At 35.4% G+C, this 144,179-nt stretch overlaps 3 protein-coding genes across 3 annotated transcripts; 2 read left to right on the top strand and 1 right to left on the bottom strand.

The window, feature by feature from the left end:
- The first annotated feature begins 2,751 nt into the window (after positions 1–2,751).
- Positions 2,752–7,743, top strand: slc26a1 (solute carrier family 26 member 1). The gene is made up of 3 exons (XM_056446300.1): positions 2,752–2,950; positions 3,840–4,484; positions 5,691–7,743. The coding sequence occupies exons 2-3, from the start codon at positions 3,867–3,869 to the stop codon at positions 7,206–7,208; spliced, it is 2,136 nt and encodes a 711-aa protein (XP_056302275.1). The 5' UTR covers positions 2,752–2,950; positions 3,840–3,866; the 3' UTR covers positions 7,209–7,743.
- Positions 7,744–11,080: 3,337 nt separating this feature from the next.
- On the top strand, positions 11,081–24,193 carry zgc:86764 (uncharacterized protein LOC797431 homolog). The gene is made up of 14 exons (XM_056447136.1): positions 11,081–11,219; positions 12,389–12,521; positions 12,607–12,729; positions 13,480–13,713; positions 13,806–13,976; positions 15,796–15,945; positions 16,055–16,205; positions 19,483–19,619; positions 19,724–19,819; positions 20,500–20,646; positions 21,734–21,832; positions 21,976–22,092; positions 23,647–23,745; positions 23,945–24,193. The coding sequence occupies exons 1-14, from the start codon at positions 11,203–11,205 to the stop codon at positions 24,008–24,010; spliced, it is 1,740 nt and encodes a 579-aa protein (XP_056303111.1). The 5' UTR covers positions 11,081–11,202; the 3' UTR covers positions 24,011–24,193.
- A 4,996-nt stretch (positions 24,194–29,189) lies between these two features.
- Positions 29,190–73,791, bottom strand: si:dkey-247m21.3 (5-hydroxytryptamine receptor 4). The gene is made up of 7 exons (XM_056447164.1): positions 73,647–73,791; positions 66,932–67,026; positions 66,718–66,849; positions 63,638–63,838; positions 59,901–60,054; positions 56,724–57,286; positions 29,190–30,067 (listed from the first exon to the last, which is right to left on the bottom strand). The coding sequence occupies exons 2-7, from the start codon at positions 66,958–66,960 to the stop codon at positions 29,974–29,976; spliced, it is 1,173 nt and encodes a 390-aa protein (XP_056303139.1). The 5' UTR covers positions 66,961–67,026; positions 73,647–73,791; the 3' UTR covers positions 29,190–29,973.
- Between the last annotated feature and the right edge of the window lie 70,388 nt (positions 73,792–144,179).

Below are 144,179 nucleotides of genomic sequence, written 5' to 3' on the forward strand. Positions count from 1 at the left end.
TTAAACAATATAAAAAGGCAAATAGGAACAACCAAAATACATAACAAATCATACTAGATCCTTCCCTAAAAACAGAAATGACTTAATAAATGGTAAATATTTTAGGCACATGCATCATGGTCCAAGAAACACAAACATTACAGCAAACAGTCACACAACTACACTGAAAAAAACACTATTTATTGGGTTTACTAAATAATTTTAAGATAAGTGGTTGCAAACATTTATATGGGTTGAATTTAAACCAACAAATTAAGTTGAACATTACTAAATTTCATTTGTTTGTTTAATCCAGCCCAAATAAATAGTTTGCAACCACTTCCCCTAAAAAGATTTAGTAAATCTAATGAATATTTGTTTTCAGTGCAATGGTTTAAAAACAGACAGAATCCAAAACATTAAATATTTACATACAACATACAAGAACAGGTATTATTTACGTAAGGTTTTAATCAAATTCAAATGACGACAGCTTTAGTATAATAAAACTGTATAAAATCTCCAATCTTGTCTTCTTTTAGTGATAATATCCTCCTACATCGCACTCAAAAAAGATTACTGCTGCTTGTTCAGACTACCCATTTAAAATGAGCTCAAACAACACAGTTCTTGTAATTTGTTTGCCAATTTATTTGTTTTATGTTCAGTCCACTTAAATTTGTAAATCATCAAGTTAACTTGAGCATTTTGAGTTGGGACAACATGAAGGAATTGTGTTGGTCCAACTACCTGGTTAGGGGATTTGTAGTTCTTATGCTTTGCGTGGGACTGAATTAAGAGAGTGAAATGTTGACAATAAAAGTAATCTTATGTTTAAAGTTAATAGAAAGACTTAATCTTCACTTTAGTTTGAAGATTTAGAAGAGTTTCATGTAATGCTTTGAGTTTTGAGGTTACCACCTTGCAGAAGCACCCATGCTTAAGGTGTTGGCAGATTAATTAGTAAAAATGCAGTTTGTTGCTTCACTCAGTGAGCAATAACTATCCTAAAATGAGTTCTGAGATCAGTCTCAATCAACTGTATATGTAACTCATGAACAACGCTTAAAATGTCTCTTTTATTTAGTTTAGGATAACTTCAAAAAAGCTAAGAGACTTCAAAATGTATGACACATTATAGACATATGTGATATTATCAGACCTTTGAGTTTAAGTTAAATAAAAACTCAAATGTATTTAAACTTTTCTTTGATTAAACTTTAAACTTTAAATCCTGTTGGACCAACTCAATTGCATTTAATTGTGTAAATCGTTGTTTTGTAGTTGGTGCTAAACAAATGTATTGGATGAGAAATCTTGCCCTCAATTAAATTAAATTCATCCAATGAATTATTTTTTTGAGTGCATTTGAGATGTGCATCATGTGGGAGCCTAATATAAAGCATAACATTTATAATAAAAGACAAAGTCTTTGGCTGGGTGCACAAATTTCACACTTTTTTCTCACAGTATTATAGCATATATCCTGTGAGTAGTATGAACTACATCCATTGTACATCTCTGCACTGCCTCGAACAAACTACTTCAAAAACTAGTTCTCTGAATCAGTCTATAATTCCTTGATCTAGTTAAGATGAAACTTTAATTCCTAAGATTTCCTTTTACGTGGAATGTACTGTAGGATCATTGAAAAGTTTTTGCTCAGTTTAATAAAAAACTAGTAAAACACTGACTTCTTGAATGTTGTTGTTATTGCTCTTTGATTAATTACTAATGTTTAATATACAATAAGGACAATAAGGAACATTTGAAGCATTGTGTATGGTTTGATTATTTTGAGTCTAAGGAATCAGTGTTTTACTGGTTTTGAATAAACTGAGCAGAAACCTTTCAAAAATCCTACATTCCATGTAAAAGGAAATCTTAGAAATCAAAGCTTCATCTTAACTATAGTGTAATGAATTATAGACTGATTCAGAGAATTAGTTTTTGAAGTAGCTCTTTCCCAGCAAGCATTTTTTGTTTTTAAAAGATGTATAATAGACGTCTAAACATAGTCGTCTTGGCTAAAACAAGACTAAATTTGAGCTGTCAGTGAAAATCTAATAAATGGCCGAAAACTAGACTAGTCATCAAACAAACAGAAATAAATGACTACACATATAAAGTCTGTCTAATCTGTCTATCTGATGTCTAGTTTTGGGCTATTCTTAGATGTCTATTAGATTTTCACTGACAGCCCAAGTTTAGCCTTGTTTTAGCCAAGCGGTCTACGATTAGATGTTTCAAATCAATCAATCAATCAATCAAATCAATCTCTATCTTTCTATATTGTAATATGTGTATTGTATATATGTTTTTCGCTGTTTGTGGAAAGCACTACACAAGTAAACTTGACTGCTATACAAACGTTCTACGATTAGATGTCTATTAAACACAAAATTGTTTGCTGGGTTGTTTAAGGCAGTTAATTAAATTAAATTAAATTAAATTAAAATCAGTATCTATCTATCTATCTATCTATCTATCTATCTATCTATCTATCTATCTATCTATCTATCTATCTATCTATCTATCTATCTATCTATCTATCTATCTATATTTTATATATGTATTTTATGTATTTAGCTGCTTGTGAAAAGCGCTACAAGTAAACTTAAATTAAACTGAAATGTGTTGCACTACTCATTCCAGTCTACAACTGATTTAATGAGTGCAGATGAAACTTTTATTTTGTTATTATCATTCTGTAAAACAATCTAATGTGTGAAATGTTTTTGCTTTATTTGACAGGAACTAATCTAAACTTTGTCGTGCTGCCATGGCTTGCAGAGCATTACAAACCATCATGTGTGTAACCATGAGGGACACAATCCTTCCGGCTCTGTTTCGACAGCCTATTAAAACATCAGATGTTGGAAAAGGGGACTGACTCAAGGTTTTTGCATATTGAAGCATGGACTTGCACCATGTCCTATCATTTGTCCGATGGGAGGCGTGGTATAGAGAGGTTAGTGCATAAACTCAAGCAGTTTCATTCATTTTTAACTTGTTTCCTGTCCCTTTAAAAAACCACATACTAAGGTGATTGTTGTATTTAATAGTCACGTACGTACTTAGATTGGAACTGGCGAGCAAAACAAAAATAGTTTGTCGATGATAACGAAAGATCAAATATATACCTATAAATTATATGGGACGCCGTCATGGAAAGCGGTCTCATATCTAAATGTCCCTTTATGACACTCCAATAAAAAGGCAATTAGAAGATAAACAGCATGCATGCAAAGTTTGCTTTGATTACAGATCAATGCCTTTCCTTTACTAGGAAAACAGGCACAACCTAAGCTAGATTTAATGCGACACGGAATCAAAGACTAATGTTTGGTGAGATTTTTTCTAAATTGATTAGTTATTGGACCTTTTAACTAATAATTTGATTCGATTAAGTAAAAATTTTCTGCTAAAAGTGCACCTCTATACTTTTCATACGCATAGAAGCGTTGCAGCTTTTATTAATTATTATTAAAGGTAAGGGATTTTAAAATCATTGCCACCTTTAAATAGCAGTACTAGCATAATAAAGTGAGTTTAAGGGCTGAGATTTAGGTGAGATGTAAGATCAAGCTTTTGTTGCAAGGCTGTGAAAAGTGAAGTATCAGGAATCAATTGTAATGATTGGTAAATGATAATGCTGTTACTCGAACATCTAAACATCTCAACAATGACTGGTGTATAACCCTTGATAATTGTGTTACTTGTGAGACTAATTATTGACTTGTTTCTGGAAAAAGAAATCACATTTTAAAGCAGTGATTAATCAGTTACCCAATTTCACAAACACCTAGTTTGATCTTTAAAAATCTGGAAGTGATCAAAGGTCTTTGTCTCTTTTTCAGGAGTTGTCTTAAAAGCCTCATCAGCACATGGGTGCTTCATCATTGGAAGCCATGGAGGAGGACCTAAACTCTGTGGCTGTGTGTCCGCTAAAGCGCAGAATACGGCAGAAAAGAGGAGTTCGTGAGATTATCAAGACCAAGCTACAGCAAAACCTCTCCTGCTCGGGACCTAAAATAAAGAGCACTCTAACAGGATTTTTCCCTGTGGTTAAATGGCTTCCGAAGTACAAGGTAAAGGAGTACATCTGGGGAGATGTGATGTCTGGGCTCATAATTGGCATCATATTGATCCCTCAAGCCATTGCATACTGCCTTCTGGCCGGCTTGGATCCTATCTATGGCTTGTACACGTCGTTTTTTTCCAACATCATATACTTTTTTATGGGAACATCAAGACATGTTTCTGTGGGGATCTTCAGCCTCATGAGTCTAATGGTTGGACAAGTTGTGGACCGTGAGGTTTACCTTGCAGGCTTTGATTTAAACGAAGACAGTACAAAAAATGCATTTGGGTTTAATGACACTGGGGAAACCAACATCACTGCTGTCAGCTTGAAGATCATGTCGCTGAATATGGAATGTGGAAAGGAATGCTACGCCATTAGCATCGCTACAGCTTTAACATTTCTTGCTGGAGTCTACCAGGTACGTACAGAATTGAAAATCATATTTATGTGTGTAATGTAAATCAGGTTTAATGTCCTGTGTACACTTGTCATTGAGATGTGTTTTGGTTGATCAGGACACAAGTTAGGGTTGTCAAGATACTGGAATTCGGTACAAATCGATACTGAAGTTTTAAAAACGTCTATTTCCCCACTAACATTTGAGCGCTGTTGAGCACGTTCTTAAACAGCGCTGATTTGCCATTGTGTTCACGTGCTTAACAGAAATGACTGTGACTGTCATCAGTTGGTCATCATCACCGCTGTTTACTGAGTGTAAGCAAAGATACAGTGACACTGGAGTGTTTCAAAGTCAAATCAATCATCTGGTTTGTTTAAGAACGTGCTCAATAGTGCTCAAATGTTATTGGGAAATGGACCTTTTTAAAATTTCAGTATTGATTGGTAACGAATTCTAGTATCGTGCAACCCTACCACAAGTAGACGAGAGAGATACATACACAATTACACTTTTAATCTGCCTCTTTGGCCCACATTTATAAACTTTTCTGATCTTTCGATCTAATATCGTAAAATAAACTTCTGAAATTTATATTTAAACACAAAAGTAGACAACAGAAAATTATTCGAACAACAGCTTCCTACTGCAAAACTATATGCTAAACTCTGGGATTGATTATTTAAACAGATTTTCCCAAATTTTGTTAACGTCATTTAAGGTAAAATCTTTTAGGTGTTTGCTACTATACTGTTTGCTGCTAAAATTGTTTGTGATGAATTGGAGATGAATGTGTGGTTGCAATTTGAATTCTTGACTCTGGCTCATAACACGGCAAAGTTGAAATATTTTAGCTTCACTTTTCGACAGTGGAAGAAAGTGGAGACACATCATCCATCTTTTTAATACAGTCTAGGGTTCGATCACATTCAACCAAATGAAGGTCTACATTACGAAAACATCCAGGTGAATGCATTTTCAGAAGTGGTCTAAGTGGACCATCTCAAATTACCTTAAACCGGTTTATACTTGTCTTACTATCATATACTAGCATGGTCCACTTGTGGTTTGATCAATATAAACACATTAATACCAGGTGTAAACAGGACCTTAGACATTCAACTACTATACTACTACTGACCATTTACAAAAAATATAATTTAACGGCTCAAGAAATGAATGTCCTAATATTGACCCCAATTCATATTTTCTTATTTTGATCCTCAGGTGCTGATGGCTTTTCTTAGGCTTGGGTTTGTCTCTGTTTATCTCTCTTCACCTATGCTTGATGGCTTTGCCACCGGGGCATCTTGCACTATTCTCACCGTCCAGGCTAAATACCTGCTTGGTCTTAAGATCCCTCGACACCAAGGCTACGGCACTGTGGTGGTCACTTGGATCAACATCTTCAAGAACATCCACAAAACCAACTTCTGTGACTTGATAACAAGTTCCATTTGCATCATAGTACTGCTTGCAGGAAAAGAGATCCAGGATCGCTACAAAAAGATTTTAAAGATACCACTGCCTACAGAATTGGTGGTAGTAGCAGTTGCCACAATAGTTTCCCACTTTGCTGATCTAAATGGTCAGTTTAGTTCCAGTATCTCAGGTGCCATTCCAACTGGTTTCATTCCTCCAAAAATGCCAAGCATTGAACTTATGCCAAGGATAGCATGGGATGCCATTCCATTGGCGGTCATTAGTTTTGCATTTACGGTTTCTCTATCAGAGATGTTTGCTAAAAAGCATGGCTACACGGTTAGACCCAATCAAGAAATGATAGCGATTGGGTTCTGCAACATAATCCCTTCATTTTTTCATTCGTTCACAACAAGTGCCGCTCTTGCAAAAACCATGGTGAAGGACTCGGCAGGTTGCCAGACTCAGGTCTCCAGCATAGTGAGTGCCTTAGTGGTTCTTCTGGTCCTCCTCTTCTTTGCACCATTTTTCTACGCCCTGCAGAAGTGTGTACTCGCCTGCATCATTATCGTCAGTCTAAAAGGTGCACTACGCAAATTTAGAGACGTCCCCAAGCAGTGGCGTGAGAGCAAGATTGAGGCAATTGTCTGGCTAGTTACAATGAGCTCAACTGCTTTAATTAGCGTGGAGCTAGGGTTGGTAATCGGGGTGATTTTCTCAATGATCTGTGTTGTGGTCCAGACTCAGAATCCGAAAGTTTCATTATTGGGGCAAATTGAGCAAACTAATGACTACGAGGACATGGAAGAGTATGACAATCTTTCCCCTGTTCCAAACGTGAAGATCTTTCGTTTCCAGGCCCCTCTTTTTTATGCCAACAAAGACTTCTTTTTGAAATCGTTATACAAGGCAACCAAACTTGAGCCATTCCTTGAACTTACTCGCAGAAGAAAGCTGGAGAAAAAAGCCAGGGCTAAGGCTGAGAAGAAGACTGATGGAGTAGATCAAACAAATGGAGATGTCGGCATTTGTTTGATTTCTAAAGATGTGGGTTTTCATACAATCATCTTGGATTGCTCGTGCATCTCCATGATAGACACGACAGCAGTGAGCACCTTCAAAACCATTTTTAAAGACTACAAAGAAGTTGGTGTGAATGTAATTCTAGCTTGCTGTAACACCACAGTCATTGATTCTTTAAGAAAAGGCTTTTTCTTTGGGGCTGGTGACAAAAACATGGAAAGACTGCTATTTCATACCATCCACAGTGCTGTTTGTTTTGCTACTAGTTTGACACAACCGGTTAATGACTCTTCTGTGTAATGTGTCCACATTCAAGAGCTGAAAAGCATATTTTCTGTTTAAACATGACATTTCTGGAAAACAATCTCATCTTAAACGAGTTTATGAGATCATGATTTAATGGCTTATAAAGCCCACTTCTGTTTGAGTCAAAATTGATATCAAAATCAAAAAATTTGATGCCACTGTATAAACTCAGGGGTTTTTATTATTATTATTATTATAATTATTATTATTATACACACTGGAAAACAATACTGTTCATTTTCTTCGATTGACCAAGGATTACAAGAAAATTAAACAAAACTGTTTTATGATGTAACAATGACAATCTAATCCCTTAATTTATTTGATATTTAATACTAATTGCATTTAAATTATTTGTAATTTATAAATTAATTTGCGCAAAACCTGCCACTAACTGCCAAAACATTTTTTTTTAATTAACACAGGGCCATGAGAATGCAGTATAGATCTGTGACTGTACATTCCCTATACTGTCTTTTTAAAATGTGAACATGTTTTTATGTTCTTCTTTGGAAAATAAAAGATTCATCTGAAGATTTGATTTTTATTACAAAACAGTGTCTAGACCTATTTTGTGTCCATTTCAGTGCACTTATTATCTCATGGTTATACTTAACACTGTCTTGAAACCAATATGTTTTTTCACCTTTTGCTCTGCTAGTTTAGGTGACATCTTAAGCAGTGTTCAGTCTTGAGTAAGCGGAGTTCGAATGTTAAATAAAACCGGGATAAATTTTGGATTTTTAAAATATATTACAGCTGGGCTAACTCATGCGTCTCTTCAGCAAGGCGCCATAACGGGAAGTCAAAAACCAATAGGTTTCACTTTTTTGCCAGTAATAAGTTTTTCATAATTTAAATTAATAAACATTTTATATGATGATTAATTTTACATATGTTGCATTGAATTAATTTATTTGCATTTTAACACACACTGTATGTATAAACATCAATTTGCATATTTAATTTCATTCTGATACCAAAGTGGGAAGTTTATTCTTTGAACAACAAGCTTATCTCGATGATTAGGGGTCATTGTCACTATAAAGTGCCACTGATGTCCCACAAGATTGAATTAGTCCTATATGAACATAATGCGTAATAATGAATTTTTGATGTTTTAATATAATTGGTTAAACTTTTACACACATGCAGGTAGAATTTTAAATGTTTTGTAATATGTTTTTGTCAATCTTTGCCATAGTCTTTCATTAAATAGATGCGATTTTTTAATGTCCCACACACTGCTCAGCCAACTTTAATAAGTCTTAAAAGTAGGTACATTTTAATTAATTAAATATTCTTATGGTCTTTAACAAGTTATTTGATAAAATATGTCATTTTGATAACTTTTATTTTGTTTTCATAATATTATTATTCATTTTGCACTTTTATTATTCATTCATGTGCTAATTCGTGTGCTGTCCACCCTGTCATGATGTGGTAAATGCCCCTTTAAGAAACCCTCTGATGTACTCATTGGCATCCCCATGCCCATTTTGCCTTTCTTCATCTGCTGTGCACACAGTACGTATCTACACTTATGTTTACTATTTTTCCTAAATTATGTGTTTGAAACTGAATGTTGTCGAGCTTAACATGTCTGTCATAGTGAAATATTAATTAATATTTAAAAAATAAAAAATATAGCTTTTAAACTGTGTACAAAGAGCATGAATAGGGAAACACTTTACCAGTTGCAGGTACAACATCTGTTGAATAAATGCTATCTTTAGCCAAAAATGTCCTCCCTCTCACCCTGACAGCGGAATGAACTGCCAACTTATCCAGCATATGTTTTACGCAGCGCATGCCCTTCCAGCTGCAACCCAGTTCTGGGAAACATCCATAAACACTCATTCACACACATACACTACAGACAATTTAGCTTACCCAATTGACCTTTACCACATGTCTTTGGCACCCGGAGGAAACCCACGTGAACATGGGGAGAACATGTAAACTCCACACAGAAACACCAACTGACCCACCCGGGGCTCGAACCAGCGACCTTCTTGCTGTGAGGCAATTGTGCTGCCCACTTTATTTATCTATTTGTTAATTTATTTATTTATTTATTTAATATTTTATTGTCACTGGTTAATGTTTTTATGTTACAACACTTATACACACATTCTACACAAGTAAATGCAATACATGAGTGGACAATACAAACCTTTTGGCAAGATCTGTCTCAGTCTATACAGTTGTAGTCAGAATTATTAGCCCCCCCTTAATTATTACCCCCTGTTTATTTTTTTCCCCAATTTCTGTTTAACGGAGAGAAGATTTTTTTCAACACATTTTTAAACATAATAGTTTTAATAACTCATTTCTAATAACTGATTTATTTTATCTTTGCCATGATGACAGTAATTAATATTTGACTAGATATTTTTCAAGACACTTCTATACAGTATAAAGTGACATTTAAAGGCTTAACTAGGTTAACTAGGTTAACTAGGCAGGTTAGGGTAATTAGGCAAGTTATTATATAACAATGGTTTGTTCTGTAGACTATCGAAAAAAAAATAGCTTAACAAGGCTAACAATTTTGACATTAAAATGGCTTTTAAAAAATTGAAAACTGCTTTTACTCTAGCTCAAATAAAACAAATAATATTTCTCTAGAAGAAAAATATTTTCAGATATACTGTGAAAGTTTCCTTGCTCTGTTAAATATAATTTGGGAAATGCTTAAAAATTAAAAAAATAATAAAAAAATTTAAAGGGGTGGTAATAATTCTGACTTCAACAGTATAAAGGATATCCTTTTAAAGTCCATATAATGGAGTTCATTGACAGTTTGAAATAAAAATGCATGCCAATGTCCACCCTGTCATCTTGTTTTTCCCCATCATGTTCAACTTTTATGAAAATAAAAAAATTATTTATAAACTTTGCAAAATTTTTTGTAAGATTTCTTAATTAACCAATAAGGGCCATTTAATTTTATTTGAAAGTTTGACAAAATATTTCAGATCTTGGGTTTTATTTTGAAAAGAACGTGAAACGATTACATATTTTAATGGAAAATATATGTTTTGTTCATTATTTCATTATTATAAATAGACTTTTTCCCCATAATCTTGGGTTGGGTTGTCATAAATTATAAAGTTGGGTTGGTAAAATATAAATATACATTTTATAGTCACACTGCAGTGAAAATATACTCATACTACTTTTTGTCCATGACAGGGTTGCAACAATTTGAGGTTTGTTTACTGTTTGTCTGCTTGCAGTTAATTTAAAAAAGAGCTGGAGCTTGACCAACATTAATTTCTTACAAGGTGTAATTAATACAACATCTATCTGGTTAAATCAAAAATCCTCTTTTTTTCGATTCTGACGTCTCAAAGGCACTTTATAGTGGCAATGGCCCAGTAAAGACATTTTAACCTATTTTTCTTACTAATCTATTGTATTGTTAGTTCAATAATGACTAGGTGGACTGGCTTATTGTAAAGGAACAGTTGGCCAAGTGTTTGCCAAAAAGCACACATAAAAAGTTAACATTGCTGTTGACTGTACCTTGGTTGAAGATACTCCACAGACTGGGGATATTGAGATGTTTCCACCTCCATGATTCATCATTATAGTCATTTCTGTTGCAACACACAAGTTAGGCTCGTTTATCTATAATGTTAAGTAGCGCAAAGGCTCACATGTTATCTAAAGGTTACTTCGACAATTTATTACACTAACTAACATCCTAAAAGTTGTGACGACAACAAAACAAACCCTCGTTGTCGCAAATTGCTCGATTCTGATAAGGAAACTATTCCGCTCCGGAACGCAAAGTGGCGGTCAACTCGCGGCGATATATGAGTGTCTTTTCTTCATGTTGCATTCAGCGAAGAAGAAAAAAAGACGTCAGCTGCGATTCAAATTTTACCGCTCGTCCTGTGCAGAGCGAATCGATAGTTGTTTATATTGATAGGTGATATATTTTTAATAATATTATTGACGGTGGTAATACGGTCCAACGATGACTTGTCGAAAGAGGTAAGTGTGTTTTTTATGTGGATTCCCAAACCACCAAAATAGCGCGAGATGAAATGATATGGCTGTCTCATTATCTTGTAACGTAAAACGTTACGTTGTGACTGTTGACATAAAACATTTATTTTTTTTATATAACACAAATATTTTAAGCTGTAATAATTCTATGAAACTAAACGTGCTTTTGTTAATTTATTAAAAAGTTGTTTTGGTTACCTGTTTTGTTGGTGTTTTAAAACGGATATTTACAGTTTATTAAATGAAAAACAAAATAACATTGAACATTAAATTCTTCTATTTGTTTCATGCTGACCCTCGTGAACTATATGACGTTTTTCTGTTGAATATAAAAGCTAATGAATTATATATATATATATATATATATATATATATATATATATATATATATATATATATATATATATATAATGTATGTATATGTAGATATTTAAAATACCGTTTTAGGGTGGTTCATTGCGCTGTGGCGACCACTAATAAATATTGAGGTAAAATTGGTTATATATTCACACATTCAGACTTTCTCCTTAATATTATAATTTCAGGACATTATTCTTTGCAAATTTTAAATGGGGAAATCATATTAGCAGCCAGTGACTACCAAAGTACAACATAGTCATACTTGCATGTGATTTCAGACCAAATATTTAAAAAGTACCATGGGAAACAATATAGGGAGCGTGTCACAAATCACTAAACACGTGTGAATATAAAACCAATTTGACCTCAATCTGATAAATAAGGGACTAGAAAGGATAATGAATGAATAGACATTTTTAGGGGAAACTAATTAAGGCAACAAAAAAGTAAATAATATATATATATATATATATATATATATATATATATATATATATATATATATATATATATATATATATATATAAAATACAGTTCGTGCACACACACTTGGAAGAGAGAGAATGAAAATCAATGATCTGTTAGAAGATCAAAGTCATTTTTATATAATTTTACATACAGAATGTAGAATACATAAATAGTGTAGGGAAAAAAAGTATTTGGAATTTTTCTTTTTTTACTTTCAGGCTTTAGTTTTATTATAGTTATCATTCCATTGATATGACAAAGGATTTGTCGCATAACCTTAAACAACTTGCTTAATCTCAGTGATTTACTTGTGTTTTTGTGAGCAGTGAAGCTCTGGCGTTCTCTCTTGTGACTGAGATCAATCATGCGATGGCCAGGCTTGTGGACATATGGGACAGCATCGGCATCATGGAGGACCAAAGAGTGGAGAGAATGCAAACTGTAAAAAAGCATATAGATGTAAGTTATGTTGTTTGTTTTTATTGTATTTGTTCCTTTCAGTCCTTTAGATGCAGGATTTAATAATAATAATAATGTTCTTCAGGGCCTTTTGCATTCCATGATCATGGAGGAAGAGGCTTTAAGACATCGAATCAAAACCGATATTATCACCTTCCAGAAGCAACTGGACACGCTGTGCCTCGAACTGACTCTTGAACCGTTCAAAGTAAGACATTTTACAGACACTTTCCAGCAAAAAAAAATGTGTCACTTTTATTTTGAAATATTGAATATAGTTTTTTGTTTGTTTGTTTTTTAAAGAAAAATTGGTTTTTCCATTTTCATTTTTTTCCAGTTGTATTCATTCATACAAATTATTCAAAATTAAAAAAAAAAACCCACATGCTAAATCTTATAAAAGATTAAGGTCATGATTTTGAATGCAGTTAGTGCAATAAAATGAATCGTTGGTTTATTGCATTAAATTCAAAATAATAAATTGTCCCAAATTGTAGCTTTTCTGAAAAGAAAAACCCCAAAGAATTTAAGAAAGAACAATTATTATTTTTGTAAAGATAAAGTTATTATTGATTAAGGTTTTTTCGGGGAAAAATTATTATTATTATTAAGGTAAATTATTACTTTGAGATGTACAGTCCACTGTACAATAGAAATTTAATTAAAAATGTTTTCAGTGAGGATGTTTTGATCATAGTTCTTGTCTAATAAACAGACGCTGAAAAACTTAACCCTTCGCTACCCTTTATGTTTAAGTATTGTTTTTGCCATTTAAGATTCAGATACTAGTCATGATTCACTTTGGGTCACAGACTTACTTTTAATGAATGCGTCCAAATTCTGTGACATTCTGCATTATTAAGCTAATTCCATTTTGTATTTTGCTTGTGTTTTCTGCATCATATAAATTATTGTAAAGCTGCATATTGTCTCGTTGTTATCTCGCAATCTTTTACAGCTGGAGGAAAAGCTTACAGTTCTCCAGATGGAGAAGAATCTGCGCTGGCACGTCGAGTCTCTTCAGAAAGAGAAGAATGAGCGTTTAAGAGAGATGAACGATTTGAAGAAGCAGGACGAGGAGTTGTGCGTGACTTTGTGTGCTGATCCATATTACATCCCTACAGGAAGTGTGCCCTCTCAAACACAGCTGCAGGAGCTCAAGGAACACGTCGAGAGACTCAACAAAGAAAAAGTATTATATTGGGTTTTTTTTTTCATGATGCTCACACCTTTTTGTTCTGGATGGATACTTTTGTGACTTAATCAGTTTGCCTGTGTTTGTAGGAGAGCAGGGTGAAAGTGTTTTCTGGGCTCAGGGAGGACATCAGGAATCTGATGGATGAGTTGGGACATGAACCAGAGAGCAGTCTGGAGCGGGAGTCTATCTGCCCTGATGCTGACATTTTTCTGCTCACGCATGACAATATCAAAGCCTTGAAACTGCTGCTCAGCCAGGTGCCACACTTTCATTATTTTATTTAAAGTGTCTCTCTATTTTAAAGTTTTTATTTTTTGTTTTGGAGATCATCTACAAAAGGTTTACATCCATCCATTTACTTCGAATATACACTGCAGCATCAGATATTTTCTCACAGTGTCTGAATTGGTTTGATTAAGGAACTAGTCTCTCTAAAGCTTATTCCTGAAAGCATACTGCTCTGATTGAGCAGATGACCCAGTCTTTCTGATTTAATCTACTGCTTGCAGCTTGTCAGAAATTAAATGTTCAAATCTGAATCGCAGCTCTTCCTCAACACTTGTAAACAAAGTCTTATGAACAGAAGCGATGGTGTCAGTTTTATTGTTTAAATTTAAGTCCTCATCCTCTAGAAGTGGATGCAAAGTGGGTTTGCTTTCTCAAGTTAGGATCCTGTGTCTAGTTGACATGAGGTTCAAAGCTGACATCGTTCATGAGCTGACAATGAAGATCACAGGCAGATTTGTGACAAACATGTATACATTTGTGCAGGAAGACAATTACAGGCAGTTTCCGCCTATTACAGTTACTCATTTATCTTGCATTTTAATCTTTGAAGCTTTTACATGTACAAACAGCTATATTGCGCATTACATGAGAAGAATAAAAGCACAACAGGCCACTTTAGAAGTAAAGTCATGAAAACATAAATGTTATATTGGATTTAGAAAATACCTCAAAACAAAAGCTGTAATTATTGTGATTTTTATTTTTATTTTTACTATTTATATGAATTTCAATTTATTCCGTTTTTTTAATAGGCCATAGATTATACAGTCAGTTAACGCCATCTAGAGGTTGTTTATAGAACATGCTTCTTTGGGATCCATAATGAAAGGGATAGTTCACACAAAACTGAAAATTCTGTCATTTTCTCACCCCTAACTTGTTGCAAACCTTTATGATTTTTTTTTTTAATTCTGTTGAACACAAAATAAAATATTTAAAGAAAGCTGGAAACCTGTAATCATTGACTTCCATTGTAGGAAATACAGGTACCATGAAAGTCAATAGTTACAGGTTTTCTGACTTCGAAATATCTTTTATAATCAACAGAAGAAAGAAACTCATACAGGTTTGGAACATTGTGAGTAAACAGTAAAATTTAATTTCATCACGTCACCTTTTTTCACAGAAAACATTTCTGAAGGTGCTGTTTACTTAAGATTTTCACCAGATGTTGATAACAACCAAAGAAATGCATTTATAAAAAGAAAAAAAATCTTTTTATTAAAGTTGTGTGTAATAAAATGAAATGACAAAAGGAAAAAAGTATTGAACATGAAGAAAGGGAGGTGTAAAAAGGCAGTGAAAGCCCAGACAGCAGCTGAAATCTCACAGTAGTTCTTCAGCAAACCCTCTGCCCTTCGTCAGTGTAAGTAAATGTCAACTGCTTCAGTGCAACATCTACATTATCAGGATGATGAAGATGAAACCAGAGTGGACATTTCTGTTGAACACAAAAGAAAATGTTTTGAAGAAAGCTTGAAACCTTTAACCATTGACATCCATAGTAGGAAAAATAGGTACTATGGAAGTCAGTGGTTATGGTTTTCAGCTTTCTTCAAAATATAGTTTCTGTTCAACAGAAGAAAGAAAAACACAAAGGTTTGGCTTGTTTCCCTTTAACAGTTTTCCAAGCATTAAAATGATTTAATACTTGCCAGCTTGTTGCTAACTATTAGTATTAGCAGCACACATTCATTGTAATTAATAATTTTTTCACATTTCTAATATTTTTGTATGATGTATATCACTTTCTTCATTTAATGATTAATAATGATTTATTCCTCACAGCTTGAAATGAAGAAGGAATCCTTGATTTCGGCACGAGACAATCTCAAGGAACGAGCCATGAGCCTGTGGAATCGTCTGAGCTGTCCCGAGTCGGAAGCCAAGGTGTTTAAGGAGCCAGCCATGAGCACTCTATCTGATGACATCAGACGGGTGAGAGCTTTCTTATTAACTCACAGGATGTCATCAGGCCATAGAAGCCTCTCGCAGATCTTAACACTCCTGTGGTTAACCAGCTAATAGAGAGCACTTCCTCTTGCAGTGGCAGAGGTTTGTGGAGCATCTGGAGGAGCTGCAGAAGGCTCAGCTGGAGGAGGTGATCAATAAGGTCCGACAAGAGATTGTTGTTCTCTGGGACAAGTGCATGTTTGGGCCTGACCAGAGAGAAGCATTTGATATTCACTTTTGTGATGGTAAGCTGCCCAAATCTTGTCATCTAAAGTAGAGCTGTGTGATTTATTGTTGAAAGATTGCAATCTTGAGTATTAAACCTTTGACAAAAACACTGTGAAGAGCATTCACGACTATATTCGGGCTCCCGCTAATCCAGAGACAGCATTTGTCATGTATAGTTATGAAACGGTATCAATCTTTTTGACCACACAGTATTATTTCTGAGTTAGGCAAAGTCAGATGTAGTACAGAATCAGATGTACTGGGATAAAAGTTTAATATTAATATTGATGTGTATGGTAGTGATCAAAATCAAGTAAATCACCTCTTTTGCATCAATTGTATTTTTGCACCAGTAGGTGGCAATTAGTAACTGCTAAAAAGGTGCTGAATAATGAATTCAAATGATTCAATCAAAATGCAAATTCATCCAGTATTGAATGAAGTGCAAGTGAAGTAGTGTAACTAGCATTTTGTCAGAAACTCTGGTAAGTTAGGTCCTTTAAACTACTACATAACAAATAACTCATAGCTGTTAACCATGCCATTTGTCCCAGGATTCTTTCCTATTTTATAATTCTATCATGCTGTCATCCAGTTTAAATGTATTCCCGTAGTTCTCCTATATTTCTTATCTTTCTATGAAAGGTGTCACAGCAATTCACAACTTTTTGAGTCAATTCATATGATATTATTTGTCCAATTTAGTACGATTTGCTCATCTCTCATTGACAGTTGGGTTTAGGGCTGGGGTTTTGTGCCATGCCTCTTTTTAAAAATAATATATTTTTGTACAACTGAACTTGACTGGATCAGCCACTAAACTGACAAAACATAAAATAGTTATATTTTCTCATGAGATCCAGCTGGATCCTCCCTATACGCAAACTGGCGAACCACCAGAGGTCATCCATTGCTCTCAAATTTGTTATAAAATAGAATATACAAGAGCTGTTTAAGAGAATTATGCTTTCATTTATTATTTGGACTTAAATAAACATTTGAAATGATTATAAAGATGGCCGCATCCCTTTTTTTTCTTTAAAGCTATTCACCGGCCCATCACCCATTAAAACTTCACTTGGACTTTCATTCATGGATAAATTGAAATGTTTTGAATAAATCACTTAAACAAACGATTCAGTACGCTTTTAGCAGTTACTAACTCTATATACATCCAAAATCATTCTGCTTTAATCCACATTTCAAAACGACAATGCACTTAAAATGTTTTATTCATAGCTTTTCTCAACAAACGTTGATTTTTATTAATTGTGGACGATTAAATCACGGTATCTTCTGTCCATTCCATCCATTTTCAAACAAAATTTTCTTGGCCTGATTTTTGTTTTTTAATTTAAGGTTGGAAAACGGATAAACGACTTTAAAATTCATTATAAACGTGCAGAAACGCTCATTTTCCTCTGATTTGTCAACCAAATCTGAGCTTGTGACATGGCCCGCTTTTAATTATTATTATATAAACTTTGTTTCTTATATAAAGTTTACATATTCTGTCATTTGATGAGTTATCAGGCTTACACTCATTGCGTATGCATAAATTCTATAAAAACATAAATTAGCAGTATTATTAGACGTTTGTCATTAAAATAAGGTCATAGTTCGCTGCCAAACATCCGGCAGGTGTGCACCATTTGCTGAGCAAAAATAGCCATTTCCGAGCAGCACCTGGTTTGCACAATTATTTCCAAGCAAGACCTATATAATGATGATGATAATAATAATAATAGTAATAATAATAAGGATAATAATTAATATTGTTCACTTAGTGTTTTTTTTATTGTTTAGTTTTTTAATAGTTGTTAGCAGAACCAGAATAATAACACATTGGGCCCAGTTGCTATATCAAAGGGTACCATTTGTTATTATTTTGTTTCCTCCAATTTTAATTTAATATATATATGCTATTAGCCTATTGTTATTATTTATTTGATAATACTTTTCTTTGCCATTTTTTTTAATTTATTTATTTATTTATTTATTATTATTATTATTATTATTATTATTTATTTATTTTTTATAGGCCTAGCCCATGGCAGGGTACGCGGAGTATTTTAAATAAGTGGGTTTAAATAAAATACAATAGGATTGGTTGCTGTGCACGAGCAACATCTCCAGGTAGCCAACTCATTTAAGAGCCAAACTAAAACAAGTTTAAGGGCAATAAGCCTATACAATACGGACAGCCACAATGCCTATTTCTCATGCGTTTTCTCACACAACAAGACTTTCTAGACATTCTAAAATGCTGTGTTAATAAACACATTTTTAAAGGAACTAATTAAACACATACTTATAATTCATAATAAATATTGTCTTGTGGTTCAGACTAACAGATGAGCTGGCTGTCTTTGCGTTGTGCTAATAGTGAACTTGCTCTTCATGAGAAAATTATGTTAAAGTGCTACAACGGGCCCAGTTCCATATTGCACATATAAATATTGCATAATAGGCTACCATTCGTTGCTGCCAACTGTTTGCATTTTATTTTATGCATTTACCAGTTCATAAAATAATAAAAAAGAAAAGTGTTCGGTAAAGCGTGTGATGTGCACAGAAATCAGCGCACTATGCCGAATTAAGTTCTCTTTAACCTAATTATGCTGAAATTGTAGAAAATCTTCAAAACGACAGGACTTTTATCAAGCCTTTTCCATTTGGAGAATTACAGTTATTAATAGCTTAGTCCTTATAAACTGTCACTTTATAAAATACATCATTTACGGATCTACTGATGAATAAGACGAATGTGCAATAACTATAATATTTTTATATTTTATATAAACTAAAATATAAAAATAAAATACATTTAAATTAATAGAACATGTAAAACAAATCTAAAATATTATATAGGCTACAGGATAAATAAAGGCACCTTGTCAGAGCTTTACAGCGCGTTGGTCAAAGACGCAAGGAATGTAAGCCTGATAACTGATCAAATGACAGAATATGTAAACTTAATAAATTATATAATAATAATATTATATTAAATATTATTTATATATATATATATATATATATATATATATATATATATATATATATATATATATATATATATATATATATATATATATATATATATATATAAAATAATAATTACAAATTAAAAAGAGGGCTCTTATTTTGAGGGCTTATGTTGCAAGCTCAGATTTGGTTGACCAATCAGAGGAAAATGGGCATTTCAGCACCGCCTACATGTGTATAATAAACATTTTAAAGTTGTTTATCCATTTTCCTAAAGAAAAAAGCTTTAACTGTCTTCTGGTTGAACAGATCAATACAACACAGAGCTGCTGGCCCTCCATGACTCTGAGCTGCATAGAATGAAGATTTTCTATGAGGAAGCACAGCCCATACTGGAGGACCTGGAGAAATGGAAGCGGAACTGGGCTCTCTTTCAAGAGTTTGAGGTTCTTAAACCAGCACGTCTCATGCTAGCAGTGAATTCAGCCTTAATGTGGTTTTACACGTGTCTTTTTTATTGTATTTTTTTTTTGTATGTTTCACTTGTTAGAGAAAGGCTGCAGATCCCAGTCGCTTCAGTAACAGAGGAGGCTCTCTGCTCAGAGAGACTAAGGAGAGGGTCAAAGTGCAGAAACTGCTCCCAAAGGTACTTAATAAGTACCTACATACATACATACATACATACATGCATACATACATACATGCGTACATACAGTGGGGCAAAAAAGTATTTAGTCAGCCACCAATTGTGCAAGTTCTTCCACTTAAAATGATGAGCGAGGTCTGTAATTTTCATCATAGATACACCTCAACTATGAGTGACAAAATGAAAATCCAGAAAATCACATTGTAGGATTTTTAATGAATGAATTGGTAAATTCCTGTGTAAAATAAGTACACCTACAAACAAGCAAGATTTCTGACTCTCACAGACCTGTAACTTCTTCTTTATGTGACTCCTCTGTCCTACACATGTTACCTGTAATTATGGCATCTGTTTGAACTTGTTATCAGTATAAAAGACACTTGTCCACAACCTCAAACAGTTACATTCCAAAGTCCACTTTTGCCAAGACCAAAGAAATGTCAAAGGACACCAGAAACAAAATTCTCTCATAGTTGAGCTGTACCTATGATAAAAATTACAGGCTTCTCTCATCTTTTTAAGTGGAAGAACTTGTACAATTGGTAGCTGACTATCTATCTATCCATCCATCCATCAATATTTGATTTATTTATTGATTTGTATTTTTCTGACTTTGAGTTGTATTTGTGAACATTAATGTGTCTAATTTTGGTTTTGCTTGTATATTTCTACATGTGTAGCTGGAAGAGGAGTTGAAAGGCCGTGTGGAAGATTGGGAGATAGTAAAGGGTTTATCCTTTCTTGTGTATGGTCAAAGAATCATGGATTACATCTCCAGCCAGTGGGAAGAGCATCGCTTGCAGAAAGATAAGGAGAAGAATGAAAGGGTGACTGACTTTGTGACGTTTCATAAACAATATTAGAGGGGAGCGTGCACAGATGCGTTCAGGGAGCATGCTCAACACTGACAGCCCTCTCCCTGGACATCACACCAGATATGCTTAATTTAAGCATGTGGGCGTGAACTTTACATTGTGCAAATTTTATTGGTAACTCTAATAATGATAACACCATCAAATACTGTATTGTATGCATTTCGGTCACACTTTATTTTGATTGTCTGTTTGTTGAATTTAAGTTTCATTCCATCTACATGTCAACTAATTCTCATTAGATTATAAGTAGACTGTTAGGTTGGGGTTAGTGTAAGTTGACATGTACTTGCAAAGTTTCTTATAGTCAGTTAAATGTCTGTTGAAGAAGCAGTATCAACAGATATTAAGCAGACAGTCAACTAATACTCAAATGGACCATCAAAATAAAGTGTTACCTGCATTTGTTTTGGAAAATAAGTTTTAATAAACAGATTATACTGGAGTTCACTTAAAAATAGATAACTAATAGGGCTGCATGATATTGGAAAAATCTAACATTGCAAAAAAAAAAAGATATTTTGCGATTATATATTACGATACGAATACAATTTCACTAGAGGACAATAACTACTGTGTTTGGAAAGAATTGATAATATTTAGATTGACTGGGATAATTATGTAGGGTAGTGAACAAAATATAATAAACAATTTACAAGCGTAGAGAAGTTCAATAAACAAAAAGATACAAATTAAATAAACAGTGCTTTACTGTTTTCCAAGGAGTCGAACTGCATTCAGGTATACAGTAATTGAATAATCAAATGTAAATAATATTGCATAGTAAATAATTCAATAAAATTAATCGTTATTAATTTGTCAAAGTTACAAACGATACATTTTCTTTAATGCTTTTAAAACCCTTACACAGTCCCAGGCCTCAAAAATACGCAAAATGATCAATTATAATCCAGACTCAACATTGCACATTGCTATATCAATGCAGAAACGATAAACTGTGCAGCCCTAATAACTAATTACTTAAGATCACTCATTTAATCACTTGATGGCTTTTTCACTTGCCTCAATTTTTACCTTCCAGATGTCCAAGAAAACAGAAACCCCTCAGTTTAAAACTCCAACAAAGAGAGCCCACGGAGCAACATGTGCCGCCACCCCAACCCCTAACAAAATCAGAAAGGTATTCATGTTATCATTTACAGTATTGTCTGCAAGAATGTTTTGTTGTTTGTTTGTTTTTTTACAGTGTTGTCTGTAAAAATATGCTTTAACAGTGTTGTCTGCAAAAAAAACCCCACCTCTTTGCTTCTTAATGTATTCCAGACGCCCAGTCAGCTGGCTCCTCGCTCTGCCACTGTGAGCAGCATCAGCAGCGCCAGCAGCAGCGGCTCCTCCACCACCTTCTTGTGTGTGCCAGGAAGACCTCAACTCTCTGCCAAGGTAAAACAAAACAACGAGAAAAAAAACATTACCTGCCTGCAGCAATCAAAACTCAATTCAAGCTTTTGGCTTGAGATCAATCCAAGAGCTCTGTGGTTAGATTTAAAGGAATAATTCAACCAAAAATGAAAATTTCCTAGTAATTTACTCATCCTCAGGCCATCCAAGATGAATGTGACCATTTTTTTTTCTTCAGTACACTGTAAAACCCAACAGTCAACTTTATCAAATGAAATGGGTGTAGTTAACTCAGAGTTTACTAAAAGTTGATTTTACTCATTTGAAAAGAGTTTTAAAATCAGTGTTGAAGGTAATGAGTAGGCCCACACGGAATACGCACAATTCTGCAGATTTGTAGCCCATCATTGATTCTGTCTATTTACTTGTGTAAATGTGTGTAAAGTCATATTTATTCAGTTTTTATTCAGTTTTATTTTTGTAATAATATTGACTAATCTGAAAATATTTATAGGATTTATTTACTATATAGTTTATAAAGTAATATTTTCTGTCTTTTAGTAGATATATTATTTGAGAGACTTGCTTTTTGTTTACCAAATAAAGTGGATCTAATTGAATTTGCATTGTAAACATTAAATACAAGTTAAAAAGGTATTTTTTATTTCCTATATTAAGGTTTTAGTTATGATACTGCCAAAATCATTTTACATAAATCCGCAGATTTTTACCTAAATTCTGTGCAGAAATAGCAAAAAATGTCTGCAGATTCCATCTGGCCCTTGTCATGAGTTAATTCAATACCTCATTACTTAAATGGAGTAAGTTCACAGTACTCATAGATTAGTTTTTTAACTCAAATGATTTGTAACAATCAGTTTTCTCAAACGATTTGAGTTGAGAATAATGACATGGAATGTTGGTTTCACATGCTTAAGACATACAAAGTGAATTAACTAGTTTCTATCAACTGATGTATTGATGTATCAATTGAAGGGCTCAAGCATTCAAGATCCAAATGAAAGTCCAAAATAAGTGAATTTTGATTGACTTGTAACTTTGAACCGGCTAACCAAATCAGTGTTTCTCAACCACGTTCCTGGAGGACAACCAACACGGCCTGTTTTGGATGTTGCCTTTGTCTGTCACACCCATAACGAGTCTTTCAGTCTCTGCTATTTAGCTGATGATCTGAATTCGGTATGTTTGGTTAAGGAGACATGGAAACAAATTTTCAGTTTCTTAATCAAACTAATTTGCTTCAAATGACCTTAATATATCATTAGAAGCATGGTATTACTTTAATTCTAACGGTATAGTTTTTTTTTTTTTTTTTTTTTTTCTTAAAGTTCCTGGAGCAATTTACTTGTATTTTATGAATGGTTTGAATGACAGTGATTCAGCTAAAATAATACATCTTTTCTAAATGCTTTACTGAGGAAATAAGTCACCTACAACGTAAATGACTTGAAGTTCCCTCAGCTGACCATAGATGTCACTGTTGCATCAACAAAACCTCTGTAAAACCATCATTTGCGTGATCTTGATGCGGAAGATTTGTTAATGTTCACGTGGTTTTTGTCTTTGGTCTAATAGAGGACCAAGACCACTGAGACCAGTTCTGGCCCACGTCTGCCGCTGCAGGATTTCAACAGTGACAAGAAACCAGTTCAGATGAGCTACTCTGATTTTACCGTAAGCTCAATCACTCAGCACTTCACCGGATGTAAATTAACTCCAAATGGAGCATCTGTGATAAGAAGGATGCTCATTTGTGACCGCCAATTCCCCCGAGGGAGATCATTAACATTTTAAGGCCTACACATAATAATGATTCAGTGTTCGCTTCGTATAAGATGTGTTAACAAATGTCTCGTCATGTTTGCCATTTCAGAGTGAGCTCTACAGGAAAGCAAACGGCGATGCGGTTCTCAATTCCACCGTTAAAGACGTGCTCTGATTGGATGGGGAAATTGTTTACCTTTTTTGTTTTTTTTAAATAAAATGCATTTAGGTCAATCAAGCCAGAATTGAGAATGTACAGGATTCAATTCTCAAGTGTTTTTCTTATTGAAATTTCATATGCAGTTTTTGTTGTTTTTAAAAAAGGCACAATTATTTATATATATTTTTACAATAAAATGCCACTTTTAATAAAATGCTTCTTTATACATTTTAAATTGACTTATTGTTTGTTATTTGTTGTGTAATATTTGTTTATTTTATACATACAGTGGGGGAAATAAGGATTAAGCACGTCACCATTTTTCTCAGAGTGCATATATCTGTAAGTGCTGTTGACTTGAAATTTTTACCAGATGTTGATAAAAACCAAAGAAATCCATATATGAAAAGAAAACAAATCTAATTAGTTTACAAATGAAGTTATGTGTAATATAATGAAATCACACAGGAAAACAGTATTGAACACATAAAGAAGGGGAGGTGTAAAAAGACAGCGGAAGCCCAGACAGCAGCTGAAATCTCTCAGTAGTTATTGAGCAACCTTCTGCCTTTTGTCATTGTGTATTAATATTAGCTGCTTCAGTCCAGCATCTACATTATCAAGATGATAAAGATGAAACCAGGGGTCCGTTCTTAGCATGTGGATTACTCAATTAGCTGGATTTGGTTATTGACGATTTGACACGATCCAGGGTCGTTTCATTCTTCAAAATTCATCCGAGTTGTTGTCATAGCAACAGTTCTGGTAGCTCAAACCTGCTCAGGAGCAGGCTCATTTCATATAAACTGGATTAGATCGGGTCGTTTTAGCAAAGGTGATACTTATGTAATCTACACTCTGAAAGAAAAGTACAAAAACAGTCACAAGGTGGTTCTCCACAAGGGGTTCAAAATGAACATTTAATAATATGGACTTTTTAGATACAAATGCATACTATGTTAAGGTACCGACCAAGCTTTAGTACAATTTGTGAATGATAATGGACATGCACAATATTCAACACTTTTTTTTATTATTTTATTTTAAAGGAATTGTAATTTATGCAGCAATGCACATGTTTTGACAGCTAATATGACGATGGTTTGATGCTTTACAAAAGTTGCAGACACTTTTAGAGATGCCAAAATGCTTTTTTTTTTTTTTTGATGCAAAACTAATTTAAACAGCCAGTTAAGAAACTTTAATAGGTCTAAGCTACTATAATAAAGAAAATCCACACTAAAAGCACAACTAAATAAATGCAGCTCACAACAAATGTGGAAAGTTACTGTGTATAATATTTAACAAACAGTTTACTACGAATTTTATGTAATTTTGCTCACATGGATAATTGAATTTTAATCAGATTGTCATTACGCTGCTGTGCTGTCTGTCATTGCTGATCATGATTTCGAGTATCAGTCCTTCACAACACACACAGTGATCTCAGATCAGTTCATCCAGACATTTTAATCTGATTTGCAAACTTTTTTGAAGAACCAAAATAAGCCAGAGATCAGTTATCAAGATTAAAAGATCCAGGATCTGCCAAATCATCTTGGATCATTTAAACAAGGTATGAAGAACAGACCCCAGAGTGGACATTTCAGCAATACAAAAATCCACAGCCAAGGAAACTCAAATATTTTCAGAAAAATAAAATCAAGCTGTAGAATGGCTCAACCAATCACCTTACTCGAAGCCAATAGAAAATACAAATTAAAGATCAGTTTGGATAGACAAAACCCACAGAACCATCAAGATTTTTACACTCTTAAAAAAAAAAAATCACACCTGCGCAATGCATGTGACTAAGCTGTTGAATACTTATTTCTCCCACTGTATGTATGTACATATGTGTATACATAACAGCACTGTCTAGTTCTTGAATCTGATTGGAATATTCTGCAAATAACAACACTTGTACAGCCTCTTCACCCTTGTGTATTACTCCGACCACATACAGAAACATGCAGCGGACACTCTTCAGTTTGACAAATATTGCTGCTGTTGGACAACATAATGTACTTTTGAGGCTTTTTTTAGGCAAGAATGTAGTTGTTTAGATTGCAACTATGTAGTTTATTTATAAGGGTAGTGCCTATTTTCAATTATTTATCATATCGGAGCATCAGATTTAGTGCATCTGCTGCCATCAGCCTGTCTGAGCAGACCAAAGAAAGTGACGGTTGACGTTCCACCACATGATGGCAACAGAGACCGCATAAGTCCTATAGGGAGAAAAACAACATTTTCTCAGCGCAAGTTTCAAACTACAGCTGAACAAATGATTATAAATCAGGTAAGTGTCAATCTCTCATTTTTGTATTTTGTAGTACTGTATTTACCCCACAGAAACTGGTAGTGTTTGCTTTGCTTTGGCTTTTTCGTGGTTAATTATTGTGATATCCTGATTGCAACAGAGAAATACTGGGAAATCTCTGTAGATTGATGGTATCCCATACTGATTAGCCTTATAATCGTAATATATGAGGGAAAAATGACCTGTTTTGTCATCACTTTAGACATGCTAGAGAATCATTCAAATATAGCTCTAAAGTGACGTGTGTGAATTAGTAATGGTTTCTGCTGTTCTGATGTCAGCTGCAGATGTAAATGAGTGGCGGAAGAAAGTAGTTCCTTATACAAAAGAGTTTTTGAGATTTAGATTTTCTTTTTTATACACACGATTATGCTGTCAAACTGTTGTATAAATGTAATATTACACCTTTAAGAGTGCGATATGGCTGTATATTGGCACTGCTGGGGGGCAATAAGCCCTGCAGCTTAAGCCAATGCACGCCTCCCACCAGTGCCGATATACAGCCAAATCGCACCGCTACGAGTGTGATATAGCTCATATATATAGAAATGGTGAAAGCTTCCACAAACCAATCAACTGAGAATAAAATAACCACCATATCAGAATAATTTCTGCAGAATCATGTGACTTTAAGATTGGACAAATGACGCTGGAAATCCAGCTTTGTCACAACAGCTATCAATCACACTTCAAATACATAATCAAATAGAAATTCACAACACTGTTTTTACCTGATTGTAGAAATGCAGCCTTGGTGAGGATAGGAGAATAAAAAAAAAGATCTTACTGGCCCCAAATCTGTAACCATAGCATATTTTCTGAGTACACCTGAAAGCAAAATATCAGAAATCACAGCGCTCTTATTTTACATCAGTTGAATTGATTGGCACTGGCAGAGTAAAACATCTGTTGTGTGGCTTCGTGATAGAATGGCTGCCATCGAATTTCACATTCAAAATCATCTTCACGTTGGTTTTACAGATGGATAGTAATTCAGATCTTTGATGGTCGAGTTTGAGTGGCACTCGATGCCTCCACATGTAATTGGCTCATTTGGGCAAAACAATGTAATGGCCTGATCAAGCTAATGCTTTCAAGTCCATACGAAGCATTACACAATTAAAATAGTTTGGCTGTCTCCGAGGAGCTGTCTGGAGCACGATGGGAAAAGAAAAAAAACCAATGGCACATCAATCAAACAGACGCTTTTATGTAATGGATGAGAACTGCCAAACAGATGCAGTTTATGGAGTAACGATGTAGTTTTAAGAAACAGTTTTGGTCTAACAGATTTATCGTCTGTACGTTTTAGCGTTCAGTTTGATAATACAGCTATACAATAAAAGTACAAATGTCACACAGTGACAAGCCACTACTTCTTTTCACAGAAGTCAAAACTGTACAGGTACAACATAAATACATTGAGTAAAGAGGGAGTATCAGCTTCTTAGTCAGAAAATGAGCTTCACTGGAGGTAAGAATAACAACATGCTTAAATGACAGGCTGTATTCCACTGTCCGCTGAGCAGTATATAATTGTCATTGTTACAGCTGAAGCAGACATGTTCCTCCCAACTAATATGAGAACAGTTACATATACTAAAGCAGCTGACAAGCACATATAGCATGTAAAAACCAAAGTGTGTTTGTCTTTTCAAACTTTCCCATTTCTTGACACATATTGGCTGCGTCCGAAATCTCATACTTTGTTAAATCGGTACATATTTTGAAGTAGGCAAATTGTTTTACAAGTGCTGAAAAACAAGTGGAAATTGAAGCTAGCAAACCTCAATTTTCTACAATTTCCTCACTGTTGAAGAAACAGGAGTAAAAGATCAGACTGAGCGTCTTTCATGAGTTAGTATAAAAAAAGCACAGTATAAAAAAAAACTGATGAAACTCAAAAGCAGCTCATATGAAAAAATACTATAGTAAAGAATTTGAATGAATCTTTTGTGGTAATCCTGTATTGTTGTCTTAATGACTTCAGCAATATAAACACTGCATTTGCCATGTTGTCAGTGAGTGAACCAATGGCTTTGCAAAATAATTTACTGAACACCACATGCTAGGTCAAATCTGTGTAAATGCAGCAAAAAAATAGAATGGGCTTTATCAAACAAATTGCAAACTTTAACATGCACGATGGCCTCACAGCAAGAAGGTGGTTAGATCGAACAATGGCAGGGCCAGTTCGCATTTCTATGTGGAGTTTGCATGTTCACCTCGTGTTGGCGTGGGGTTCCTCCGGGTGCTCCGGTTTCCCCCATAATCCAAAGACGTGCTATAAGGGAAATAAAAAACTATGGCCGTATTGTATGAGTGTGTGTGAATGGGTGTTTCCCAATACTGGGTTGCAGCTGGAAGATCATCTGCTGCGTAAAACATATGCTGGAATAGTTGGCGGTTCATTCTGCTGTGGCAACCTCTAAAATAGAGACTAAGCCAAAGGAAAATGAATGAATGAACTTATGCAGTTGGATTATGTAATATATATTAAGGGTCTGCTTAATATGGGAGCTTTTATACATTTTCAAGGCTTATACATTGTTTGTTTTATTGTGGGCTCTGCTAAACAGGCCAAGAGACTATTAACTAATATTTTACAAATGCCTCACTAAAACATAAAAACTATGATACCTGTTCAGGGGGGATTCACCACCAGGGGGCGATCTAAGTGACCCCGCATGGATTCATGTAGATGTAATGGTCTTGAGCCAAGAGCTGGCGCGTCCATAGAGGCGACCTCATAATAATGAGGGCGGCAAACGTACCCCCCACAGGGCGGCATAATAGTGAGGGGGGTAACTGTTGTTTTCGACCCCTTTCCCCACTGATCTCTGCCCCCCCCCCATCCCCCCCTGTGCTGGAATCTGTCAGCTACATCTGGCAACAGTGGTTGAGGGCTGCGTGTCCTTTGCCTAGCGGCAGTTCAGCTTGCCTCCGGCCCTACTTGAGCCTTGCTCAAACTGAGAATTTAGTCACGATTTGTTTGTCTGAGATAGTTAACGGTCATTGTGATCAGATTTTCCCTCCGATTTAGGAGTTAAGGATTATTTAAAATCACACAGTTTGAGCCAGGCTTTACTCAGATCACACCCAGCGGAGAACTATATCAGAACTGTTTCAAAACATTAATGAGGTAATGAAACCCGGTTTATTTGGTAAATTTGATAAATGCTCCAAACTAATGATTCAAAACAAAAGATTCGAAAATGTTTTGAAGCTTTGTGAAGCGATGCTTTGACAGCAGCCGGCGCTACACGTCACTGCCATTCACAAATGTTCTCTTGTGTCCTAATGGGATAGTAAATAGTTCCAAATATGCACAATTCTTGCTCTGTAGTGGATTAGGGCTTTTTTCATGACCACTGTAAATTCAGACATGTTTGTCAAATACTTTTTTTTTTAAGTATGTGATTTCGAATGCAACCCATATGTGTTTGTTTTGATGATTTTAGGCTGTCTAACAAAGTGCCTGCATGCAAACATCAACCTTTCATACTGTAGTGTAGTAGCTTTGCAACATAGTCTTTTTTAAAATTGCCATTCATCATTGAAAGTGAATACTCATCTAAACAGAAACCGCAACAGAGTGTCCTGATTCAACATATTTGGACTGTTGAGCTGCATCTGTATACGTTTGAGCTCTTGGCTATGATGCAATGGCAGACTCCTGTGATTCCAGCTCGCATGACAGAAACCGGTTGGAATTGTCGCTGTACCTTCGGCTTTGAAGAAATGACAATCTGGAGACAAAAGAAAAAAAAAACAGAAAACACACATATGTTGAGCTTGGTTGGAAAAGAAGCATTCTTGGAAAAGTAGCAAATGCAGTTCAAGGCAAGTTGATTTTTTTTTCTTGTCAGTTTTCTGAGAAAAAGAACATATATTGCTTATGTCAGTGGACTGTGAATGAAAACAGATGTGAACGAGAAAAGGAGAAAGTTGAAAATACAAATCAGAAGTAATGAAAATAAAGCAAGAAACAAACCAGACAAATATCTCAGAGCAACACATTCCTCAGACATATAAAGGTGTTTATGGAATTTGAAATTATTTCTTAAGATACATTTACATGACAATGAGATACTTATAAATGAAAAAAAAGTTCTTGCGCATTTAAAAGTTTTCACAAACAGGCAAATGTTTTAAAAGGAAAAATAACTGACAGAAAAAAACACTGCATTTTGCATGCCAGGATAGTAGAGGGTGGTCACTTTGTAAAGAAATTCACTTGTATTCATGTTTCTTTCTATAGCACTTTTACAATGTCAATTGTGTCAAAGCCATACCTGCCAACTTTTGTTCATGAAAATCCATGAGACTGGGGGGTTAGGTTCAGGGATAAGGTGTCTGAATAACACTGAGAACCGGGTACTGTGTACTGTGGAGTAAGTAACTACTATGAAGCGTGTTTAGGGCTGCCGCTGTGATCGGATCCTATACCAATGTTGGCGATTCCAATGTTTTACAGACCGTACCAAAATGCTGAGGACCTGGGGTGTGGTTGAAATTATGGGAGTTTTCCGGGATAAATAACAAAACGAGAGGGTGTTGGGAGATGGGTCTGAAATATGGGAACTCCCGGGAAAAACGGGAGTGTTGGCAGCTATGGTCAAAGCAGCTTAACATAGAAGTTCTAGTAAATTGAAACTGTGTCAGTCCAGTTTTCAGAGTTGAAGTTCAGTTTAGTTCAGTTCAGTTTGGTTTAAATTTCACTGTTAAAAGTCCAAACACTCAAGAGCAAATCCATCGATGCGCAAGTCCCAAACCTCAGCCAGTGGCGAGGAACAAACTTCACCAATTGGCGAAAGTGAAGGAAAAAACCTTGAGAGGAAACCAGGGTCATTAGGGCATGACCATTTCTCCTCTGGCCAAACGTTTTGTGCAGCGCAACAGTCTATAGGTCCTGGAGAATGCTGGACATCCATCGTGGAGAAGCTGCAAGTGTGATTAGGTCACTGGCGGGTGTTCAGACTGGCCCACAGGGTCTTTCAGGAATCAATCTCATGCTCTCTACTCTTCCATGACTGCCACAGCATCTGCTCAGGATACGACCTGGTCCAGGACACATCTGCACACATATGGGTTATATCCCAAATTGCCCCCTATACCCTCATTCACCATTCCCTACGTTAGTCCACTTAAACGGATGCTGTTTTGTTCGTGATTTGCTGTTCGATTAAAATAAAAATATAAATGTTGACCCTGTGATATTTCACACTTGGCGAGCTATCTGCTCTTGTCTACTGGTAATAAAAACAACGTATTTTGATTTCTGCTATGTATACTAATGTTTATTCAACAAGTTAATAATTAATTGTTTATAAACTTGTATATGCTGTCTTGTGGTCAGATGCGGGAATTGATTCGCTGTGCAAACTCTCACAGTGTGTTATGGGTATTTTGTAGCGGTTTAGTGTGTACGCTCATTATTACAGTGTATTGTGGGATTGACTAAGTCCACTTCAGAATGTCCACCATAGTTTTGGACACTGTTACACATGAACGCTCCCTCAAATAATGCACTACATGGTATAAGCACAGCTAGTGTTTCCTCCCAAACCAATAAACTTCCAGTGAATGGTTAATGTGACTTTTTAAAATTGTATACAGTTCCTTTAACAGCATCAATGTTGCCATTTAATTAAAATACAATCAGTTAAATAGACTTCAGCATTCATTTAGTTGATCAACCATAAAACGAGATGAAAAGCCGTTTACATGCACGCACTGTCAGGATCAGCAGACGAGTGCAGAAACACCATTGAAAATACTGGGGTAAAATAATTGTTCATATTTTAAAGACATGGCGTGGGAAGATTGATTTTAATGCAGTGCTTCTTGTACAATCTGAGACCCACTTTATATCATATATCAATTAGGCAGTGGAGATCATTGATTTGACTTAAACATGCTGATTTTGTACCTACATACAGTTCACCGGAAGTTCACCCTTTTTTAGGCTTTTCAGGTGATTTCGCATATAGCCACGATCTTCCACCTTGTTATTATGGCTGTGCTAATAAAAGCACAAAATAAAATAATTTTTTATTTTATTTTTTTACCTGTTTTTTTTTACTTTGTATACAAGTAACTGAACAGACAAAACGCAATAAAATTCTTCCTTTTTAAAGAAAATGGTTTCATGTAAATGTACCCTCAATAACATCAAAATTCACTTGATTTATTGGTTCTCCAGAGAGATGGTTGGACAGAAATACACAGGGATTATTAATGGTTCTTTTTAGCTGCTCTTAGATTTGTTTTGGCTTACGGAAACTATGGTGTCCAAAAAAAGATCTTTCTTAATGGTTTCTTTAAAAAAATCATGTCAAACCAAGCAGGTGCATCAATCAAACAGACATGCATTCCTCTGAATTTAGACATCCATTAACATCTAATCAAACCGAAGAGATTTTGCACAAATAAGGCACGCATCCATTAATCCATTAAGAGAATCCAAAGGAAACTTTCACAGTGCTCAGTTCTGTTTTGGATGACGTCTGATGAACTATTAAGTACATTTTTTTGTTGTTATTTGTTATTATGTTTTGCTAATCTTGAACATACTACTGTAGCATTTTAAATTTTGTGATTGGTAATATTTTTCTTTTAAAATCACTTACAGTTAAGCTAGATTTCATATATGTTCAGTTGCAGAAAGTAGGCTTGGCCAGATGTCAGGATTTTTATATAGACAACAACTTTGCTAACTTTAATGACCTCTCTAAAAAATTCATTTTTCCACACTCCAATCTATTAGGCTATTTTCAAGGCTGACACTTTATTCAAGCCCAAAGTTTAATTTTTTGTGACTTGCCACCTGCCTCAATGCTGGATAAAATTCTACATCTCCTTATGCTCTTAAAGGCCAAATTGCAACAATATACAGGATTATTATGTCACCAAATGATGAGCACTGCAATACGTCTGACAGATCGCACTATTATGCATTTCTGTTCTTTTTCATCTTGCCTTACTGTACATCAGCATATAGCAGTAAGATAGTAGAAGTAGATCTGTCCTGGCTCCTTCAATGCCCAGAAAAATACCAGAACCCCACCCCCAAAAAAACATCAGTATAGGGCACGAAGTCGCAAGAACTGCACCTAACCAAACTTTAAACTTGAGCTCTTTATTTTCCCTGGATGAAACTTTTCACATTTTCACACATTTCACTCAACAAAACTCTTCAGAAAGGACAACATGAATGTCACATCCCATTTGGCTTGCATGATCAGGGGCTCCACAGGGTTGGTGTTGTTCATTTAAACATTCTACAGCACAACAACAGCTGTTTGGTGGAGCGAAACAGTTGAAAGAATGTGTTGGGCTGAAGTATTGCTGATGGAGTGATGGTCTCATGTGAGTTTCACTCCAGCGAGTTCTGGCTGATGGTCTGCAGGGTAAGACTGAGGAATTCTCAGCCTGACTGTCACACAAGCCACAAACACACTAAGTTCCTCATCACTTTCTCATCTCGCCCACGGCCTTTCCTTCCTGCTTAAAATCGAACCTCCAAGACTTGACCTCTCGGTTGAACTCAAAATGAAAATTCTGTCATTATCTTCTCACCCTCGTGTTGCTTTTCTAAGGAAAACATTTAGACAAATGAATAATTCCACGCAGGTGTCAACAGTTTGTAGTGAACACATCATCAGTCAAGCTCCAATCAAAGCGCAGCAATAAAAACTCCATAAAATTGAGTCCTTTAACATATTTCAAGTATTTTGATGCCATATGATAACAATTTTGACAGCTAGAAATGTGAAATTCAGGTCAAAATGTACAAATGGTCTGGGAAAAAAGCTTTTGTCTTGTTTTTAGTCCAAATATCTAAAAATTCTGAAATCAAGAGACTCATTTATTCATTTTCCTTGGCTTAGTGCTTTATTTATCATGGGTCAGCACAGCGGAATGAACCGACAACTATTCCGGCATATGTTTTAAACAGCAGATGCCCTTCCAGCCGCAACCCAGTACTGGGAACACCCATACACACTCACATTCACCCACACACTCATACACTTTGGCCAATTTAGTTTATTCAGTTCACCTATAGTGCATGTCTTTGGACTGTAGGGGAAATCGGAGCACACAGAGGAAACCCACACAAATGGGGAGAACATGCAAACTGCCCAACCGGGACTCAAACCAGTGACCTTCTTGCTGTGAGGTGACAATGCTAACCACTGAGATGGTGTATCTTAGGTGTATTTTGCTTCGAAAGTATTTTTACCGTTCAGTTTTAGCGATCTACATGTTTACAATTGTGCTCCCTTTGTAGTGCACTTTGAAAACATTGATGTCATTTTGAACACAGTCGTGGCTCATGGTGAAAGCTATAGGTGACCTATTATTTATGTTACGTCTCCAAAGCTTGTAAAAACAAAAAACATAGCATACGTTAATGCTTTTAATTTATAGTAGGTTATTTATTAATTATCTGTCCTGTATAAGACGTGGGTTTGTTGGTTAGAAAATTTCTGCAGTGGCATGCATGTGTCAAATTGAAAAAAAAAAAAAAACAATACTATACTATGAATCTTTATTCATAACAGTCTAAGTATTGCTGTGTTTTTACTCAAGAACCTGATCAATCCGATTTATTGTTGGGTTTCAACAACATGTTTAAATGTTTGGATGAAAAGTATTCGTTTATAAAAACTGTTCTTTTTTATAGACTTCTATGATAACGAACACACATTCATTCATTTTCCTTCGGCTTAGTCCCTTTATTAATCAGGGCTCGCCACAGCAAAATGAACCGCCAACTTATCCAGCATATGTTTTACACAGCGGATGCCCTTCCAGCTGCAACCCAGTACTGGGAAACATCCATACATCCCATTCACATTCATACACTACGGACAATTTTGTTAATTCCACTGACGTACACCACGTCTTTGGACTTGTGGGGGAAACCGGAGGACCCGGAGGAAACCCATGCAAACACAGGGAGAACATGCAAACTCAACACAGAAATGCCAACTGGCCCAGCCGTTACTCGAACCAGCAACCTTCTTGCTGTGAGGCAAATGTGCTTACCACTGAGCCACCGTTTCACCAATGAAAACACAGCCTTAAATAATGTTAGGCTGGTATTTCATCCAAAAATATGAAATTATCTCATGATCACATGGTTTGGTGCGAGATTCGACCACAAAATAAGCAAATCAATTTTAGTAGGGGGGAAATTTTTATTCCTCACAGATACAACTGTTTCATGAAAGAATCCTGGTTTATTAGAAGCAAATGTGTGCGCTTGTGCTGCCCAGAATGAAATGAGATTAACCTTGAATGTCAGAGTGAAAGCTGATCAAATTATTCTTATCAAATCAACTGTCAAATATAAAAACCTTCTTAGATTTTACTCCTAAAATACCCATGCAGCAGGAGTGTTATTTGTCAGTTGGGCATAATGAAAAAAACATGATGGTTGTTTCATCCTAAGAGTGTTTTCACAACTGCTGTGTTTTCTCCCTTTTTTGGTTAATTTAGGCATATGAACATGGCAATTGTGCTTGTATCTAAATGGTTAAAAGATCTGAGCAATCCGACTCAATGGACGGACATATTGAGCAATATCAGAATTCATAACTGTGAACATAAAAAGCAGCATCGTGTGACTCTCTGGGTGAGAAAGCAAATAATGCCTAATGTTTTGCAATTGCTCTTCTCTGCTGTTTGAAATGTTGCTTTGTCAAAGCAAAATAATCAAGGAAAAAAGATACAAAAATATAACAAATAAGCCTCTTTCGGAGCAAAGCACATTCTGACAATTCCTTCAGAATCTATATTATCCATAGCCTTTATATTCACCGTCTTCGAATCTTATCACTTGATTGAATGGGCATTATTAGTGGTTATCAGCTGATAGATATGGGCCAGTGCGCCTACTGGTAGGTTCAAAAGGCTGTTATTATCCATCCACATGGTTAATCAGCTATACTAATAGAGAAGACTCCAGATTCAGATCTGTTTTTATATTACTTTGATGGCTGGGTTTAGGGTTGGGGTAGGGGTTGACTTTAATAAAATACAATGAATAGGAAATTTAATAAATAATATAAATAATTTTTGTTAACTTCTGGCCACAACCGTATCTGATCTATGCCTAATTACCACATGGATGGATGATAACAGCCTTCTGAGCCTACTATTAGGCACAGAAGGCCCCTACTGGCCCATATCTATAAGCTGATAACCACTGATAATGCCCATTCAACTGAGTGCTAACATTTCAATCAGCTGTAATATTAAACAAACCTTTTTATATATTGAAAAAGGTCAGAGGGTTCAAGTGTTTGTTACACTAAAACTGCATGGCGACCAACACATTTTTTTCTCAAGCTGAGCCTTTGTTTTGTGTTGTCAATGCTAGTGTCACGTTCTTTGATTGCCTACAGAATAGTGAGGCGCAGAGTGAATGATTTAAGGTCAGCGATGAGTGCTCTGTTTTTATTTTTTGTGTGTTTTTTCCAAACTTTGCAAGTTGTTTAGCCGCCAGAGCAAAAACAATTGAGTAGACAGCCTAAGGGGCCGTTCACACAGAACGTGCTTTTCCTCTCCAGTGTGCTACTTTACATTGTTTTTCAATGTAAACATGTGCTTGGAGGATGTGTGACCATTACGGTCATGTTTTTTGAAGTGCCGTGCATGTGAGGTGTGCTTTTTTTTTTAAATGTCAAGTTTCATACATAGTGCAGCTCATCACTGTTAATTCCATAGCAATGGCCCTTGAGAAAAGAGAAAGAAAAAAGAAGCTTGGAGATGGGGCAACTTGGAAGTTTCTGTTTATAGGCGCTCAGTGGATGAGTCTGGATAAGCTCATGCTTTCATTCAGAAAGGCAATTGAAAGCATTTGTCTGTGACTGAAATGCGACCCCTGGTGGAAAGTAGCAGACTTTGAAATGAGACCCAGATTCTGAGTTCCACATGAGGTTATTCATTAGCAAATTATATAAATATTATGAGCATTAACATTAGGTGAGCAGGTTACATTGTAACCTCGTGTCCTAACAACACACTATGTGAGAAGATTTGCAGTACGCAATTTGTCTGTTTGCATCAGCCGAAACACAACAGAAATTAAATACAGCCATTCAAAAGCACAGAAATATGCATTCACTCATGAAATGGTAAGGTTTATAATCTAATTAATACATATTATAACTCTTTAACATTATTAAATGTACATGCTGAATCACTGATATTTGTTGGTTTGCACTGAGCCACAGTTCTGAGGTTCAATTTCAAACGGTTTATTTTACTTTCAAGATCTGTGAACTATCTGCTGCTGCTTTCAGTAGTATGGCAATACATGTCAAGTAAAATGGCATTTAAACTCACATTATTAGCATTTAGCACTGAATAAAGCACAGGAGGTTTACCTGAGGTTTCTGTTAATAGGTGCTCAGTGGCTGAGTCTGTTTCAAACCATTGCGTCTCATGTTTTTAGACATAAAGACTCGGCGTTTGGTGTGAACGAGCCCTAAAAGCATTGTTCTAAAAACACTCAAAAACACTTCTACAACTGTCAAAGCTTTTTTTTTTTTTTAAATGGCAAATATTTTAAAATGAGGCGCTTCCACTGACAACAACTGAAAAAAATGCTTTACTTACCTTCATGTGTCTCCAAACCCCTGAGACCTTCATTAATCTTTAGAACACAAATTAAGATATTTCAGGATCTCCCTCATCCTTCAGAGATAGCAAGGTTCCCGTCTTGTTCAAACCAAAAAAAAAAAAGAATTTAAAAAACGTCTTCAAAACAGACCATATTAATTGGAATATTATCAAGCTATAAGAATACTTTTACATAAAAGTTCTGAAGATGAACTCAGGGTTTTGGATTGACACAAATGAAAATTCTGTTATTAATTATTTACCTTCATGTTGACTCATAAGATGTTTTTTCATCTTCAGTACACAAATTAAGATTTTTTATCAAATACATGAGCTATCTGAACCTCTACAGCAATGATCACCAAACTTGTTCCTGGAGGGCCGGTGTCCTGCAGATTTTGGCTCCAACCCTAATCAAACACACCTAAACAAGCTAATCAAGGTCTTCCTAGGTATACTTGAAACATCCAGGCAGGTGTGTTGAGGCAATTTGGAGCTAAATCCTGCAGGGACACCAGCCCGCCAGGACCGAGATTGGTGACCCCTGCTCTACAGACATAAGTCAGTAAAGGTCCTGTGTTGTCAGATATAGCGAACTTTTTCCTGGCCAAAAGCTGTCCAAAACCCACCCAAACAGACAAAAACCTAAAAATGGAAAAATAATGGCCATAATATTAGATTAATATATTTAATTTTAATTAATTTAAATCGAAATTAGTCTAGTTACTGCAACTGTCATCATTTTTAACCATACAGCAACCAACACCAGCAGTCGCCGAACCACAGCATACCCGGATCACATTTTCCCCCCCACCCACACACTGCGCTTAAATGTTGTGTAGATTACACTACTTATTAGAGTATGTTTTACTTTCAAAATGGGGTATACCCATTTTACCCGCAAAATTAAATTCAAAACCGCCCAAACTGGTAACACTGCCTGAAAGAACATCATCTAAATATTCGATGCATCATCATGCATTCTTGTTCATTCATTCATTCATTTTCCTTCGGCTTAGTTCCTTATATTTATCAGATGTTGAAACAGCGGAATGAACCGCCAACTATTCTCACATATATATATTTTACACCTCGGATGCCCTTCCAGCTGCAACCCAGTACTAGGAAACACCCATACACACTCATTCACACACACTAATACACTATAGCCAATTTAGCTTACCCAATTCACCTATAGCGCATGTCTGTGGACTGGGGGGGGAAACCGGAGCACAAACCCACACGAACACGATGAGAACATGCAAACTTCACACAGAAATGCCAACTGGCCCAGCCAGGACTTGAACCAATGACCTTCTTCCTGTAATATTACAGTTGAACCATTGAATATACACTGAAGATAATGCTCTTGGTACCTTTCCAGGCCACGAACCTTTCAGGGCCTTTGTTTGTCTATGGAGGATGTGGGAGCTCTCCGATTTCATAATATCTTAAATTGTGTTCTGAAGATGAACAAAGGTCTCACGGGTTATGAACGACACAATGGTGAGTACTTAATGACAGAACTTTTATTTTTGGGTGAACTATCGCTTTAAGATGTATTACTCACCAGATGTTTGAATAAAAAAAAGCCTTTAAATAATTTTCATTTAGCACCAACTATTATTAATGTCCCAAAAGAAATGAGAAATCCTTTGGGTCGACAGACATGTCTTGAAACCTTTATCAGGCTGTTCTCATGAACCATTCTATAATAAGACTGAGATTGATAAAATCAGTAATCCGGTTCAGATGAGTTCTCCCCTTTATGAGCTACATTATACTCCTAATGTCCAATAATTCTCCCCATATGCCAAAACAGATTCCTGCAACTGGCCAGGCAGGTTTTAAGCTTTGAAAACTGCACAAAAAAAGAAAAAGAGAGCAGCCCATCTGTCTCAAAGCTTTCTTCTTTGACTGATCTCTGTCCTCATCTTGTTCCTGTACTTAGCTAGAAGCTACTGTATCGAAAAATCTTTTAACATACACAGAAAAGAACAAAAGAGAAAGATAATGCGGGGGGAAAAAGAAGATAAAAGATGAGTGGAAAAAAGTATTCTTGTATTTAGGATATTTCTACTCTTCAATGTAAAGGCCACACTAGCAAAAACTTTCCTAGTAGCTCAATTGCCCTTTGTTAAAAGTGTGGCACTGAATATAACGCCACATACAGAGTTCATTTCCAAGCAGCTTATACTGGTTAAACATCTTTTTTATTTGATTTTGAGGCCTATTACTAAGATTTCAAGCTAATTTAAAGCATTTGCCACTTTAACAAAGAATGATTGTGTTTATTTATAAAGACTCCATGAGGTATTATTTTACATTTGATTGGATTTGGATTTCTGTACCTTAATCCTGTTACTCCATCAAAATCATAAAGTTATTTTAATTGTTTTTTTTTATATCACTTTTCTATTGTTTTCATTAATGCTTTATTGCGTTTATACATTTGTTTATACATGGATACACTTGCCTACAAAATCCAGGTCAAAGTCAAACTTCCAATCTTTCCAAATAGAGTTACTAAAGTGATCTTGTGAAATTATGTTTAAATTGAAATATAAATTGCAAAAATACTAAATATGGCAATGTTCATTTTTGTTCAATATCTTGCAGCCCTAATACAGATTATTGAAAGCTTGGAGCAATGTGTTTGCTACTTTTGTACTTTTTGTCTTATTGTGATGTAAAATCACTGAGAGCTTTCCCTTTTTTTCAATGCATTCAAAATAATGAGAATACTTCCAATGCAGAAATCTAAGGCTCTGGTCTGCCATCTTAATTTCTATCTGTTAAATTTACTTCGATTAATTGTATTGTTTCTGATGAAACTCTTATTTCAAAAATCATAGATTTCTATTGCAATTATTGTAAGATTTCTCTATACAAATATTACATTACAAATATTATTTGTAATTTTACATTTAACCATTCAACGGATGCTTTTATCAAAAGCAACTTCTAAATGAAGTCAACAGAAACAAAGCAAAAAAACAAACAAAACAAACAAAAAAACAGTTAGCAGATTTAAATAATAGAAAATGGATATAGAAACAGAGAAAATACGGATATAGAGACATACACTACCTGACACAAATCTTGTCGCCTATCCAAGTTTTAAGAACAACAAATTAAACCTTGACTTCTAGTTGATCATTTGTTATCAGAAGTGGCTTATATGAAAGGTGACTGGGCTGGTCAATCCCTTTAGCACCTTGACCTTCTTTGCCTTCAGCAACGTTGATGTGGAGGCTGAAGTATGAGCAGGAGTGCTATCCTGCTGAATAATTTGCCCTCTCCTGTGATTTGTAGTGTAATGGGCAGCACAAATGTTTTAAAATCTCAGGCTGTTGATGTTGCCATCCACACTGTAGACTCTCACATGCCTCCATACTGAATGTAACCCCAAATCATCTTTTTTTCTTCACCAAACTTGACTGATTTATGTGAAAATCTTCGGTCCATGTGGATTCCAATAGGCCTTCTTCAGTATTTGAGATCACTAGGATGCAGTTCAACAGATGATTAATCGGAAATCTGCCACTTTTCCAAATGATCAACTAGAAATGAAGTTAGTATTTGTTGCTCTTACAACTGGGATGGACGACAAGAATTTGTCAGATAGTATGAAAAATGGATAAAAGAGTGCTACAATTAGAAAGTCAGAACAAGGCATCTATAAAATGTAAAGATGCATCGTTCTGACTTTCCAATACTAGCTTACTCTTTTCTGTTTTCTTTTCTATCTGGCTCTGTCTGCTTAATCTCTGTTCTATCTTTTATGTTTGACCTTGCTTGTATTATATGCAGTACTCTCTATATGCTATTTTCTATTATAATAGTAGAGCAGAAAACAGCTTACAGAGCGTACTGTATGTAATACAAGGTCAAGTGTAAAAAGACAGAAAAGAAAACAGAATCAGGTGTTAATAGAACCAGAGCCATTTTATTCAACTAAATAAGTAAAATTCAGACTTTTTGGCCATAATATGTTTGCTAATGTGAACACACTTCATCCAGATATGTGTTAACTTCATTGATTTATTACATAAATGTAAAAAAATATATATAATACATAATAATAATAGATCAAATATGGAGTTCTCGGGTTAACTCAAATTAATATTTCATGTCCTGGCAAGCTTATTATGTTGTCGGTGGTGTTTTATTTGGCAATAATGACCAATTGATTGAGAAGAGAATTGCATGGGCAAATGAAATCCAACAAGTATCTGCACAGAGCAATTAGTGGCAGAGAAGAGGAACATCCGTTAACATCACTCAACTTTCTGCTCTTAAAGTAATTAAGCCTGAGTGCTGTAATTAGTCTTTCTCAGTCATCTGTAACTCTGCCTGACATATAAATTACACATTTAACACTGCCGCCTTCTGCACTTCTTTGTGAAGACCAAAGATTTGGTGCAAGTCAATGCATAGTTTTTTTTTTTAGTCTTTTTAATTTTCCATTCATGACCAATTTCCGGTTTGGCGTACAATAATACTGATTCCTATCAAAGTGCGACTTGAAACTGAGCACAAGAGTTTACTTTCACAGCAAACCGCACTATGCAAACTGTGAACTTTGCTAAAGATAAAACAGGCAGAGCGGGTGGTCAAAAATAAGATGGGTCCAGAGAATGTGCGCAGAAATATCCAACCAAACAAACTTTCGTTTTGATATCCAAATCAAACATAACCACACTGGAGTAGTACGATCACTTAAAAACATCCCAAACATCTGTAACAAATCAAACCATAAGCCACATTTCTTGAGTAATCCATGCACATTTTCTGTATGTGAAAGCAGTGGTACAAAACAAAACACTGCTGGTGAATATTAACTAAAAATAGAGGCCATACTGATAAAAAGGCCAAATCTCTATTGCACTTTTATATCTAAATAATCAAGTCTGACAAATTTGGCACTGCTTTTACGCTGAATCCATATGCTTAGAAATATGTGTACTTTCTAGACCCTCAAACAATCTGCCATTGGTATTAAAACAAGACAAAACTGTCAAAACTATTGTTCATGCTGACTGTAGACATTTCAAACATTTTAAAAGACCAGATCATTTAATTAGAAATGATCTTTTAAATATAAAATAAACGAAAAAATAAAAACTAATTGTATTAGTAACGATTACCTAAAGCAAACTCATAGTAAAACAATTGTGAAATGCCTTGAAAAAGAGTAAAAGGACCACAAACAGGGAGCGTAGAAAATCAGCGTGACTCCTTTTAGTAAGTCCACGGGGGGAAATGGTTTAAAATAGATACGCAAGCAAGATCCTTTGCGTTAGTCTGATGACCAGCTCATAGCCTGACCTGACATTAACCTGAAACACAAGGATCTGGTGCAGCTGAGAGTCAAACTGGTGCAGTTTTGACCAAACATGGAAATATCTTCTTTAGCAGTGGATTATAGCAGATACCTTTCAAATGCTCAGTCCGAAACTCATTTAGACTTCACAAGAGAAACGGCAGAAGTAAGAATGTGGCCTAGGTAGCAGTGAATATTTTATTGGTTTGTCAGTTTTGGCTCATTTAAAAAGAAATCTGGTGATATTTAAACGACTAATTCACCCATTATACTCAAAACATCTCACTTTTGCTGCAAAATGCTTATTTATGATGAGTTGAAACAAGGTTTTTCTAGGACAACTTAATTCTTTTATGTTCAATTCACTTAAATTTGTAAAAACAATTGATTAATCGATTTGTGTTGGGACAGCATGAAGGGATTGTGTGGAACCCTGCATTTTTATCCCAGTGTAGAAAGGTTTGACTTTTGTTTTTATTTTAATTTTAACACATAAAATAACCTGAAATCTAAAAAATGTGATAAAGAAACAAAGTGCACCATAGTTTTAAAGTATATATGTTTTGGTTGTTTCCATAAATAAATGATTACAATTAGTACTACTACTACTACAACTAATGGTTCCTACACAATTTCCAATTCATAAATCCATACTTTTCCAGTATACATTTATTTTAATGGAAAACATACATTGTATACATACATTTCTAGACTTTTCTACAGATTTTCTGGATTATAATTATCTTTATTATCTAATAAATGGTTTTAAAATTCAACTACTAACAAGTATGAACCAGAAACCCCATGAAACATTTTTAAAAACTGTCTTTTAATAGGGTATATGCACAGCTAGTGTTTCTTCCCATATCGGTAAACTTCTGATGAACAGTTAATTAAATTTAATAAGATTCCCTTTACAGCATCAATGTTGTAATGTATTTAAAATATAATCAGTTTAATAGACTTCAGCATTCATTTAGTTGTTCAAGCAGACTAGCGCAGAAACTCCATTGAAAATACTGGAGCAAAATAATTGTTTATATTTTAAAGACATGGCACAGAACAGTGTAATTAAATGCAGTGCTTCTTCTACAGTCTGAGACCCATTTTATTTCGTATCTCAATCAGGCAGTAAAGATTGTTGATTTTTAAAGCAAACAGACCTTAAACGCATCAATTTTGTAACAGCATACAGTTCACCGACCCAGGTTACTGAAGATTAAAAGTCCTTCTGCATGCTTCTGCATTTAGCCTTGTCACAATCACCAGCAATCTAATCCTTGCAGATCGCTTGTAAACAAACAGATCGCAAAAGAACTACAAATCCGCCATAATATGGACTACATAGCCAGCCAGTTCTTGTTAATAAACCTGCATTTGGATCCGCACTTCCTTGTCAGCATCCCAATAACGTTACAACCCTATTATATTTAGAAGTTTTGAATGTGATATTTTAAAAAATCTTATATTATATATAGAATTTTTATTCTATACTTTTCCATACTTGGAAATGATTCAAATGAATTTCCATAATTTTCTATAATTTTCCAAACTGTTCAGAAACTACTACTCCTACTACCACCAATAATTATCCAATAAATAATAAACATAAATAGATAAATAATAAAAAATAATAATTTTTTTGTCAATTTTACCTTACATTTTTTACAAAAAAATATTTCCTTACAGCTTAAATGAATTTATTCAGCTTTATTTTTTATGTACTTTATTGTATGTTTTGTAAATAAAACTATATTTGGATTAAAAAACACTTTTAGTTTTAATTTTATTCATATTTAACAACTAAAATATTTTATTAGCAATATGGTTTTAATTAACAATATGGCTATTTCTGCTATGGAAACAAAGAAAATTAAACAACTTTTAAAATAACATCAGGGTGAGAAAATGATGTCATTCTCTATAAACTACTCCTTTAATAAAGTAGACAAAGGCTCAAAGCTGAGAGTCATATCAAGATTATGCTGACATTCCAGCGCTTTGTGTGATCTCCTAAATATAACCAATCAGTTTATAATGCAAGCTAATCATTAATAACAACGAGTTATTTGATGGTTCTGCCCTCTTTTAGACACGGTGAGGAGGTTTTCTCATCTCTGGTGCTCTTTGTATTACGGGTTGCTAAAACAGTGCCACTTCTGAGATCAATCTGAGCTAATAACTGCTTCAGCATACAGGGAAAACCTCTTGAAGGTTAGCACATTGTAAAATCAATCAAACGCATTAACCCATTGCTCCTGTTAACCCACTCCAAGTGTCTGAGATCTTAACAGCAAAAAAAACAATCCTACAGTTACTATAAAAGACATCCTGAAGCATCAGAATCGATATTTAATGCCTTTCAAATTCATCAAACAGCAGAATTCACTTCAAAATGGCTTTAATCATGTGTTTTTTAAAAATATGCTGAGATGAATCCTTCCATTAGATTTAAAGAAATGTTCTCTTTAACAATTAACCAACTCCAAATCTAACAGGACATTTTATAGGTTGCAATAACAACAATGTCCTTAATCTGAGATTGGGCAATAAAACTCGTGACCACCTTCATCTCAGCTGCTATTCCAGAAGCCATCGAATGTTATTCTCATTGGTGAACCATGCTGCTTATTAAAAGGAGGAAGAGTAACTATAAAACACTCTCTCATATGTGTTCGGTTTTATTTCTTGGCTGTATGGAAGTTTTGATATGACCTTGGCTGAACTTAAACAGTTAAAGCCCCTGCTTCGCATTTTGGTCACATCACCATCCCGGGTGTGCATTATTTCCTAATAATACAATGGCCTGTTGTCAGTTATTCTTTACTGCACAACAAGATGGTACAAAGAAACATAAATTGCTACAGAATGATAACCTTCCACACTCTGTTACTACCTTTATAACCTTCACCTTATATCTGACTTAAATCATCCATCAAGCTATCTAATGCTTTGTGTTGTATGATTCTTGCTAAAATGCAGTTATATTATAGACTGTCATTAAATATTCATTGTACAAGCTATGCAAATATCTTAAGGGGATCTGTCATCATTTACTCATCCTCCACTTGCTCCAAACCTGTTTAAGTTTCTTTCTTCTGTTCAACACAAAGATATACTGAAGATGTTGAACAAAAAACAGCCATTGACTTCAATGGTAGTTTTTGTTCCCACTATGGATGTCAACAGCTGTTTTTTTTCCAACATTCAGAATATCTTATTTTGTATTCAACGAAAAAAAAGAAATTCATAAATCCACTTGAGTGTCAGGAAATGTTTTTTTTTTTTGAGTGTGTGTGTGTTTGAACTATCCCTTTAAATGACCTGTATTCATTTCCTCTGTTATTTTAAGCTTTGGGTTTCTTTGCTGAATCTTTGAAGTAAATGTATTTTGTTATTTATTTTAGGTCTTCATTAAATGTCTTGTTTTAAATTTCCAAAAATCTTTATGCATATTTTCCTTTTAAATAAACAAAACAGTTTTTGTTCTTTGTAAACATCAGCTTTACACATATGGCTCAAAACGGACTAATAGTATTGCAAATTTTTGCAAGTAAATAATTATTCAGAAAGAAAGAAAGAAAGAAAGAAAGAAATAAGTTTTATATAGAAGTTTTATAGTATATAATACTGAATTTTAAATACATTTCTTGGAAAGATTAAGAAAATAAAGCTCAGCTTGGACATTTTCGACCCACGATGTCTATTAAAAAAGCTTTAAAAAAAACTCTGTTGCTCTGTCTTTTTTTTAAGTCCTCTTTTTTACTATAAATGTCAACAGCTGCTTTTTTCCAACATTCTTCACAATATCTTCTTTTGTGTTCAACAAAAAAAAAAAAGAAATTCATAAATCCAAAAAGGCAACCCAGGCTCATTCTGAAAACTTACCACTACGTACATTTCTGGAGGTCACGAAATACATCCCAGGAGGTAATTTTTTTTTTCAGTATTTGTTTTCGTGAATCCACCAGAGGTCGCTGTTTATGCTTTTGAGATCTCGACTGACTGACTGACTGATTGACCGACTGATCCACCCTCCTCCTTGCCTAAACCCAACCCCTAGTGTTTTCAAAAGCACTGACTGGCCCGCTCACTCACATCCCTAAACCTAACCGACAGTTTTAAAAAGCAATACAGAAAAGAAAAGCCCTTTTTATTGTGTTTTTAGATTTGACCACATTCTCACCCTGTTATTTACTTGTTTATTTAATTTTTTGGCTTCTGCTTTAGTTTTACCCGCTTTCTGGAATCGTTCTTCACTGGACTCCAACCCCTCTGCATCTCAAGTCAGCCGACATGCATGGTGAGCTAACTGGACAAACTAGTAACAGCGAGAAAGCTGCCCATGTAGAGGTAATCGTCAGATGGTAAGCGCGAAAAGGAACGGCGTCATACCACCCTATAGCATTCATTTTAAAGACAAAATGCAGCCATGTGTACTTCTCTATATATAATTCACGATCTCCAGAAATGTATGTAGGGCCACGTTATCAGAATGAGCATGTTGAAACAAGGACTAATATAGACTCCTGTATTGCTAATTTATACAAGTAAATAATTATTCAAAAAGAAAGAAAGGAAGGAAGGAAGGAAGGAAGGAAGAAAGGAAGAAAGGAAAAAGGAAAGAAAGAAAGAAAGAAAGAAAGAAAGAAAGAAAGAAAGAAAGAAAGAAAGAAAGAAAGAAAGAAAGAAAGAAAGAAAGAAAGAAAGAAAGAAAGAAAGAAAGAAAGAAAGAATATTTGTATTTGTAATAATCAAAAAGTTGACTGGAAAACTGGAAAACTCAATTTCAAATACATTTCTTGGAAAGATGAAGAAAAAAAAACTCTGCTAGGACACTTTGGACAAAAACTTACAATGTCTATGAAAGGGTTAAAAACTGTTGCTCTCTCTTTCTTTTTAAAAAGTCCTCTTTTCATTCCCTTCAGTCATATTCTCTGCTTCCAAAATTGCAATATTTTGCAGTACTTGGTCATGGCTGAGCCAAAGGACCAAAGTTCGAATTTTTATTTTCAGTCACACCGCGTGAAACGTGAGACTGGATGCAACCGAACGGATTGAGAAAGCTCAAGTCAAAGTCCTCCGCATGAGCAGAGAGCAGACTTAAACCGCATGGCTGTAGTGCTAAGCCACCCAAATGTTGCTCGCCTGGAAGAGCGTCACATTCCAGACATACCTCGAGGAAAAGAAATGTGTAGAATATGGAAAATAGCGAGTGCTGCGATTGACGCTTCAGGTTTGCTGGATGCGGGCCATTCCAGAGTCTCTATGGAAACAGAAGCAGAGAGAGCTGTGTTTTCTGACACCTTTCTGCATCACCAATCATCAGTCTGATAATACAGAAAGTGGGGAAAAATGCAGAGCTGAAGTGCTTCATGCCAGGATCAAGGCTGCAGCTTTCAGACAAAAACCTTCTTTCACTTCTCGCTGTGTATTCGCTTGTGTTGCACAAGGACAGGTTCAGTAGCAGCCCCTCACAAACGTGACTCCAAATCCTTATATTTATAGCTTCCCAAAGCTGCTTTAATACAAAACACTGCAATAAGCGGTACTGTTAAAGTAGACCTTGATGTTACTGTTTTTTTTTTACTCTAGTAAATGCAGAATGTTGTTTGAGCTTAAACAACATCTTGAAAGTTATAAGACTCAAAGTTCAATGCAAAGGTGCTGTGCTGTTAAACATCATTTGGAAAATTATTGAAAATGTAAAAAATGTCCAGGAGGGCTAATAATATTGACTTTAACTGTATAATACATAATATTTCTCTATTATAGATCAGTGGTAAAAACTACAGCAAGTTTCTTCCTGGGTTTGTGACATCACAAAACCTATAATTTACATAAACCCCACCCTCTGGCATGACTTTTTTTTTCTTTTTTTTAGAAATGAGGCATGCACATGTTACAGCACACCCCATAAACATCAGCCCCTTTCACACAGTGATACCGGTAAATATTCGGAAAATTTCCGGAATGACTTTACCGGTAAATAAAAAAAAGCCCTGTTCACACAGGCAAGGACATTCCGGAAATAACCATTCACACATCCATTAAAAAAATACCAGTAAATTCTGACTTCATTAACCAGAAATAAGCTCTGCTGCGCTTGTATTTGTAAACATTTGACTACATTACAAACTCTTTGGAAGTATTTTGAACATCTTCGATGAAAACATATGAAGGAACACTTTCGCATGTCGAGATGTTCATAATATGTGTGCGCTGGCGCTCACTGGCTGCTTCGCGTTCACATGCATCAAGCAACTGAAGGAAGCAGAGCTTGAAGGTAAACAAACAACGGCTTATCATAAGCATTTTATCGATATTTTTTTGCACAGCACAGTTGGCTTTAAGAAGGAACATAGAAACATTATCTGACTAACATCTACAGTAGCAGCTCAACATGTCTGGAAAAATATTCAAAGGCTTTTATTTTCATAAACATCACGGACGTGAATGTGACTGTAAAAAATTGCAGTGATTTCAACAGTAAAAAAACTGTAAAATACTACTGTAAAAATCCGTAACCTGGTTAACGGTATATTATATATGGCGAATAACCGTAAATTGACTTTCCCAGAATTCCCTGCATGGCACATCAATTTTTATGCTTTTTGTTGACATTACTATGGATCTTTTTCGTTGTTTCCCCATCAGTTATGTACATTAAAGACTTATGTTACATCTAATACTGATAAACAATGTTTATTTCATGACTTTAATTTTATGCGTGTTACCATTCTGGTGTTTAGTAGCTGTGTGAATGACACTGAGCACCTTCTATACACTGATTCACTTTTCTACTTGTGGGAAAAGTTGTTTGTGATAAGCATTGGTTCATTATGTAACTTCCTCATCACCACCTGCATATGGCTGTGTTAACGTGTCTAACTGTGTAACAAAAGATGTGTAGATGTTGATAATTCAAAATACAGACATACTACATCTATAAATAATGAAATACGGTAGTTTACTGTAAAAATTAGAAATTACTTTTGTACCATATTTTTAACTGTAAAATACTGGCAACCACAGCTGCCGTTTATTTACAGTAAGTTTTACGGATTTATTTTTTACAGTGTGATTGTTCTGATTGGCTGGAGTAGATGTCTCATGTCAGCGTGTTCTAAGTGTAAACGCGCTCTTTCCAGCAATTTTCCCTCTGCGTTCACACAGTGCAGCATTCTGGCAAATTACCGGTAATGTTACAACCTCTCTTTCTGGAAAATTGCCAGAACGAATTTACCGGTATTTTCAAAAAGGGCCTGTTCACACATACAGACCTTTCCAGAAAATTGCCAGTAATTTTCCAGAAAGGTCTGTATGTGTGAAGCGGGCCACAGTCAAGCCTTAGAAACTAGCTGATTGACAACCCATGTAAAGTGATTAATTGAGTTGAATGTTTACTTTTAATTTGGATGTACTGTTATAATGGTAACAGGGGATTAAATATCAATGGGGTAAATCCGGGAACCAGTGATTATTTTTACTTCTTCACTCCATCATTTTTGACATACACTGCCTTGGGAAAACTATAATTAACTATTTAGACAAATAAGCATTAAAAAAACACCCTACTTCAATCCCAAAGGGATGAATAAAATGTACTGGCTAAATACAGTATATATTCAAAGCAAACCTCCTTTCTGTGGGCTGAATTAATCTTAAAAGATAATATTTAGTTGTCCCCTCCTCAGTCTATAGCAAACTTGTCACCATGCAATTATATATTTAGTAGTCGTTTATTTAGAAGCATGAGAAAACAAAATTGTCTATATATTATGCTTTGGAAGTAGATGTGTTTTCTATCAATTTTAAACACGGTCACGTGATGTATACATAACTAATAATAATAATTAATACTCATAATAATTACAAGTAATTTGGTACTAGTTTTATTATAGCTAGAATTAGTTCATTTGCATACATATAAATTTAGATTTTTATCCATTAAATTACAGTTCATATAATGAATTGTTTACTATATTATTTATTTTCCTTTCCTATTAAATCCTATTTTTTCCTTAAAAAGTTTCAGATTATGGTTGTTTTTGGGCTAATTTTCGATTATTTTGCCTCTATCTTTGTACAGATGCATTTAAATGCACTGTATATGAATATGTGTGTGCGTGTGTGTTTGTGCGTATGTGTTTTTTTTTTAACATATCAAGACACAAATGTGTATAATGGCATGTGTATTACACAGGTATTTCAAGGCAATGCTGAAATATGAGTCTTTTTTCAGAAAGTAAAACTGGACAGTTTCCTGTGAGGGTTGGGTTTAGGGGTAGGGCCACAGAAAATACAGTGTGTACTGTTTAAAACTACACTGTAATGGGCTGTAATGGAAACCTATGTAATGTCCCCACAATTCACAAAACAAACCTGTATGTGTGTGTATGTTTTGTGCCTCAATCAGATGTCACTGAGCAGATGTCACTTTTGCACCACATTATAACCTAAAAAACAGTCTACTTATGCAAGCTAAACATCATGGCTCGTCTAGACCACTTAACCGTAATAAAACATGGAATAATTCCCCAATACATCATTATAACAAAGCAAATCATAAGAATCCACCCATTATATTGCTGCATAAAACGCCAAATGTTTTGCTAGGCAGAGATGGCAAACCACAGTGTGCAGACATCCTTAACTACAAAAAACCAAAAGGTCAAAACATCAATGAAGTAACTCATTCGCCTGGGGTGGAAAACACACACACAAATAATAGAAATGCGCCAATAACGACAGGAAAATAAATAGTGGTGTACTTAAAATGCCTGTGTTGTTTTATGCAGATCATAAAGTTTTAGAGCAGTGAACACTGGACAGGCACCACCATGTGCTTTTGTTTTGATGAGGAGCCACAATGATGTCATACCAACATCACTGCAAAACCAGTGTGGGGGTAATTGTCGTTGTAATAGCGGAGCCCACTTAAAACGGTCTGAAACCATGCGCAGAAAAACAACTGGAAACGTGGAAAGACTTGTGTTGCTGAATATTCTACCAGCTCTTGTGGCTAAACGCAACTTTTCACTTTCCGAGTTAAAGAGTGCGTTACAGCCGATTATGTCATTCTTAAGTGTCTCGTAAAAGGCTGTATGGAATCAGCATGTTTCTAAATGGGTTTTATTTAGATCGTTTTTATGATTATGCACATAGTTGAAGATTACAGTGGCATTATCATTTTGATCATTTTCAGCATTTTGTAGGCCAAGCACTGAATAAATAGAGGGGAAACAGAGACCTGTTACATATTGGTGCTTTAGGTAATATTGTAATTTGTTATATTTACTGTATTTCTTATGGTAGGAAACATTGGGAAATGTTGGGGTCTATAAATATATATATTTCTTTACATTAATTTAATTAACTTTTTATTCAGCAACGGATAATTAAAGTGATCAGAAACAAAACTGAATACATTTATAATGTTATAAAGATTCATACTTCTAAAACTTGGCAAACTGCTTATATTTTGAACATTTGAATTATTTATTATTAGTTGTGCGCCTTAAAAGCATACACATTGCTTAATACACACAGGATGTACAGCAATGCAGATATCCCTGAACATAATTTGTTACAAAAATTATTATTTTCTACATAAATATAAAAACCCCTGTCTTCATGCCTTCTTCATCTCGGGGGGCTTTTTCAGTTTATTTATGACAATTTGCTTTTGTGTAATGTTATTATTATCATTTGTATTTTTAGTAAATGCATATTTATATTCGTTTTAATTAAAACAAGTTTAGATTTGTCCACCTGTCGGGTTTTGAGCCATATGGGGCATATAAGATGTGTGTTTGGATATAATACAGTTTTTTGACCACACTTCGTTATTATTGCTCATTCATTCGTTTACTGGAAATTAAAACTGAATTTAGAAATAGTTTTGAAATAAATCTTTGTGCTTAACAAACGAAATGAAATATATAGGCTAATGGATGTCTTCAGTGGAGTGTACAACACCGTTTCCTTATTCATGAAAGTAAAGGAGTAAAGTAAAGAGTAAAAGTAAAGTAAAAGCAAAGACGCTGAATGGAGGAGACTCGTTCGTTATCCATGTGCTGCAGATGGTCGGTTTAACTGTTTTCTCGTAGTGAAATGTTCAGTTTTTCCACATACAAAGTCCACCATGTAAATAGCAAATGCACCATGGCGTGACGCAACTGACTCTTAAAGAGAATGGGAGATGAGACTCTGATAGGTTTAACGCACATTATGCTCAAAACAAACACATAGCTCATTAAGAGAATAAACACAACACTGCAAGACCATGCGCCACAACGCACAAAATGTATTTTTCCATCCTTAAAACAGCAAAAGTGGATTTGGACACGCCCTTAATGCTTTTGCACCTTGCGCTTTAGGCTTTGCGCCTAGATCGTTACAATTGAGCCCAATATATGTATGTACTATATCTATTTATTATGTATATGTGATATACACACATACATAAACACAAAATTATACAAAATAATTTTGTTACAAAGGTATTTAAATTTATATATATTTTGCATCATATACATATGTTTTATACCTAAATATAAATAGACATTTTCTCAAATATATGCATGTATGTGTGTATTTATATATACAGTTGAAGTCAGAATTATTAGACCTGCTGAATTATTAGCCCCCCTCTTTATTTTTTTTCCCCCAATTTCTGTTTAACAGAGAGAAGATTTTTTTTCCAACACATTTCTAAACATAATAGTTTTAATAACTCATTTCTAATAACTGATTTTTTAATTTTTGCCATGATGACAGTAAATAATATTTTACCAGATATTTTTCAAGACACTTCTATACAGCTTAAAGTGACATTTAACTAGGTTAATTAGGTGAACTAGGCAGGTTAAGGTAATTAGGCAAGTTATTGTATAACGATGGTTTGTTCTGTAGACTAGCGAAAAAATATATCTTAAAGGGGCTAATAATTTTGACCTTAAAATGGCTTTTAAAACATTAAAAACTGCTTTTATTCTAGCCAAAATAAAACAAATAAGACTTTCTCCAGAAGAAAAAAATATTTTCAGACATACTGTGAAAAATTCCTTGCTCTGTTAAACATCATTCATTCATTCATTTTCGAGCCGCAACCCATCTCTGGGCAACATCCATACACACTCATACTCTACGGACAATTTAGCCTACCCAATTCACCTGTACCACATGACTTTGGACTGTGGGGGAAACCGGAGCACCCGGAGGAAACCCACACTACCTACTGCACCACCCTGTTAAACATCATTTAGGAAATATTTAAAAAAGAAAAAAAAATTTAAAGGGTGGCTAAAAATTCAGACTTCAACTGTACATAATAAATATACACAGTATATACACATATTCTAAGTCAAAACAAACTTTTATTTTGGATGCGATTAAGTTTTGCCCACCACTAATTATTAAAGAGCCCATATTATGGGTTTTTGAAAATGCCCTTCCATGTAGTGTGTAACACAGCTCTAAGTGAAGTGAAATATCCAGCTAAGGCTTAAATCTGTAAGTGTACAGTGTTTAAAACTATTGATTCATCTATAAAAGAGTCGACTCATAGTGCTTCAAACGAGTCGTCTTGATAACGAGTCATTAGGTGTTTCGCGATGACGCAGCCACGAAACACAAGCCTCGCCAGTAGTTACGCGCGCAAACCAGGGAGATTTGAAACCTGCGGCCCCGCCCACTAACACAGAAAAAAACACTAGACACACACACACAGACGCCGCCGGTCGAATGAAGTCACGCTGTGCTCAGATAGATAATATTGACAGTCTCTACCCAAAGATGAGTTGTGAACTGTGAAGAGTCAGTGGTTGAGGTTTATTCACTAGTGTAAGTAAGTGCGATTAAAATTGTTGCCTCGTTTAACTTGCAAATTATGTATTTATTGTGTTTTGTTACTTGTTAACCTGGTACAGTACACGCGGTTACTCTTTATATTCTCTTATCACATGTAAGCCACGTTAAAAACGCGACGCGTGCCGCTTTGTTTACGGATTTAACGTTAAAGGCTTTTGTGAGCTCGCGTTCCACTGCCGTTTGTCGTTGCTATGGTGATCGTAAGCTAGGAGACAGGAGACTCGCGTCGCTTTCCCTAGTTCTTCTGAGGAGCGTTGTGTGTGTGAGAGAGAGAGAGACTCGCGTCGCTTTCCCTAGTTTTTCTGAGGAGCGTTGTGTGTGTGTGTGAGAGAGAGAGAGAGACTCGCGTCACTTTCCCTAGTTTTTCTAAAGAGCGTTGTGTGAGTGTGTGAGAGAGAGAGAGAGAGAGAAAGAGAGAGACTCGCGTCGCTTTCCCTAGTTTTTCTGAGGAGCGTTGTGTGTGTGTGTGTGAGAGAGAGAGAGAGAGAGAGAGACGCGCGTCGCTTTCCCTAGTTCTTCTGAGGAGCGTTGTGTGTGTGTGTGAGAGAGAAAGAGAGGCTAGGAGACTCGCGTCGATCTCCCCAGTTCTTCTGAGGAGGGTTGTGTGTGAGTGTGTGTGTGTGAAAAAAGCCTTACACTATGAAGCGCGTGTGCACTGTGACTACTTTTATATAGTTGATTACCAGCTGGGCATTTCACTCTGTCTCGTGCTGAAGCCTGTCACTGTCGACCAATCGCAGCAGGCTGTCATCGGTCCAATCAGCGCAGATTAGCTTCGCGCTGAGGAGGGGGTTGGGAACAAATGAATCACTGGACGATTCATATGGGAGTCGTTGGGATAATTAGGTAAAAATAAATGCAGATTATAAGACCATAAAAGTGTTTTATGACCTTGCATGCATATTAGACTGTTGTTGGAGACCCTTACAACCTTAATATGACCCTATTTCATGTATAATATGGGCTCTTTAAATATGCTATATATTAAACGTTAAATTAAACTGGAAAAAAAAAACTACATTTTGAAACGCCTTGATCTAATAAGAGCAGTCTTTGTGAGAAAAAACACTTTAAACAACTTTTGAACAAAATATATATATATATATATATATACTAACACTATAAATATATCTGTTTTTTAACAGTTTCAGGGTGTTTTATTTATGCTTTTGAATTGCATTATGGGTCCTTCTATGAAACATATATTGTTTCAAACTACTAAAATGTCATTAAAAGTCACTTTATTAAACGTCAGTGAAATTTTCAGCAGCAAAAGTTGATGGAGCAGAAATCCCATGATGCAAATCGAAAGCATAAATAACTGAAAAAAAGCCAAGTATCACAAAATATCTGCAACTGTTAATTAACAAATATTTTTTCTCCTTTTAATAACTTGAAGCAAGAAGCAAAACCAACTCAATGATGCATCGTTTCCAAAAATAAATCTCTATCCAGAGCCCTTCACTAACATTCTTTACATGCGCTTTTCATATACGAGGTTATCTTTGATCTTTCTGTCTCCCAGAACTCATTTCTGAAAGCTCAGTGTGTTCAAAAGGGCCTAACTGTACCTGAGAGAAATGGAGGTCCCGTTGACAGACTCGGAGCACTGTCTACTTGGGCTAAAGCCCCCCTGCCGGGCATAACGCTCATCTCCACAGCACAGGATCATGAGGAAGGCTCTGCGAAAAGCCCGGTTCAGAAAAGCATACAGGAACGGATTCAAGCCCGAGTTGATGTAACCCAACCAGAGCCAAGCGGTCCACATCTGCCAGGGCACGCTGTAGTTGATGAAAGGATCCACCACGTTGGTGACGAAGAAGGGAGCCCAGCACAGGCAGAAGCAGCCCATGATCACAGCCAGAGTCTTAGCTGCTTTGGTCTCATTCTTGATGCGACTGGAGCCATGCTGGTCATTGTTGGGGTAAGTGGAAGTAGGAGCCGAACCAGCCCGATGAAGAGAGCCGATTCGTCGAGCGTGTCCCATGGCAGTGACATAGATCCGCTGATAGGCCAGAACCATTAGAACCAGAGGCACATAGAAAGCCACGGCTGAACACACCAGAGCATATGGCTGGTTCACCATGAACACACAAGTTGAGTTACGAGATGAGTTGAATTTTCTTTGTTCAATCTGTAAAATTCGAGTGAACAAATTTATAATATTAATATATTATATAATATTAAATATTGCATTTTACAACAAAATACTGATAATCATTTTTATATGTTGATCAATATTACAGTTCTATACTATTTTGTTAATAAAATGCTAAAAACTACTGTATACACAGAAAAAATAGTACAATCTTGTACCAAAGAAGATAGAAACCCTTGTCACTGGGGCAGTATCTTTTTATAGAACAGAATTGTACCCCAGGACAAAGAAACAAATTTGTACCATTACAGTTTGTACCTTTAAGGACATGATTTGTACCATGGGAAACCAAAATGTACCTTTGTTTTTTTAAAACCTGCAGATACAGTATTGTACCTTCATCAAAGGTAAAAATCTGATCTATTAAGGCACCACCACAGTGACAAGACACTTTGTACCTTAACACTGTCAAAAGTGCTTACAAAACATGTATTTAAAATGACTTAAATGTGTAGTTTACAATACCTATAGGTCTTTTACCAGTTGTTTTGTATTATTGTTTTATAACTTAATAATTAATGTTTATAAGTTTCTTTAAACATATACTTTAAATGATGATACATGTTTTAATATTATTCATAAAATCACTTTGCCTTTCAAGTCAGATTTCTTTTCATAGGTATTGTAATAAAGACGGAGTTGTTCAACACGTTTGTACCTTTTATATAGGAACAGTTGTGTGCCTTTATTTCAGTTGTACCATAAAAGGTACAGAACAGTATCATAAGAGGTCTCGTCTGTACCATATAATGTACAACTTTTACAAAGGTACAAAACTGTTCATCAAGGAACAATATTTGTACCACCGTGTACCTTTTGTTCTGAGAGTGTAAGGACTTTTGCCAGCTCGCATGTGTAGTGGAAAGCAAACGCCAAAAGGTGCGGATATCAATAATGAAAATGTATTTATCAGAAAATGCTTACCAAATGTTTATTAAAAATACCTTAAATATTTAGTTTACAATACCTATAGTTTTATGTTTTACCAGTTCTTTAGTTAATGTTTATGAGTTTCTTTAAACATATGCTTTTTTGATGATTCATGTTGTAATATGGAAATCATTCATAAAATCACTTTGCCTTTCCAGTATTATTTGTTTTCATAGGTGTTGTAATGACAAAAGGGCTGTCCAACACTTATGTTTCTGTTTTTTTTTTAAGAACAATTGCGTACCTTTATTTCAATTGCACCATAAAAGGTACAGAACAGTATTATAAGAGGTCTTCTGTACAATATAAGGTACAACTTTTACAAAGGTACAAAACTGTTCCTTAAGGAACATTATTTGTACCACCGTGTACCTCTTTTCTGAAAACTTTTAATGCTAACTAGGGCATTCAGAGATTACAACTAGCAGTATGTTGGGATTTGTTGAATGAAATATTAGATTAGATGATGAAAGCTCATCTACATACTCTGTAAAAAGTGATAAGCTGACATTACTTAAAAACAAGATGAGTAAACACATTGCTTTAAAATTATAAAGTAAATGAACTATGTGCAATAAAAATAAAGTTAAGTCAACTTAAAAGTTGTAAGTTACAATGAGTTTATAAAATTTAAGTAAAATAACTAATCACTTTTTACAGTGTATCAAGATAATAGAAAAATAAATAAAATTAATAAAAATACATAAATAAAAATGTGCTAATTATTACATTTTAATGCCACTATTAAGAAAATAAACAGATTTATTAATAGCGTTCTGTGAATGCAGTTGACTTGCATTGCTGGGTTATTGATTTAGGTGTAAACCAGGACATTTACTCATTTCAATAATTTATTAACATATTTATTGTGCATGTAAACATGCTCAAAAATTCAGGAAAGTGGTCAAAAATGAATGAAAGAAACAGATTAAATCACCATGCATTTATGGGAATGTGTCCTGCATCTACCTGTGATCTGACATCAAATGCAATATTACATCAAGTGCAAACAACATGAAAACTATTTTAATTGCTAAAATGTAATGGAAATTATTCCTAATATTGCTTAAAACTGACAAAAACTGCCATTCTACAGTGTAAATAAATCATTCATTTTTTTTTAAAACATCTACACAAATCTAAAGTTGTCAATTGCAGGTGAAGCAAGTGCATGGTGACCGAGAGAGCTTAAATTTCATGCTGCAATTACAAAAAACACCAGCAAATAAGGAAAAGATCTTCATGGGATAGACAGCACATGTGCTGCAAATCCTCACAATGCACAGACATTAAAAACAAATAACAGGTCTATCACGTCCCCTTGAAACATTTCCTTTGTGTTCCGAGCTATTTGAAAGTGCCTCATGTTTTATTAATTTGTTTGAGTTGTATGAAAATGCAGTGCGTTTTTAAAAAATGTGTTTGCGTTGTGAGTATTTGCCGCATGTGTGCTATCAAACGGATAAAGATCTATTCTCAATTTGCTGGCATTTTCTGTAATTGCACTTGTTTTCTTAAATTGAAGTACGTTGAGCTCTCTCAGCCACCGTACAAGAGACATTTTTTTTCAAAAACACTTTCTATTGTAGCCAAGTTAAACATTTAGTTAATTACTACAGCTTTTAGAAATTACAAAAGCAAAACAAGAATCCTCACTTACAAAGCTCTCAATTCCAATGGTATTCCAGCTCTGCATGATGGGAAGGAAAGAGATGAAAAACGGAATGACCCAACATCCGACCAGCATCATCGCGACTCTCACAGGTGTCATCTTGTTATTGTACACCAGAGGCTGACAACAAATCGCATAGTACCTGGAAAAGACATGAAGAGCGAACATCTCAAGAATGATTCATGACTGCTGTCAGCCAATACAGTCCATTTGTAATCAATGCGTCCCTGCGTACAGTACTCTGATATACCCTGATGATTCAGCAGGTTTTCCATTATAGTGCTATGAGTTATGTACAACCAGAAAGCATGCAATCGTGGGTCCAAAGACACGATGAGTCGTTGGGAATCATACAGAATTGGTTGCACAGTGGGATGGATTAGAAGAGAGAGAAAGTGAGAGATAAAGAGACTAAGAATGAGTCATGTTATTGCCATATTGGACCAGGTGCGGCACATAAATCACAGCTGCTCTCTGTCAGGCCAAGAGAGCTGCGGCCGTCCTAATGGGTGAGCATGAGAAAATTTGCATATGTAATGCAGCAAATTACACATAATTAGCTGACAACCTGACAAGTTCCTGGAGTTAGTGTCAAGGCATAAACTATGTGTTTCTTTTGTGTGTGTGTGTGTGTGTTTGTATGTGCTTTTTCGAATGTACAGTTCACTCGGTGATTGAGTCCCATATCTAAAGCATCTGTACAATCGAAGAAGCATACCAATTAGAAAGCGGACAAAATATAACTGAACCTGTCAATACAGGCCAGATATCAGCTCTTTTAATTTAATAAAAAGTCTGAATGTTCAAAAAAAATTATTATTAAAAATTAATAAATAAATAAAAATTATGGGCGGCACGGTGGCTCAGTGGTTTGCACTGTCACCCCACAGCAAGAAGGTCGCTGGTTTGAGTCCTGGCTGGGTCAGTTGGCATTTCTGTGTGGAGTTTGCATGTTCTCCTCGTGTTCGCGTGGGTTTCCTCTGGGTGCTCGGTATCCCCCACAGTATATAAGTGCTATAAGTGAACTGGGTAATTTCCCCACTTTTATTTATTCTGTACACAAACATGTGTCAGAGCACATTTGAAAATCATTTTATTTTGAAATATACAGACGACATTGCGATTGTAAGCCTCCTCCAAGGAGATGAAAATAGACATGGTCCCATAGTGGATCATTTTGTTCAGTGGTGTGAGGAGTCAAATCTAAAACTTAATGCAACAAACACTAAGGACATGATTATTGATTTTAGAAGGAATCATACAGCAGCTGACGTGACTTATATAAGAGGTCAAAAAGTAGTATGCGTGGAGAACTACAAATATTTGGGTATCAGTATTGCTCTGGTGGCATGGTTTGGAAGTCTGTCCTTTAAAAACAGGAATAGACTGAGCCAGGTTATTAGGTGTTCTAGCAGGTTGATTGAAAATCCCTGTATAGTAGGCAGCTTTTACAGATTGCCCAGAACATTAGTAGCTGTAGCTCTTGTCCTCTGTCTGAGGAGTTCGGGTCGAAAGCTTTTTAGTAGGACAAAACTTTATAGGAATAGCTTTGTCCCATCATCTATTGTCGCTCTGAATATATTGCAATATTTCTTAATGTACTTTTGTATGTGTATGTGTGGGTATGTACAGTGCATCCAGAAATTATTCATAGCGCTTCACTTTTTCCAGATTTTTTATGTTACAGGCTTATTCCAAAATGGATTAAATTCATTCATTTCCTCAACATTCTACACACAATACCCCATTTTTTGAAATTGTTGCAAATTTATTAAAAATAAAAAACCTGAAAAATCCCAAGTACCTAAGTATTCACAGTCTTGGCCGTGAAGCTCTAAATTTAGCTCAGGTACATTCTGTTTCCACTGATCAAATCTTGAGATGTTTCAGCAGCTTAATTGGAGTTCACCTGTGGTAAATTCAGTTGATTGGACATTATTTGAAAACGCATACACTGTCTGTAAGGTCCCAGGGTTGATAGTGCATGTCAAAGCACAAACCAAGATTGAGGACAAAGGAATTGTCTGTAGACGTCTGAGACAGGATTGTTTCAAGGCACAAGGTTAGGAAAGGTTACAGAAAAATTTCGGCTGCTCTGAAAGTTCCAATGAGCACTGTGGCCTCCATCATTCGTAAGTGGAAGATGTTTGGAACCACCAAGACTCTTCCTAGAGCTGGCCGGCCATCTAAGCTAAGTGATCGGGGGATGTGATTTTTCAGGTTTTTTATTTTTTATAAATTTGCAACAATTTTGAAAAATCTTTTTTCACATTGTCATTATGGGATATTGTGTGTAGAATTTTGAGGAAATAAATCAATTTTATCCATTTTGGAATAAGGCTGTAACATAAAAAAATGTGGAAAAAGTGAAGCGCTATGAATACTTTCTGGATTCACTGTATATGTGTAATTGTTCGTATCAAATACCAAACTTTGCTGCAAAACGAATCTACCTATGGGTACTAATAAAGTCAACTCAACCCAACTTGGATTAACTAAATTGGCCATAGTGTATGAGTGTGTGTGTGAATGCAGGAGTGTATCAGTGTTTTCCAGTTCTCCAGTACAATACTTGGGCCAGAAGTAAAATGTAGTATTTGGCCCAGATGTTAATAATTGATATGTGGGCCATGTAAGTTTGGTAAAAGCACAATGATTCATGGGTTTATCAATTTCATTGCATTCGGGACACACCAACATCTATTGCCCAGTTCAGGCTCAGTTATGGTTATTAACTTGGCTGAGACTTGGCCCAGATATGGTCAATGTTTGGCCCTTGTCTGAAAGCCAGACTTGGTCCAGTCTTGTACCGTAATGCACTGCGTCATGTGGGCCAAGCAAAAGCTGATTGTGTGGGCCAGAAATATTTTGCTATGTGGGAAGGGTCTAAGCTGAAGGAAAACGAATGAATGAATGAATGAATGAATTTATGAATGAATGAATGAATGAATGAATGAATGAATGAATGAATGAAAATGATAACAGACATATATCATTTATTCATTTTCTTTTTGACTTGATCCCTTTATTATTCTGGTGTCGCCACAGCGGAATGAACCACTAACTTATCCAGCATATGTTTTATGCAGCGGATGCCCTTCCAGCTGCAACCATCACTGGGAAACACCCATACACGCTCATTCACACACATACATTACAGACAATTTAGCCTAACCAATTCACCTGTACCGCATATCTTTGGACTTGTGGGAGAAACCGGAGCACCCGGAGGAAACTCTTCACACAGAAATTTCAACTGACTCAGCCGAGGCTTGAACCAGCGACCTTCTTGCTGTGAGGTGAACGTGCTACCCACTGCGCCACCGTGTAAAATTGTAATTATTTTTCAAATAATTAACAGAGCAAGGACATTTTCAAAGTATTTCCTACAATAAATATTTTTTTTCTTCAGAAGAATGACTTAGTTCTTTTAGTTTGGCTGGAATTTTTTTTTATATTTTTCAAGGTCATTATTATTAGCCCCCTTATATATATATTTCAATTGTCAGCAGAACAAACCACTCACACTGATCCTTTTACAAAGAAAAAAATGCAGCATCCAATCAAGAAAACAGAGCTCCTGTCCTGAAACCATTAAACGCAAGATAACATGCTCTAATTTAAGCCTTCTTTTCTCAATATTGCTATGGCAACACAAGCAGTTATTTGTGTAGGGCAACATTAGTCATGTTTTGTTTCTATACTGGCTTCATGAATGCCCTCACCTGTCCAGAGCGATGCAGCACAGATGCAGAATGGATGCAGTGGTCAGCAGCACATCCAGTGAGGTTCGCACCAGGCAGAACGTCTCTCCGTAACTCCACTTCCCTGTGGTTAACTCAATGGCTGCCAGCGGCATCACAACCAGGGCAACTAGAAGGTCTGCAAATGCCAGCGATACAATGAAGAAGTTGGTCTTCTTCTTCCTATATTTGGAATAACACATAAACAAAACAAACACTATTATATACAGCTGAAGTCAGAATTATTAGCCTGAATTTTTTCTTTTCAAATAATTCCCAAGTTATGTTTAACAGAGCAAGGAAATTTTCACAGTATTTCCTACAATATTTTTTCTTCCTGATAAAGTCCAATTTGTTTTATTTTGGCTAGAATAAAAGCAGTTTTGCATTTTAAAAAAAACATTTTAAGATCAATATTATTAACTCCCTTAAGCAATTTTTTTATTGTCTACATAACAAACTATCACATATACAATCTAATTTACCTAATTAACCTAACCTGCCTATTTAGCCCAATTAACCTAGTTTCGCCTTTAAATTGCAGCCTTTAAATTGAGCCCATAACAGAAAATATTGTCTGTAAGTAAAAAATACTAACATTAAAGCTATTTTATAACAATTAATAGTGTTAGCATTTTTTATGTTTAATTTGAATGTAATAATATACATTGTGAAAGATTCTAATATAACGGCTGATGAAGCTGATGGATGATGTTCTGACCAATGCAATCAATTGTTCCATATTTTTTGAGAGAATTTTTGAGAATTGTCTTAAACTTAATCAATAAATGCGGCTGTTATTAATGAAACAAAATCAACAACCTTCCCCTGTTGACTGCCATTGTAGTACAGAAAAATCGAATAAAATCTTGTATATACAGTTGAAGTCAGAATTATTAGTCCCCCTTTGAATTTTTGTTTCTTTTAAAAATATTTCCCAAATGATGTTTAACAGAGCAAGGAAATTTTCACAGTATGTCTGATAATATTGTTTCTTCTGGAGAAAGTCTTATTTTTTTTATTTCGGATAGAATAAAAGCAGTTTTGAATTTTTTAAAAGCCATTTTTTTTAAAGCCAAAATTATTAGCCTCTTCAAGCTATATTTTTGTTCGATAGTCTACAGAACAAACCATCGTTATACAATAACTTGCCTAATTACCCTCACCTGCCTAGTTAACCTAATTAACCTAGTTAAGCCTTTAAATGACACTTTAAGCTGTTTAGAAGTGTCTTGAAAAATATCTAGCCAAATATTATTTACTGTCATCATGGCAAAGATAAAATAAATCAGTTATTAGAAATGAGTTAATAAAACTATTATGTTTAGAAACATGTTGAAGAAATCTTCTCTCTGTTAAAAAGAAATTGAGGAAAAAAATAAACAGGGGGGCTAATAATTCAGGGGGGCTAATAATTCTGACTTCAACTGTATAAATATTATGAAAAAATAAAATTATGATTTAAAACATGAAACTAGTAGTTGGTAAATCTCCAAATGAGTGTGTCACAGAATCATTAACTCAAAGCAGTATATTCATTCAATAATGAAACTAGGCTGTGCTGCTTGAAAACACACAACAGTTCCGCTATGGACTTGTTTGGAACTGTATTTGCTGCGAAATGTTAATGTATTTTTTAATGAACATCAATGGGGGTCATTCTTATATTTGTCAAAACAGACATCTTGCTTTAGTGATATTGCTTAATTATATCATATCCCAAAATGTTCAAGAAGATTAAAAGGGACCTGTTATGCAAAAATAACTTTTATAAGAAGTGTAAACACAGTTGTGTAACAACAGTGTGTGAATATAGCCAGTTTTTAATGATAAAATTAATTAATTTAATTTTTTATAATCACACTTGATAAAAAGTGTCTCCAGAAACATTTTCACTGACATTCTCCCGACAAGTCATGAGAGGGGAAAGGCCTGCCCATTAGTGATGATCTCTCTCTAATTAGCATAGACAGCCCTGAGTGAGAAGCAGCCATCCGCTATTCGTTTTCAGACCATACCTGCTGAAGATAATGTCAGCGACTAAGAGGAATTATAAATGTGGAGTTTTAGGAAGCACAAATGAACACAGTAGTCTCCATAGGCTGCCTTTTGAGCCACTTCTTTTGACAATTTCAGTTGTTCACAGAGATAACGTTAGTCCTGTTTGAATCTGCTGCAATGCTGACACAAAGGCATTAGTAGCTCCGCCTTCTTTTGAAAAGAACACAATCTGATTTGAATTTAAAGCGACAGTCACCAAAAAAGGCCCAATTTGAATCAAATCCTAAAAGGTGTAATGTCAAAGAGTTATAAAAAATATTTGTGGGGTATATTAAGCCTAAACTTCACACACACTCTGACATCAAAGACTTATGTTACATCTTGTAAAAAGAGGCATAATAGGTGTCCTTTAAAGTACTTTTTCAATAAGTAATCTAGCACTTTGAATTTTGTGACATTTTTGACACAGCTCCACATTAATTTAATAAATAACAAGTAAAAAATAATATTTATTTAGAAAAATTATATATTAATTAGATTTGATGCAGGACATTTTTGTATTCAATCACTTGATGTTAACAAGTATGTAAATAAGGCAAAATAACTGCACGAAACACTCTTAAAATTTAAGATTCTTAATGGAAATGATGGTTCCATGTACAATTTATGGAGCATTTCAGTTGCATAAAAGATTCTTTAATAGAAGTTCTATTTTTAAAACACTAAGAAAAATGGTTCTTTCAAGCACTGAAATTTTCTTTGGGGAACTAAAAATGGTTCTTCCATGGCATAGTTGCAAAAAATAACAATTTTGGAACCTTTCTTTTTTTTTTTTGAGTGGAGGTAAGCAAACCACACTGATCTACTATATTTTGTGTATTTGAAAAAAAAAAAAAAAAAAATCAAGCCACTGACTGGTGAAATCAATAGCCCCATGCAGCCCATTCCCTAAATTCATACCATTGGTAGAGACACTGTTACTACCACTGCATGTTTTTGGAGGATGTAAATCAACCTACACATTTAAAAGTTATTGTATACTGTATATAAAGCATCATTACCTTAGCTGTCTGTCTTTACAGAGTGCCACCATCACAAGCAGATTACCAAGGGCAGTCATTATAATGATGGTCACCAGAACAATAGACAGTGTTATCCTCGAAGTGTGTTTAGACACAACTTCATCCACTGAACTGTAGACAAAAAAAAAATGAAATATATTTTTTCATATTATATAAAACATACACTTTTTTATATAAATATCCAGGCTCTTACTCTTCTGCTGAGTCTGATGCCATGGCCATGACTGGTCATCTGTATACAAGTGGTCAGCGAGAGATTAGTTCACACAAGACACTGCAGTCCCTCTCCTGTGGGACAAATACAAGTATTTTAGGTTCTCACATCCTGAGCTCAGTCATACTCTGTCAGGAGAAGTGCTAAAGTGAGAGCAGTGGGACTAAACCATCAGCACATTTAGAACTAAAAAACAGGCTTCTGAGATATAACATGCACAAATGAGACATGATAAGTTTCTGACCTCCTTTTGTTCCTGTTTTCTAATGAAGCTGAAGTTCATAAGTAACCATTGCATACTATTAATAAGCATTTGGGGGGCTAAACCAAGGATTTGAGATTTGCTTTGTTAAGTCTATACAACTGTACTTAGAAAATAAAAGTAGGATGTTTCATTGTGAACTATGTGCAATGCAATATGTTTAAATATAAATGCTGCACAATTTATAGCTTCAACATCTGTTTTGTAATGTGCAAATCTGCGATAATCACATACAGCAAAAATTGCACCATACACTTTTACCCTTACTGTGTGACTAGTTCTTGCCTTGCCGTGTTGGTAATTCTTGTAAGTCGTACATTATCTAGTGTAGTTTGAGTTTGATTTTGTTTTCCTTTTGTAATTAATAAACCCTTTGGGCTCTACATTTGGATCCATGCCTCATCTCTCTCCCAAATATGCCGACAAATTAAACATAATTTTAATATTAGTAATAACATACTGTACACATCTTCAAAAATGAAATATTTATTGGCTGTAGAACTTGCAGTATCACTGTAATCATGATGATAAAGTCTCTAAATAGATGATTGTAAACGGGATTTCATATTCCATGAAAGGCAGCGTTAGAAATATGGATTTTATACCCAATGAAACTTAATGATTTATAGTATAACTGGAGTCGTGGTGAAAACAGCCTCTAAATAAACTAAATCAATTGTTTATTTATTTTAAACAATGTTTTATCTAAAAATAGTGATGCATCAGATTGAATTAACAAAGCTTTATGTCATAAGACGTTAATATTAGGTTATATTTATACTTACAGTCCATAAATATTTGGACATTAACACAATTCTAACATTTTTGGCTCTATACACCAACACAATGGATTTGAAATGAAACGAACAAGATGTGCTTTAACTGCAGACTGTCAGCTTTAATGTGAGTGTATTTACATCCAAATCAGGTAAATGCTGTAGGAATTACAGGTTTGCATACTGTATGTGCCTCCCACTTAAGGGAAGTTAATGGGAATAATAATCATAAATCATACTTTCACTTTTTAATACTTGGTTGCAAATCCTTTGCAGTCAATTACAGCCTGAAGTCTGGAGTGCATGGACATCACCAGACACTGGGTTTCATTCCTGGTGGTGCTCTGCCAGACCTCTATAGCAACTGTCTTCAGTTCCCGCTTGTTCTTGGGGCATTTTCCCTTCAGTTTTGTCTTCAGCAAGTGAAATGCAAGCTTAATTGGATTCAGTTCAGGTGAATGACATGGCCATTGCAAAATCATTTCAAATCGATTGTGTTGGTGTATAGAGCCAAAAATGTTACAATTGTGTTGATGACCAATTATTTATGGCCCTGACTGTAATTCATGACGTCATGTGACCAAAATTCAATGTCTAGCCAGCATCTAAGGATAACATTATTTTGATGTCCAATAACGACGTCAAATGATGTTGATTTTTGATTGTTTTTAGGTTATGTTGGAAAGTGACCAAAATCCAACGTCGAGCTAACATTTTAAAACAACATCATATTGATGTCAAATACTGACACTTACTGCTCAGGTATGGCAACCAAAATCCAATGTCTGATAAACCTCATAGTGGTAACATCCACATAACGTCAAGCTGTGACATCAATAGACGTTGATATTTGATTGATTGTAGGTTAGATATTGGACACTGACATCGGCCTGACGTTGGGTTCTTACATCAACTCAATTTTAATTTCCAAACAAAATGCAAGGTCCCCACAACGTTAGGGTACAACATCAATCTGATGTCATATTGACGTCCTGTGCCTGCTGAAGAGATTTAATATAACAGAAAACATATACAATTTCAGTTTCTGCTAGCTTTTGTGAAAATAAAATGACAAAATTTATGTGAAAAAAATTAGCATCTCTAAAATTCATAAATGTAAATATATTATTATATCCATAGCTATTTTAACGAATGACGTTCCGCACACTTTACACAATTTCTTTTTTTGCTGCAGACTAACATATTTCAGGTTTGCTATCAATAAAGTGGCACTTCAGTCTTACTGACGGCGCTATGGGAGTAAATAAATCCAAAATGTTTGGAAAAACTGGCCTAAATTGAAGTCGTATATCATACTCTACTCTCAAACACATCAAATATTGAAGGTAAGATATTGGAGATAGGAAAATTTCAGCACACAGCGCATGCACTTCATCACACTGTTAATGCCCACAGAGGCCAAATCGCACCCTGTGCCTGTGGGGCTTGAGCCATAACTCACGCAGAAGTGGAGAGAGCAAACACTGGAAGCGTGTGATGTATTTGCCCAGCTGGGAGGCTCAAGTGGGTTTTAGAGAGACAGCTCGGACGCTTTCTCACTGTTCTGGTGCTTTCCTTTGAGTTTCAAATGAGCCACATGATTATTATAGCCCTGCATCAAACACAATGAACAAAACTGGCTATTCTAAACCCACCAGACAGCTGATTTACACGTGATTCTTGTTTTTAAAGGAGAGGATCATGTAAAAGGCTCATTTGTGACACTTGCGTGCATATGCGTAAAAAATAACATATTTGATCATTAAAATCTTAAGGGAACTTTTGCTATATAAATACAGAAATTTGCAGAAAGGGAGATGATGATGATGATGGAAAAGAATGAAATAATAAGAAAATTTATGCTTTTGTGTTCCCTTGAGGAACTGTGTACTAGCTTGGCGAATGTTTACAAAGTTTCTCAAGGGAAGGATTTGCAAGGCAATGCAACAGCATTGGAATTATGGGTGTGCAATTTATCTTCTATGATAATATGGTAATTGACATTTTAATGATGTACGAGTTGACATTATCCAGTATGTCACTCACTTAGCAAAAGCTTAAAAATAAGCATTGACTGTGTGATGAAGCCTAGTAGAATGTAGTTAGAATGACCCTATAATTTAAGTTATGAAGGAAAAATGATCCCTGTAGGATTTTTTTTTTTACATTTAAAAATGTAATGGTTACAAAATTTCCCACGAGTCATTTTCCCATGACCACGATTGCTAATGTAAAATTGATTTTATACGCTTTATCAAATGAACCATTTGTCAACAAAGCCAGAGCAGAACATTTCTGCATCTCAGAACAGCACTGCTGTGTTTCAGTCCTGGATGAATCTGTTTTCAAGCAAATCATCTGATGATTATTTGTTCTATTTAAACAGACAGTCTCTTGCTTCAGTTCTAAATGAATCAGCCGCTTTGAATGAATAACTTTAATAAATGATTTAATGAATCACTCATTAAGACAGGCACTTGTTGCCACCTATTTGGCAGATTTAGTGTCAAATTATTTTTCCAAGACACAAAAACACTCACATTAATGTTCATATAATATGCACACGCTCAGAAATAAGCAGTCACTGGGGCAGAACCCTTTGAAAAGGTACACATTTGTACCTAGAGAGTCCATTATGTTATCTTAAAGGTACATTTTAATTCCTAAACAATACAATTCTATACCTTTCACAATTTCTAGGTACTAATAAGGACCACTGATGTATCAATATGGCCCTGTTATGTACAAATATGCACTGTAAAAAATATATCTGTTAATTCTGTTTCCTTATTTTGGGTTTTCTGTTTATTTACGGTTGTGAATTTCATTATGGGACATTGATCTTTGCTCTGTCAACTTTTGAGGTTGAAAATTAAACTCTACAGTTTAACAAAGTGACTTTTATTGACATTTTAGTAGTGTGAAATTACATAATGTATAAGAAAAAAGAAGTGATGTAAGTTTGTAGAAATGTACTGGCAGTTTATTACAAGAGTTTTGTACTGTAATATACAACACCAACCCAGACAACAGATCACTTTAAACTATCAAAAATGACAATAAATGTCACTTTTTCAAGAATAAAATTTGTTGGAAGAAAAATCAAGGTCCTATAATGCAATTCAAAAGCATAAATATACAGGGAGAAAAAACATAAATCATAAAACATGTAATACATTTATGGACATTTTTAAGCTTTAGTGTGTCGCTTTTTTAAAGGGTACTACCCCGTGACCGCTTGTGTACATTTTCTTTCTTAGAGTGATTAAAACTTAAATAATAATGTAATTATTTGATTGATATTTATGGTTTTAAAATTCACACAAAATACTGAGATATATATTTTTTCCCTTTAGGCACGCTGTATGAATTCTTTTAAATGATTAAAATATTTTCACCTCTTTAGTTTTTTGATGACAACTTTGTTTAAAACCAATTATTGAATAAACATTTTGGATTTTATATTCATGCTCTATTATTTTCTTTTCTTTCATTTTTCATACTTCCTTCTATTACTTAAGACATCATTACTCTTAAGAAAAACCTTTTAAGGTATACTAAAACATTTAATTTTAGCACTTGCACTTAGCACAATGTAAGTTTTTGTTAGAAGGGAACAAATGCGAAACATATATTATGTAAGCTGATGATTGACTGATGATTAGAAAATAAATTAAATTTATATAAAAAAAATCAACATTTCTCTTTCTAAGCAGTAATTTCTCTTCTAAGAAGCAACTCTTTTTCACAACCTTGATCAGACAGACTGTTATTATGCCCTAAAATGCTTTGCTTAAGACAGCAGAATGCAATTAACTGACAGATAACTTATGAGACAGAATTTTTATAATCATAAGACATTAAAGCAGGAAAGCTACTGTTTCATCAAATGACCCAAAAAAGATGAGCTGAAGTATGAAAGCTGATGCCATGTGACACAACACTAACTTTCACTAATCTTGTCTCATAAGCTCTAAGAACTCAGGACTCCCTTCAGCTCAAGGGGCTTCAAACATGGTTAACTGTCTGAAGAATACAGATCTGACCTGATAAAGAACGTGGGACTTCTGGAATAAAGACCATCCTGTCTTATTTTTGTTTGTTTGTTTTTTTATTTTATTTATGAAAGCATTAAATAAACTGGTTAGTAGAAATATAATTGTATTTCTTTAATAATAATACACTGTAATAATAGTACTATAATAATAATAATAATAATAATAATAATAATAATAATAATAATAATAATAAAAATTAATAATAATAACTGTTTTCTTAAAGCAGTAACCATAGTAATAAACCACACCCAAAATGATATTATCCAAATAGAATGCTTAATTTTTTGTAATAATAAATAATACAACTAAAAATACAGTTCTAAGTAACATATTTCAAAGATTTCGGTTTCAATAAGTGACTACTGTTACTACTTTTTCCAAGTAACTCTCACTGTAAGCTACTTAATTGTTCAGATTTGATTGTTTTCTCTTATAAAAAAGCAAAACAGGTTAACGTGACATAACTGACATGATGAAAAGAATATGTGCTGCTGACAAACCATCCAGTAAGCAGTTTTGACACCTTCCCACACAACTTCTTTTTTCATTTCATGCCACCAGGAAAACTGAGTGGCATTTGAATTTAAAGGGATAAATCACAATCTGCGGTGACAGGAAAACATAAGCCATCATCCTCATAAACAAGCAACGACTGACATTTTCACACAGGCATAAAACCCATAAAAATAAAGCGGTCAGAAGCCCATCAAGCATGTCTGTAAATTAAGCAACATTAATCTCCAAAATGGGATATGATCATTAAGAAATGCAATAAAATAATGCATTTTTTAAATTAACTTCAGTATTACAGATAGTACACATTAACTAAGCATAGTAACTGAAAATGGACAGTTCATGTGCATTATGAATTATGTTTTAAAGGTTTCAGTCTTGATTGGAGTTCTTTATTAAAATAAAGTATAAAAATCACACCCTTGATATTTATTGTGTGGAATGTATGAACAAAATCATAATTATTTCAATCATATAACTGTAAGGTTGATTAGTTGCAGGTAAATACCTTTAAAAAATATTATATAAAAAATAAAAATAAATTAAAAAAGTGCCTAATTCGGCATCCCACTGTTAATTCTACTTAATGCCATTAAGGAATAACAAACCACAAACCTTATAAATCTTATAAAATAAATAAAACCAACAGTTCATTTGAATTATGAATTTTTTTGAAGGTTTCAGTCTTGATAAGAGTTCTTTATTAAAATAATGTATAAAAATAACACCCTTGACGTTTATTGTGTGGAATTTATGAACAAAAAATTATTATTATTTAAATCATAGAACTATAAGGCTGATTAGTTGCAGGTAAATACCCCCAAAATATGATTAATAAACAAATAAACTGGTATGAAAAAATAAAATAAATGCAAATTGCCTAATTTGGGATCTCACTAGTAATTCTACTTAATGTAATTTAGCAATAACAAACCAAAAATCTAATAAATCTTATAAAATACATGAAATCAACAACAATATCAATATCAAAAAATATTAAAATACACATTAACTGTACTTTTAACAACCTGTTGCACATTTTTGACACTTTATGGCATTTAAAGTATTCAGGTAACTTTACTCACCCCAGGGCTCCGTGTTTCAGACGTCTTTATGAATCCACACTTGTTTCTATGACCTGTCATATTCCATCACAGTTTGTAGGAGACTGAAGTGCTCTTCTCTGCCCAGTATCACAGTCCAACAGCTGCAGAAAGCAGCAGATCCTCTGTTGATGTAAGCGCATCGGCGTCCATCACGCGAGTCTGTAAAACACCAACACAGAGAAACAGCGCCACCCAGAGTTTCACCGCTGTTCATTCAATACCAATCAAAGTAGGATTTCCCTTAAAAGTAAACTATAATATTATAGACTCCAATGCTCACTGTGTAGTTTTATATAAGCAATAATGTACTCAAGGTAAGCTGTAGAGACAAAAGGCAAGGCAAGGCAAGTTTATTTATATAGCACATTTCATACACAGTGGCAATTCAAAGTACTTTACATAAACAGGAATAAAAGAGATAAGTATACGAAAATAAAAACAGATAATAAAAATTATTAAGATTAAAATGTGTTAAAAACAGGTTATAAAAGAATGAAGAAGAAAAGAAAGACATAACATTGCAATCAGTCGGACGTAGCACAGTGCTCATTCAGTAAAGGCACAGCTAAACAGATGTGTTTTAAGTCTTGATTAGAATGTGCCTAATGTTGGAGCACATCTGATCATTTCTGGAAGTCGATTCCAGCAGCGAGGGCATAGCTGAAGGCTCACTCTGCTTTGACTGAACTCTTGGAATTTCTAATTTACTTGATCCTAATGATCTGAGTGACCTGTTTGGTTTGTGTCCAGTGAGCATATCTGTAATGTATTGTGCTCCTAGGCCATTTAGTGATTTATAGACAAGTAATGACACTTTAAAATCTATTCTGAATGTAACTGAGAGCCAGTGAAAAGACCTGATGACAGGTGTGATGTGCTCTGATTTCCTGGTTCTGGTCCTGGCCACAGCAATCTGGATGAGGACTGTCTTTTTGGGAAGGCCCGTGAGGAGGCCATTACAGTAATCCACCCTGCTGCTGATGAAAGCATGAACAAGTTTCTCTAAGTCTTTACTGGAAACAAAGCATCTAATTCTTGCAATGTTTTTGAGATGATAGTATGCTGATTTACTAACTGCTTTGACATGACTATTGAAACTCAGATCTGACTCCAGAGTCACACCAAGATTCTTGACCTTATTTTTTGTTGTTTGACCCTTAGAGCCAAGGTACGCATTCACCTTGAGAACCTCATCTCTGTTCCCAAACGCAGAAGGTTGATGAATGACTCGACTGCCTAACTAACCTGTTCAGTTGTGACTGTATTCACACACCATGCCTAAAATACCTTATTGCTTTTACAAAATGTTAACCAGAAACACAAATACTAAAGCAAAAAATAAATGTACTAATGTCATATTGGCGACGCAGTGGCGCAGTAGGTAGTGCTGTCGCCTCACAGCAAGAAGGTTGCTCGTTTGAGCCTTGGCTGGGTCAGTTGGCATTTCTGTGTGGAGTTTGCATGTTCTCCCTGCGTTCGCGTGGGTTTCCTCCGGGTGCTCCGGTTTCCCCCACAGTCCAAAGACATGTGGTATAGGTGAATTGCGTAGGCTAAATTGTCTGTAGTGTATGTGTGTAAATGAGTGTGTATGGATGTTTCCCAGAGATGGGTTGTGGCTGAAAGGGCATCCGCTGCGTAAAACATGTGCTGGATAAGTTGGTGGTTCATACCACTGTGGCGACCCCGGATTAATAAAGGGACTAAGCGGAAAAGAAAATGAATGAATGAATGAAAATAAATTGATGCATTTTAAATATAGCAAAATAAATTTAAATAGTTCTTGAAGGAACACTTTTGACATTTGGAACACAAGTGTTTTGTCAGTGGCACCTTCATGGATCAGATTTGCACCTTTAATGAAGGTACAATATTGTATCTGCAGGTGTTAAAAACCAAAGGTACATTTTGGTTTCCCATGGTATAAATCATGTCCTTAAACTGGTACAAATTTGTTTCTTTGTCTTAAGGGACAATTCTGCCCATAAAAAGATACAGCCCCATGCAGTGACAAGGGTTTGTACCTTCTTTGGTACAAGACTGTACCATTTTTTCCTGAGAGTATATGAGTTTAGTTTTAATTAGTGCATGTTATTTTATTTTTTTATTTTTATTGCACCACAAATATAAGCTAATAAAAGCTTTCCTTTTTTAGTTGTGTGGTTTACTGTCATTATTTCATAGCTAAAGTTATTTTAAAAATATATTTGGTATACTCAATTAAAAAAAACTGCATGTGCTTTGCGATTATATAACGTTGTATTTAAAGATGAATGACTTTAATTAAACTTGTTTATTTCATAAACATTTTCTTTTCACAATCATAAACAACGGGTCCTTGCACAAATTGTTTTTGCCCATCACTGCACTTTTATTTTTCTACAGTGGCTTGTGAATAGAATTGAAAGTCGAGCTTACTTCCGTGCTTCGATTGGTGGATTGTTTTAAAGTGTCAATGAAAGAAACGGAAAGTTAAATTAGTCTATTGATTAATTACCAGAATAAGAATAACTATCTGCTACAAAGACCTCACAGACCCCGATAGTTCGAGTCCTTTTTCTACCACAAGATGGCGCAAGAGCATCATCACCGAATGGCAAGAAAGCGACCATTTTCATTAGATGTTGACTATAAAATTACTATTTATTCTATGAACGATATTGTGTTGGGGTAATGCATTGTCAAATATTCATTCATTCATCTTCCTTTGCCTTAGTGTCTTTACTCTTTAGGGGTCACCACAGCAGAATGAACCGCCAACTTATCCAGCATATGTTTTACACTGATGTACAATCCAGTACTGGAAAACACCCATACACTCACATTCATACACATATATTACGTTTGATTTAGCTTACACTCTCAGAAATAAAGGTACGAGAGCTGTCACTGTGGTGGTACCTTTTCAAAAGGTACATATTTGTACTTAAAGGGTCCGTATTGGTACCTCAAAAGTATATATTAGTACCTAAAAAATTTAAGAGGAACATTTTTGTACTTTTTAAGTACTGATATGTACCCTTGAGGTATTAATATGTAAATATATGTATATACTCAATTAAAAGATATGGAATTACAAAAGTAAAAAAAAAAATATAACATATAAAAACCAATACAAAAATAACAGCAAACAAAGACTGACCTTGATTTACATTTAAGTTGGTCAAAGAGTAAAGAGCTTTAATTTGCTAAATGAAATAGACCAAAAATGTTTCATTAAGAGCCTTTAGATGATAATATACTGTAAGTTATTGATATTTCTGACTGAGCTGTTTCTGTCCACTTACCATAACAGGAGGCCACTTTCCTTTATTATAATTCAGTTTAATAACAAATGACAAAAGAGAGTGAAGCTGCACAATGCACAATGCAGCTTAATCTATTTCAATCCAGTGATAGAAGACAAGACTTTCGAGCACTTCTGTTTATTATGACTGACATGTGAGAGCAATGAAATGGCTTGTGAATATTAATAAGCACTGCTGCTGAATGAGTTGTAAAGTGAGTGCACAGCAGAAGACGAGAGGAACTGTGGTTTGCTGCTCTAGACACAACTGTATGCAGACAGTAGTGAAATTTTAGACCGCCTCTATCTTTCTGATGACTTTGCACTTTTTGCTATTTCAACCCTGAAAACAGAAAATGCATGTTTATGCTCTGTGAACATCAGAAGGACAAAAATATGGAAATATATGGTCAAATATAAACAACAACAACAATAATAATAATAATAATAATAATAATAATAATAATAATAATAATAATAATAATAATAATAATAATAATAATAATAATGTTCTCATTATAAAAAATATGAGCAATTTAGAACTATTATATTTGGTTATTGTAAACAGAATAAAATGTAATTAAAATATTTCATAAATATAATGTTATTACTGGAAAATAAAATAAAATATAACATAATATTACTGGAAGTAAAATAAATAGAAACAAAAATAAATAAATAAAAATATGTCACAGATGTAACTATAACATAATATTTTTTAGAAAATACATTAAAAATATTAAACAAACAAGAAAAATAAAACAATAATGAAATGAAATAATAATAAAGACTAATTAAATAATACAACTATTGACAGTCATTTATACCCCCCCCCCCCCACCCGCTGTCCACTTTAAATATTAGTCTTGCAAAATAAAATAAAAGACATGATGTTGATGAGCGTGTCAGATGCAGGATGAAGGTTCTAAATGGTTTACAGTTTGTTTGTTTTTTTTTTCTCGGGTCATGTTCCTGCATACTCACTGACTGTAAACAATGATTTGCATAACTCTCGTCCAGTCGGTAGTTGATTTACACTCAATCAGTTGTTATAAAACAGAAAAACTGAGCAGTTTCCAGCACAAATATACAGTGAGTGATGACTGACAGAATGAATACACTCCTACACAATATATATTTTTTTACCTTATTTCAATATTTTTTAAACTCTGTTGCACAGAGAAGCAGCACATAGACTAATATAAAAGAAAAGTGTTAAATATTCACAATTTGTCCCTAAACTGAATAACGCACAGGTCAAAATTTTAAATAATGCATAGTGTCATACATACATAAAAACCCCGGGCTAAAGCAAGACACACATCGCCTGCAGTTTACAGTGAATTTTAGGTGCTTCTAATTCCTTGGCTGTTTGGAAATGAGTGAATAATCAGGGCAAACGGTGCTGCATGTGTGCCTAAGCATTTCCAGAATCCTGTGTCCACACTGCCAGGGTGGATTATTAACCTGCTTAAGGTTAAAAGTCAAGCCCTTCTCTGAAAAGAAGCAGAGAATGTTTCCAGTGAATCTGCTGTGGATTTTCACCACTGGAACGAGAGTTAATAAGCAAACTGCAAAGCGGATTTAAAATGATTTGTTTTTGTTTAAGACAATATTGTGAAATATGCTAATGAAGAACAGTTAGGTTTTAAAGAATTATTCATTCATTCATTGTCTTTTCGGCTTAGTCCCTTTATCAATCCGGGGTCGCCACAGCAGAATGAACCGCCAACTTATCCAGCACAGGTTTTTTATGCAGCGGCTGCCCTTCCAGCTGCAACCCATCTCTGGGAAACATCCACAGTCACTCATTCACACTCATATACTACGGACAATTTTAGCTTACCCAATTCACCTGTACCTTCTGTCTTTGGACTGTGGGGGAAACCGGAGCAACCGAGGAAACCCATGCGAATGCGGGGAGAACATGCAAACGCCACACAGAAACACCAACTGATCCAGCCGAGGCTCGAACCAGTGACCTTCTTGCTGTAAGGCGACAGCACTACCTACTGCCTCACCGTGTCGCCTACAAAAAGAATTATTATGAACATTAATTAAAGAGTTGTTTAGTGTCAGTAAGAAACAACTTATTTTTCATATAAATTTTTATATTTATTTAGGAAAAACATGTCGTAACAGAAAAATGACATCTTTGAGATATTTAGTTTGGTCAATTATAATATGGAAAATAAAAATAACATATCATGAATACTGTATAACTAATTGAAAAGGAAATAAAATACCATAACAAATGTTGTGTCAATACTTTAAAACTATAACAAGCTATTATTACGCTAAATAAAAGTGTGAATTTACTAAATAAAATAAGTTATTCTCATATTTTTGGAAACTAGTTTAAAAAAGTTATGGCAAGGTGGTGCAGTGGGTAGCGCTGTCACCTCACAGCAAAAAGGTCCTGGTCCTCCAGGCTGGGGGTTGAGTGTTGATCTATAAATTAGATGTTATGAAACACCATCATGGTGCGGCTAAATATCAACTTCGACAGCCCTGGTAGTAAGTAAGTTTAAAAAAACTTTTCAACTATACAATTTTAAAGGCACATTATATAATTTTCTCTGCTAGAGGGCACATTTTAACAACAAATAAAGGTGTATTTTGATGACGTCATGACTGAGTGGGAAATCATGGGAGATCATTGTATAATGAAATCATTTTCATTATATCTAATCTCATAGAGAACTCATGCTCACGGATGAGCTAAAGTATTCAAAGCTTGACAGCATGAAGCTGCCAATAAAGCAAAACGAGACACTAATGAGAGACGACGAGTGCCATGCAGTATGAAAGCAGCAGAGCTTTTATTATGCCACAGTCCACCACTTCCTGTTCTTCCGGATGTGATTAAATGTAAACTTAATATACTTAAGGTGCTGTTATAATGCAGCTCTATGTGCAGTCTAATCAAACACACAACATTATAAAGTGTCTTTGCTGTTGCCATGTTTTCTACAATTGAGATTGTATGATGTTGTTAGCGTGGTGACACAGGACATACTCCAGGTCACTAGTTAAAATGGCTTATTTTTCTGGACTAATAAGTCAGGAAAATATATAACACCATTCAAGTGATTTTTGGATATTTTTATTGTTAAATAATAGATGTTGTACCTTTAACACCTTTACCCAGCAATGACACATGAACTTAAAAGTGATAAAGTAATTTAGGCCTAAATTTGTATTTTTTTTTAGTTGAACTAAACTTTTACTTGATAGACATTTTACGATAAACAAAAACTAAGGTCTTTATTTTAACAATCTAGACACAAAGTCTAAGGGCCAATAGTATCTGGATGCAGCTTTTATGATGCAAGCTGAGATTGCATCACTAAGAGATGCAATGTCAGACACAATGCACTCAATGGAGTGGCGTCACTGTGTCACGGGTAGGGTTAGGGGTGGGGTTAGGTGAGCGTTAAAAAGCATTGGATGCAGCTCAGATTGCACTGCAACAGGTCTGCATCCAGACCCCTCTCCTACGGGCCCTATCATACACTCGGTGCAAGACGTGTTTGGTGTGATTTGTTGCTATTTTCAGACCAGCGCAACCCTTATTTTCATGTTTTGCACCACATTGTTTAAATAGCAAATCCATTTGGCCCACTCTGTGGACTCATGGGTGTTCCGGTCTATAAAGGAGTTGAGTTAAGACACAATGCTGACGCATTGCTATTTTGATGAACTGAAATAGACCACACTATTGACCAAGTAAAAGCTGGTCTAAAGTCCAGCGCAGATTGCGTTAGTTATGCACCCATGCAGGTCCAAACGCTTACACATGGCGTAATACACACAAGATGTACAGCAATACACAAATATCTTTACATATGAAAAAAATTAAAGGATTAAAATGTTACAAAATTATTATTAACTACATAGATATAAAAACACTACCTCCATGCCTTCATTATGTACAGGAGGCTTTTTTTAAATAATGTTATTCGTAATGTCGTTCGTTATCTTCGTGCAGGTTGTTTGTTAATCTGTTTTCTTGCTAGTGAAGCATTCAGTTTTTCCACCTAAGTCCGCCATGTAAATAGCAAATGTGCGACGCAACTGACTCTTAAAGGGAATGGGAGATGAGACTGATTGGTTTAATGCGCGTTATGCTCAAAACACACCCATAACTCATTAAGAGAATAAGCACAACCCTGTTAGGCCATGCGCCAGGGCGCAAAGTATATTTTTCCGTCCTTAAAATAGCAAAAGTGGATTCAGACCCACCCTAAATGCTTTTGCGCCCTATGCTTTAGACTTTGCACCTAGATTGTTAAAATAGAGCCCTAGATCATCTTTTACTTGGTCAATGGTGCGGTCTATTTCAGTTTCTCAAAATAGCAACGCGTCAACAATGCAGCTCACCCATGTCCACAAAGTGGTGCAAATGGATTTGTTATTTAAACATCATGGTGAAAAACTTGATAATTAGGGTTGCGCTGGTCTGAAAAGAAAAACATATCACACCAAACACGTCTAGTGCTCTGTTACGCTGGGTGTATGACAGGGCCCTAAAACTGTGCTTGTTGTGAAACTGTGCCCTAAAACTGTGCTGTGCAAAAAATAAAGATGTAAAAAATATAACAACGATTGTTTCCTTAAAACAAATTCCAACTGATTCGAACAGACTTTGTGTTCTACTCAAGAAAGAAACTCTTCGCTATATGATTCAGAGCAGGGCGAATGTCTGAACACCCAGACATGCTTTTGATTATTTATATTTGTCAGATTGTTAGGCCGTAAGCCGAGCCTGTCTCATATGCTGTCCTAATAGGGTTATACATAAAACATCAACACCTGCTCAGTTCTCAGCAAGGATTGAGCTGTTTCCTTCTACTTGAATACAACGCGCTCTCTTTATATTCAAACAGAGATTGCAGTTCAATCCCATCATCGAGTCATTAGTATTCACACCTGTGAGTTTGAGATAAAGCACGTGAAAGCAGAGCATAGAAGTGTTTATTGGCTTACAGGTAGCAGGAGGAATTTTATTTGTATTTTTACAGTTTGCTCTGCGGGTGACAAGATGTCTACTGTCAGTAAACAGGATGCAGAAGCCATTTAATGACACATTAGTGGCACCCAAACAGGGTTAATGCTCTGACAAACACTGAGTCGCGTGTGTAATTGTCCCCCTGGTGCATGCGTTTAGAGGTAATGGCACTGTTTTACCATTACGGTGGTTTATGCTGAAGCCTGAAACTGTTCGAAGTGTTGTGCGATTAATTATTAATGCTAATTAAAGTCCATTAATAATTCTTTTAGCATTAATGGTCATGGGTGTTTTACAAACTGGCAGCACTACAGTAATGAAACTTCATGTGCGTTCTAGACAATTCATTATGCTGACTGGATTTAACGACCTAATAATTGCATAGCTGTCCTTGTTAAAAGGAATTACAAATGTTTTTACAATGAATGAAAATGCCTGTGGCCTCTATAAGTGCAGCCTGGTTGTTTTTCTAGTGAAAGAGAATATTCAGACCTACATTTATAGACATGTGAATCACAAAAATAATCCAAAAACTTTTATGATTTTGCAAGCATATAGCGCTCTTCAGCTTTACAACATCCTGCGAAATGAGAAGAGTTATTTTGACAACAGATGCAAATGATTTACTGCAAGCTGAAATAATTGTTGTTTCACAAATCAGGCATTGGTCAAGTAGTAGTTCATTAGTTGTTAAAGTGATAGCTCACAGAACTAAAATAACACAAAAATATAATAATAATATTTACTTCCTCACATTTACATAGTGCTTTTCTGGACACTCAAAGCGCTTCATACATTTTTGGGGGAATCTTCTCATCCGCCACCAGTGTGCAGCATTCACCTGGATGACGCGACGGCAGATGATTGGTGGAGAGGAGACAGAGTCATGAAGCCAATTATGGTGATATGGGTTGGTTAGCTGGGATGTTTAGGAGGCCATGATGGACGGAAGCCAGTGGGCGAATTTGGCCAGGGTGCCAAAATATGGCAATTCTTTCTCACTTTCTCATTTCTTTATTTGTTCCAAACCAGTTTAAGTTTGTTTTAGTTTGTTATAGTTTTACAACCGTTTTTGGTGCTAAATAGAACTCTTTTTATTGGGTTCGTTAAAGAACCATGTTTTGAAAGTGCTATATACAGTAGGGTCTTAAAATATTTTTTATATTATCATAAACAGTACTATATGTCAATAGTAAGAGTATATATTTGATCAATATTAGAATTATTTTCACACAGCAGATAAAATCACCACATCGAAAAAATGAATGAAATATATAGCAAATATGGACAGTGTGTGATACAATTAATGAGTGTACTCATGGGGTATCTTTTATATTTTTGTAACGTATGCAAAAACCCAAGTAATAATTAGAATAAACAACAGCAACAAAAAAAACATCCCTGTTACTTACACAGTGAAGAAGACATTATCCTGAACAGAGACAGTCACTCATGTTCTGTTAAACTAAAAATATAAAGAAAATTAAACAGAATTGGTCAAAACAAGTTACATTTTAAAAGTTAAAATGTATAAAAGATTTAAGAAAGAATGAATTGATCTGTTGAGAGAGTGCTGACAGTCTTTGCAGTTGATGGTTGAGCTCCAGAAACCAGTAACGAGCTGCAGGTGCTTTGGCAGTTACAAATTTGAAAAACAAAAGAGCGGGAAATAAGAAAGCATAATCTCATCTAAAGAAGCTTTTCAGCATAGCAAGCATTCTTCAGCACAATGTGGTTCTAAATAAAACTATGTGTAAAGAGCCTCTAACAGAACCGAACAATTCCATGCAAATGTTAACCTCGTCATGAAAAAAAATGATGTTTTCACTAAAACAGCAGAAACACTTTTTTTTTTTGTGAAAGCTTGTATTTTACAGTACTGTAAAAATACTCAAAAATGTCTCTGTCAATGTTTTCAAACAATTATATTTGATTTACCAAAGTCAGTTTCACATCTGTCATATCCATAACTAAGAGATGTCATATCCATAATGAAACCTTTTTCTAATAAATGCAAAAATGAAAAATAAAATAAATTCAATCATTTTTGTTCTATATTGAGCCAACTCATATGCTTTTGATTAGCATTATTTTTGGGGGGATTGTGCAGTTTAATTCACAGAATTTTTACATGTCGTATACTGCAAACTCTCATGCTTTTTTGCATCCATGACGCATGTTTATTTTCCTCATTTAAAAATATAAAATGTTTACAGATTGATGTTTTTTTCTGATCTCTGAACTCTGTGATTATTAGTTTTGGAAACTATAAACAGACGTTTTAATATAATGTTAATGTATATTTTCTCTGTGAATTTATGTTTTTACCGCAAATATCACATCTATAATGCTGGAATTGCTCAACTATCCTTTTTAGAGAATGGTTTTCTTGGGGCTGTAAGCAAAACTTAAGAGAGCGGGCCCCTGTCAGTGTGTCAATAAATACCCCAAACAATCAACATCTCTTTAATCTATTCTTTCTAAATTTCATTGTCAACAAACCACAGTGGGTTATACAGTAAAAAATTCTAATATAAGACATGATACAATTGGAAAAAACAATTTAGCCTATACTAAAACCTCATTTTAGGTAAGAAATTCAATTTATAATTGTACACATTACAGTCAATTGTACTTTGGAGAGCATGGAGCCCCCTTTGAGGTTCAGGGGCTTTATGCAACTTGCATACTTTGTGTATAGTGAGTATTGGTTCTGGTGGTTAAAATCAGTACAGATGTCTTTCTTAAACCATTGTGACATACTGTATATCTGAGTGAAACAAACAAGGAAAATGAAGGCCAGGACTTGACTTTGTCCATCTGTTAATGATTAGATCATTGATTTGTGGTTTGTTATTGGTGGATCTCAGGTGATTGACAGATTGTTCTGACCTTGTGACAGTAAACAAGTTATCAGAGAAGAGATGACAGTAGAAAAAGCAGGAGAAAGTACATATATTTATCTAGAAGAAATATCAAAGGACCTCTATAGTATAAAAAATATAATTTTACTCAAATAAATGTATAATAATTCTAGTAAATTCAGAGAAACTAAGAATTTTAATTGATATTTTCATTTGTTTCATAGTCAACACAGGCTCATTGGAAATATGCTTCAGCCTACAATATTTGTGAAAGCACAAAAAGCAAACAAACACAAAAAAACAAACAAACAAAAAACACATATATAAAATATATGTTCGCCTGCAGTTTGTAGATAAAATGAACACTAGGGAGCAGTATGACATGAACAAATTGTGTTCCTTTTCACACTAATGACATTTACAGGGACATATTATCGCTGAATAAAGGATTATTTCAGGAAATAATCTCACAATTTAATGAAATTAAACAATGAATACCAAATAAACACCTCAAAACAACTTAACAGTGTCTATGTTTTGGAATCAAACAAGTTAAACCTATCTATCATGCATATTAAAATCTTTTCTTCCGTGGTCAGTTTACTCAGTAGCTCACTTTGTACGGTGTTAAAATTGTGATCCAGAGCACTTGGGTTTAAGTCAGGTGAAATGTGGTTCCACAAGAGATAAAAGCAATGTAAAATCAAGGTAAAACTATGTAGCCGTAGTGCACTTTTCTCTTGTGTTTGCTTTTAAAAACACTATTGGTTGGGTTTAAAGAAGTGTTTATGTCAGTGGTTCGCTATAGCTGATCTTTAAGACAAGTCACACTTTCTTGTCAACGTGTAAAAGTAGGACATGCTTCTGAAACGTACAACAAAACATACCACAAGTTACATATTTCAGATTTGTAAAAATGTAGATAGCGCCCTCTAGAGGATCTGTCATTTGAAACGTGAAACGAAACACACTCGAAGCAATGTATTTTATGTTTTGTCAAAATGTTTGTAAATGATTTCAGTTCACAGTTTTATAGGTTCAACATTTTGACTTGCTTTTTATTTGCTGTCCTACATGTATAAATGATTTTAGAAATAATTCCTCTGGATTATGAATTAATACATCACTAAAACACACTTTTTTTCAAACACAGTGCTTATGGAAGCAGAAATATCTTGCTTTCAAAGTTCCGTTTCTAACCCAGGTGTTTTCCTCCCACACCTCCAGTCACCTCGCGCTGAGCAGTCACGCACACTTATTTCCTATCAGTTATTTTTCCTGCCCTCCTTGACCTCACAGACCACTCACTCAACAACCAGTCTGCTACCGCACTGCATTTTAAAACGCACCTCATATACTACACAAAACCTTTCACCTGCACTCTTCCCAGCAATACAGAGCCAAAGATCACGATTTACCTCTCAGTTCACTCTGCTTTTTGCAATTCAACAATTGATGGCTCCAGACTCCAATGACATGAAAAGAAATATTTAGCATTTAAAAGTCAGATGAACAGGGGAGGGTGATGATGGGTACTTGTGCTCACTATTTAAATGCCTCCAGTGTGTAATTCATTGGAGATCACACAATATAATTATAGAGTGAGTCTCAAGACAGTATTACGTACCACGGTTCTATTCAGTTCTGTTCCTGTGGGAAGTTCATTATGCATGCCTGCTTACCCATTGTTTTATTCATAATTTTCCAGTAACTAGTGTAAAGTATGACATAGTTCTGAAATTACTAAATGGCCAATTTTTGTGTCATTCTAAGTGACAGCTTTGTAAATTACAGAGGCACGGAACGGAAGTGCTAAAAATGGTGTTTGTTTCCAAACAGGTTTTCCAACAGTCTAAAAGTTTGTTTCCAACAGTCTAAAACTTGAGACACATTTTGTCATCATAGTATTCCATCGATGAAGTTGTGTGTGCTATATTTACAGTTGAATATATATATTTCAGAATTAATTGCTGGTTCTAACCGAAAGTACTGGGCATATAACATGACTGCTGAAATATTGTGATGAAATAATGTGTCTCAGGTCAATCTATACACCGTTTTAGTCTGTGTTTGGGAAACCTGTTTGGAAACAAATAATGGTTTAGAATGTTGCCAGTTAATTCTTTCTTGAACTGGTGAGGGGGGTTAGAAAAATATTCTGAAATAGTTCACGATTCAGATTGAATTACTTACACGTGAAAACATTTGCAATATTTGGAATCACTAGAACAATAACACAATAACCAAAAAAAAAAGAATGATGCATGAAATAGTGAAATAACATTGTTTAATCAAAACTATAAATCATAGTTTCAATCCAGGCTCATTCTGAAAACGTAGCCCTATGTACATGTCTGGAGAACACCAAATACGTCCCAGGAGCTACATTTTTATGCAGTTTTTGTTTCCACTAATTCACCAGAGGTCGCTGTGTACGCTTTTTGAGATTTCAAATTTCTCTCACAAGCGCGATTCGTGCCTGCTCTTCTCATGTAAAATCTACCAGAGGCCACTGCCAACTAAATAACTGACTGACCAACAGACCAATCCCCCACCCACCCCCTTCCGATAATGTTTTAAAAAGCAATCCAGAAAAAGAAAAAAACCCTGATTTTTTCCACGTTTTACCATATTCTCACCCTGTTATTTACTTGTTTATTTTATGTTTTGGCTTTTGTTTTAGTCTTACCTGCTGTCTGGAACAGTGCTTTGCTGGACTCGAGCCCCATCGTCGCAGTCAACTCCCCTGTGCATCTCAAGTCTGTGGACGTGCACTGCGAGCCACTGGACAATCTGGTAACAGTGGGAAAGCCATCCATATAGAGCGGGAAAAAGAACTGTGCCATAGCATTTGTTTTAAAAATGAAATGCAGTCATATGTACTTCTTGCTACGTAAGTTGCCATCTCCAAAATTTATATAGGGCTACGTTTTCAGAATGAGCCTATGTTGCATAATTTTGACTTCGTATATACTATTAAACACTAAATTTGGTCACAACGTCAACTATTAAATCTCAAAATTGACTTTAAATGTCATATTATTAAGTTAGCAAATCCTTATTTGACTTAAGTCATAATTCCAATTTTTATCTCATAACTGACTTATGTATGTCAAAAATCTGCCATTTTTGTATCTCATAATTTAGACACATTATCTCATAATTATGACTTTTACACCAAAATTGCAACTTTTCATGCCAAGTTCTGTTTTTACTTATAAATATGACTTTTGTTTCCCCGCACGGTGCTGGAAGGGCATCAGCTGCGTGAAACATATGTGTACTTGGCGGTTCGTTTCACTGCAGCAACCCCTGATAAATTAGGGACTAAGCTGAGGAAAATGAATGAATATAAATTAAAAATAATAATAATTTCTACTTTTAATCTCATAACTAAGATTTGTGTCTGTCCTAAATTTGACGTTTTATCTCATAATGTGCTTTTCATCTAATATTTTGACATTTTACATAATAATTTCAACTTTTATTAAGTCAATTCAATTTTTTTTTCTCGTCATTTTATCTCATATTTTTGACTTACTTCTGTCATAAATTTGCCTTTGATCTCCTAATTTAAACTTTTAGATCACAATTTTAACTTAGTATGTCATCATTTTGACTTTTTATCTCATTATGACTTTTAAAGTTTTAAATAATCCATAGTTTATATGAAATCATTAACTTTTTTTTTATAAAGTGGAAGTTCACACACACACATATACCTCTGAGTCAGCCTCGTCCCCTTTAGTACAAATCAGCAAGTGTGTCTGTGAGTGCGGCCTGTGTGACAGTAAGGCGTCCCACAGCAGACACTGCCAGGCGCTTGTTTGAGGACAGGAGGGTGACAGGCTCCCCTGAGGTATGAGCTGGCAAACAACACGTCATCCTTCTTCTGGACTCTCTAACCATCCAGTGCTGACCTCATCACCATCTGACGTGTCGTCTCAGCTCTAATCATGGCTGGCATGGCTTCATATTAACTGACAGCATGTAGTTGGGCTATGGACTGGTGTCTACATATAGATCAAAATAACAGTGTGAAGCTGACCAAAACAGCCAGTGGTTGCACCTCCGTCCATCCGTCCAGCCAGAGAAAGAGAAAGAGAAAATAGTTCTTTAATGTCATAATGAGAGTTGCATATGTGGTAATAACACTACATAATCAGTTTACAGCTACTACTGTGCAGATTTTAAAGAGATAGCATTTATATAATTTATAATTAGCTCACTCATTGAAACGTTGATTACTTCTGGAATACCATACATAATTAAAGTAAAAAAATGTATGATGCTTTCACTGAAAAAAAAACCTGAAGAAAAATAAAGTTTTATAAGCATTTAATTTTCTAAAAATTGTAATACATTTGCTTAAAAAAAACAATATTAAAGATTTATTTATTTTTGGAACACAAATAGCATCAAAATTAATTGACTTTGTGATTAAAACAAGAAGAATATATGTCAGTGGAGTAAGAACATACACTTAATTAAACTATTCAATTCAATTAAATTCATGTTTATTTCTGTAGCGCATTTACAAAGTAGATTGTGTCAAAGCAGCTAAACATAGAAGTTCTACTATTTTGAAAATGTGTCAGTCCAGTTTTCAGAGTTGAAGTTCAGTTTCGTTCAGTTCAGTGTAGTTTAAATTTCACTGCTGAAACTCCAAACACCGAAGAGCAAATACATCAATGAGCAGCTCCGCAAGTCCCAACCAAGCAAGTCAGCGGTGACAGTGGCGAGGAACAAAACTTCAGCAATTGATGAAATGAATTAAAAAAAAACCTCGAGAGAAACCAGGCTCTGTTGGGCTCGACCATCTCTACTCTGGCCAAACTTCTTGTTCAGAGCTGCAGTCTATAGGCACTGCACTGCAAAAAATGCTTTTCTTATATTTTTTGTTTTCTTTCAAGTTCAAATATGTATAATTTCTTATATTAAAAAGCAATTTCTATGTAGGCAAAACATATTGTCTTGTTTTCAGAAATAATACGCCAAAATTAAGTGAGTTTTTCCTTAAAACAAGCTAAATAATCTGCCAATGGGGTAAGCAAAAAAATCTTATGTCAAAAGGAAAAATAAGAAATTTTTGCTTACCCCAAACACTGACTACCAAACACTGACTTTTATTTGAATACTGTAATTGCTCTCAAAAAAATGTCAAAATATATTTATGGGAAAACAAACACATGTAGATATTTCTTGATAAAGAACCATGATTTCCTTCAGATGCGTTTTAAGATTGCTTTTAGACTCACAGTGCATGTGGGGTTTGTGAAAGCTCATTGATGCAGTCTGCTGCTGCAGGGCATGCTGGGACAGTGAATGGAGGTCATGATGAGCGGGAAGGCAGTCCCAGTTTCAGCAACACGTACTGTTACAGATTTATCCGCCTGGCAATGACAGATCAGAGACAACATTTCATTTAGGAGAGGGAGGGAGAACAGCCCCATGGGTGAACAAACCCCTGTCTGTCTACTGATAAATACAAAGTAGATAGTAGTTAAATGCTGGCTTTATATATATATATATATATATATATATATATATATATATATATATATATATATATATATATATATATATATATATATATATATAAAATTTCTGTTGGTAGCATATAAAATGACACTGAAATATAAAATGTGCATGAAATGTAAATACATTTGTTAAATTTAATTTCTGTTGGTGGAGTTTCAAATACTGACTAAGGAAGGAATAATTGATGATGGGACACAGAATTATTAGAAAAATAATGCAAACCTAAGGTAGCTTCATGTTGAGAACGTTACACCTCAGGTATGCTCAGGTATGACAGATTCAATTATTCAGCTTATACTGGTTACCCCACCTAAAGACACTATTTCAAGACTTTCATCAGGATTTTTGTCCTTAAAAGGTTCCTGTGTGTAGTACTATCTTATGCATCTCATTTAAAGTCTTCTGTTTTGTTTACATTTTTTTGTTTTTTGAAAGTTGCAAGTTGTGAAATAACTGAAATCATTCAGCGTAGTAATAATGTAACTCTAACGCATTCAAGACCTGCATGGAACTACTTTAAGTCGGTGTTTAGTTTAAATTAATTGTACACCCTATGCTGAGTTCACACCAGATGTGGAGCATCGCATCACTCTTAATTTCTCATGGGATGTTTTCCATTCAAGTTGAATTTTTTTTTTTAACTTCTGCGAAAGAGGCAGTTGAGGTGAAGTGTTGCTGCTAATGTGTCGCTCATTCTGTGTCAATCACACTGCCTGGCAGAAACTCGTATCTATTTGTGCATTTGTATTGACTTTGTATGTAATCTACTCACATACCTAAAGGATACCTAAAGGTACCATGAAGTGCTTTAAAATGTGCATTTTTATTCAATGTTTGACATAATCTCAACTGAAACATGAAGAGAAGGTGGGACCTAGAGTAACCCTTCCCCTTTTTAAAAAAGAGCCAATAGCCTTTTGTGTTATCACAGCTCTGCCAGTGAGAGCAGCTGAGCTCAAGCAAACAAAATTTGATGAGAAACTGAAGTACGAGGTGACGTGAATGAAATTGTTGATCCATTTAGGTGGAAATGACAAACTACAAGATTTTTTCACTGTTTTGAAGTACACTATAGCTTATAGACATCTTTAAAACTAACTTATTGATACTAACATAGCTACACTTTCATGGCACTTTTAAATTCACATTTGGTGTGAACCCAGCATTAAAATATTCACCAGTCTATCAGAATCAAGCATTCAGCAGCTCTGTTTAATATCTATACAGACATATATGAAGAAAAAATATTAATAAAAATTAAATATATGTAATTGAATTATGCTACCCAACATATTTTTGTGTTCATGGTTTTCTAATGGTCACATTATATACAGGCAAACAAATTAAATATCTTCAGTTTTATCATTTTAAAATGTTACCAACTATAATTTACATTGTGTAATTTGTATTCAGTAACTCACAATTTCTAAGTAGCATATCCAGCCTTGTATATTACATATATAGACTTCATCACTTCAATTCTGTTTTCTTTATTTAAAATCGAATCCAGAGTCCTGTAAGCTCCCTCGATTCAAATTGAGTTTAAATTTAGAATCAGATTTAGAATTTTAAAGGCCTGCCAAACTGCAGCACCAGATCTTCAGAGAAATGGCCACTTAAGGCAGGAAATGTGTTGCTTTTAAACTTCCGGAAGCGTCTGAACAGAGCAGTTAAGTCTCGGGTCCCTCAGGTAGTGCCTCTGCGATAAAAGCCATAAGTGGTTTGAAGCTTTTTGAGATGCATTGCATTTAGAGTGGCTGAGCGCTTCCAGGACGAGCCTCAGCTTTTTACCAGCCACAGCGGATAATGCTTTTCATAAATACACTTATTCATTAGGTCTCTCTCACTTGCTTTCTTTTCTGGTCATCTGGTCTTAGTCATGGATAGTTGCTGAATAGTGTACTTGACTAATCCCCGGTGTCATGAAAGCATACCTGTGTGGTAATTCTCCAAAGCAAGTATAGTCATCTTAGACATACTGTATAAGGTTCTGCTTGATATTTTGTCAAAATTTATTTTTTATTTTTTTTGTGACAACTTACTGATGTTGTGTGATATTTAAAATGTTGTATACACTCACCGGCCACTTTATTGGGTACACCTTACTAGTACCGGGTTGGACTCCCTTTTGCCTTCAGAACTGCCTTAATCCTTTGTAGCATAAATTCAACAAGGTACTAGAAATATTCCTCAGAGATTTTGGTCGATATTAACATGATAGCATCATGCAGTTGCTGCAGATTTGTCGGCTGCACATCCATGATGCGAATCTCCCATTCCACCACATCCCAAAGGTGCTCTATTGGATTGAGATCTGGTGACTGTGGAGGCCATTTGAGTACAGTGAACTCATTGTCATGTTCAAGAAACCAGTCTGAAATGATTCACGCTTTAAGACATGGCTCGTTATCCTGCTGGAAATAGCCATCAGAAAATGAGTACACTGTGGTCATAGAGGAATGGACATGGTCAGCAACAATACTCAGGTAGGTTGTGGCCCAGTTGGTATTAATGGGCCCAAAGTGTGTTAAGAAAACGTCCCCCACACCATTACACCACCACCACCAGCCTGAACCATTGATACAAGGCAGGATGGATCCATGCTTTAATGTTGTTGATGCCAAATTCTCGTGGACTTTTTGGAACTTTTCATGTCAAATATGAACAAAATAAAATAAACTCAACAGGTTTGTGAAAAGTGAAGCATAAGTAAATTATTACAGATTTTCAGCTTTGCATGAACTAACCCTTTAAGTCCAAGTTTAAACTCAGTGCAACCAGCAGATAATATAATAGTGCTGTGTTGAAAAAAGGAAAAGAATGCATTTGCAGATAACAAGGTAAACTATAACAGATGCAGCACATATTCATCCATCCCTATGGAGATGATCTACATTTTTTACTGTGGAGTTAATAAGCGTCTCACCTTTTTGAAAAAAAAAGGTGTCAATTTGGCGGTTTCGAGGCATTTTATGACATCAATGAGAGATTAAATGTTTTTATATTGTGTATATGTGTATGCTGATTGTGGCTCAGTGGTTAGCACTGTCACCTCACAGCAAGAAGGTTGCTGGTTTGAGTCCCAGCTGGGTCAGTTGGCATTTCTGTGTGGAGTTTGCATGTTCACCCCGTGTTGGCGTGGGTTTCCTCCGGGTGCTCTGGTTTCCCCCACAGTGCAAAGACATGCGAGATAGGGGAATTGAATAAACTACATTGGCCGTAATGCATGTGTGTGAATGAGGGTGTATGGATGTTTCCATACTGGGTTGCAGCTGGAAGGACATCCGCTGCTAAAAACATATGCTGGATAAGTTGGTGGTTCCTTGCTCTGTGGCGACCCCTGATGAATAAAGGGACTGAGCCAAAGCAAAATGAATGAATGAATGAATGAATGAATGAACAAAAGAATGAATGAATGAATTAATGAATAAAAGCCAATTCCTTGCATAGCTGCAGTCACTTAAATATTTTAAATGTGAAATACTTTTAATTATACAGTTGATAACATGTAACAATATGATAATTGATAACAATATGATAAACATGTTTGAAATACAATTTTTACAATATGGAATGCAAATCTTTAAAGCTTAATATCTCAAACCCCTTCAGAATGCAGATAAAGCTTTATAATTCCCAAGGTGTTTGCTGGATTTACTAAACGAGCCTGTTTGCTTTATCCGTGGCTGATCTAGAAACCTTGATATGACCTTGATTTTGAAGTGGTAAAGCACGAAAAAACAGGAAATAATATTCAGCATCCTCACTGTGAGCAGCGCTCGCTCTACAGTCTGATGATAAAATCCAAATATTGGATGATTCGCTCCGTCATTTACGTGCTTCTCTCTAAGATTACGAGCGCTGGCAGAAAGAGGCGGTGGAGGATCACGTGACACTTTAAATCATACAGAGGATGGTGACTCACCCATACTGGACACCAGCTTTTTTTCTTACCTCTGTGTAGCAAAGATTGCATTCGGACTGCAGATTGATTAGACAAGTGTGCATTGCTAATTCCGTGTTCATTACTCTAAATTGCAAGAATGAATTATTAGATACTATCAGGAATGTTGTCATTAGCAAATTAAAAGGAGTAGCTCATTTCCAGAATACTAATTTCCTGGTAATTTGCTCACCCACTTGTCATACAAGATGCTCATGTCAACGAAGGATTTTTCTCCATATATATTGCACTTCTATAGTGCTCAGTGGTTTGAACTTCCAGTTTCAATGCAGCTCCAGAATGGCTCTACCTGATCACAGTAAAAGAATAAAGGTGATAATTGTGAAATAATCTGTAATGTTTTCAAGAAATTAAAAAATTACGTTATTTTTTTTAAGCACAAACCTACTTGCTCCAGGCACTGGCAATAGCTGTGGTTTAAAAAGTATATACACTTTTATACAATTTAAGGCAAAATTATTAGAGATGTTAGCCCAATATTAGCAAAAAATATTTTCCACGTGGTGTTTAATAGAGTTTTAGAATGTTTTTTCAACATAATAGTTTTATTAGCAAACTTATAACTCATTTCTGTTGTCTTTGCCATAATGGCAGTACAACATATTTAACATGATATTTTGCTAGTATTCAACTTAAGTGAAGTTTTGCAAACTGAAGCTGCAGTCACACTACACTTTTCTCCCCATAGACTTCCTTTCATACGCACACGAATGCGTCAGACTGGAAACGCAAGCTCGTGCGACAAGTTTCGCAGTTCGAAAAGTTCAAGCTTGGTGAACTCTGACCTGCAAAATCACATCACTGTGTGAGACCAATCAAGGATCAAAACATGACCTCTCTGGACAGAAATTTAAAATATAGACCAATTGCTCGCTTTTTTAAATGTCTAATCAACTTGTTTAATCTTGCCCCTTTTCGCAGCGCCGTACAACAGAATTTCGCATGCTCGAACTCTAAAGCTGCGGTCACATTGGGCTTTGTGTGTGCAAAATTCTGTCGTACTGTGCTGTTAAAAGGGGCAGGATTAAACAAGATGATTAGACATTAAAAAAAGCCAGCGATTGCTCCAGGTTTTAAATTTCTGCCCGGAGAGGTCCTGTTTTGATCTTCGATTGGTCTCACACAATCAAGTGATGCGATTTCGCAGGTCAGAGTTCATCAAGCTTGAACTTTGCACCGCAGCGACCTGCGAAACTTAACGCATGACCCTGCGTTTCCGGTCTGATGCATTCGCGTGGGTATGAATGGAAGTCTATGGGAGGAAAAGCCCAGTGTGACCGCAGCTTAATGTGACCACGGCAGCATTTTTGAGAGGAGCATGTGATATGATTGATTGCGGCTGGTCTTGCATCAGTAATCAGCAATAATCCAATCAGATTGATCCAAACCTACAATAAATAGACCGATTTCATCCTACCTTATCTTCGTTTAAAGCTGAGGTCACACTTGACTTTTTCTCCCATAGACTTCCATTCATACGCACGCGAATGCGTCAGACCGGAAACGCAGGGTCATGCGTCAAGTTTTGCATGTTGCTGCGGTGCAAAGTTCAAGCTTGGTGAACTCTGACCTGCGAAATCGCATCACTTGACTGCGTGAGACCAATCGAGGATGAAAACAGGACCTCTCTGGACAGAAATTTAAAACATGGAGCAATCGTTCGCTTTTTTAATGTCTAATCATCTTGTTTAATCCCTTTTCACAGCACCAAACGACAGAATTTCGCACACACAGCCCAGTGTGACCGCAGCTTTAAAAAGAATCCCCTCTTCCACCTCATCTCCTCCTTTACTAGGGGGAGCTCTTAAGATCTACCTGATCTCGAACACCCCTACATAATTGACCAGACGGGAACCCTGGGTTCAATTATCTCAGGATTCTCTCCTGGGACAGCATGCCAAACCTGCTAATACTTGTGAACTCTACCAAGTACATTTGGTAAATTAGACAAGTCATTGCACAACAATGGTTTGTTCTGTACACTGTAAAAAGTGTCACATTGGTTAAACTTACAAAACACAAGATTATCAGCTGCCTTGAAAATGTGAGTCATCTCAACTTTGAGAGATTCTTTGTTTCAAGTAAGATGTTAAAACTCAACCTCTTGAGTTGGGGGTGGGGGAAGAGAAACACTCAATGTAGCTGGGTAAGTTTAGAAGCTTAACCAATGTAAAACATTGGGGAGAAAAAAATTGGTCTTTATAATTGGTCTTTATCACTAATGGAGAATTTTTTTTTTTTTAAATCCACAGGAGAGAACTAAAGAAAACCAAATTGAACTTCTTGATTGACAAAGGGGGTGTCACACTGGTAGACAAGACAGGGGTGGTTCTCTTTTCACAAGTTTTATTCAAAACAATGGCACTAATCCCAAAAGGGAATTTAAAGGGTTGATTCATATGCTGTTGTGATCTTCATACACAGCAATGTGAGTATCAGTAGTGTAGCATTCGATCTCACTATAAGTTCGCTCGCTGTACATATGGTGGGAGAGTATACAGATAAAGTTCATCTAGTTGGTGGTGGATCTTCTGGTAAACACAACACAAGTGTAAGCATTCGATCTCACAAGGTGTGTTCGCCCTCATTACTCACTGATGGAGAATACTCAGATACAGTTCATCAAGTAGGTGGTGAATCTTCTGGTTAACACTACACAAGTGTAAGCTTTGCACTAGATCGGCGAGAAGGATCAGTAAGCAGATAAAGATCCGTAGGCGAGTATACAAGCACACAGTTCATCAGAGTGAAAGCAGATCTTCTGGTAAACATCAGATAAGAATAATCACTTCCCTTAATCAGTATGAAGGACTTGAGGACTCATAAGGAACATCCATGGAAGACAGTGCAAAGACGAAGGAGCAAATGTGAAGACAACCATCTGACTTCAATACCAGCCGACGAGTGAGACAAGAAGGTGTGTATTTATAGTGTCCTTGGGTAATGGGGAACAGGTACAAATGATTAGTAGTCTGGTGAAGGTTCATGGGATTGGATGGAGGTGGTATGTGAAGGAGAACGTTGATTGGGTGAGCAGGAATGAGCCGGGGATGTGACAGGGGGGAGATAAATTATCAGGAAATTTCTGGATGTGAACAACTCCTTTAATAAATCAAATATTACTTATATTGATAGTTAACAGTGGTGGAAAGAGTACTGAAAAATCATCCTCAAGTAAAAGTACCAATACCTACCCAAAGAATCTGTTGTAAATATTACTCATAGTATGAGTAAAAAATAGCCATTTTAAAAGTACTCAAGAGTAGTGAGTGTTGAGCATTACGCTGTGAAAAGCTTATGCATTTACATGCAATTTGTGAGTGCACGTGTGTGTAAACAAAACATTCTGTAGTGCATTTAGTTATTGTTTAAGACTATTTGGTTTTTCAGTCATCATACAGTAGACATGCTTCATCTTCTCATCAGTGACAGTCTAAACTAGGGCTGCACAATTCATTCATTCATTTTTTTGTCGGCTTAGTCCCTTTATTAATCTGGGGTCGCCACAGCGGAACGAACCGCCAACTTATCCAGCATTTGTTTTACACAGCGGATGCCCTTCCATCCGCAACCCATCTCTGGGAAACATCCACACACACTCATTCACACTCATACACTACGGACAATTTAGCCTACCCAATTCACCTGTACCACATGTCTTTGGACTGTGGGGGAAACCGGAGCACCCGAAGGAAACTCACGCAAACGCAGGGAGAACATGCAAACTCCACACAGAAACGCCAACTGACCCAGCCGAGGCTCGAACCAGCGACCTTCTTGCTGTGAGGCGAGAGCACTACCTACTGCGCCACTGCGTTGCCCTAGGGCTGCACAATATCGGAAAAAAAGACATTGTAGTATTTGATTTTTCTGCGACACATATTGAGTATAGTTTCACCAGATGACTTAAATGGTTTTATTTAGAAAAATTTTGTAACTTTAGACTGATTGGGACAATTTTGTAGTACATCTAGATAAAATATAATAAACTAATACAGTAGCAATGATACACTATTTGTATTCAGTTACATAAATTGAATTGTCGCTTCATTAATCTTTCGTTAAGTTACAAACCTTAAAAAGTGTTGTGCCCGACTGCCCAAACTGCCTTGAAATGCTTACACAGTCACAAACCTTAAAAATATATGCTAATTATACCTTTTTTGGTAAATCTGAGGAGTTACTGCACACCGTAACAATAAATGACATGTTTTTGCAACCTGTGACAATAATCCTGACTCCACGTTTCATATCCTGTGATGTGTCTATTGCAAAGGCTCACATAGCAATATCGATGCTGAAACGAGATATTGTGCAGCCCTAGTCTAAACAGTCTCTGGGTTATTGAGTGTAAAGAATGGACATCTTGGACACTTTTAATGCTTCCAAATGGTTTGCTGCGATTATAAAGCGCCCATGTCTTGAGGTTAATGCAATATATGATGTAAAAAATAAAGTAGTGACTGCAGGTTGAAGAAAGGGCGTGGAGTAAAAGTATCAATACTGTACAAAAAATGCACTCAAGAGAAGGTAAAAGTACAGATTTTTAGAACTCCTTAATAAATTACAATTCCTGGAAAAAAACTACTCAATTACAGTAATTTGAGTATTTGTAATTTGTTACTTTACATAACTGATAATTTGATTATTATTATTAAAAAGTATTAACATTATTAACAGGAATATTTACTCTTTATATGCTGTAAATTGTCTTTCAGTGTAAGCACCGGTAAAATGGCTAAAGACGAATTTGCTTCCTCTGGTGGTTTTTTTCAGCTGTTGAGCAGATGTGTTGTGATATAAACATCCACACATACGCTGTTTACACTCATTTAACACACTTTCTTCTGGTCGGTCTGAAAGACGAACTTCCTGTGTCACTCGACAAGCAATTAACAAAAACAGCACACCTGCTTTAAATCTCCCATCATGCTCTGAAATGCAACTTTGGGATTTCGGTTTCAGAATAGTGGTTTTTACTGATTCAGGTGTACTTTTTTTTAGAAACCGCATTAGTCATGCACTCATGAATTACTTAACTCGGCCCTTGATTGACAGACTCTCTCCTCTGTCGGTTTTTACTGATCTGTTCACTTCTATCCTGAGTTGCATTAAGGCTGTGTTAACCGTTAATGCATTTTAGAACATGGTGGTTCATTTATTGCTCTGATGAAATGATGCCGTCATTTTATGCAGCGTAAGCAGAGGTGAGCTGAATCCTTTAGAGTAATATTGTTTAACAAAAAAAAATTATATTTTTGTCATTAATCTGAATTTGTACTTTATATTATTGTGGCGCAAAAACTTTTGTTACTTTTTTTATTTTAGATTGCCATATCTTACTATTTTTCAACATTTTAAGACTATGTATGTGTGTGTATGTAATCAGAACAATAATCATTACATTGAAATATTGTTGTGCACATCTTGCATATAAATCAACCCAGGCTCATTATTGATACATACCTTTGTACACATTTCTGGACAGTGTGAAATATGTCCCAGGAGGTACGTTTTTTTGCAGTTCTTGTTTTTCCGAATTCACCAGAGACCGCTGTGTATGCTTTTTCAGATCTCAAATTTCTCTCATGTGTGCCATTCCCGCCTGCTGTTCTTGCATACATCCACCAGAGGCCGCTGTCAACCCCCTTCCCCAAACCCAACCGATTGTGTTTTCAAAAGCAATACAGGAAAAGCCCTTTTCAGATCTTACCACATTCTCACCCTATTATTTACTTGTTAATTTTAAACAAGCTGTTTATTATGCTTTCTGGAAATGTTCTTCACCAGACTCGAACCCCATCGTCTCGGTCAACTCCTCTCTGCGTCTCAAGTCTGCCGATGTACATGGCATGCGACTGTGCAAACTAGTAATAGCGGAAATGCGGTCGACACAGAGGTAAGCAGTCAGCTGGTAGAGCAAAAAGAAACAGAAGCCATTGGCGACATCATACTGCACTGAAAAAAGTGTTGCATGCAAAACTGTTGCAAACAATTTATTTGAGTTGAATTTAAACAAACAAATTAAATTGAGCAATGTTCAACTTAATTTGTTTAAATTCAACCCAAATAAATTGTTTACAACCACTTAACGTAAAAAAATTAAGTAAATCCAAGGAATCATCTTTGAATAATTTTTTTTCTGTGTGCCCTGTAGCATTCATTTAAAGTCAAAATGCAATTATACGTAGCTCTGGCTACATAAATTGTGCTCTCCAGAAATGTATACAGAGGTACGTTTTCACAACAAGCCAATTCATACATTCATTCATTTATTCATTCATTTTCTTTTCGGCTTATTAATCAGGATTCGCCACAGCGGAATGAACCACCAACTTATCCAGCACGTTTTTGCACAGTGGATGCACTTCCAGCCGCAACCCATCTCTGGGAAACATCCACACACACTCATTCACATATACACTCATACACTACGGAAAATGTAGCCTACCCAATTCACCTGTACAAGCCAACTCAATAACATGGAATTATATAAATATAATTTATGCCTATTTGTGATAAGAATGCATATTTATCTCAAAAATCATTTTGAACTACTTTCTTCTTCAGTAGATTTATACCTGCAGTTGACCATCTAAACAGCAAAAGGCATTGCTAATTCACAAGTAGTTAAACTTAACATTGCAATCAAATATATTTTCTCTGGAGCAAATAACAAATGATCCAAATATTGCCTTTGAATATGCCCAAAAAGAATTATAATTCCCAATAAACCCCTATAAAGATATCCATCAGACTCCTCCAATTAACTGTCAAATGTATGTTGGAGTGTTTGTGGTCAATGAGAGGACAAAAGCCGCCAATGCAATAGAAACCCCATCTCTGAAATCACAGACATTAAATGCATTTTCAAATAGTCTGTATCCATTAAATAAACCACATATATGCAATCTCACTTGGCATTCGCTGCAGGTGGAGTGATACACACAGGTGAAGAGCCTGGATCACTGAATAGAGATCAAGAAAAAATCCTTATATTTTCTTAGTTGGTGATGTTGCATCTTATGAGCTAGACTTTTTTAAACACTGTCAGTTCAAAAGTAATACAAAATAATACTTAAACTTCACTGTAATTCATAGTAGATTTTAGTAAAATTTCCCTATAGATCAGAGTATATAGTTACATTTTTGTTTATTTACATATTTAGCTGTTAAAATGGTTTATTTATTAAATTGTATGTGTTTAATCACACTAAATTATCATCCCTAACTGGAATATCTCAGGATGTCATTGCTTTTATGCAAATGAAATGTCAGGAAATCAGCATCCTGTTTTAAGAGCACCTGGACTGCTGAAAATCAGATGCCGGATGAGTCGTGCCAGTGTTTCATTCATGCAGGCTTCAGTGGGGAGTCTCTCTCTGAGCTCCTCAGAGACAGGCAGCGGGCGGCTGTTGCGATGGCAGCAGGTCACCTGATTGTGCCTTTGCCAATAGGGAATCCCCATTTATAACACCCGCTGTTGCAGGAATTCTGATCAGGCTGTGAGTGTGTTTACAGTAGGTTCAGGTATGCATGTGTTGATTAACAGATTCTACCCTAAATAATCGCAACGTTTCTTATGGAATTTTTGTGATTCTGTATTCGATCTGATCTATACTTGTGAAACTTAGTTGCACTCAGATGTTTTGAATACGTTTTTAAATATCTGATATATTTTGAATATTTGAGAAGAATACTTGTGTTTGTGTGTGTGTCTCTCTCTCCTCTCTCTCTCTCTCTCTCTGTGTGTGTGTGTGTGTGTGTCTTTCTCTCTCTGTCTGTGTCTTTGTGTATGTGAGGTTGTTTGTTGGGAAGGGGGGATTGCGCTTCCTCCCGTGATGCCCTGGGGAGAAGAGTATGAGTCAGGAGTGAGTCAGAGAGTCTCCCTCCCTGCCCCTACATACACACACTGACACACACACACAGACTGATATATTGAGACAATTCATAACAGTTAGCTGAATATTTACAAATGCCTTTAACTTGCACTCTAGGAATTTTTGTTTACCAATTTCTTTGATTAAATTGTTTCTAAAATCACTGTAAATGACAAACTGTGGGCGACGCAGTGGCGCAGTAGGTATTGCTGTCGCCTCACAGCAAGAAGTTCGCTGGTTCGAACCTCGGCTGGGTCGGTTGCCGTTTCTGTGTAGAGTTTGCCTGCGCAGTTCTCCCTGCGTTCCCGTGGGTTTCCTCCAGGTGCTCCGGTTTCTACATGTGAATTAGCAATGCCTTTTGCTGTTTAGATGGTCAACTGCAGGTATAAATCTACTGAAGAAGAAAGTAGTTCAAAATGATTTTTGAGATAAACATACATTCTTATCACAAATAGGCATAAATTATATTTATATAATTCCATGTTATTGAATTGGATTGTACAGGTGGATTGGGTAGGCTAAATTGTCCATAGTGCATGAGTGTGAATGAGTGTGTGTGAATGTTTCCCAGAGATGGGTTGCGGCAGGAAGGGCATCCGCTGCATAAAAACATGCTGGATGAGTTGACGGTTCATTCCGCTGTGGCGATGCCGGATTAAGGGGACTAAGCCGAAAAGAAAATGACTAAATGAATGATAAACTATGCACAAAATGTCAACCAGATAGTGGTAGAAGTGGATAGATATACACATGACATACTGTTTGGATGCTAAATAATAAGTATAATGGCATTTATATAGTGTATTACTATAATATTTTTGCATGTAATAGTATGTCACATGTAATTCATATCCGCTCGTTAAGGGTGACATCACGCGAATTGGCTTCCAGGCCCAAGCACTCTATCAAACTGAATGAAAAGACTCAACAAATGGTAATAATAAACGTTTACAAAGCGATGTATTACTTTCGAAAATTATGATCGCAATATATAGTTGAAGTCATAATTATTAGCCCCCTGTTTATTTTTTCCCTAATTTCTGTTTAACGGAGAAAAGATTTTTTTCAACACATTTCTAAACATAATAGTTTTAATAACTCATTTCTAATAACTGATTTATTTTATCTTTGCCATGATGACAGTAAATATTATTTATTTAAATTTTTTATTTTATTAGGTTCATCTTGGGTCAGACAATAACATATACATACGGATATACGCACGGATACAATTCACCAAACACGAAATTATCTACAGTAAATAATATTTTACTTTACTTAGTTAATTAGGTTAACTAGGCAGGTTAGGGTAATTAGGCAAGTTATTGTATAATGACGGTTTGTTCTGTAGACTACCGAAAAAAATATAGCTTAAAGGGGCTAATAATTTTGACCTTAAAATGTTATTATTATTTTTTTAAAATTAAAAACAACTTTTATTTTAGCCAAAATAAAACAAATAAGACTTTCTCCAGAAGAAAAAATATTATTAGGCATACTGCGAAAATTTCCTTGCTCTGTTAAACATTATTTGGGAAATAAAAAAAAGTAGGGGGGCTCATAAATCTGACTTCAACTGTATATATCCATGCCTAATATGCGATGGCCAGTACGTAATATATATTTTATAAATTGTTAAAATATTGGTGTCTGTGATGCAGCACGTCAAGAGACTTGCGTACACCATGATTTTATATAATATCATCTTACACTCACTTAGTTTCCTTTGTCCCTGGTTTGTAAGAAATCACCACAGTGGAATGAACCAACAGTTACTTTTTCATTTTTATGTTCATTTTATGTTGCCACACTTCCAACCTTTCATTTATTAATTTTCCTTCGGCTTAGTCCCTTATTCCACAGTGGAATAAGCCGCCAACTATTCCAGTCCTGTTCCAGCTGCAACCCAGTACTAGGAAACACCCATACACTCTCACATTCACACACATACACTATGGCCAATTTTGTTTACCCAATTTACATATAGCGCATGTTTTTGGACTATGGGGGAAACTGGAGCACCCGGAGGAAACCCATGCAAACACAGGGAGAACGGCAAACTCCAACTGGACCAGCCAGCACTCGAACCAGCAACCTTCTTGCTGTGAGGCGGCAGTGCTAACCACTGAGCAACCATGCACCCAAATCCAAATAATATTTTCAAAAGCACACATAGTTTCACACTGATTTTAAATTGCTTTTTTATCTTTTTTGGAACCGTGCCTCTCTGGACGAGAGCTCTGAATCACAAATCCAACAACATACAACATGACCAGACCAGAAAAGTTGTCCATATGGAGATTGATAGTTTAGGCAAACAAAATTGATTACAAATCTTAGTAATTAATATGGTACATTTTTGGTGTTATCAGTGCTTAATTTGAGCCGGATCTTGCCGGATCCTGTTCCAGAAAATATCAGAAATTCATGTTTTGTACCTCAAATATGTACCTCAATGTCAAATTCAAATATGTACCTCACAGTAACTCGAAAGTCCAAAAGTGAATGTTAAAGGTACAAAAATGTACCCTAAAAGTACTAATATCCACCTGTACGGTACAAAAGTGTACTTTTTGAAAAGGTACCACCTCAGTGACAAATTTTGTACCTTTATTTTTGAGAATATTTAATGGTGTTATGTTCTAGGAAAACTGAAATTGTGTGGTGGACGTAGGTCACGGTAACTTTTATTTCCTGGTTTTGTGAATTTATTTCCTTTGTTTTGGGAATTATTCATTTACAAATGAAGCACTATGTGTTGTGCAAAATATTGCATGAAAATAATCAATAATATGTCCTTCTAAATATCATTAGTTTTAATGAGAAGAAAATGTTGCACTACTGTCCCATAGTGTTCATTTTACCTAGAAGCTGTAGTGAAATGTATGTTAACGTATATTTGTGGTTTCTAACAAATATTGGCTAAAGAATGCATTTCCAAAGAGCCTGTGTAGGCTAATTAAAAGAACACTCATTGATGAATGTCTAAATTAGTCTCTAAAATCAGCCTACCACTACTTATATGTTCTCTAACAAAACAAACCCACCTACACATTCTTTCTCTCTTATATTTTGTTGTTGAGCCACTTCTGTGACCTAGATTTCTGGCCACTGTTCATATAGTTCTGCGTCACTTATTTCTAGGCCAACACCGAATCTGTGCGTGCAGAAATCCGCAGATTTCCGCAGATTTTTTAGCCTATCATCGAGTATGTATTTACTTGTAAAAATGTGTGTCAATTTATAATTATTCAGTTTTTTAAAATTAGTTTCACTAATATTATTGTAATATAGTAATAGTTATTTTAAAATGTTCAAATGATTTATTTACAATTGTCACAATCATTAGCGATATAATACTGGCAGATCGCAGGTAAACACGCAGATCGCTTAAAGGACTACAAATCTGCCGGTGTATGGACTACAAGTTCCAGTCATGCACCGCTCACATGCACTTGTTCCTCATTCGGCAGATTACACACATTCAGGGCTGGGAGCTGCTCATGAACTGATTACAAGGACTATTTATACAAAACACACACGCACACGCACATGCACGCACGCGCACACACACACACACACACACATCAGTTCTGAGTCTTGCTATACTGTCATTGTGAACATTATGACCATTTTCCTTGGATTGCCTTTCCATGTTAGGCCTTTGCTTTGCTGTTTTGTTTATTTATGTTGTCTGCTGCCTGCCTTTTGACCATTCGCCTGTGTATTTGACAACGACTCTGGATTTCCTGTGTTCATCTGTTTGTCCCTGTGTTGACCATTGCCTGTCCATATCTGTTTAATAAATCTACGTTTCAATCTGCATTTCCTTTGTCAGTGTCCACTTCACATTACAACAATACAGATAGTAAAGTCTTTTTGTAGATATATTATATCAGAGACTTGCTTTTTTGGATAAGTGGATCTAATTGGACAGGTAGATCTAATTGAATTTGCATTGCAAACATTAAATAAAAGTTAAAAATGTCATTTTTATTTCATATATAATTTTTTTACTTATTAAACCCCTAAAATCATTTCACATAATTCCACAGATTTTTTTACAACATTCTCAGCAGAAACAGCAAAGAACGCCCGCAGATTCTGTCTGGCCCTACTCATTTCCCTATATTGGCTGCAAGAGTCTGTATTTTGTCTTTAATATACAGCTCATTCATCCAATTCAGAATGCCCCAGGTGTGCTGTATTGAACCAAAGACGTGCAAATCTTGACATCATCACAGTCACCACTCATACATGGCATCAATGGTCTCAAATCTTTACTCAGACGGCCTGCTGTTCACCTGCCAATGTCAATCTCCGGGTTATAACCATAATGAACCATCTGCCTTGCGAGGTCAAGTTGCTCTGGAAGGAGTAGCGTCTCACAGCTTCATTGTTCCTGCTGGTTTGTCTCGTCTCTGTGGGCATCCAATGGAACAAACACTCTAGTTCAGTGTGTACACGACTTTCATCATCCCCCAAAGAGCATCACAAATGACTTTCCGGATGTGTAATAAGATGCTGTGCATGGATGGCCAATCTCACATCAAGAGCTCTGAGTTAACTACGATGACAACCATGCTGTTTACCCTTGACTTTTATTCCTGTTCTTCCCATTTTCTTCCTTATTTATTTTACATCAGGTGCAAAAAAAAAAAAGATGTGACTAGTGGTGGTGGAAAGAAAAGCTGTGATATTTGGTGACGTGGAAGGGTCTGGTGACTCTGAATGAGCCTGGGTAAGTGTGAAAATACATGTCTGAATGAAACAGATGACAGTGTGCTCAGTGAGAACAGTACAGTAGATGTGGAAAAGCGCATGCTGAGATATAGAGGATGAGATAAGCATCGTTCTTCAGTAAACCTAATGAACTTCCACAGACGTATGTAAAGGTTATAACTAACGTCATCATGAGCAAGTGCTGAAAAATAAAATATAGTCACTAACTAATTATGCACATTCAGAGGACAATTCTGTAGCTCCATCCATCCTTGTCAATCAATCAATAAATCCTTTCATCCATATCTATCTGCACCTCTATTTATCCATACATCCATGCATTTATTTATCAATCATCCCTCCACGTAAATGATAGATAGATAGATAGATAGATAGATAGATAGATAGATAGATAGATAGATAGATAGATAGATAGATAGATATCTGTCTGACTGTCTGTCTGTTTGTTTGTTTATCTACTGTCTGTCTGTCTGTCTATCTATCTATCTACTGTCTGTCTTTATCTGTCTGTCTATCCATCCGTCTGTCCATCCGTCCGTCCGTCCGTCCGTCCGTCCGTCCGTCCGTCCGTCCATCCATCTATCTATCTATCTATCTATCTATCTATCTATCTATCTATCTATCTATCTATCTATCTATCTATCTATCTATCTATCTATCTATCTATCTATCTATCTATCTATCTATCTATCTGTTTGTCTGTCTGCCTGTCATTCAATCAATCCATCCATCCATCCATCCATCCATCCACTAATCCATGCATCCATCCATCCATCCATCCATCCACTAATCCATCTATCTATCTATCAATCCATCCATCCATCCATCCATCCATCCATCCATCCATCCATCCATCCATCCATCCATCTATCTATCTATCTATCTATCTATCTATCTATCTATCTCTCTGTTTGTCTGTCTGCCTGTCATTCAATCAATCCATCCATCCATCCATCTATACATGGATAAACACTGATCTTCCAGTTTTGTGGGAAAAGGTCAATGCAAGACCTGTCGATCTGGGCATTACTTGTCATCCCTACCTACTATACCAACATTTACAAATGACACTGATAAAAAAAAGCATTATAACAACAGGATCTGATTTCTAAAGTCCTACAGGTTCAGCAAAGCAGCTTATAATGCCACTTGATGAGGACAATCTTGAAACACATGCTTTGTATAATTTTGCAGACAGCCTAAAAGCAGCATGTAATTGATCTGCATTTAATATCGTTTAGTCTTTACTTGAAACAAACATGTCCCTGTAAACTGTATCTTTTGTGTATGATGCTTCCCAGACCACAATTCACATTTTTATTTTCAACGTAGGCACAAATCTCCAACAGTATTTTTTCTCTTTCAGACTGAAAATCGATATTGCCGTTTACAGCAGCGAAGGACCACATGCCTATTTTTGTCCTGTATTGTAAAATCATGTACTTTAGTTTGAGAGTATGCACTCCAACATATTTGACCAAGGTCCACTCTTTGCCACTTCTTTCCACAGATAAAATGCCAACTTTCGTTTATCCAGTCTATGATTGCACTCCATTCACTCATAATCGACTAAAGTTGTTTAGTTTGGGGTCTGAAAAGAACAAACATCTGCCTCAAGCTTCAGTAGCTGCACTGCTGCTGGATGATTTGGAGAACTGGCGTTACCTCAACCCATCTCTGCTCTAACCAGTGAGTCACTCTCAGCTTTTCATCTGTTATAAAACACTACACACACACACACACACACTTCATCCTGCTTTGGGACAGTTGGATTAAACACAAAAAAAAAAACGAACAACGTGAGCTGCACGGACACAGGTGGACTCCGACACCTGCTCTCATGTAGCCTTATTATTTGTTTTCAACCATCAGATGTGTTTAATGGACTCTATTTCCCTGCTATTAGCTATTTATCTCTCTTTAGTCCAATAGGTTGCCTGCAAAAGCAGACTGGCCATAGTGCATGTTAAAATAAGCAACCAGACAGTCAACGCTAATGGTCTACAATGGGTTTTATATACAACCTTATCAGTGTAGTGTGCTGAGTGAGTCAGTGAATGGGTCACTGACGGAGAGATGGGTTCCTTCATTGTCATCGTATTTTTTTCCTCCCTCTCTCTCTCTTTTGGAAAATTACACATCTGATACTGCAGCTGGTTCTGAACCTTGGCCAGGGTTGCGTAACCTGAGTTTGCGTCATCAGGTAGTGGCTTACATATGCCTGCCGCTGTTAAACAGCCTGTCAGGGGATGTGGGCGTTCATACCAGAGGTCTTGCTCTCTTCCTTTTCACCATCTTTTTAACCTATTTTTAGTTCTTCAGAATTTGTCATTGTACTTAGTTGTCAGTGTCACAGAAATGAAAAGTCTCCCCCAAAAAACAGACTTTCTCCTGTCCCATGCAGCCTAAGACAAAGCACAAGAGGTAGATAAGATGTAAATAGATATTACCATATCATTCATTTGCTTTTTAGCCTAGTCCCTTTATTATTCCGGGGTGGCCACAGCGGAATGAACCGCCAACTTATCCAGCATATGTTTTACATAGCGGATGTCCTTCCGGCTGCAACCCATCACTGGAAAACACCCAAACACATCCATTCACACACATACATCCACTATGGCCAATTTAGCTTCAACCTATACCACATGTCTTTGGACTTGAGGGGGAAACCAGAGCACCCAGAGAAAACCCACGTGAACACGAGGAGAACATGCATACTCCACACAGAAACCCCAACTGACCCAGTTGAGGCTCAAACCAGCGACCTTCTTGCTGTGGGGCGATCGTGCTACCTACCCACTGTGCCACCATGATGCCATATTACCATCTCCCAGTTGATTAATCATAATGCATTAGGACTATTGTTTTGTATTAAGAGGATCCAGTCTCTCTAAATCCTTCTTTCTGAGAGGTTACTGTGCACTGATTGGTTAGATGGTCCAATCTTTTTTGAATGGTGCACTGTTTACAACATGTGTTGTAAACTAAGTCCCTTAGCATTCCAGCTTCTGAGATGTTCTCAGCACTTCATTAACAATTTGAAACAAACAATAACAATGGCATTGACCTTATCAATCTCATGGCAGTTCATAATTTTTTGATTTAGTGGCTAATTTGTATTAATTTGTATGATCTTATTTTGTACATTTTAATAAAATGTGTTCATCCCCCATTGAGGGGTAAGTTTAGGGGTGGGGTTTAGGGACACACCTCTTTTTAAAAAATGTACAAATTAGCCAGTTTTCTGACAATACAAACATTAGTTATGTTTCTTTGTGGGATCAGGCTGGTCTTACAAAGTTCCCATCTTTCAATGCGAAATAAATTTATCTGCACATGACGTTTGGCCAGCGGAGAAATTAAAATGATCGTGCCCAACTGAGTCTGGTTTCTCTCAAGGTTTTTTTTCTTCACTTTCACCAATTAGTGAAGTTTTTTTTCCCTCTCCGCTGTCGCCACTGGCTTGCATGGTTAGAGATCTGTAGAGCTGTGCATCGTTGGATTTGCTCTTCAGTGTTTGGACTCTCAGTAGTGATTTTTAAACCACACTGAACTGAGCTAAACTGAACTGAACTTAAACACTGAAAACTGAACTACACTGTTCCAATTTACTATGACCCTTTATGTGAAGCTGCTTTGACACAATCTACATTGTATAAGCGCTATACAAATAAAGGTGAATTATATTGAATTGAATTTACAAAAACCATACAAAAAATCTGTACTAATAGTCACAAAACTATATACTACCTCACAAAAGTCTTGTCACCTATCCAAGTTTTAGGAGCAACAAAAAATCACTTGACTTCTAGTTGATCATTTGGTATCAGAAGTGGCTTATATGAAAGGCAAAGGCCTCTAGATTACACTTATTTTACCAAAATAAAATAATATTTATAAAGTCATCTGAAATGGCAAAGATTTTTGCAGGACTCCCAGAGTTCATCAAGATTCTTTGAATTCATCTTCAATGCCTCCTCCTTCATCTTTCTCCAGACATACTCAATGATGTTCATGTCTGGTGACTGGGCTGGTCAATCCTGGAGGACCTTGGTCTTCTTTTCTTTCAGGAATTTTGATGCGGAGGCTGAAGTATGAGGAGCGCCATCTTGCTGAAGAATTTGCCCTCTCCTGTGGTTTGTGATGTAATGGGCGGCACAAATGTCTTGATACCTCAGGCTGTTGATGTTGCCATCCTCTCTGCAGATCAATCGCACGTCCCTATACTGTATGTAACCCCAAACCTTTTTTCTTCATCAAACTTGACTGATTTCTGTGAAAATCTTGGGTCTGTATGGGTTCCAATAGGTTTTCTGCAGTATTTGTCACGAATGAACAGACCGCTGATTTTATATAAGAATCAGGACAAGTAAGAGACTTTATTAATATATTTTTGCCTTCAAACTGCCTTTATTCAGTGTGTTGATATAATTACAACTTAAACAAAAAGACAGAGTGGAACACTATGAAAATAATCCTCTAAAACAATAGTATTTAGCTTATATTATGTCTCAACAAGAGCTGCTGAACTCAGTAAAGCTGCATATCTCAACTAATGACAGACACAGTCTAACAGTTTCTCCTCTTAATTCTTTCCACATTGCTTTAAAATATTGCATTCTGAACATATTACAAATGGATCTGATATAATTTGTTGTCTGCTCCAATCTTAAGTCGTGTGGGTTCGTGTGACACTAATGCAAAACTACACATTTTTCACACTGATAGAAACATACTTAAACTGTATTATAAATTATGTTTATAGTATAATAAAACAAGCCATTCACCATAAATAGCAATTGTGTCTGTACCAGACTCAATTTCCAGATTCAAGAGAGCATTTGATTAGTCAGTAAATGTGATGAGAAACTGCTGAAGTGGCTGGTGACATCATTTTCTAAATGCACATTTTCTCGTTGTTTTAAAGCAAACTAGATTATAGACCAGCTTCAGACTAACATATTAAAACACAAAAAAAGACAAAAATTCTTGACTTTAAATCATCTGGCTATAGCATGCACACATCCAGTAATGTTGCAGATGTCAGTAGGTAAATATGAAAGTCTTTAAACAAGCATGTACTGTAAACTATACACTCAAGAAATGAATTTTGCTTATTGTTCTGTGTCTACTTATATAAAATAAGTGGAAACAACACAATATTTGAGGTTTTTTTTGGGACAACTTAAGAGACAACATTAAGGAATTGCGTGGAACCCTGCATTTTTTTACATTGTACAAAAGCAGTGATCAAAAACAAAATAGCTTAAAATTTTCATTCGTTCATTCATTTTCCTTCGGCTTAGTCCCTTGTTTATCAGGAGTTGCCACAGCGGAATGAACCACCAACTATTCCGTGATCTGTTTTAATGCAGCGGATGCCCTTCCGGGCACAACCCAGTACTGGGAAATCAAAACTTTTCAGACAGGGCCCAAAACTTCAAAATGAGTGATTAAAAAAAATTTGCATGCTTTTTACGCACCTCGACCAAACACATCCATCGATTAAAGAACTTTGTCCTCATTTAGAAAATTCACTGTTGCGGATCAGCAGGGGCCAGATTTTTGGATCGAATCTCACAATAGGGGAAGCAAGACACCTGCTCCCCCCCCTAACCACCCCCTCCCCACAGACTCACAAAGCCCTTCTGGAAGTTTCTGTGCGTGGGCTGTGTTCCACTTCCCCTTCCTGTGCTGTGCCAGAGGCAGTGGGCATGTTATTCTCCCTCATCCTTGTCTGTCAGCTGCTCGAATGAGTCACTGGGCATCGGGCAGCAGGAATGGGTCGCCTCTGCCCACTGAACACTCCCCTCTGCCAGTGCACACAGATGGGCCCGCTGATGGAGTTGCTCCCTGTCCACCTACATGCTTATCGCTTGTTGATCTATTCGCACACACCTTAGAGAAAATAATGCTTCTGTGTTAGCGTTCAGGAGTTTGTCAGCCTTTTCTGGCACAGGGATCTCTGACTTTTTATATCAATTTATCAGAAAAAAATGCTGATTCTTCTTAATGTCACAAACGATTATATTTGCTTTAGAATGGATCTGTTCAAGACATTGCAGGTATATGGTTTGTTGTGCATTGAGGCAGATTTTATCTACAGAAATATACACTACAGCTTTTTACACTATAGATTTTAATTTATAATTGAAAGCATTAAAGGATGCATTAAATTGATCAACGTGACAATAATAATATTACAAAAATACTGTTATTATTACTATTAATAATAATAATAATAATAATATTAATAATAATAATAATAATAATAATAAATGTATTATGTAATAATATTTCACTATAGTTGTTTTTACAGGACTTTTTATCAAATAAAATAAATGCAGTCCTGGTGGCCCCCAAAAAAATTATGGCCTAATTTTTTTTTTATTTTTTTTTTTAATTGTAAATAGGCAATGCAACAAAACATTTATAACATATATGAAACAGAAACCCACAAACTCAACCAAAACTGGGTTCATAACATAAAAGTAGTTCAACCTCGGAAAACCACTGATTTTAAAACTAAATAATGTGACAATTGAGAGACATAGTGGGTCGTAATACAGTAGTACAGTAAATAATAATAATGCATAGTACAGTACAATAGGGATTTTTTTAATTATTCTATTATTCAGCAAGCATGTGTTACATTTATCAAATAATGCACTATTGAAAAATTTGTTATTTAACAATTTTCCATATTTTGCAATCCATAAGCATCAAATGTTGTCGGAGCCAAAATCAAGGCCATAATATAATATTTTAAATAGATAAAATATATTATTGTTTTTATATACATATACATATATATATACATATACATATATATATATATATATATATATATATATATATATATATATATATATATATATATATATATATATATATATATATATATATAGTACAAGTCAGAATTGTTAGCCCCCCTTTGTAAAGAAATTTTTAAAGAATTTATCTTTAAATGTCATCATGGCAAAGATAAAATAAATCAGTTATTAGAAATGAGTTATTAAAACTATTATGTTTAGAAATTTAATTAGTTATGTATTGAAAAAAATCTTCTCTCTCTCTGTATATATATATACACACTTTTAATTTTTTTTCTTTTTAAAATACTTCCCAAATTATGTCTAACAGAGCAAGGAAATCTTCACAGTATGTCTGACAATATTTTTTCTTCAGGAGAAAGTCTTATTTGTTTTATTTCGGCTAGAATTGTAAAAATTTTTAATGTTTTAATTTTTAGTCCCTTTAAGAATTTTTTTTTTCAACTGTCTACAGAACAAACCATTGTTACACAATAATTTGCCTAATACCCTTACCTGCCTAGTTAACCTAATTAACCTAGTTAAGCCTTTAAATTTCACTTTAAGCTGTATGGAAGTGTCTTGAAAAATATCTAGTAAAATATTATTTACTGTCGTCATTGCAAAGATAAAATAAATACGTTATTAGAAATGAGTTATTAAAACTATTATGTTTAGAAATGTGTTGAAAAAATCTTCTCTCCATTAAACTGAAATTGGGGGGAAAAATAAACAGGGGGGCTTTAAATTCAGGGGGGCTGACTTCAATTTTATATATATATATATATATTTATAATAGGTGGGCATAGATTAATTTTTTAAATCTAGATTAATCTAGATTGATCTCGAAATTAATCTAGATTAATCTAGATTAAAATGGCTCATTTGAATTCTGCCAAAGGCATTCAGAATATGTGGGCTACCCAAATAATAAGTCTTTGAGAACAGGTTTCTCAAGCCAGGTGGCGCATTAGACCAGGGGCTCATCTCCTATTTCCAAAATGCATCACAAACTGCTTGAGAAACTGTTCTACTATGATAATTGGTGATGAAAATAAATTATGTTCAGTAAGATGTACTTGTTTTTACTAACTGTTTATTCAGTTAAACATGAATTTTGAACTGTAGGACTACATAAGCTCGTAACAGTGGTTTCATACTTGCTTTTGATGTACCTACATACAGAAAATGCTGCTTCGCAAAGGTTCACAGAGCCCTGACAGTGTGTCAAACATTGAGTATGTTTACATGGGCAACAATACTTTAATACCATTTTAATATGATTAATACAATACTCTGATTAAGAGTCTACCATGTAAACAGTGATTTTTGATTACCTTAATGTGACTGAGCTAAACAGAAATGGAATTAAGACATGTGGAGTCTGCATATATTAGTGGCATTACTGACAAACTATTACCGTCATGTAGGACTTTTCGCAATATTTTCCGACAAGATCCACACAGACGGCTATTAGTAAAAAAACGCATCCACACACACAGACACACAGACGTGTACACACATAAACACACACACACATCGCGAAATGCGAAAGTTTTTTTTCTTTCAATTTGTTGTGCGTTATTAAATTCCATAACACTCTCACCAGTCCTTACTCCTTATTTGGGTCTAATACCCCAGCATGTCATGAAGGCATGAATAAAATGTTCATGAGTTAACTTGAAACTGCTGAACTGCAGTTAAAGTCAGGCATCCTGCTGATTTGATTCAGAAGGGCACTTTTTTTGTCAGACGGCTCACCAGTCAGGTATACATCCATGCCAAAATATCAAGGTGAAACTCATTATAGCTTGCGTAGAATAGACCCAGCTACCAAACCAACTTTGAGAATAGATTAAAGGTGATTTTTTTATCGCGCGATAAGAGTCCCGCATTAACACAGCATGTTAACGCTAATAACGGCCCACCACTAATATATATATATATATATATATATATATATATATATATATATATATATATATATATATATATATATATATATATATATATGAGCAATATCACATGAGTAGCAGTGCTATATGCCTGTATATTGGCACTGGTGGGAGGCGTGCATTGGCTCGAGGTTGCAGATCGAGTGCCTTACTGCCCCTCACCAGTGCCATTATACAGCCATATCGCACTGCTACTCATGTGATATTGCTTTTATATAACAGTTCGAAGGATTAATTGTGTGTTTTGAAAAGAAAATCAAACGAAGAGTCTTAAAAATCCTTTTGTATGAGTTTCTTCCACCAGTCAGTCACATCTGCTGCTGATGTCAAAACAGAATCCGTTGTCAGTTCACAAACGTCACTTTAGAGCTAGTTTTTGAATCATTCTCTTGTGATGACAAAACAGGTCATTTTTGCTCACGTTTTAAGATTATAAGGCTAACAGCATTAAATGCCATCAATCTACAGAGATTTCCCAGGATTTCTCTGTTGCAATCGGAATTTCACAATAATTAACCCTGAAAATGCCAGAGCAAAGCAAACACTACCGGTTTCTGTGGTATAAATATAGCACTACAAAATACAAGAGAGAGAGAGAGATAAACTTAGAATATCACTTACCTGATTTATAATGATTTGTTCAGCTGTAGTTTGAAACTTATGCTGAGAAAATGTTGTTTTTCCTCCCTTAGGACTTATTATGCGGTCTCTGTCGCCATCATGTGGCGGAACGTCAACCGTCACTTTCTTTGGTCTGCTCAGACAGGCTGATGGCGGCCGATGCACTTAATCCGATGCTCTGAAATGATAAATATTTTAAAATAGACACTGTCCTAATAAATAAACTGCATAGTTGAAATCTAAACAACTACATTCTCGCCTGAAAATCCTCAAAAAACATCATGCTGTCCGACAACAGCAATATTTGTGAAACTGTAAAGTGCCGTCTGCTTGTTGCTGTATATGGGCGCAGTAATATACAAGGGTGAAGGGTTGGTGAAGGTTTTTTACAATAACATTAAGCATTGATGATTCAAAATATTCAGCTTTGCATCCCAAGAATGGTTGATATTTTATTGAATAGTTTGCAATTTTACAGTTCTTATAGTATGTTTGGTCAAACAGTAGCTTGGTGAGACTTTCCAATAATGTGACCAAAACTGACCAACCCAAACTTTTGAATAGTAATTAGAGTAGCTGGATCAGTCTGCTTAGTTTGAGTTTAAACATCAATATAGCCTTTTGTTCCAGGTGCCGTTTTTAAATTTTGCATTGAAATCTTGCCGAAAATATCCCTACTTGAGCAGACAGAGAAAATGGCTCCCCAGGGCATTACCAATATGGCCGCCAAGTGAACTTTCCTGCCTCAGAGGATCTTGAAAACCAGTACACTATGATCCAGAAAATAAAACAAAGCACATCTGACAAAAGGACAACTGCAGTTCTTCAAAGCCCTCCTTGTAAGTGAAACATTTTTATCTAAAAGTAAGCCAATATATCTCTCCTCTCACACACTCTCTCCCTGTGACTTCCTTCCTACATCCTGAGGGAGGACAACAAAGAGCTCAAATATATTAATAATTGATGTACGCCCACATCCACAAGGAGGAACACCCGTCCCTGCAGGTCCCCATGCCTTACTTTCACTGACCATCAGTCATCTCGTATTTATACCATATCTACATCCAAGCATGGCACATGTAGTTCTCAGGGAGTTTTTCATTTCCTCTCTGCTTACGACATGTGTCAACAGCCAATATTCACCCCGCCGAACTCACACTGAATAGTAACAATCTACACGGCTTCAAGGTCTGCATCAAGTGACATGGTCAACTTTTTTTCCAGGAGGAGCTTTGAATGAAGCCAGATGGCTCACTTATCACTGTGACTCTTTTTTTGTTCGTTCTCAGGAAGGTCAGAAAGGTTTTTTTCAGAGCAGGAAATTACCTCCAAGAAATGTTTTGCTTTATATCACACCACAGTCCAAAATGCTTCTCTTATCTTTGAATTAGTGTAGCAATAATTTGTTTTAAATGACATACATTTGGACTAGATGACAAAAACTTGGGTGTCACGGTGGCACAGTGGGTAGCACGATCACTTCACAGCAAGATGGTTGCTGGTTTGTTGGCATTTCTGTGTGGAGTTTGCATGTTCTCTCTGTGTTGGCGTGAGTTTCCTCCAGGTGCTCTGATTTCCCCCACAGTCCAAAGACATGCGGTATAGGTGAATTGAATAAACTAAATTGGTTGTAGTGCATGTGTGTGAATGCAAGAGTGTATGGGTGTTTCCCAGTGTTGGGAGGATATCTGGAAGGACATCCGCTGTGTAAAACATTTGCTGGATAAGTTGGCGGTTCATTCTACTGTGGCGACCCCAGATTAATAAAAGGACTAAGCCAAAAAGAAAATTAATAAATGAAATGAGTACAAACTGTAAAATAGTGAAATGTTATTGCACTGTAAAATAACTGTTCAAAAGTAGTTTATCATTTAATTTAATCATTAATTCCAGTGATATTAAAGATACATTTTCAGCTCCCTTGTCACATGATCCTTCAGACATCACTGAAATATTGATTTATTATTATTAATATTGTGCAGCACGGTGGCGCTAGAGGGTAGCACAATCACTTCGCTGGTTCGAGCCCCGGCTGGGTCAGTTGGCATTTCTGTGTGGAGTTTGCATGTTCTCCCCATGTTCGCGTGGGTTTCCTCCAGGTGCTCCGGTTTCCCCCACAAGTCCAAAATCATGTTTTATGGGTGAAATTAATAAGAATTGTCCGTAGTGTATTTGTGTGAATGATTGTGTATGGATGTTTCCCAGTAATGGGTTGCAGCTGGAAGGCCATCTACTGAGTAAAACATATGCTGGATAAGTTGACGGTTCATTCCGCTGTGGCGACCTCGAAATAGTAAAGGTACTAAGTCAAAAATAAAATGAATGAGCTATGATTATTATAATAATAATAATAATAATAATAATTATTAATATGAATGGTAATAATAATAAAGGCAATAATGTTTGGAGTAATAATTTCATTTGAAACTACATACAATAAGAAAGTAGTTATATAAAATTTTCATAAATATTTAACAATTATTATTTTTTTTACATTTAATAAATCCCTCCTTGATGAACAGCAGAATTTTCTTTAAAACAAAACAAGAAAAAGAACTGACCCCCAAACTTTTGACCGGTAGTGTATTACTATAAAACATCCTACAGTATGTAAAGTAATTACTATATAAAGTATAAAGTAATTTTTTTAATGCTGAGTGGTGTGATTACCCTATGGCTGCTTTTGAAAGTTCAGGCAGCGAACTTGTTACCCCACTGACCTATCAACCAGTGACTCTGGAGAGTGTTTGTGCATGAAGACTTATGAGAGTATAAATGAACATTTCAGATAAAAAAATTAAATGTGACTTTAATATTTTCTTTATTTATTTACTGTTTTACAGCAAAACGCATCTCATTATTCCAGTGAACAGCTCTGGTAACTGTAACGAGCTATAGCCTTGACTGCAGACACCATGGCTTTATTGAGTGCCGAGTGGGCAGCAAGAGATAGGTGAGAAATCAGCCAGGTGTGCGTACAGCAACACGGCAAACAGAGCGGAGGCGTGGACCCGTTTCTGCCACACGCCACAGTGACGTCCCTCCAGGATTGAGCTGCTTTCAGAGACACACCTCATCTGTCCGATAGCCCTCTTGTTTGACATTAGCCAAACACTGGGATCTGAGGGGTCTGTGTTTGCCGTGCACTGTTTGTGTTGGTCACAGCATGCTGGGTAATTACACTGTGAGAGCTACACCAACGCACTTGTGTCTGGAAACCACAGCTGCCCAATCCGCCATCACCACAATGCTGATAAGCATGCACTGAGCCTTGCTTTATTCTGCCAATATCACACTTAAATAGGGATGAGTGATATGACAAAAATCTCATATCATGAAATAAGTCATCTTGTGTCCTGATAAGCCTATACAATATGGTTGAGAATCACAGGTAAACTCACAATATGATATTATCATAATATTTGGCCTCCGATATTATTATATATCACAATATCAGCGATTATGTGATATATCAATATATCACAAGAAAATCTTCTACGATGTATTACGATATTAGTAAATGAATGAAAAATATATTAATCAAAAAGTTCAAAGACGCATTTCTTTTATTAACAGCATATGTTTTGTAGAATTGCAACAATGTAAAACAAGCACACAGCTGTCAAACAAGCTTAAATATGCAGATGTTCAGAGAGCAGTCTGTGACTGATGGGGACATCTCTAAGTCATAGTCATAATAATCTCAATTTTGTGGAATATACACTAGCGGTCATAAGTTTGGGGTCAGTATGATTTTTTTATGTTTAAAAATAAGCTTATCCTGCTCACTAAGGCTGCATTTATTTCATCAAAACTACAGTAAAATTTTAAAAATTGTAAATTGCAAATTTTAAAATAGTGAAATGTTATTGAAAAGTAGTTTATCATTTAATTTATTAATTTTTCCAGTGATTTTAATGATGAATTTTCAGCTTCATTACTCCAGACTTCAGAGTCACATGATCCTTCAGAGATCACTCTAATATTATTATTATTGTAATTAATATTATTATTATTATTATTATTATTATTAATGGTAATAGTAATAAAAGCAAAAATGACTGGACTAATAATTTCATTTGAAACTACAATGAGTAATACATAAATATTTCATAAATAAATATTTAAAAATTCCAAAAAAAATTACATTCAATAAATGCTGCCTTGATGAACAGAACAATTTTCTTTTAAAAAATTAAACATAAAAAAGACACCATACTTTTGACCGATAAAGTGTACATTTAAGAAAACCCTGTCAAAATAGATTTGTATTTATTCTGTACATTCAATCAATTAATAGCTTAAAGTCCACATGAACCAAGCAGTAACCTTTTTTTCATATTGTGACGCAGTTCCTAGAGAAATGGAATATTAAATGAGAAAACAGGAGTTTGTTTTGTCTATTCCGAGCTGAACGGATGCAGTAAAATAGGTATTTCAATCAGAAAGATTGGGAAATGCGTTTTAGATGAGTTATTACAACCTAACAGACTCCTCCTCCTCACTATTTATTTGTTCTCAAAACTGACAGTTGGAGAGGGCACGGCTAAGTATGTCAACCACACCCAATACCTCAAAATCAAGTAATCTGAGAATTTAGCTAAAAACAAAATAAGGAAGATTTTCAGATCTCAACTGAAGATCAGAAGGGCAAACTATTTTTTTTCTTAATGACTTTAGGTTAATTGTTCGCCACAAAACTAGCAATGTAAGCTAACAAAATCATATGGTTAGTTTTCTTTCATTTGTACTTTAATATACATTGACCAGATGGAAATTAAAGTAAATACTTAAAAATCTACTCATTCATTTTCTTTTCGGCTTAGTCCTTTTATTAATCTGGAGTCGCCACAGCGGAATGAACCGGCAACTTATCCAGCAAATGTTTTACGCAGCGGATGCCCTTCCAGCTGCAACCCATGACTGGGAAACACCCACACACCCTCATTCACACACATACACTACGGCCAATTTAGCTTACCCAATTCACCTTTACCGCATGTCTTTGTACTTGTGGGAAAAACCGGAGCACCCGGAGGAAACCCATGCTAACACTGGCCAACTGACCCAGGTAAGGCTCGAACCAGCGACCTTCTTGCTGTGAGGCGACAGCGTTACCCACTGCGCCACGTATATAAATATAAAATGCTTTTCAAAAAGTAATAATTACAGGCCCAACAAAAATAAAATGCAATTGTAGTTTCAAGATTGCGACCTTGTTATGACGCTGTTATTCGTGTTTCTGTCTGTAATATTGCACACATATAAATTATAAAAAAGTATTTCAAGTATTTCACAACACCACAATAAAAATAAGCAAAATATGAAATTAATAACTTTTTATTTTGTCCATACTTTTCTCCATGTACAGTTGAAGTCATAATTAGTCTTGAATTATTAGCCCCCTGTATTTTTTTCCCCAATTTCTGTTTAACAAAAAAACAAATTCAGCAAATTTCTAAACATAATAGTTTAATAACTTATTTCTAAAAACTGATTTCTTTTATCTTTGCCATGATGACAGTAAATAATATTTCACTAGACATTTTTTCAAGATACTATAGTACTAGTATTAGTATAGTATTATTAGCTTAAAGTGCAATTTAAAGACTTAACTAGGTTAATTAGGCAAGTTAGAGTAATTAGGCAAGTCACTGTATAACGATGGTTTGTTTTGTAGACTATCGAAAAAATATATTGCTTAAGGGGGCTAATAATATTGACCTTTAAAATTTAAAAACTGCTTTTATTCAAGTTGAAATAAAACAAATAAGGCATTCTCCAGGAGAAAAAAAATATTATAGGAAATACTGTGAAAAATTCCTTGCTCTCTCAAACATATTTTGGGAAGTATTTGAAAAAGAAGTAAAAATAGACAGGAGAACTAACGATTTTGACTTCAACTGTACATCATCATATTGCACAGCCCCACATTGAAAGACACATCTGCCTGAAACAGATAGCGATCATCACTGTCGGAAATGATTCCCTCGCTCATTCATTCTCCTCTTTGATTTGTTTTGATAAGAATCTTAAAGGTGGCTTACACAACCTCTGTGGCTATTGAATGTCCCAACAAAAAAGCCTGGATTAGAATATGATTTCGCAATGCTTTCTGCTCTAATTTTCCCCAACAGGATGTTATTTTCTCGATTTGAATAAAAAATGCTTCCTTTTATAAACTGTTGACCTGGGTGGACTAAAGGACCTTATGCCTTTAAAGCTTTATGAAGAATGTGTCCAGCCAGTGACGTAATCAAATCAAGAGAGACTGACCTGCTTTAGGCTGCCAGAGACGAGGAAGGGAGGCTTTCAGAGCTGCGCTTTTACAGCCCTGATACAAGTCACACAAGGTCTGCCACATTTTAAATCATATGTAGCAGGCAGCAGGATTAACTATGACTGAAATAATTCATTAAATACAGTATGTACCAATCAGTATGTTCATTTCAGGAGCATGTGCTTTATTTAGTGCTTAATAGCTTTATTATTAAACATCAAAACAACAGATAAGTGGGAAATACTTTGTGATTAGACAGATACAGTAGTGTTTAGATAAAGAGCAAAAAAAAAAACAGAATTAGCAAAAGAAAACATTTTTAAATAGCTGTAACGAAACAGACACTCGACAACAGACGCGCTGATCCACGTGCAACTTTATTTAGAAACGTCAGACAGGCAATGGCCAATCACAGGAGCAAACAGGTACACACAGGGAAATTCAGAAGTGTAGTCAACGTCACAGGCAATAAGGTCGATACAGGTGGCAAACAACGAAAACAGGGCAAGGGTCAAGGAACACGGAGAGACTAGATACAGCAAACACATTGTAATGTTACAGGAATTAACCAACAAGACTCAGCAAAGTGTGTGGAAATGTGAGCAGTATAAATAGTCCATGTAATCAGTCATTGTGCTCTGCTCAAGTTTTCTCAGGTCGAACACACATTTTCTGTCATGTGTGTCTTTGTGAGCTCATGTGAACGCCGTCTTGGCCGAGCTCAGGATGCACGCGCTCTTGTCCTGGTGTGTTTGTTGTTTTGTTAGAGGCATGGTGTTTTCTTTATCAGTGCTCCAGTCTAGTCGGTTTTGGTTTTGGTTGGCGCTGAGAGTGTTTTTCTTGCATTCAGTCTTCTGTTGGTGTTGTGTTTAGCACGTGGCTCATGATTACATGTGCTGTGTGCTTTAGTGTTGTGTTTCATGTGAACGCAAGATTAATGAGTTCTCTCATTGGTAGAATTTTCTAGTCTCATTTTATGTGAGCACATGGCTTGTGTTGTTTCTTTGTGTCATGTGCTCTCCTGTCTATTGTTTAGTCCCACCCTCCTTGTTAACCCATTATTAGTTTATTGAGGTCACCTGTTTGTTAATTGTTCATTTAGAAACGTCTGTCAGGCAATGGTCAATCACAGGAGCAAATGAGTACAGGGAAATCCAGAAGTGTAGTCGAGGTCACAGGCAATAAAGGTCGATACAGGTGGCAAACAACAGAAACAGGGCAAGGGTCAAGGAACATGGAAAGACTAGATACAGGAAACGCTTAGTAATATTACAAGGATTAACCAGCAAGACTCAGCAAAGTGTGTGGGAATGTGAGCTGTATAAATGTGTTTCTGCTTATAGTCTTCTCTTGTCTGCTTCTTCTGTGCCAGTTCATCATCAATTATTGCCTAAAGCTGCGGTTACACTGCAATTTTCTCCTCATAGACTTCCATTCATAAGCAGGCGAATGTGTCAGACCGGAAACGCAAGCTTGTGCGACAAGTTTCACAGTTCGCTGCACTGCAAAGTTCAAGATTGGTGAACTCTGATCTGCGAAATAGCATCACTTGACTGCATGAGACCAATTGAGGATCAAAACATGACTTCTCTGGACAGAAATGAAAAATATGGACCAATCGCTTGCTTTTTTAATGTATAATCATCTTGTTTAATCCCGCCCCTTTTCGCAGCGCCGTGCTACAGAATTTCGCATGCTCAAACTCTAGTGTGACCGCAGCTTTATCCTGTTGTGTCCAGCCCTGTTTTTCCCTGCCAGCCCAGTCTATTCTGTTTTTGTTGCTTTTTGTTTTATTTTATAATTAATAAACCCATAATTTACTGCATTTGAGTCCTCGCTCCTTTTCTCCACCTTACATCCGTGACAATTTTTTTTACGAACACTACACTCATTTTAGCCTAAGGAATCACCACCTGACAAAATAACACTGGCTACATCAACACACTTGCAGCAAGCTAAGTGCTTTTACTTCATTGTATCCTTCACCAAATAATTTCATCCGAATGAGTCAGGGGATTTCAAATTAATTTTTTAGTAAGCGTTATTTCGGATCCCCATACACAAACAAAACCAGGTGGCTGAGCTCAGCTAAGCCCTAAACCACAAGGGAACGCCGAATCCTCCACCCCCTCAAGACTACAATCTGCAGATTTGCCCATCTGACCCAGCGTAAAAGACAGAGAAACCTGTCTCGATAAAGCATTTCGCATCTTGTGATATTTAGTGAGCTTTTATCTATTTAGAAACATTTTTGAAACCTTGACCTTTAAACATCTCAACTGAGAAAAGACCACACACATACACACACACACACAAAATGGCCTAATTCTTATGATGGCAGGATTTTAACCTGATCTCATGTTTTGAGGTGGTGTTTATATAATATGGAACTAGTCTTTAATCAATGAAGGTGACGCATCGCTGCAATAATCAAAGATGAAAGACACGTACGCAGGCAGATTTGCAAGCAGAATCGAGAGGTGCTTGTAAAAAAATATAGGTCAGTTCTTCTGCTCAGAGTCGCCAGCCCACAAACCCAATGACGACACCGGAAACCTGCTGCAAACCCAGGTCATTAACTTACTATTTTAGTGTTGCAGCTCCAGCAGCCCTGCGGGAGGATTACCACACAGATGTTGATATTGGCTTTGCAGACTAGAGACTGACATAGCAAGTGCGGCGAAGGGTGTCTGAGCGGCTAATGTGTTTTTGCTGGGAGCGAATAGCAGGAGAAGGGATGACAGCTGGAGAGGCTGGGGTGGGCGATCTAATGCAGAGATATTATGAGAGAAGAAGACAGCCAGTGAATGGGAGAAAATGTTATGCTCAGTGATCGCGGAAATCCCGCCCTACTGTTAAAAGAGCCAGTCAGATCGTGCACTGAGGGAATGGATGTTTGTTTAGCTTGAATGCGCATGTGAATTGTGTGGAAATAGATTTTGCCTGAAGCTGTGGATTAAAGGGTTTGTTCACCCAAAAACAGAAAATCCTATCATCAATAATTACCTTTATGTCTAATCATCCCAAGACAACAATGGTTCCAACTTGTTCAGAAAGGTACCAAAAAACATCATCAAAACAGTTCATGTGACTTCAATAGTTCCATTATCGTTTTCGAGCCATAGGAATGCTTTTGTGTGTGCATACAACAAGAATATTAACTTTATTCAGCAGTTTCTTCTCCTCAGTGTCAGTATAGGGTGCACATTACTGAGCCCTCTGCACAAATTGCTTTGTTTGTGACAAAGCAGAAGAAGAAAAGGAGAAGCGCTGCTGAATAAAGTAATTATTTTAGTTTTATGTGCACACAAATATATTCCCGTAGCTTCATAATATTCTGATTGAACCATTGAAGGCATATAGTCTGTTATGGGATATTTTGGGGGATATTTTTCTGGACTTAGAATGAGTCAGGATTGTTGCAGTCTATGGATGACAAGGTAGCTGTTGAATTCCATCTAAAATATTTTCTAAATTTGTATTGCGAAGACAAACAAAGGTCCCAGTGGTTTGAAATGACATGAGAGTGAGTAATCAATAACATTTCAACTAATTTAAAGGTAATAATGTTGTAAATAATGTTTAGTTCCTGACACAGACTGATCATTTTGCTGCATCTAAGCAGCAATGGGTGTAAACTTTGTTTTGCCTGATGTGTTTGACTATAAAAGTGCTAGTAGCTATTGGTTTTCATTTTATGAGTCAGCAAGGACCACAGTTTCAGCTAAAAATCATTCTCAATGTTTTACTGAAGAAAAAAAGTCACCTCAGAAGCTTGGATGGTCTGAAATATCTCCTTAAAAGCCTTCGTCAGAAAAAATGCTTATTGACAACCTTTAATAACACAATTTTGCATTAGTGTGAGTTTTTCTGTAATTTCAGTGGTACAGTTGCAATCAGAATTATTAAACCCCCTGAATTATTAGCCCCCTGTTAATTTTTTTCTGTTTAACGGGGAGAAGATTTTTTCAACACATTTCTGAACATAATAGTTTTAATGACTCATTTCTAATAACTGATTTATTTTATCTTTGCCATGATGACAGTAAATAATATTTTACTAGATAGTTTTCAAAACCCTTCTATAAGTGACATTTAAAAGCTTAACTAGGTTAATTAGGTTAACTAGGCAGGTTAGGGTAATTAGGCAAGTTATTGTATAATGATGGTTTGTTCTGTAGACTATCGTACAAAAAAATATAGCTTAAAGGGGCTAATAATTTTGACCTTAAAATGGTTTAAAAAAATTTTAACTGCTTTTATTCTAGCCGAAATAAAACACATAAGACTTTCTCCAGTAGAAAAAAATATTATCAGACATACTGTGAAAATTTCCTTGCTCTGTTAAACATCATTTGGGAAATATTTAAAAAAGAAAAAAAAAAATCAAAGGTGGTTTAATAATTCTGATTGCAACTGTATTTAGCAGGTTTTGTAATACTGATGATGATGCGATATATTTTTAATACATACTTGCATGAATAATGTAAATATCCAGCCCAATCTCACAAATGAAATGTAACTATTTTACCCATTGTCAGAATAGTGGCTAACTCATCCGAATTGAAATGAGTTTTAAAAGGAGGATTGCCTCAAAACCCCACCCCTAAACTTACCCTTCACAATAGGCATTATGAGCAAATCGTACTATATGAATGAGATCACATAAATTAATACGAATTAGCCACTGATTTAAAAATTCATTGAGCAGTATCTTTTACCCCAGTTTATATTCATTCATTCATTCATTTATTTATTTTCTTTTCGACTTAGTCCCTTTATTAATCAGGGGTCGCCACAGCAGAATAAACCGCCAACTTATCCAGCACATGTTTTAAGCAGCAGATGCCCTTCCAGACGTAACTCAACACTGGGAAACACCCATACACTCTTGTACACGCTCAAATACACTACGCCAATTTAGCTGATTCAATTCACCTGTACCACATGCCTTTGGACTGTGGGGGAAACCGGAGCACCTAACACGGGGAGAGACAACCCATACGAACACGGGGAGAACATGCAAACTCCACACAGAAATGCCAACTGATCCAGCTGGGTCTCAAACCAGCGACCTTTTTGCTGTGACGTGATTCTGCTACCCACTGCGCCACCATGCTGCCCCCCAGTTTATATATATATATATATATATAAATTAATAGAAAAAATTCTTTAATTGTATTAATAATTATACTTTTTACATTTTAGAATGAACTTCTTACAATAAAAACATAAACACATTTATACCACAATGGTGTTCAATGCCGAATTCACGAGTCATGCTGCACCGCCTTATTCATTGTCCTCTATCTTTGAATGACTATTTACATTTTTAAAAATCAGATCCATGCACAACATTTATTTCAGTTGCTTTTTTGTAGCTCAGCAACTAAACAAACCAACAAACAAAAGTTTACGTTAAATTAGAAATGACAATCTCTGTTAAAGGCATTCGAATCAAACCATCCCATCATTTTAAATCTCTTCTCGGATAGGATGGTGGGCCAAATCAAAGGTTATCATGGGCCAATTTAGGTCCACGGGCCCTAGTTTGGGCATCTCTGGTCTAGTCACACAAGATTAGGAGTGAGCGCCACACATTTTAAGATTTGACAGCATTTTTGAAGACTTTTTCTTTCTTTTCTTTTCTTGGACAGATCAGAGATTATTATTACAAGCTAGTTTTGTGATTTGCTATGTTCAATTATTTTCTTTGGCTTTCTTATTATTTTCTCTACTTGTTCTCTCTTTTTTCTTGGGTTTGTTTATTTTTCATTTATTTTTGGTTTTGTAAACTTATTGTACATATTTCTGCCATTTGTATCATTTTCCTTTCTGTAAATAAATTCACTTATTTTATTAAATGTCCTTGTCATTTGGGTCTCTTATCACCAATTGACAAAATAATCCCAAATGAAATGTTACCTCTTTACCCCTTCCATCTAAACTTTAAAAGTCATAATCACATTGGACATAAATTGAACATAAGTGCCTTTCCATGTACACACAGGAAGAGTTCATACTATATATGTCCAGACATCTGATTTAATGTCCTCCAGACTCACAAACAAGCTCATTTCCAGCATCCTGTTCAAACAATCTCCTTATGCGCTGAATACACTATCATACAAATAAATGTTGAAACACAACCCAGCCACCTCAGTCATTTTTAATAACTACACAGTCTTAGTTGCCATTATGATGCACTTACACTTCCACGCTCTTCCTATGAAGCCATTTGCTTTCCATTAATGATGAGGGTCATTGTTAAGAACAGAACTCTTTCCGCAGCCTTGACATTCTCTTATGATTTTCTTTGAGGAAAACACAATGAATACTGCTGACACAGATGTCAAGGAATGTCCGGTTGTGTCCAGTGATACCCAGAGCTCTTTCTTCCTCTCTCTCATAGCAACTATAACTGCCTAGCAACGGTTAGTTGAGGGTGGGTGATGCTGGTGTTTGTGTACAGGCTTGTTGTCATGCAGCTCTCATCTCTCTCCAGCAGTGAGACTCATGCTGGACCATGAAAAAGCAGCATCTTTATAGTGACAGAGCTGCATGTGGAGCTTGTCATAACAATCCTCTTGTCAACTGCATGTTGTCTGTGTATTAACGTGTATTGTTAAGAGTACTAAATATCATTGGGTTATGATGTCGTCTTGTGCAATCCAGACAAAGGAAACTTCTGTAGCTCCATACCAAATCTTTTGTTTTTCTTTCTGACTGTTCATGCAGTAATGGTGACAAACCTCCCACCTGACGAACAACATCATTAGACATTAATATTAGGTTAGATTTAGGTTGCTAGCAAGAACAACATTACTTGGACATCCAATAATGACGTGGAAGGACGTTGATTTTAGGTTGTGTTGTAAATTGACCAAAATCCAACGTCGAGTCAACATCTTAAACCTATGTCATATTGACGTCAAATATTGACATTTATGTGTAAGGTATGCCTACCCAAATCCAATGTCTGATAGACATCATTGTGGTAACGTCCACAGAACGTCTGTAACATCATTAGACGTTGATATTTTGTTGTTTTTGGGTTGCATTGGAAAGTAACCAAAGTGCAACGTCTGTCCGATGATGTTGGGTTTTGACGTCAACCTGATTTTCATTTGCAAATAAAATGCAATGTCTCACTACGTTGGGGTACAACGTCAATCTGACGTCATGTTGACAACCTGTGCCTGCTGGGCTGCTTTAACAAAGGAAATGAAACGCCTGGTTCCCTGCTGCAGTCGTAACAACTACCATTAAATATTCTAAAGATTGTGAATGTGATCATAGATTTCAGAAGGTCCCCATAACAAGTGACTCTGGAATGGAATAACAAGAATACAAATCCAATCGCATGATATTGTTATTAATTGTTACTATTATTATTTTACTTATAATAAAAGGATTTTATGAGGTGGTAATTTAGTCAACTCAAAATAACAGAGAAATTGTGAAATGATGTATAAATAAATAAATAAATAAATAAATAAATAAATAAATAAACAAATGAATGAACGAACAAACAATAAATAGACAACTAATATAAAAATAAAATGTAAAAATAAATTTAAAAAATTCATTCGTTCTTTCGTTTATTTTCTTTTCAGCTTAGTCCCTTTATTAATCTGGGGTCACCACAGCAGAATGAATTGCCAAGTTATCCATATGTTTCACACACGGATGCCCTTCCAGCTGCAACCCATCACTGGGAAACACCCATACACTCTCATTTACACACATACACTACAGACAATTTTATCTTATTCAGTTCACCTTTAGTGCATGTCTTTGGACTGTGGGAGAAACTGAAACACTTAGAGCAAACCCCACACCAACATGGAGAGAACTCGACAGAAAAATGCCAACTGACCCAGCCGAGGCTCGAACCAGCGACCTTCTTGCTGTGAGGTGACAGCACCACCCACTGTGCCACCATGCCGCAAAAATTAATAAAAAAACTAAAATGTTATCATTTTAAAACTTAATGAAACAAAATTAATTTAAAATGAAAAATTAATTTAAAAAAAGAAATGTTATGATGTGGTCATTTGGTCCACTGATAAAAAAGGTGTAGAAATTTTTACTGTTTTCATTTTTACTCAGACATTGCTTGTATGTTTCACAAAGAAATGGCAGAGATCAATAAAATATGACAGTATTTTCTAGAAACACAAAGCTCAAATTATCTTGTTTACTCTCACTTTTTACAGTTGTTTACATATGTACAATGTGATTTGTAGGGAAACAGGAACAATAACAAATATCTGTAAAATTATTTTTTTAAATGTCATTTTTTAAATATGATTAATATTTAATTAATTTCAGTCTTTCTACTTTTCATTTCAGTTTTAATTAAATGTATTTAACATCCCACAATGAATTGTGAATTTTATGGTAATTACTTTCTTTCAAAATAAATCATTCACCAATTAGAGCACATCATCAGCCAGTTCTCAGAAATGTACTGTTAAAAGGCTGAAACAATTTAACCTGCCAGAATTGTTGATGATCAATCATCCACAGAAAAAAAATACTGTAATCTGGACTCAGTCTAAGAATCATATATGAGATTCAGGAAACAACCTGTCATACCTTCCTCATCAGAGCCAACAAAGCCAAAACAACCAAACACAAAAACAGCTCTTGCCCTGCAGCAGTGGCCGTCATCAGAAAACACACTGAGCATCTGTTGTCTACAGCATTTACTGCATTCATCACTTCTTCCATTCATGTGTTTGCTCTCTTATTCTTTATTCATTTCCTCTACCCCCTAAGAAAACTTCAGCGGCATTGTACTGTAAATGTGACAATAATGAAAAGCTGGAATCCCTTGATAAAAATGCTGAATTTTATTTAGTTGTTTGAGCTTGACAAACCAAAAAAAGAACAATGTCTAAAAATTACACAATTAAACAATTACACAAATATCTAACATTTAATATGAATAAAATAAATGATCATTATTTGAGAAAATACGTTTTCAGTACTGCAATTATTATGTTGAGTTTATTGCACAAGATTAATGCAAAGCTGTTCAATGTTCTGTTAGGTTGAGTATTATGTTTTGTTTTGTTTTTTGTTATGATGCAGTTTTGAGGGTCAATAAAGCCTAAAGAATAAAGTCAAATATGAGCTACATTATATTAAGCTGCATATAGCTTTTCTAAAAATAGCTCACTCAATTTTTGTAATTTTAAGTGTAAAATGTTCCTCCAAACAGTGTAGAATCAATCTATTTGTACAATTATTATTTTACTCATCACTAGACCCACACAGATTTCTGCAGATTTTTAGCCAATCATTGAGTTCATTTATTTACTTGTGTAAATGTGTGTAAATTTATTCAGTTTTTGAAATGATTTCAGTAATATTATTGACTAATATGAAAATGTTCATTTGATTTATTTACAGTACAAATTGTAAAAGTAATATTTCCTGTCTTATAGTAGATTTATTATATGAGAAACTTACGTCTTAACATCAATACAGTCTATTTCAGCATAAAGCAGGAGATAACATTGCAACTAACTGTACAGTAATATAATCACTTTGTCAAGAGACCTGCTTAAAGACTGCTTCACCAATCGTTGTGAAGATCATTTTACTGGGAAGTACTACATAAAGAAGATGCCAGCATACTGTAGATGAACCAATCATTCTCTCTCAGGGGACTTTTTTAATATGTTTGTTGAAACGTTTAATAAAGTACTAAATAAAAAATGTCTGACAGTGTTTTAATTAAGAAACAGTTGCAATGCATCACAAAGTACATTAAATAATATTTAATTAAACATTTTGAAGTAAAGTTTACTCAGGATAACTAAATAAGATAACTAGGAATCTTGAATAAAAAATAAACATAAAAATTGTAATATATTTAAATGTACGACTTAAGTAAATTTTAAAAACAAAAAGTCAATAAAATTTACTTAGAATTCCCAAGTAAACTTAACTTTCTAATTAAATGTACTAATAATTATGATTAGTATTTTACTTTTTGAGTGAAAATTGTTTCCAAGTAAACCCTACTCCTTATTTTTACAGTGTTACCTTGTTTACCAAATAAGCGCGCTGTAAAAAAAAAAGTGGACTCAACTTAAAATTTTAATGCAACAAACTTCAGGACATTTTTAAGTTTACTCAACTTTAATCGAGTCAAGTACAGTAATTGGGTTTTACAGTGTGGATCTACTTGGATTTGCTTGGTAAATTATTAAATAAAAGTTAAAAAAATATTATTTTTATTTCAAATAGTATGCATTTAATTACTTCCAAAAAACATTTCACATAAATACGATTTATAAATACATTTTTTTTAACAAACTTCTGGATTTTACACATCCTGGAACAGATTTTCTAGCCAAGAAAATCCATTTGACTTTAAAGTATGTCCAAGATATAGACAATCAAACAGAACATCTTACATCAGAGCTAGCTTATAAAATGTTTTCTTTATTCATGTGTGTCTGTAGGGTATAATAGCGCTGGACTATGGGTGTCTGTTAAATCATTGTACAACTCGAATGTGTTGCAAGCACCTTGTGAAAGTCTTATGCAAGAAGCTTTTGTTTGCAAGGATGTGATCCAGTGAATGGGAAACCTGTGAAATGCATGCTATGTGCCTGAACCTTAATCATTTTAAATACTGAGAAAGAAGGCAATTATTCAACACACGTTACATGATAAAAGACATTTCCTGTTAATTTTTCTTGCTTATATGTGCACACACACACTAAAAAAAGTTATTTTACTTTATTTCGGGAAGCTGGGAAGCTGCCTGAAAAAACGAAAAATAACGGCCGTTAAATTACAGACATTTACCATAAAATAACGGTTGTTAATTTAAAATTCTGTAATTTACCGTCTGTTATTTTACAATAAATTTCTGTAATTTAACAGTCGTTATTTTATTTATTTTTTATAGCAACCCAGCTGCCTGGAAAAACATGAAATAACAGGGTATTTTTTACAGTACACATACATAAAAGTACGTAGGCACACAAACTCTCTTATTTTAATACTATTGACGAATTAATGTAACTATGTAGAATTCGAAGCCCTTTTTATTAACGGATGTTAAATGAACTACAACCAGCAAATTTTGTCATTTTGGGCATACCTTTTGCAATGATGTGCTAATGATAGATGCCACCCATGCTGCTGAGAACAAATATGTAAATCTGCGCTGTTTACTTTTCTGTCATTAACAAAATCAACATAAGAAAAATGAGGTGAGAAAACAGCAGTTAAGAAAGAAAATGATTATAGCGATATAAATATGTTTTCAAAAGCTCTGCAATTCACTGCCAACGGTCCATAAAATGACATATTTATGATCGTTTTCATGATTGTAAAGTATATTTGAGACTAAAGACTATATACATCGGGTTATGAAATTACACCACACAATGATTTCTTGTATAGAAATCTGATATACGGAAATATATACAAAAATGACATATGACATACGAGTTCATGTTTGGACATGTCATATTTGCAACATAGATTTCAAAATATAGCAAAAACATTTTTTTTCACCCAATGGAATTACAAATATGTTCATATATGTTATCTACAGGGTGAGCCATTTATATGGATACACCTTAATAAAATGGGAATGGTTGGTGATATTAACGTCCTGTGTGTGGCACATTAGTATATGTGAAGGGGCTTGTAAATAACTCATGAAAGAATAAAGTTAGGTTTAAAACCAAGCACAGCATTGTTTCTCTTGTGAAATTCCCAATAAGTTTATTAAGGTGTATTTCTATAAATGGCCCACCCCGTATATATATCACAAATGATGTTTAACAGAGCAAGGAAGTTTTCATAGTATGTCTGATAATATTTTTTTCTTCTGGAGAAAGTCTGATTTGTTTTATTTTGGCTAGAATAAAAGCAGTTTTAAATTTTTTATAAATCACTTTAAAGTCAAAATTATTAGCCCCTTTAAGTTATATATTTTTTGATAGTCTACAGAACAAACCATCATTATACAATAACTTGCCTAATTACCCTAAAATGTCACTTTAAGCTGTATGGAAGTGTCTTGAAAAATATCTAGTCAAATATTATTTACTGTCATCATGGAAAAGATGAAGTAAATCAGTTATTAGAAATGAGTTATTAAAACTATTATGTTTAGAAATGTGTTGAAGAAATCTACTCTCCGTTAAACAGAAACTGGGGAAAAAAATAAACAGGGGGAGCGAATCATTTAGGGGGGCTAATAATTCTGACTTCATCTGTATATATGTTTTTATATGGCAATAAATCAGATTTTCATATGGTTGTTCAACATTATACTAAACACTGCAAAAGCAATGATTTTCAATGTTATTATATAAAAGTTATGTTCTATATAATGACATTTAAAACCATTGCATTTGTGGTGTACATATAGCTTTTGGGAGCACAAGTTATTATGAAATCATTTTGATTTTTCTGGCCAAAAAAGTCCTACATTAAAAAAACAACAACAAAAAACAACTTAACAGACTTTCAACATCTTCGGAAGGCAAAGAAGGTCTCGGTTTTACATTTTACATTTCATTTCCAAACAAAACAAAAGCTCTGCAATTCACTGCCGATGGTCAATAAAACCACACATTTATGATCGTTCTCATGACTGTAAAGTATATTTGAGACTAAAGATTATATGCATCTGGTTATGAAAGACTAATTTGAATGAATCTCTTATCTTTGCCTGACACTTTAAAATTACAGCACACAATGCTTTCCCATACAGAAATCTGATATATGGCAATACGTAAATGACATATATTACACTCATGTTTGGGTTTCACAAAAATAAAACATGTCATATATGTGACATACATTTCAAAATATTGCAAAAATGTCTACTTTGATATTTTTTTCAGCAAACAGAATTACAAATATGTTCAAATATATTAGTCATATGTTCATAAATGGCCATATATCAGATTTCCACATAGGTTTTTCAACATTATCCTAAACACTGCAAAAGCAATGACTTTCAATGTCATTATATGAAAGTTATCTTTTATATAATGACATTTAAAATCATTGCATTTGTGGTATAAATATAGTTTTTGGGAGCACAAGTTATTATGAAATCATTTTGATTTTCCTGGCAAAAAAAAGTCCTTTACATTATAAAAAGAAAAGGAAAAAACTCAACAGACTGTCAACATCTTAGGAAGGCAAAGAACGTCTTAAATGTTTAGAAGTTGTACATTTCGTTACAGTTTGTTTACATATTTGAAAGATGAAGCGATTTTTCAAGTGCTGAATGTTTTTCACACACATTTTCTCAGGCTTTACGAGTCAACAACTCAATCCACCTCCTCTCTCGGGTTCAATTGTGGTATAAAAAGCAGGAATCCCACTATTCCTCCAGGAAAGGTCACTGTATTCATGGTTCCGCATACACAAAAAGCTAGCATAGAAGCTTTATTAGCTTCCCGCCTCCTGCAATGACCTTCTAGTTGAGCTGGTCAACCAGATGCAGGAAGTGTGGCCGTTTTCTTTGGTGTGTCTCGGTTTCTCCTCCCCCCAGACAGGAGGTGGACGAGGAACCAGATGTTCCTGCAACAGGATGACCCTCCTTTAAATGGTTATCTCTAATTAGAGTGTTGCAGGTATCAGGCGCTCTGCAGCAGACATCACAGGCCTGCAATTCATATGCTAATTATGTGGAAAACCCAACAGGAAATGCTCTAGTCTCCATCAGGAACTAGTTATATGGACTTTTTTGGTGATTGCCCACTCTGTCTTGCCAGACATCCAACTTGACAGACAATGAGCATCAACAGAACCAGATTTTCATCTTAATGTGAAGCAAATCTTTTCGACGTTCATCAAAATAAAAAGTGTTTCATGTTGAATAAATGAAGTAAATAAAAAACAAGGCAAGAATAATAGAAACTACAGTGATAATCTGAGGTTCAAATCCCCAGTAAAAGGAATCAGCGTTGTGGTTTTAAAGATATATTCCTACTCCTATGAAATAGGTTTCCATCAAGTTGTTTGAGCGCCCGATGGTAGTATTGGTAACTTTGCAAAGAATGGTAAATAAAATATGTCAAATATAAAGGGGACAAGACTGTTATTAGTGCAACCAAGTTTAATGGTCACAAATTGCCCATTATTAACTCTTTAGTGATTACCTCTAGTGTTTTTTTTTCTAAATTTGATGTTTCCTTCACTCACTTTTTCATACAACACTTCAATATAAATAATAAAGCTTATGAGATCTTGCTTCTCAAGGTTAAAAAAAGGTTTGTTTGTTTTTTTTTTTACATTTTTTATGACTGGCTACTACAAAATCTGAGGCCTCGTTTACACTAATACATTTTAGTTTTAAATGCATACGTTTTGCTTCGGTTACGCCTTCCATCCACATGGTAGTATACACTACCCTGTAGTTTTTGAGCCCTGAAAACTGAGCTTTTTGGAAACACCAAAGAGGCTGTTTTGGTTTTAAAATGCTGCTGTTCTGTGTCAGTGTGGATGGGGGAAAACAGAGACATCTGAAAACAGAGGCATGGCTAATTGGGGCTTTTTCTCAATATTAAGCGCACAAAGTTCAGTCATTTGTAAGTTCAGACTTTGTAAGTTTGATATCGAAAACAAACTCCCGAGGTCACTTCGGGTAAATCTTCAAAGGGAACAACATACTTTATGACGTCCTTCGTATCACCCTGGCTACGTTGTTTCACTTTCTGAACAATAAAATTAAAACATGATACAAGGAACTGCCAATTTTCAATTTGATATTAACAACTTAACAGACACCAACAATGTTGAGGCATTATGTAGCTACATATTTATATGAGCGTCATCTTCACTGTATGCATATTTATAACAAAAGGGAGTCTTTAACCTAACCTCCTTTCATTTTCATTGAAAAATACGAAAAACATACCTTGTCTCTTTCGCTGAAAATCAGTGTTAATAATCAATAATGGCCATAATAAAAGTATGAAGTACAATAAGTTTACAATATAGCAATTAGTCAAATGTGCAGAATCAGTGTACATGGATACATTAATAATTTATTAACTTATCTTTATGCTCAGCCAAAACACGGTACCTGAGAACAAGTAATAGATTCAAAAGACCAGAGTCATTAGATAAACACAAGATTAATTAAATATAAAGTTTAACAACTTTAGTGAGATGACATCAGTGGTTAATCCTTGACGAATTGTCGACGTGCGCTGCTCTCACCTGTGGAGGTGTGCTCAAAGCACCCACTTACTGCCTAGCACTCAGACGTCCGCATACGCTGCAGTGCATGCCAAGTGTGTATATGGTCACGTGATCTGCGTTTTCAGCGGTACAGTGAGGACGAAGATCTTTTCAGAAAGTCTGGGTGAAAAGCTAGTCTGGACATAGATTGTTTTCGTTCTAAAACGCCGTTTTAAAACTAAAACATATTAGTTTAAATGGGGCTTGAGAATCTGAATATCAACTCTTAAAAATATTAGGAGTTGTCCTTTTGTCAGTGTTATAATGTAAAATCAATAATTTTTGGGGTGGCAGATTTCAGATGTTCTCCAAGTCACCTGAGCTTCATGATTGATTTGATTGAATAAATGGATGGCATCACTGTCTTTGTCCATCACATTTATTTACCTATTCCAGTAAGTGTTATTAAATGAACTCCTCCTGCCTGCTGTGAGCAAACTCTGGTTGCTTTAGCCCATCACAGCAGGAACAAGACAGAGAGAGCAGAGCCCCCGGGGTTTAGGTCAATTCCATTATCAACGATTGAATTGGCTTCCTGTACCGCACTGGGACTAAAATACCAGCTAACCTGAGGCTCCAAGCTGGCTTGTTTGAGTGAGGAATATGGTCAAATGCCAGTTTGAACACTGCTTAGCCACAGAATACTGCTTAGTATAACACAGCTCTGCTTAGAATAACATGATGTGCATTTACCAGTGTTTCTGCAGGTTTTACCACATCAAATTTTAGACTTTTTAAGACCTTTTTAAGACCATAAAGGATTACATTTATTTATTACATTTACTTATATAGAGCTAAAGGCTAAGAATTTTTTTAATGGGCCAGCAGAAAAAAATTTACTTGCCCCATCAAAAAACTAATTCTAATTAGCCACATATTTCAAATAATTCAAACAAGCAGATCCTAGTTATATACATAAAGGTTTTTAACATAACTCTAAAAAACTCTTTAAAAACTAAGTGTATGGACAGCAGACTGTTATAATATTAGTTATAAATATAGTTTCGTTAAAAGTTGTATTGAAATGTATTGTTGGTGATTGGATGCGTGTTGGATAGATTGGGTAGCTTTACATAAACAAAGAAAAATTTAGACCCGTTTAAATGATTTAAGACCTTCAAGACAATATTTCACTGAATTTAAGACTTTTTAAAACGTTTTGTTTTTGAAATTTAAGACATTTTAAGACGTTTTGAGATCGTGTAGACATCCTGGTTAACAAAAAAAAAACAACGATTTATGAATTTGAATCACGTAATTCGAAAACTATTGCAATCTGAAGTAAAAGAAGGTCAAAGAGATGAAAAGGTCAAAGAGATGAAAATTTCATCACCTTTTATTTTCTAAAATGAAATTGAGCACAAAACAAGACATTCTAGAGAACGTTGAAAAAAAGCAACCACTGACATCTAAAATAGCAATAAATAAATAAATAAATAAATAAATAAATACTATGGAAGTCAATGGCTGCTTTTTCCATAATTCTTCAGAATATCTCCCTTTGTGTTCTACAGAAGAAAAAAACTCAAACAGGTTTGGAACAAATGGAGGATAAGTAATTGATGACAGAATTCACGATGAATTGTCCTTTTTAACTTAACCATCCTTTTAAATTGAGTTAAAGGAAGGGTTGATTTCAAATTCAGAAGAAAGTCTGGACTAATAAACACAAATACAGCAAATAATATAGTCTTTTCAAAGTTGCAGTCAAGTTTGCGCTAACTGGCGCAATAGCCTAGTGGTTAGCGCGTCGACATATGGTGCAGTAGCACGTCAGGGCGTCACGAGTTCGAATCCCGGCTCAAGGACATTTCCCTACCCTACCCCCCTCTCTCTCTCCAACTTCGCTTCCTGTCCTAAATACTGTCCTATCTAATAAAGGCAAAATAGCCAAAAAATAAATCTTTAAAAAAAAAAAAAAGTTTGGGCCTAACTAAATTAAATAACATTTCAAGATATATTTTGAAGAGAGTAATAGAGGGAACATAATAACTCTGTGGAACTAACTTACTATATCACTTATTCTTTTTAAAACTTTAAATATAAAAACACAGCTATAAAATTTGATTAAGCTCAAGTGAAAAAGATGGGGCAGTGGATGGCATCCAGTCAATTTCACTCCCACAGACCTCGTGTACGCATAGACGTCATTTGTAGGCCATTCCAAAAACAGCTTAAGACTCCACAGAACAAAATGTATTGCTTTTCTAAGTATTCCAGTCAAACTCCTTGCCCTCCAGGTTTGGCCCATATCATTGCTAGAAAAAAAAATCAGCATCAAATCAATTACGAAGCTGAGGCAACTCATTTTTCACTGACAGGACTTAGCAGGAAGAGCGATTTAGTTTTATTTTCTGCAGTTCCTGTGTCACATTCCAGTGCGCACAGCCAAAGGCAAATGATATAGAGGGGCAATCGGCTTTAGCTAAACTGAAGGCCATGAAAACACCCTAACATTCATTCATGAGAAAGGTTTAAAACCGTTGTCAATCCTTCGAAGAACCGAAGTGGAGACATTAACAAAAAACATGCAGAGGCATTAGACTACATTTGACTTTGGGTAATTCTAGTGTTTAGTTCTTCTCCTCTTTTTACACATAAATTACAGGTGCCAGGAACAACCAATAAGATATTACACAGTGATACCATAATGGAATCTTTTAGTGAAAAGTTCTTCAAAGAAAGTTTTGTCCGTAGTGTGAATGACATTTTAACTTATACCAAGCACATTTTTGCATTATAAAGAATCTTTTTGCAATGAAAAGGTTGCATGGATCTCAATGGTTCTTCATGGAACCATAGATGACAATAAAGAACTTCTATTTTTATTTATAACACTTCATTTTTGAATTGATATTTAATATATCTTGTTTAAATACATTATGAACAGCAGCTATGCTAATTATTTTCTTTATTCTCCATTTCCACCTGGGGACACTCATCACGAGGCCTCTAGCCATTGATGTGATCCAAGATCTGTGAAGAGATGATGCCAACCACAGAGCACTTCTAGAGGTATCCATACTCCTGGACCAGGCCATATCCTGAGCAGATGGTAGTCTTGGAGAAGTGGAGAGCATGAGACTGATTCCTGAACGACCCAGTGACAGATGAGTCTCTGCATTGATCCCGTGGCCCAGCCTGAACAGTGGCCGGTGACCTACTCAAACCTGCAGCTTCTCCATAATGAACATCCAGCATTCTCCAGCCTCCGGCGCCTAGACTGCAGTTCTGCACAAGAAGTTTGGCCAGAGGAGAAATGGTCGTGCCCAATAGAGCCTGGTTTCTCTCTAGGTTTTTTCCTTCACTTTTGTCAATTGGTGAAGTTTATTCATTGCCACTGTCGCCATTGGCTTGCTTGGTTTGTGACTTGTGGAGCTGCGCATAGATGGATTTGCTCTTTAGTGTTTGGACTTTCAGCAGTGAAATTTAAACCACAATGAACTAAAATAAATTGAACTTCAACTCTGAAATCTGTACTGACACAGTTTCAACTGTTTCTATGTTAAGCTGCTTTAACAGTCTACATTGTAAAAGCGCTACAGAAGTGAAGTTTCACAAACTAATTTCAAGAGGAGCATGTGATATGATTGACTACAGCTGATCATCATTGCTACTCATTAGCTAGCCTATCAGATCATTCTAAAACTACTATAAATATCCTGCCTAAACTTCATTCCTTATCTTCGTTTTTGGAACCCCCCCCCCCCCCCTCCCCTCCTCCTCCTCTTTCATGATCGGGCAACACAGTGGCTCAGTGGTTAGCACTGCTGCCTCGCAGTAAGAAGGCCACAGGTTCAAGTTCTAATTTAGCCAGTCGGCACTCCCTGCGTGGAACTTGCATGTTCTCCCTGTGTTTGCGTGGGTTTTCTCCGGGTCGTCCCACAGTCTAAAAACATGTACATAAGTGAATCGTAATACAGTCACAAGCACTCAAGAAACTCCTGATCTCGTATCCCTCCTAATGCTCATTGACCAGGCGGGAACCTTGGGCTCATCTATCTGCGAGCTCAGGGTTCTCTCCCGGGACAGCATGCCAAACCTGCTATCATAGTCGAGCATTATCTAAGTGTGAACTCTTAAAATTAACATAAAGTAAATTGAATTGAATAGTAGTTTTTGGGATACTGATAACCAATTGAATAGCCAGTTTCATCACAAATACCATGTTTAAACTATGGTTAGCAAATCCATGATTCATTATTGGTTACTATGGTGTTATTTCTATTAAACTATGCCTTAATTAAATGTTTTTGGGGGACACAACATTAAGTAAATTATTCAAAAATCCAAGCCCTGATACACTCAAAAAAATTGAACAAAATCAGGCCAAAACAACATGCATTTGCAGTTCATTTTTGAATTTCAAAAGAGCTTCCCAAACAAAAAGTTTCCAGAAATGTTTGCTCTGCCTCATAAACATCTTTTAACTGAGCATCCGCCTTCTGTAAGGAGGAATATATCTGGTTCAATCCTTCTGCTCAGTCTGTCAATGTCAAACATTCATGAATGAAGAGCTGCTTTATAGTAGAAATTAAAGTGTGGTATATAAATCAATGTTACGTGACTTTACTTGAATAAGCTCATACAGATATCAACCTTGCACATTTCATGTTTTCTCAACTGCTGTTTTCTCACTGTTGCAATTTTACTTGTTTATTTATTTTGTTATAGAAAGTAGAATGCACATATTCATCTAAACCTCACCTTCATCAGTGTTGACTTGTAGTATATGTATTTTAACTTCTTTTTACCCATAAATAAACACTTAAATTTGAAAAAATGGTAGCTTTGTTGTGAGTAAATCTGAGCATTTCTTTCTCTCTTTAGTGCTTTCTCTGAACCATGTGAACTCCAGCCCCATGCCGTTTGTCTCCCCGGGCAGCTAGTCCTGTCATGGACCACAACCGATTACTCAAAGAGTGGCACAACTGTCTCTTTAATAGTGTCATTTTTCATCCCAAGAGCATTTGCTCTCCTGTCTCCTCAATCAGGAAAAGCCATTAATTGAAAACCCATTGAAAAAAGTCTTATCCTTAAGTCCCCTGTATGACTGATGCATTGTCTGAATCAATGTCTCTGTATAAAATTTGCAACGTGTTCAGACAAGGACTCAATGGATAGCACGGTCCACTTAGCTACTGCTTAGTGTTAGTAATGTATTAGTTAGATAAAGGGGCTAAAATAAATGAAACACTTCATAGTTATTATCAGTTCTCTGGAACTGACATTCCAATAAACAAGTAATTAAGGTTTTTACCCATTTATTGGACAATATTTCTTGAAAATATATTAATGCATACTATAATTTTATTATGATTATTATAATTTTATTAAACATTTATATTCATTAACAAAAGAGTTTGGTCACATAACATCTTAAGAATAAGAAAAAAATGCTTAGCTATACATAATATTGTGTAGCATCCTTGTTAATTACAATTTTATTTGGTTTTCCGCAAAAATATTCATTTAAACCTACATTCAATCATTTGTGTACCCATTTTCTTTTTTTATATTAAGCCTTCCACACTGTAAAAAAAATCTGTTAATAAACAGTTTCCGTATTTTGTGATTTTACAAGTGTTTACCGTTTATTTACAATTGTGAATTGCATTACGTGTGAATTGCAATCTGTTGACTTTTAATGCTGAAAATTAAACTCTACAGTTTAACAAAGTGACTTGTATTGAAGTTTTAGTAGTTTGAAATAATATAATGTATAAGAAATAATATATAGAGAAATAATTCTGAAAAATAAGAGAATGTACTGGCAGTTTATTACAAGGTTTTTGTACTGTAACATGCAACACCAACCAAACATATCATTTAAACTATTTAAAATGTTATTAAAAGTCACTTTTCCGAACTTTTCAAAGTTAAAAGTTGTTTAAGTTCTCATAATGCAATTTAAATGAATAAATGAGAGAAAATAAAAATTAAAGCATTAATCACATAATTCGGAAAAACTGCTATTGAATGGATATGGATACAGATATTTTTTTACAGTGCAGCTTCAAAAAAGCATCATTCTACACTGAATTTAAATGCTGAATCTTTGTTTTTCTTAAAGTAAATACATATACAGTGTGTATATATTCCTCTATAGTATTTATAGTAGATTAGATTATTCTTTTTCCTTGAAGCGGAATATATAACTAATATATTGTAAAATTCTGATCTTAATGTATCATTATTACAATAAAAATGTTCCTGTTCCTGGAGTACACTACCTGAAAAAAGTATTGTCATTGATCCCAGTTGTAAGAGCAAAAAAGAATAACTTGACTTCTAGTTGATCATTTGATAAAG

The sequence above is a fragment of the Danio aesculapii genome, chromosome 21 (genome assembly GCF_903798145.1).
Source record: "Danio aesculapii chromosome 21, fDanAes4.1, whole genome shotgun sequence".
NCBI lineage: Eukaryota > Metazoa > Chordata > Actinopteri > Cypriniformes > Danionidae > Danio > Danio aesculapii.

Coding starts and splice junctions, on each gene's coding strand:
- slc26a1 (XM_056446300.1), top strand. CDS start 3,867: ATGGGTGCTTCATCATTGGAAGCCATGGAGGAGGACCTAAACTCTGTG. Junction 4,485..5,690: donor TTCTTGCTGGAGTCTACCAG/GTACGTACAGAA, acceptor TTTGATCCTCAG/GTGCTGATGGCTTTTCTTAG.
- zgc:86764 (XM_056447136.1), top strand. Junction 16,206..19,482: donor TGATATTCACTTTTGTGATG/GTAAGCTGCCCA, acceptor CTGGTTGAACAG/ATCAATACAACACAGAGCTG. Junction 19,820..20,499: donor TGCAGAAACTGCTCCCAAAG/GTACTTAATAAG, acceptor CTACATGTGTAG/CTGGAAGAGGAGTTGAAAGG.
- si:dkey-247m21.3 (XM_056447164.1), bottom strand. CDS start 66,960: ATGGCCATGGCATCAGACTCAGCAGAAGA. Junction 57,287..59,900: donor CCATTGGAATTGAGAGCTTT/GTAAGTGAGGAT, acceptor CGAATTTTACAG/ATTGAACAAAGAAAATTCAA. Junction 30,068..56,723: donor GGGACCTCCATTTCTCTCAG/GTACAGTTAGGC, acceptor TTTTGTCTCCAG/ATTGTCATTTCTTCAAAGCC.